This window comes from Periophthalmus magnuspinnatus, chromosome 15 (genome assembly GCF_009829125.3).
Source record: "Periophthalmus magnuspinnatus isolate fPerMag1 chromosome 15, fPerMag1.2.pri, whole genome shotgun sequence".
In the NCBI taxonomy this organism is placed as follows: Eukaryota; Metazoa; Chordata; class Actinopteri; order Gobiiformes; family Gobiidae; genus Periophthalmus; species Periophthalmus magnuspinnatus.
Genome location: NC_047140.1, coordinates 28124600 through 28268778, shown reverse-complemented (window position 1 = coordinate 28268778; position 144179 = coordinate 28124600). Strand labels below are relative to the sequence as shown.

Below are 144179 nucleotides of genomic sequence, written 5' to 3'. Positions count from 1 at the left end.
GACAAAACCCACAATGTCGATGAAACGAAGGCGCCTACGAAGGTTTGAACTTTGAGAGAGTTTAAACGAGAGAGAAATGCGAAAAAACGTTAACGCCTGTGTGAGAAAAGTGTATAAAGTGTGTGGTGAGGGGTTTTACAGCTGCAAAACACACAGAATAAGCTCACTACTTCGTGGATTTCGCCTGTCGCGGGTTATTTTTAGAACATAACCCCCGCGATAAACGAGGGACCACTGTATTAGAATGGCTTTTTTAGTTGCATTTGTTCGTGCGTTGTCGTTTCTGTCGCTTTATCAGCGCACTCGGAGTCATCACGTCGCAAACAGACTTATAAATAACGTTATCTGTGTAGCTACTCGCACCGCATTCCTTCACCCATTATGTTTGCATAAAGAGTCTAGTGTATTTCCCCGTCACCACTGGCCCACTTCTCTTAATATCACATTATAATTTCATCTCAAGGGGGATCCGCTCTGAGTCAGGGAGTGTTGTGTGTTTAATAAATGAGGAGGGAGAGTGTGTCTTAATAGTTGCATTTAAAGCAGTCTTCTGTTCTGCTTTTCTCCCAGTACACACTCTTGCATAATATCAAACATGACCCGATTCCAGTGTAATTTCCATATAAAGCCCTCTAGATCTTACTGGTATTTTGTCTCATTTTGTAGGCTATTTGAATGTGCGCTGCATAATTAAAGGAACTGTCTGTCTAAGAATCAGCGTCCCAGAAACAACACGCAAGACGTATCCTCCAGAGATGCGTTCTGTAAACTCATTTACATTTAAACTTGTATTATGGCTGTGAACGAACCAAGACGACATCAATCAGAACATCACCTAAACCTGATTCATTATTAAGCCGAGCGTTGGCCTGGGTTTGGATTACCTCAGTGACACCAAACACCAGAACTACAGCGATACTCCACTTCTATTATTCAGCTCTAATTAGCTGCTTTACATTCAAAACCGGAACAGACTGAACTTACCTGCCGATCGTTGCCAATGTTTTGTCTGGGATTTGTGTTCATCCTTTTGTGTTGTGTCTGAGGGAGCTGCAGGTGACTTCAGGATCTGTACGTTGGAAATCTGCAAATGTTTTACTTCCGTTTACCTTGTTTCCTGACCTGGTTTACAGTATGATTTTATACGGTGGATAATGTAAAGTACAGAAGAAAAATGCAACTATACATAAAGCTCTTTTTCTGTTTGAGGTCTTTGGTTAAGTCTGTTTCCTCAAATCTGACCAGTCGTCTTTGGTTAGTGTAAGACGTATTTTTATCAGAATTAACCCACAATAGCACCCGGCAGCCTCATTGTTAGCGTCACTACTTCCTGTCCAGTTTTATCTCTATGAGTTTTTTGCAGAATCACGCTAAAATGAACAAATATTTAAAGATGAGGCAGTGGACAGGGAGCTGCGGGTGGTTTAGGGGTCAGAGGTCATAGGTTAGGAGGTTAAGGTCAAGCAGTGACAGAGAACTGAGTGTGGACAACATGTTAAACACGACACAAATAAAATGAAAACTTCACCAGAGACACTTCTGCATTTAGTGTCTCTATGCTAACGCTAATGCTAATTCTGAGACATAATAAATATTAAAACAACACCACAAACTGAAGTATTCTACAAATAAAAATCATTGTGTAGTCTTTTTTAAATTTATTTTTATTTTAGTAGGTTGCTTATTTTATGTTTTTTTTCCAGTTTTATTAAAAGTGACTGTTTTGAGACACAGTGCGTTATGTATCAGCACAGTTGTGTATCAGGCTCGTGTGCGTCTGTGCAGAGCCTGATACATAAAAGAACACACAGACTGTACTAACGCAGAGCGAGTAGTGACTCTCACAGATCAGACCCACAGCTCCACGCAGCCAGAGATACTAACCACCAGTCAATCTCCAAAACAGACATGTCGTTAAAAAGAGCTTCTTACTGCGCATGATAATGTATCAGTGTTTAATCTTTGTAATGGTTCATTACGTTGAAGTGCAAATAAACCATTATTACACTATAAGAAAAGGCACATATTTTGCTCCGTTGCCCTGCAGCTGTTTTCCACCAGGAGACTTGATGACTCACTGTATAAATATTTTATCTGCTCCATAAATAGTGCTCCGATGATGTTAGCTTTGGTCAAGTGCTTATTTTGGATCAGAGCAACAGTTTCAGAGACACGGGTTTGGGCTCATCTATCTTTTTCACTTTCACCTGCCAGTGCTCCGGACGCGTCCTGATGGGTGTGTACAGCACTTCATTTGTGTTGGCAGTGTTTTTAGGGGAAACGCTGTTAGAGACAGAATAATATGACAAAAATACTCTCTCATAGAGCAGCAGGCCTGTCTGTCAGTGCAAATACTGCTCTGCTAATACTGCACTTTATCGACCTAAACATTTAAGGTAACATGCATGGGCACATGTGAATCCAAAACCGAATAATATATATTGAAATATTCCTGCAGTAGCACAAACCTCCACAGATGCACTGCTAAAAAAAACAAGGTCAGAACTTTGACCATTTCAAAAAGAAGTCGAAACCTCGTTATGATGTTATGTTTATTGTTTATTTAAGGATATTCTCTCTCACATTTTGAATCATTTTGAGGGGAGTCCTGGTCCTAAAGGGCAAAGGGGAGTCTGTTAAACCTATTTTTAATGCAGTGTTTTTCATTTACTTGAACAGACCTACTACTTTCTTTACTCCCACCGTACAGAGAAGCAGCCCTATACACTCCCTCCCAGAGAGGGTGACAGGCCGACTGCCAACAGGCGACCCGGAGGTGGCAGACGGCGGCGGGTGCACGATGTTGTTGTGTGTGTGTGTTTGTGCGTCGACAGGAGCGTATGTGATTGGTGCGTGTGATAAAATATGTGACAGGTGCAGAATCCTATGTCAGGGGCGAGGTCGCACCCGGCGTAGGAGAGGTGTCTGCAGAGGTTAGTATCAGCTCCATAAGTGCTAAGGTGAACACCTTTACCCTGCATACACACACATGCAGCCTGAGATGTCATTAAGACGCACACCAACAGCAGGCCCCAGACAACCTGGGAAAACAGGGAGGAGTCTGAGGATGTGTTTGTGCATTTTACTGCTGAGATATTCATACAGTTAACGTCATATGAGACTCGGTGTTGGTTTTGATGATTGTACTCTTGGTGTATTCGCTTCTCAGAAAACTGCGCTTTTTATTACAGAAGTATCCTGTAATAATTTTAAAGGTTCACTATGTAACTTTCTTGCTTCCTGCTTATGGAGATGTTATTACTTTGCTAAGAAAGTTACACAAGATGACATTAAACTTATCTCGCATTTATTCAACTATCGGTGTTTCTATTGCAAATGTTTACCCTGAAATACAAGCAGTCGGGATCACCTGACTTATCCTGGTGATGTCACAGTCTTGTCTTCATGGAAACGGATAAATCCAATGCCATACTGTGGAACATTCCAGGCAAAGCAATAGAGGTTATGCAGATGACATCACAACCTGGTAACATCATGTAAGTGTCAATGGTGAGTAATGACATTTTCTTCTGTACGAGCTCCAAACATTAAATCTAAAATGTGACAGAACGTCTACAGTTTAACAACAAATATAAAAGTTTACAAATCTGCGAAATATTTAGGCTGTGGACAGAGCTAACCTGCTAGCCGCCGTGTTATAAACAGGAAGTGATCATGGCGCTTCTGGCTCTGTCAACTCTGGCTCCAATTCACTTTACGTTAGAAAACTGTCACTTCTCTCTGTAACCGCTGCTGTCAGACTCGTTATTTTGGTCTTAAATGTTCAAATCAACCCGCTCTAGTTGATCCTGGCGTTTTTATTTCACTTTTGTGTCCGTAAATCAAGATATGAACATTAATAACAGACGAATCCGCTGCTTTCTTTCCCTGAGGTCACTCCCGCTGGCGTTAGCAACAGGTTTGATTGACAGCGTTGCTAAGCGCCCGGTCCCTGCTAAACCAGCGGTGGCCCCAGATTGGCTCTTTGGTTGCTATGATACTCGCAGTCAGAATTACAAATATGGAATTCAGCTCCAAATTAGCCGCTATAACTGCTAGCCTGAGCTTCTTTTGACTGGAAATGAGCGCTATGGGTGACGTCGCACTCACTTTTTTATACAGTCTATGGTTGTAACTAGCATTTAAAACAAGAAAATCAAGTTAAAAGTAGTAAAAAAAAGAGTTAACATTAGCTGAACAACACGGACACCGCAATCTACGCTCACGTTAATCACGGATACAGACTTAGCAACAAAAATAAACCAATAAAATGCAAAGAAACACATTTGGCCTGCTGTGCTACCCATAGTTCTACCTCCTTCAGAGAAAAGTTAACATAAAAGTTCACCTTTAAATTCAAAATGCATGCTGGGAACGATGCACATAAAATCTCCGTGATAGTTTGTAGAATAAGACAATGTGACAGGAGATTGACTTTTGTTATTATAATTCTGTTCAGTGTCAGTGGAGCGCTGTGAACTGAAAGAAAGTTGGACAGGAGTTAGCACTGTCCCCTTTACATCTGAAATAAATCCGCTCCGTCCTCTGCAGCAGAATGGAAAACCTCGTCCACTGCTCGTGCAAAGTGAATTGTTATTGACAGCGAGATCATGTTAGCCGTCAGCGCACATGTATTATTTAAAAAGGCCCTTGAGCCAATAAACAAACGCCAGATAGCATTACTCCGCAGCTTTTGATATGAGCACGATCCGACGCGCTGATAACACAACCAATGTAGCTACAATAATAGGCTTATCCTTATAATTCATTCACTTGTTTGCCGTCTGCTAACATTGGCGTCCTTTGTTTGTCTGTTGTATTGTTCCGTCAAATCCTTAAATATCCGAGCCAGTTTTTTGTTTTTTTTCACATGGCAAAAACTGATTTACCACTTCCTGTTGTGTATCATAGCTCCAAACAGAATGATATCACTTAGGTTTAGGCATAAATCCATCGACTGCTAGCCGCTACGCTACAAATAGTGAGCGCGATCTCTGTAACTGCTGCGCTCAGACTCGTCATTTTGGTCTTAAAATGTTCGTATTAACCCGCTCTACGTTTTTATTTCACTTTTGTGTCCTACAATAAAGATATGAACTTTAATAACAGACAAATCAGGCGCCTTCTTTCCCCGCTAGTGTTAGTAACAGTCTGCTAAACTAGTATTCTGAGCAGGAACAGGGCCGGCTCTAGCTTTCATTGGGCCCTAAGCTGAACATTTCTGGGGCCCCCTCCTGGCTCAGCTGTTGGTGATTCACATTTGACGACATTATGACTCTGCTCTCATCACTTTGACCAGTTTTATTTGTGTTTATCTGACCAACATCAGACGGAAAACATCCACAAACGTCACAAATAACACAGTCAAAAGAACAGAACACAAACATATAAGGAGGGGGCGTCAAGATTTTAATAATTCTAGACATTTTTTCTTTGTTTCTGGTGGATTTTAGTGTGTTCCAGTTGTCGACAGTGGACTCACATTTACATTATGTCGGGTCTTTGCACCGGTGTAAACACAGAGCTGCCCTCACCTCTGCCCGACTCAAAAACAAACGTAGCAGCAGCAGATATTTAGCGACTATAGATATAAAACAAATGTAATTGTTTTAGATGGATATTTATGCTGCTGTAAACACACAAGCCCTGTTAACAATAAAATGTCCTATATTATACTATTTTCAATATAAATGTATGGGCTCTTGGGGGCCCCCTGCTGGCCTCGGGACCCTAAGCAGCAGCTCAGTCTGCTTATAGGCTGAACCGGCCCTGGGCATGAAGGAGCATTAACTTTAACAACCTCACTCCGGATTGGCTCTTTGGTTGCTACGATACTCCCAGTCGGAATTCCAAATATGGAAGTCGGCTCCAGATTCACCGCTGTAGCTGCTCTCGCCTCGATGAGCTTCGTTTGACTGGATTCGAACGCCGCGGGTGACGTCACACTCCCTTAATCCACTTCTTTATACAGTCTTTGCGTAAATCTAGTTCTGATCTCATTCCCGTGACGATAAGTGTGGTCAAACCGCCATTTTGTGATCTACTCGTTTTCTCTTGAGTACGGCTCTACGCAGAAACACAGACACGTTTTCTCACTCACGCCTCCTATTGGTCATCCTCAGTAATGAATGAATGATTGACAGGTGGATACTCCTTTTTCGGCGTTCCCTAAATGATCAGTGTCACTCTATTGGTTTGATTTATAAGTAAAGTCTTTTTAAACGTACTGGGTTGCACCTCAGAAGCAGTCTTTCCAGCTCTGGTGATTCCCAGCTGCAGAGTCACCGTTGGGCCTTTAGTATTTATTTAGGCAGTGGTTCTCACACACATTCCTTCCCGGTGAGCCAGTCCTTGAGCTGCCAGCGATCGTAGTGAAGTCAGGTCACTGAGCCAAGGCCATTGTCAGCTCTCTGTGGTTAGAAAAACCCAGTGAAAACTCCTGGGAACCGCACCACATCTGAGCGCAGGGGGAAAGGTAACAGCGGCTTTTTACTCATAGGATGAATTTTAAAAAGACAAAGAAAGAAATGGTGAGTTATTTTGATATTAAAAAATGTGGATTGCTGTTTTGGTTGTTTTGAAGTAAACAAAACAGTTGATCATTCTGTTTTTGTGTTCTCATAATTTTACTTTCAGGTAGAACTGGGGTATAGTGATGAACAATACTTTTTTATATTTCAGCATAAACAAGTAGGCAACAAACATGAGTAAATAGTCAGTTTTTCACTTTTCAAGGCACTCAATGTCATGCCCAAGGACACAACCACAGCGTTAATCTGTAGGAGCTGGAATTGCATCGCCAACCAATGATGTTTTTATGTCAAGAGTGAGATTTGAACTTCCAACCTTTAGATCAGTGGACAAACGCTCTACCAACTCAGCTACTGTCACCCCCAATAATAACACTTACTTTCAGATAAAGGATTGAGGTATAGCCATAAAGCATCATTTTTTAAACTTCAATATTTAAATTTTCACTTTATTTAAGCAGAACAATACATATGAGTAACTGTCTCATTACTTCAAACCAGAAAGTAGTAGCCGAATTTTATAGCACTACTATTATTATTATTATAGTTATTTTTTACAAATTCCATGGATAACTGCAACCACCTTAGTTTTACCAAAGTTTACTGCTGCTTTTGCCCCTGTTACTGCAACTTTTTTCCCTGTTACTGCTGCTTTTGCCCCAATTACTGCTACTTTTGCCCCTGTTACTACTACTTTTTCCCTGTTATTGCTACTTTTGCTCCAATTACTGCTACTTTTGCCCCTGTTACTACTACTTTTTCCCTGTTACTGCTGCTTTTGCTCCAATTACTGCTACTCTTGCCCCTGTTACTGCAACTTTTTTCCCTGTTACTGCAACTTTTTTCCCTGTTACTGCTGCTTTTGCCCCTGTTACTGCTACTTTTGCCCCCGTTACTGCAACTTTTGCCCCCGTTACTGCTACTTTTGCCCTGTTACTGCTACTTTTGCCCCTGTTACTGCTGCTTTTTCCCTTTTTACTGCTACTTTTGCCCCTCTTACTGCTACTTTTTACCCCATTACTGCTACTTTTGCTCCTGTTACCACTCCTTTTGCCCCGTTACTTCATACTTGTCCTCCAGCATCAACACTATTGAACTGACCCTGTAATGATCCTTCCTATAACACGACTCTATATCTGAAATCTCGGCCTGATATTTCATTATTGTCAGTCTATTTCTGTTTGACACGTGCGCAGGAAGGTCATATCAGTTTTTCTAATGACTAATTGGTCCTGATCAATTAGCAGTACTTTAGCACACTGTAGTAACCTTGTACAAATACACTGTTGGAGTTCAGTGGCCATCATGGCTGACAATTAGACTGGCCTGTCACTGCTGGGCCTTCATTAATCTCCACTTGTCATCCTTGTTTATGCAGGAGAGGTGGTGCTGGGGGTCCGGGGAGGCGGGGAGGGGGCGCTCTGCGGAGGAGTGTGTCATCTGTGTTTATTTGTATGGATCCGTGTGAATGAAATGTATATCTTTTTATATTCACAGGATCTGGAGATCTTTATAATCACACTTGTCATGTTGGCACCGTCAAACCATTACCTCATGTGTCCTTGAGGATTTTCAGAAGTTTCGAGACGATTTCAAATGACTTATAATGGAGCAGTAATGTGACCATTTAGACTGTGAGAAAGCTCCTGTTCACTCGGGCCTGCGTAATGAAATGAACTGAAAGGATTTTGGATTAAACTTACTGAAAATAGCAGCATATTTTAGCAACATTCAAAGGAACAGCCTATCACTATGAATAATCACATTAAAGCCGGTTTCATTCTATTCTCTAAACATTTGGTTGATGAACTTATGCGCTGATGCTTCAAAAGCTCTGAGACAAAAGACGATCACATTTTATTTAGTCTATTTCGTCCCAGAATACCAGTTTTTAAAAGGTCAAACTGTTGCAACTGAGCACGAATATCTTGGAGCTGTCATAGATAAAAAACGTACCTTCGAGCCCAATTGTGGAGCTTTGTTTTGTCGTTGTTCCACATTGACAAAACCTCATTAACCATATTTTGTTGTTGTTTTATTGAGTCTGTTTTATCCTTTTGCTTTGTTTCGTAGTTTGGTAACTTGTCTTCAAACAGAAACCGTCTGAACCAGGTGGTAAAATGGTCAAATTGATTGGTTTGTCTCAGTTTTATCTGTGTCTCTTTACCCGAGACAGGTACAAACGCTCACAGAGGGCATTAAAAAAGACGACTTCCATCATTTTAGTAATGAGTTCCAACGGCTCCCATCACGACAGGTTTAAAAAGCCTCTTCGTAAATGCCAAAAATGCCATATTTGTCCTCTTGTTTTGGATGTTTTCTTTCTAAAGGAGCACTGCACTATGCTCTGATATCACTTTTCCACATGCTGTTGGTACCGATAAACTAACCTTGAACTTTGAATCCTTTACCACCTTTTAAAACATAATTCAACGTCAAACAAACGTGACCCATTTTACCTGACTCCTCCTTATAAACCGGCACTTCGATCAAACATAAAAACCAGATTTATTCACATTTCAGCTGAATCTAACTCTGCGTTTGTCCACAAGAATCAAAACAAAAGCTGTAGCGACACGAAGGACCAGACCCTCTCGTGCTCCTGACCTTTGACCCCTCTCTCTAGCCGCTGTCCGGACCCCTCCCTCCATTGGCACCGGTCGCAGCCCCTCCCCTCCCCGTGCGGTCCATTGTCCATTGAGGAGTCAGGGCGAAGCAGCGTGCGGTGCCCTCGGACGCCAACCGCACCTCCGCTCGTATTTACATTTGAATGTCAGCACCTTCTTTGTGAAGTGCCTCCAGATAGCGCTAATAATGATAAGATGAGTGCGCAGGCGGAGGTATGGCAGGATTAGCGCGGGAATAAGTAGGGGATTTATTTTTAATAGTTCTAAAGTGTATGAAATAACAAGTTATGGAAAAAATGGGTAAAGTTTTGGTAAGAAAATAAAGGAGGGGAGGTTCCATGGCTTGTCCTCGCTACAGGAGTTTTTTTATCAGTTTTTGTCCCTTTCTCCCTTCCTCACTCTATCTTTCTAGCCCTCTTTCTCCATCTATCCCTCCCTCTGTCTCCTCATCCCTCCATTTCACTCTCTTTCCGTAAATCTTTTCACTTCACACTCCCGCAGAAGCTGAGAGGTCCAATCTACTTCAGTTTTTATTCCTAACTCTTTCTTTTTGTGTATTTCTTTGTTGGGGTGAGGTAGTTTTTTTTATACTTTTGTTGTTTTTGTCCCTGCACGGCATGCGTACTTGGAAATACAAGTTGTTGTTTTTTTGTTTTTTTAAGTACAAAAGCCTAAAAAATACAAAAAAACGTCCCAATTTTGCTCTATAACTAATCTCGATAAGTTAAAAACAGTCCACTCTCATTGGTCAGCTGTCACCTCCAGACAACAGCACACACTCACACACACACATATGACGGCCTAAGTAGCAGGACGTCCATGCATGAGTGGACATCACGAGTGGACAGTGAGGAGGTCATTCACACAGACTCACTCCGACATGGCTGACTGATTTCTGCGGCGTTCTCCTAATTAGGAAGCACAGGCTCCGCTGGGTCAGCACACGTCAGGAGTCACTGTGTAAATGTAAAGTAAAGGGGACAGGTTCAGTGGCAGCTGAGCTAAGACATGTCAGAATAAAATATGTTTAATAAATTACCTGTATTTCTATTTTGTATTGGAGAAGATGATCAAAAGTGTTTTCAGAATTTTATAGCAAATTTCCTGAAAAAAGAAACACAAATATGCAATTTTGCTACATTGTTTTGAATATGAAAAATAATTATAATTTGAAGAAAAAAAAATCAAAGAAAACACGCAATAATAATAATAATAATAATAATAATAATAATAATAATAATAATAATAATAATAATAATAATAATAATAATAATAATAATAATAATAATAAATAAATAATTAAATAAAAATAATAATGATGTTTTGGGTTTCATGTATTTATAATTATTTGCCAAAGTGTCATTTTTGTGTATTTACATTTCCAGCAGGCCCATAGTTAAGTCTAAGATGGCAGTGTTTCTGTACACGCAGCCTGGGCCCCTCCTGTCTCTCTGTCAGGGTGGCTGGAGCTGATAATTGGAGGGAGGTGTGATTAAAATTCAGATCTGACACCCCCCATTGCATGTGCACATAGCCACGGGACAGGCCCGCAGCTCTTATTGGCCAGTGTAGAACTAGACTGCTCCATAATGAAAACACATCTACATACACGCGACAGGGAGAGACAACGCAGGATCCAGTGGAGCGCGCTCAGAGCACCTTAGGGTGTCTGTGGGGGGCAGGGGTCACATGTAATGGCTCGGTGCATCTCGTCGCCTGGTAAGTCTATACTCCAGGAACTGACACACTCCAGTGGGCACCTCCTCCACAGCCTCTGCCTATTATCAGAGCCACTGGACGGGGGTGTGAGGCGTGTACGGCCCAGTGCTCAGAGGAAAACACTGGACTTATAAAACAATCACTTTGAATCTTTTTTTTATACATTTTTATATAACACTTTTCTACCTTCAAGCCTCTCAAAGCGCTTTTACGTCAAGAAACCGTATGTACGCAGACACTGGACCAACTCTGTACCAACTGAGCTGCTGTCGCTGTTGGAAGAGACTCACTGTGACCTGTCAGGAACAAACACACGCCAATAAAGTCACACAATCACAAATAGATTTAAAAAGTCCTGCGAGCCGACTCCTGAAGAGTTGAATGAATCGTGAACATTACTGGGGATAATTCGTCTCTTGGGGGTTTCCTCTGAATAAACAAATGTCAAGAAATAAATGGATGTTTTATAAGTTTTCTAACAAAGGAATGTTTCAACAATATTGAACTGGATCAAATGCCGTATTCACATTAATTTCTCCCGCTCGCCCTCCCTCACGCTGTCTTTCTATCGCTCTTTCTCCATCCCTCCCTTTGTCTCTCCCCATCCCTCAAAGAAATGTTTCAACAGCATCGAAGTGGATCAAATGCTGTACTCACATTACTTTCTGACACAGTTTTATGAGCTTATATCTACTGTTGCGCTCGTAAGGTTATGGTTTACTTCATCGATCTCTGTAGGGAAATATGTCCCGTGCATTTGACCCATCCTTCAACGCCACTGGAGCAACTCAGGACCCTGGTACCTATCGCATTAGCCTGTTTTATGCATTATTTTGTAACTGATGCATAACTGAACATGTGCAAACTCATACGTACGTGCGTCCTTTACAAAAGCCTCCCACAAACTCACATTCCCTCGGTGGTTGGCCTGATCCTCTTACAGTCGTCCGTTTTTGTGGCGCCATCATGGTTGACTCATTTTAAACATTTCCCAAAAGCCGCCGCTGCATTTTTACTGGAATCCCCCGGAAAAGCATGCAGACGGGCGCTCTGTTCCGGCCTCGCACCCTAAAACCGAGGATTAGCACCCGAATGTTGTGCATGTGAGAGGTAGCGCGCTAGCTAAGTGACACAATGATGTCATGCCCTGGTGTTTTCACATGGGAACCTGATAGCGCTGAACAATCCAAAGCAAGCAATTTTTGGCTCAGGCGCACTTAACATAACAGAGAGATAATTGTGAGGACCCTCTGGAGATGTGTGTGATCAAACTGGACCCGGGTTTTGGACACTCGGATGACGCGCTAATGCCTGGAAAACCATTTAGCGCTGCACAGATCACAGAGGGTATGATGTAAATGTAACAGAGTTTAAGCTAACTGCCCCTTGATATCTACACACGATGGCTCTTTCAGATATTTCGTCTCAACTCTTGCCAAACTGTTGAAAAGATAATGCGTGCCCCTGCAGTTTTCCACTTTCGCACCTTTAAACCCACTAAACACGGGACGCAGATTATTTTGAGGATTAAAGTAGCTCGTGTGGGGTCGCGGGCTAACTCATGTTTAACTCAGGTTACAAAAGGGAACAGGAATTTTTTCGGTGAAAGCGTGGGTCGCCGTGTTGGGATTATACCGAAGAACCTTGGATGAATACGGGACAGACATGGTAAAAAAGTAAAAGAACAGGCTCATAATTTTGCGTCTTCTCTTACTTCTGTCACTTCTATTTTTCATTTCTTTTTGGATATACTTTTTTCGCTGATCGCCCGTCTCCATCTTCTCTGATCCTCAGCTTCTCAAATCAACTTAAGTTATGTTCTCACTAATGAAAGCTTTCAAAATGTCCCCCCCGAAATTGATGTGATGGAAACTCTTTTGTACGTTTTGTGGCCCGTAGCGTGAGAAAGCTTATATTCTTAACTTGTTCAGCTGGAGTCCCTTTTACCCCGCAGACATCCAGTTAAAAAGACGATAAAGATGGAGATGATTTCTGCCTTGAAGCGACGTGGAGGTGACTTTTGGGTTGTAAAAGAGATTGTGAAGGTGTGAAAGTGAGAGATGCGTGCGTTTAAAAGTATGTTTAACTGGAGGATTTTTTGCAGATAGACTAACACCTGGCATTAATGAGCAGCTTTGAAGACATTGCTTTTTTATGAGTGTCTGCGGAGACGTTTGTGTGGACTTCAACTGTAATGTGTTTATGAAGCATCATGTGGAGAGACTATAGTTCAGTTACAGAAATATACACAGAGTCCGTGTGATCATAATTGCAAGTGGAAGCTCCTCAAGTTGCGTTTTTTGTTGTTATTTATTTATATTTTGTATTGCAGTGCAGTGCTTTATAGACCTATTTACTATAACAAGCACTTGGTCAGTATGTTGGTCAGTAGTTTTACTCTTCAGGCCCTTTGTATTTTTCTTTTTTATTCAAAATTTTCATTTTTCATAAAAGGTACTGCCAAAATTTCCTGGCGAACCAAAACTACTTTTTCCCAATACAATACAAAGACATGCAGTCTGGGTCCTGGTCTTATCTTACCAGAGTTCAGAAGATTGCAGACTACTGAAAAATACATGATTGTGTTTAAAATCTGCACTCTATGGGTCCTCTGTCTGCACTTTATGGGTTCTCTGTCTGCATTTTATGGGTCCTCTGTCTGCATTTTATGGGTCCTCTGTCTGCACTCTATGGGTCCTCTGTGTGCACTCTGTGGGTCCTCTGTCTGCATTTTATGGGTCCTCTGTCTGCACTCTATGGGTCCTCTGTGTGCACTCTGTGGGTTCTCTATCTGTACTGTATGAGTCCTGTTTGCACTCTACAGGTCCTCTGTCTGCACTCTATGGGTCCAGTTTGCACTCTGTGGCTCCTCTTTTTGCACTCTATGGGTCCTCTTTATTTGAGGGAGTTACTGCAGGCCTATACCCCACTCCGAGCTCTGAGGTCAGAGGTCAGCTGACTCGCTCCTGTTGGCCTTGCCCAAAGCCAGACTCAAGACCAGAGGTGACAGAGCCTTTTCTGTGGCAGTGCCCAGACTATAGAACAGCGCCCTCTGCCTGTCAGACCCTCTCAGTCTTTTACAGAGTTTAAGACTAGACTGAAAACCCACCTCTTCCCCCTGGCATTTAACACTAGTTGACTGGATGTCTTGTGTTTTATTATTCTTTTATGTGAAGCACTTTGGGCAGGTGATGTTGTTTTAAATGTGCCATAGAAATAAACTTGAATTGAACCGAATACATGAGTAAAAAGAAACAGAAATCACTGTTAAATCTGTACAGAGTTTGACTTTGTTCTGCGATAACAGTGTTGGGAGTTACCAGGCAACAGCCGAATGCCCTCATGATTGATCTCCTTGTATTTCCCGGCTTGGCGCTGGTTCAAATAAACTTTCTTGACATGCGACACTACGTATGTAAAAATGCTACGGGTTTACCCCTGATGCATGTTGTGCTGTTATTTACTGCAGCATGTGGATCTTGTCTGTCCCACATTAGACTCTGCTCTGGGCCTTTGTGATTTACGACTGTGTGCTCCGTGTGTGTATTTACAGTCTCCTGACCCGCGGATGACACCAGCAGGACGTCCAGAGGGAGGGCTAAAGGCCAGCACCCCACGACAACCACACAGCAGCTCAAACCAGTAACAATATCCAGAGTATCGTGATATTGTATCGTCAAAAGTCTTACCGTGGGTCATCACAATATATCGAATTACAACTCTCTTCATTGTTATGGTGCAGCAACAGCTAAAAAAACAGAGAGAACTACATAGACCATGATCCTTTGCTCTGTTTCAATCCAAACTACATGATGAACTCACTGTTTTAAGCACTTTTAAAACTTAATTATTTGGATTATGACAAAAAAGTAGGAGCATATTCAGTTTTGTTTGCCTCCACGAAATATTGCAATAAATATCGTCCTACATCATCACTACAAACCAGCGCTCAAAACATGGTAACAAAATCAAAACTTAAACTAAATTCTTCCAAGTTGTTGTATTTGTTTGATCAAACTTTTTAGTTATAACCGATCGTGGGAGTCCAAACAGCATTATCTTCTGAGCTACTATGACACTTCTGCTCCCTCTGTTTATACATGTTGTTTTGTTCACATTTGTTGTAGTTGCACTGTCTAACTGGTCGTGACAGGTCAGATCTGTGCAGAGGCGTGTCCACTTTGGCACTGAGGTATTTCTTTCAATGTGTTTCAACAAAAAAATCATCTGTAGCTGGTTAAATGCATGCCAGGTGTGTGAGAGTAGAAAGGCCCCCTCGTCCCGGTTTATCGTCTCGTGGGCACGTTTCCGTATTTCGATTGACTCCTTAACCCTTTCAGGACTGAGCACATTGTAGACCATTATATTATTATTCTTTTTAGCCATAAAAATCATATTAAAGGAAGTTTCAGCCTGTACTTTTGCCTTTTTTTTTCACACAACTACCTCTATTTTACACGTCCATCCTTATTTTTCCTTTGACGCATCAAATAACTGACTTGGAGAATCTCGGTGGTACTTGCGCTCTGATTGGTCGTCTTCGAGGTACGACGTTAAGCACATTACTGTAATGACAGTAACATATTTAAAGAGCCTCATGCCTCTACTTTGCGACGCCGTTTGAATTTACATGACGCACGATCGGTTGCGGAGTTACGGTAATGGAAAGAAAGTCCGCAACCGCGAGTCTATCTGCGGCAAAAGCATCCGACGCTTTAGGGTTAATCCAGCGACGATGTTTGTTGCCCTCTGTCTCAGTGATATTTACTCCGTCGCAGTCCATAATGTGGTCTTCTCTTTTACATTGATCCAAAATGGCCGATTTGAGTCGCTTCTGTTCTGGTTTGTGTTTTGTCGCTCGTTTCCTTCTCACATTCTGTCCTATGTTCCTTTTTCCATTTACTGAACACCCTCCCTGTTTCCCTCATGTATATTTTATTACGAAACACGCAGGGTAGTTTGTTTATTGGTTAAATAATTTCATGATGGATAGTTTAATATCACAGACTGTCGAATCTTCAGCTCCAACGAGACAAGCAGGTGGTGAACCCTCCATCCATCCATCTATTTTCGTCCGTTTATCCGGGGCCGGGTCGCGGGGGCAGCAGTCTCAGCAGGGACTCCCAGACTTCCCTCACCCCAGACACGTCCTCCAGCTCCTCCAATGGGACCTCAAAGCGTTCCCAGGCCGGACGAGAGACGCTCAGTCCCTCCGACGTGTCCTGGGTCCTCCCCGCAACACTGGACCGATACCAGAAATGTTTCATCGTGCATCTTTATATAGCAATTTCAACTACGCAATGACGATTTTGTGTTACTTTCGCACTTCATACTAGCCTTAACCATCCGAATTTAACAACAGAAACGATCAAACGACAGAAAGTGATTTTAAAAACATCTTTGTCTTTGCAAAACTGATTTTTAAAAACGTACTTATTTTTCTCCCGCCGCGATAAATCCTCAGCCCCCTGTATTCTTGTATCCTTCCCTCTCCCCCACGACAAATAAAACAGCCTTTTATCAACTACACACATCCTATTCTTTCTCCTCCATTATCTCTCACCCAATAACATTTCGAATCACTTTGCCTGCCCCCCTTTGTGCGTTTTGGACAGATAGAGAAATCGCTGCATGTGAATCTGAGCTGCAGGAGAGGCCAGCCTGTTTTATGAGCCATTAAAGTTTTATTCATCCCTGCACTGGAGCGTGGGGTCACTGTGTTTTAAATAAACTACATCTACCACGCAAAGCAAAGCAAAGCGCCCCCTTGTATCTACCGTCCTACCCCCCCCACTCAAACCCCACCCCATCCTACCCCACGCACTTAATGGGCTGCTTATAGTTTGATTTTCAAGTACGGCTTCATCATTCTTTCCTCTTTCCTCGTTCTGCGGTCGTGAAGTTTCGGTCATGTGGTACGCCTGTGTGTTTGTTTAGTAACTTCTCGATGTGTGTTTGAAAGTGCGCGAGGTCACGGCTGGAGTGCACACGCATTCTTTTTGGCCTGGGAGTTTGAGTCGGGGCCGTAGTTCACCCGAGTTGGATGTGTAATGAGGAAAGATAGAGGTGATGTGAGCGCAGACGGACTGACCGCGAGTGGACCGCAGAGGCTGACCGAATGAAAACCGCTGGAGGGAGATGTGGAGAGGTCAGGAGAAAGTATGGTGTGATGCAATTTGGATAAACTAGATGTAAATGGGTCTTAAAAAGCCGCGTGGAGTGCAGGTTTTCTCCACTGAAACAACACACTCATCATCGTCGAACGTTTTCATTCGTTAAATTTCTTCCAGATCATCTTTTGTTTGTTTGTTTGTTTGTTTGTTTGTTCTATTTATTTATTTGAGCTACAAAGTGCATTAAAACCACACTGACCACACGATTGTATACGTCTACAGCAAAAAAACTGGATACTTTGACGCCACAAATGCATTTTAATAATCTGATGATAAATATTTAAACTCTTTCATAAATTAAATTGACTTATGCGCTTATTTCTTTTGTTGTTTTTCTGTTTGTATTTTTCTGCATTCGAACAGAGTTGAACAGGCTCTCGTTGAGGTTATAACATGCACAAGTTTTCAAAAGTTTGCACATGTGACAAACAAATGCCTAATATTAAAGCGAGTTTGCGCGGATAAGTGAACGTGTATGAAAGAAAGAGGATTTGCGCATCTGAAACTGACTGATTTTGTGTGCGTTTGTGAATAAATTGGTATGATTGTGTATGTGTGTGTGTGTTTGAGAGGTGAAATGTCTTGTATTTGATGTTTATACCATATTTTTACAGGTCTTTCATGCACCTACACCAAACTGTTACTCGCATTTAACATCAGTCTGTCCAGGTACGACACGTGGAAATTATTTTTTTTGCTATAACCTGGCACCAAACATCTTTTTTTTACCTTTTTTTTGTTGCCCCTGTCCAAATAAAACCATAAAATACCATATTATACCATTGGGCTCTCGCTGTATAAATAAAGATTTAAAAAATGACAATACACAAACAAAAATGCACACATATATTTATTTAAACAACAGGTTTCGGTTTGGAGACATTCTCGACCCCTTTACCCCCAAGCCCGGGTCTACGGGGGCAAAACGGTGCGTCCCAACCTCACTTAAAAATGTTTGCACCTCATTCCAAGCGCTGAAAATAATGCCACTCAATGTTTGGGTGTTACGTTTGCACCTTATGCTCCTCAGTGAGTTTTTTCTGCACCCAGGCCTGCACATCCCTCTTCATTTTTACATTTTGTCTTGCAGTGAACACAGTTTCACTCTCATTTTTGGACATTTGGAGTGTTTTCGTGGAGGACACACACATGCACAAGCCACGTTATGTATTAGAACAAGGCTCATGGCTGTATTATTATTATTATTTTATTATTTTTATTATTTTTTAAAACATGTCTGAATTTTTTTTTTTAAGACTCAGCCAAAATATCTGACTTTTTGAATTATTTGTGTATCATTTTCGTTGAGGTTAAACACAATTCTGATTTTATATGCCTAAAAAAACAACAAATATAGGAAACTTTGGTGCAGGGGTTTGTGTGTTTGATTCTATTTTCTAAGTGGAACAAATGATCCGTTTTATCTGGCTGATTTATGAACTGCTTTCGTGTTTTGAACTCTCACAGATAACTCGAGTTTGTTTGAGTTTCTTGAATGACTTCTTTGTGTCTTTGTTGCGGCAGGACACACACCACCTTTACTTTTTTAGCTTTACTCCTTGAACTTTTGTCATTAAACACAAATCCACAGCAGTGAAGCTAAACGCAAATCCTCTTTTTCCCAACTATTTTCCACAAATAAAAAACGTGGTGGAGCAGAGCTTGAGTTTGAGCCGAGCTGCTTTTGGATGTTATGTTACAGCTGACCCTGTCCTCAACTTTGCCCCCTGACCCTGGTGTATATCTGTCACGAGAGGCAGTCCTTAACACAAAATGGAGCCCGCTTCAGAACAGAAACACAAAAAACAGTGCGCGCCGTGAAGACAAGAGGGGAGAGAGAGAGAGGCGCAGCGCACAGAGCAACCATTTATTCTTTCTCTCCGTCTCCAGAACCACTGCTGCCTCTTCCTCTGCTCCTCTTCTTTTGTTTGGCCCCTTTCATCCAGGCTCTCTGTGGTCCATGGACGCCCGGGATACACCACAGGTACAAGGACTGGGACTGGGACAAGGGTGGGGAAGGATGGGGGGGAGAGAAAGCAACAGCGGGACTCTTGACTTTTGTGAGAAGGAGCTTTAATGAGAACAGGCGGAGGAGATGTATGTAAATGAGATGCGCGAGGGGGAGGTGGTAGGGGGGGGAGGTGGAGGAGGTGGTGGTGGTGGGGGACGGGGGGCGCACAGGGGGGACGTGAAGAGGCCCGGAGGAGAGCGGTTTTGGCCCGGCTCCCGCTGAGATCTGCACTGCCACAAGAGCCTCGCAGGTCAGACCAACAGCAACCAAACGCCTCCTCTTCCTCCTTCTCCTCCTCCTTCTCCTCCTCGTTCTCCTCCTTTTTTCACTTTAACGCAGAGGAGATACATAAAGTCTCATCCTTCTGTTTTAGATTTCTGATGTGTTTTGATTCTGTTGTGTGGCGTTCAGGGTTTTTTTTTTGGACGTGTCTTTTGTGATTTGCTGCTGAGGTTTTAATTGTGCGCTTTGATTACGCGCGTGTTTGTGATTATTAATAAAGAATGGATGAACTTAGCACCTCGTTTTATCTGAAATGTTACCTTTATCTGGTGTTTGCTGCAGACTGCACTTAAAAATCATTTGCGCAATTAAAGATTTACGCAGCGTTTTAAACAGGATGTTAATTGTATTTTTAATTAATTGAACCATGAGGAATTAATTTTAGTGGGTTTATATTTTAGCACAAAATATTACAGATATATTTTTGTGTGTATGGGCTGGATACGTTGTTATTTACATTGCAGGAAATAAATTTGGCCAAAAAACATATTATAAAAACCATAATGCGTAACTGTTTAATTGTCTTTTACGCATGTTATTTTACTGCTTTTATTTTGCCTGTAGGCCCCAATTATTATTTATTTGTAAAAGTTTGTAGATTCCACGCATCATCTAAACGTTTTTCTTAATTAATCCCATCATTTTTATTGCGCATTTTAATTATCCGCGCTGTTTCTCTCCGTTTTCTCCTCCTCTCCTGCTCGCGCTCGCTCTCCTCCGCAGATCTCTGTCTCTTTTCCAGCAGCACAGCGCGTCTCCTCGTCTCTCCACATCACCCTCTCCACCCTCTCCACTCTCTCCACCACCACCACCACGGCATCACTAAACCAAAACCAGGATTAAAAAAAAAAAAAGCTCAGGGGCGACGCGCGCTTTTGCTTCTCCTTTACGCGTCTTTTGCGTAAAAAAACACCTCGTTACGCGCGCGCTCTCCGGCTGCAGCGCTGATGCAAACCCGCTTATCCCACTGCCTCTGCTTTCCACGGGCGAAAAGAAAGCAGAGGATGAGAGGAAAACGCGGAGGAAAAAGGGGAGAAAGAGAGAGGAGAGTGGCACCTGATGATGTGGACTGTGACACGTGTTAATTGACGCTCAGTTCTCCTCATTAGGGACTCGCAAATGATCTGAACGCTCCGGGCCACGGCGCCTTGTTTGTTTTGGTAAAAAAAAAAAAAAGAAAGAAAAAAGGAGACGTAGGAAGAGGCGAACTGGCCCTGACAAGAAACCACAGCACGCAAAGAATATCAGGCCACGACGGGCTTGAATCCAAAAAAATACGCACAATTACGCATCTTAAAATGAGAAAAGTATTTGTAAAACGACTAAATAAAAATGCTTTAAATCTGCTTTAAATATCCGCGTGCTGTTTTAAAATGATAAATTCCCCTGTCACTATATATGATCCAAAAAATCTATCACACTTTTTACAACAACATGTGATGCGTTTGAATGGATCATAATAAAAAATAACAGTTTTTTTATATTGTTTAATCAATAATGTCACGTGATACATAAAATTCTGGTGTTATTTCCGAGCCTTAGTTGTACCAATGTCTAAAAATCAAACCTAAATTCAAGAAAAATTCAATATTTGTTTTCCCTAAGGGTTGAAAACACCAGTCTTTTGGAGAGAGGGGGCTTTGTGTGGCCTTCAGCTGCTCCCCTGTTACCTGCGTGTCCGCTCCAAAGCCTTTGTCCCACTCCCTGCTTTGGGTCCACACTTGTTTATGACACCAGTAATGGCTGTAATTGTTATTGTTGAGATTACCTGTCAAGCGGAGCTGTGCACAGCCCTGACGAGGCCTGATAGAGGGTGAAGGGGACAGATTGGGTGCTGCTGGTTGGGCGTGTGTGTGTGGTGCGTTGGGGTGTGTGGGTGATGGGGTGAACAGGTCCTGATGACTTCTCCATTGATAATCAGCCTCCTCGCGGCCTCTGGGATAATTCAGCTGTCAATGGCACCTACGGGGTCCAACGTCAGCGCCCGGACCCCAGCTGGACCACTGTGTTTTGGACCAGACGGGATGAGAGCTGACTTCCTCTGTCTGTGAAGATGGGCTGAAAATTATGTTTTTGGGGAGCAGTTCAAGCTTCAGCTGTTAATACTGAGGTTTAGACCATGCACTGGATAAAATGTATTTATTTTAGGCCAGGCAAGTGAATTTGTACAGCACAGTTTGTACACAAGGTAATTCAAAGTGCTTTACAGAATAAGAAAAACATTAAAATCACAATACAACAAATCAAAACATAAATATTCACAAACTGTCGACTTGATAAACTGCCTGAATATCTCACTTGTTTGTTGAACGTTGATGCAGGAACTTTTAATCCAAGCTGTCATCACCGTCTACGTCTAAAAACTGAAATGGAGAAAAAATCTTTTGGTTATTTTTCTTCCCAAAAATGGAATATATTTCAAGGACATGTAAAACTGCATATATTTGTGCCACTAATGCACTTTAAAAATCTGGTGATAAATATTAATCTCACACCTGCGTCTGTTTTTAATGTTTTAAATGAGCCTGTGCAGTTTTTTTGGTTTCTTTTTGTTTGTATTGTGTTTGAACAGATCACTCACAGAAAAGAGTCTCTCACTGGACTCTCCCTGTTTAAATGAAGATAAATGAAATGTTAAATTCTTTTTTTCTTTTTTATTTTGAGCTTCACTTGAGCCGAGTTTCAGGTGAGATTTAAACTAAAGACATTTTGGTTTGTCAGTACATTTTATATTTGGTCATTTTTGTACTTTGACTTAGAAATAATGAGAATTATTAATTACAAAGCTGAGAATGTAACATATGTTTGTGTTAAAAATGTGAATAAAACATAATAAATAAATTGAAAGAAACTATTGTGTTTTGTGATTATTTGTAATTATTATGAACACATTTAAAATATTTTTCATCTTTGATTTTTAGTATATTTGATGAGTTGCAACCCCTTTTTAGACGTGTTTATTCAGAAAGTTCTCCACAAGTGTTAGTTAATTTTTAATTCTGTCAACTGGATAAAAACAAAAAAACAAAAAACATGTCCATTTACAGAATAAAATCTTACTTTTACTTTGGGTTTTACCAGGAGGACTGAGGGATTTCACAGACACAATGATTCATCAAACTGAAAATACATTTTTTCTTGTAAACATTTTGTGCTGATTCTGCAGATCTCACATTTTAAACACATTTGAATCACTCAGGCCACTCGTTTGTAAAAGCTGTTTTCATTTGACGTTTACTGAAGCTGATAAAAATGCAAATAGATGTTTGAGTGAGCTGGTCCCTCCCGACTCTTCTCCTGACTCTGACTCATCTCCTGACTCTCACTCTTCTCCTGACTCTGACTCTTCTCCTGACTCTTCTCCTGACTCTCACTCTTCTCCTGACTCTTCTTCTAACTCTTCTCCTGACTCCTCTCCTGACTCTCTCTCTTCTTCTGACTCTGCTCTTGACTCCTCTCCTGATTCTTCTTCTAACTCTTCTTCTGACTCCTCTCCTGACTCTCACTCTTCTCCTGACTCTTCTTTTGACTCTTCCTCTAACTCTTCTCCTGACTCTTCTCCTGACTCTTCTCCTGACTCTTCTCCTGACTCTTCCTCTAACTCTTCTCCTGACTCTTCTCCTGACTCTTCTCCTGACTCTTCTCCTGACTCTTCTCCTGACTCTTCTCCTGACTCTTCTTCTAACTCTTCCTCTGACTCCTGTTACATTTCTGGACACGTGTGCGTCATAAAGAGGCCAGAGCAGTGGTTAAAATGGCACCAGGCAAATCACCTTTTGAATGGTTTGGAAGCAGCCATCAGTGTCACCCCTGAGAGGCCTGTCTTTATCAATGATATGTGCACGAGAGAGGTGTGTGCACGAGAGAGGTGTGTGCATGAGAGGTGTGTGCACGAGAGGTGTGTGCACGAGAGGTGTGTGCACGAGAGAGGTGTGTGCACAAGAGGTGTGTGCACGAGAGAGGTGTGTGCACAAAAGGTAAAAGGGAGGGAGCTCTGAGGGGCTTGTATTCCTGTACAGCTCTGGTCCCTGTGCACAGACTCTGAGCTGTGTTTTCTTCTTCTGCTGGTGTCAAACTCAGAGTCCACAGGGATCGAGCCTCCAAAGAAACTCGGAATAGAGCTCGCAACCTCTGTGCCTCACACCAACACACTCAGATGGCACTATCAGCTTTACTTTGAGTGTTATTTCTGTCATATGCATCTTCTATTTAACCAAAAGTGACTCCAAATACAACATGGACTATTATCTTGAACTAAAAAAAGCATTTGTATCTTTTTTTTTTAATTTATAACCAACTTTGTGCAAACCATTTTACCCAATATAAACAAACACGCTTTTCCAGGAGTTTTTAGATCTTTATTTATTAGCATTTTTAAAAATCCTTTACAAAACGACCTTTTTAAAATATTGAAAACCTCGATTTTCCCCCGACGCTCCATCCTCGCCCCCTCAGCGCCACTGTCACTTTTCTCTCGCCGTCCTTACGTCACTTTCCTCCAGCTCGTAAATCAAAAACAGGTGCCACGCGATGCCGTCGCTCTCCTCCGTCTGGACCACAGCACCACATCAGCACCAGACCTCCACCAACAAATCCATATCAGCTCACCCACACACACTATCACACACACTATCACACACACTATCACACACACTATCACACACACTATCGCTATTCAAATAAGCCCCGGACTCATTCCTTATTCAAATGATAGCATTAGGCCTCTGCCCATCCATCACCTGATATGGAAGCTCAGGTTATAAACAATGCCATTCATTATCTCGCACCAGATGCAGCAACTGTTGATTAAGGGGCTTTGAATGTAACGGCACACACTCACACACACACTCACACACACACGCAGATGGGTGGACATTAGCAGAGGAGAGAGAGGCCGTCTGAATAGGCTGGAGGGACATTAACAGGCAACAGTGATTGATATTTTGCGGCTGGGGCTTTTTAATAGTATTGTTATCCCACAGAGTTATACCTCACTCCTCCCCACACGCCCCGTCCCGCAGATAAATGGAGGTGTAATAATGAATAGAAATTATCCTGATTATTTTTGGTGGAAGTGGAGGTGTGGGTATAAAAGGGGAGATTGGGGAGCAAAGTGATTCATTATCCGACGTAGAGCTTAGTCAGCAGAGGAGAGGTTGTGTGCAGGAGAAGTATAGAAAACAGTTCATCGCCCGAAATGCCTTTAATTAAGTGGGATAACAATGGCCCTGGATGTGAGGGTGAGATAAAGTTACTGCAGTTATATAAGCTGCAAGTGGAATATGTGGGGTTGAAATGTGTAATTAACAATATTTTGAGAAATGTACATTCAGGGCATAATTTTAGAACTTTGATTTATTTATTTATTTCAGAATGAATTACCATTTTTATCATATATTAGTTACAAAAGGCTTGATATTAAACTCGTAACTGGAGCATTTGGACTTAAACACTGAAGACTGATTTTGGGTAAAATCATTTGTTTAAATCGGCCTATATATTTTTATTTATTTAACAATCGACCACATTTATTTATTTATTTATTTATTTATTTATTTATTTATTTATTTATTTATTATTATTATTATTATTATTATTATTATTATTATTATTATTATTATTATTATTATTATTATTTTATTTTTATTTTTTTCAGATTTATTGACAGATTAGATTTCTTTTTTTTTTTTTTTTTTTACTTTTAAAATGTTTTGTTTTGGAGGGATTACACTGATATATTAATAGTGACCCAGTTCCTCTCACCTCTGATGCTTAAGTTAATTTATGGCTGTATTTTATCTATCGATCTATCTATCTATATATCCATCTATCATGTTTTTTTTTCTTTCTTTCTTTTTTTTTAAATCCATGTGAGTTGATTCTTGGATCCTGCGTCTTGTCCCTGTTTTCTGACTCCTCCAGCCCAGTTTTTTGAGTGATTTTCCCACTGGCCTCTCACTTTGACAGACCCCAGTGTGAATGTGTCGTTACAACACTGATGAACGTCTCTGGCTCGTCTCTGGCTCGTCCCTGGCCCGTCCCTCCCCGCGTGAAGAGCCGAGGTGGACTGGACCCAGAGCCGTGATTTGATGTGAGGGTCCAGCTTGTCCAGAGCAGTTGTGTTTATGAGTCAGTCGTCTGGCACCTGCTGCTGCAGACCTGCTGCCAGCCGCCCCTCACATGTCCGTGCACTCCAGACACTTCACAAACTGTGTCCGTGTAAGTACTGAGACATCAAATCCTCAGCTTTACGGCTTTACAATGGGGCGTTCATATTTTCATTCAACTCCACGCTGACATATTGGGTTTAAATGCTACCTATTTTTAACAACGCTCGCCAAAAACCCATCGATGCAAAGTGACCAATCCAAAAATCTGAATAACGTTTTGTTTCAGCGACGCATATGTTACTTTTCTGATTCATAAATGTGAAGAAGTTGGCGGCGTGAAAGTCTGACGCATTAACGTGAGCCAAAACGTCTCCTCCCGTCATGTCTTCAGTTAGACCGGCGCAGTACTTATTTTACCAATATGGACGTTGACGTTGTTGTCCAATCCTTCATCCTTAAAGACACGCCATCCTTTCTGCTTAAATCAGAGCCTCAGTGTATCTTAATACTTCACTGTCTGTCACCTTCAGGTTTCTGTGAAGACCACCATTTTCCTCTGGCTCCATCCTTCCCTCCTCCTCCTCCTCCTCCTCTTCCTCCTCCTCCATACCAGTGTGCAGTGCATCATCTCGGGGCTCTCCTAGGGGTGTAATGGTGTGATGCCTGTTCCACTCTTACTATAATCAGGGCCAGATGGAGCCAGCGATGGGGTGATGGGAGGAGGAGGGCGAGGAGGGCGAGGAGGGCGGAGGATTGGGTCTGGTCCTTGCACTGTCTTAGAACGCGGGGAGCTGTCAACCCTGCGGGGAGAGAGGAATTCTCCAGCAATAAAATAGGGATTTATCACCACTCCACTACAGAGGAAGAAAAGAGAGAGGGTGGAGGAAAAATGGCCGATGAGATGGAGGATAGTGAGAAGGTGTAAGTGACGGGGTAAGACCGCGAGAGTCGGAGGAGGCGGTGTGTTGGACCGACTTGCAAAAACTGGACCGTGTTGCTGACGTTCCCGGAGCAGCTTTATTGTTCCAGGTGGACCGTCGTCGATGGCGGAAGAAGCCCGTCCCACGTTTATGATGTCATAACTCCGCGTCGTTTATGAAGTTCTAAATAGCGTCTTTGTGGTGAATACGATCGTGTTTATGCTTCAAATGCGGCGGTTAAAGGCGCACGGTGAAGCGTTTGTAGCGGAGGGTCTGACGCCAGCTTGTGTCCGCGACGATGTTGCCGCTCTGCCTTGAATTTTCCAGAGTGTGGCATTAAATATAGATGGGAAATAGTCACTTTTGTACAGATTTAAGGCAGTCAAAAACGCTTTACATCAAGGAAAAACTCACCCATTCACTCACATATTCATACACCAGTGTGCGCAGACACTCGGGGGTGAGGTGGGGGCGAGTGTCTTGCCCAAGGACACAACAACAGCGTTCGTCTGTGGTCGCTGGAATCGCACCGACAACCTGTGAGTCAATGGATCTGATCGCTCGCGTATCACTATCTCAGCTCTTATTTGTGAAAAGGCGACTTCTGTAATTGACTAAACGCGAGACAGATACGTTTAAAGCCTTACACGGAACATTACGGGCAAAGCAATGACGTCAGGTGGTAGAAAACGCACCAGAAAAGTTACAGAGTGGAGCTTTAGGGGTATATAAGGTTCATTTATACTGGCAAGATTATTATTACTTTGATCAGGCTGGACTGGAGACGATAATTTTGATGATGTAACGCTAAATATATTATAGCGTCAAATTACAATCTTTCTACAACAATTTCCCTCCTTATGACAGATGTAGACCAGTGTTTCCCAATCAGCAGCACGAGGACCTTAACCCTCACCCAACCGAACCTTAATCCTATTCAAAAGAAAGATATGAATGAAGTTTGAAGCTAAAACGGCATAGATGTAACCTCCTGTACTCTCACTTTAGCTCCTTTTATAGAGCATCTCCCTTAATTGGTTGAGCTCACTCTGCAGCACAGGTAAGTTCACACACATCCAATAATCTTGTTAAAAGTTCTGACAAAACAGCGTAAATATTTATTAAATCAAATTAGCTGTTAGTCTAGTTAGTCTGCATTAAATGACTTAAGTTACACAAAAACGCTGAAATATTTGACACAGTTGTTTGCCCCGGAACCTTCGTAACACGCTCTGGTTTCCCGGGGACTCATTTGACCGGGACACCTAAGATGGCCGACGACACGTGAACTTCCAAACGATACATTTACAATCAAATAGCTGATACGCAACCATTTTAATCAATAAAACATTTTAAACTTCTTTGTATATCGTCCTTTTTTCCTGTTAACTACATTTTACAGCCAGTTTCTTTTAGATAATTTTGACACAAATCATCAAAAAACATTAAAACAAGAAAAATAATAGTTATAGACCAGTTGGTTGTTAGTAAGCGAATGTATAATGGCCAGAAATAGTGTTTTTTAGGGGGTCTGCGGGACAAAACGCGTTGAGAACTTCTCATTTAGACGAAAACATCACTGGATCGTAGCGGTAAAATCTTGCAAATCGGATTATCTCTCCTGTACTGAGCAAAACAAGAGCAGAGGAAAACCCCATAGGACGAAAAGGGACAGAGATGAAGATGGACAGTTATGTGCCGCTGCCCGCTGCTCTCCCTCTTCCTCTCTCTGACCATCTGCCCCGTTCAAAGGCCGTGCATCTGTCCCCACTAATGCCCCGTCCATCTTCTTCTTCTACTTCTTCTTCTTCTTCTGATGGTGTTTGGGCCGTAGACGCTCAGACCTCCCCTACTGGGCCAAATGAACCTGCTAAAACAAGACTCTCTCCACAATCGGCTGTGTAATTGAAACCAGAATGTGGAGCATTTGATAAATTGCTTGACCTCGCTGGAATGTTAAGGCCGTAAATTTTTAGTGCGTTCTGGGCCGTGCCGAGGTGCGCCAGAGTGAACCTAAAGAAAACCTCCATTTCTGTCTGTGTTAGGAGAATCAAAAGCAGAACGGCCTTTTTTATTATTTCAAAATGTAATCGCTCTCCAGGCATGCACGCTCCGGAGGCTGAAGGCAGCATCCACGCGGAGAAGTTTGAAATTTGGGGGTGAAATAAACGCGGTTGTAATGTGCTTACTGAAGAGCGCTGGAAAACACTGGAGGTCATGCAAACCTGACACTGATGACACAGTCCAGCTGAGCTCACACTCTGATATGTTTTTAATATGGAGGAATATGGCAGCAGCCCAGAGCAGTGTTTCTGTTACAAACTCACGAAACTGGCGCTCGAGTCTGGATCTGTTGTGAGAACATACCAACTCTGACACTGACCGTGAAGAAGTGCACTTTTTATAGACTATTGAAACGTTAAAGGTCCTATACGCCGCTAAACTGACTCTTGTGAGGTTTAAGACATGTTTTATGCTGTTACCTCATCAAAAACAAACCTATCTGTAACATCTCCAAAGCTCAAAACGCTCTGTTCCACCTTGTGATGTCATGAAGTGGTAGTTTTCACGCTAACAGCTCCTTTTTACCTTTTGTTCAGTCGACATTACCAGATCTGAAATAGTCCAAATGATTCTAGTTGAAGGTGTGTGGAGGTTAAAAACACTGTGGAGCACTTCCTGTATTACCACACGATGACATCACAAGGTGGAACAGAGTGTTTTCGGTTTCAGTTTTTCAACACAACTCCAGGTCCAGGTTTGTGATGAGGAAATAACATTATAACATAGATCAGAAAATAGTGTAATATGGGATCTTTAATGTGTTTACTTTACAAAAAAAAATAAAAATAATAATAATAATAAATAAATAAAAATATAATAATAATAATAATAATAATAATAATAATAATAATAATAATAATAATAATAAATAAAATAAAATAATAAATGAAATCAGTTTATCAAAATGTACACTTTATTATTTGTTTGTTCATTATTTAAAAGTAATGTTTGTATTTTTACTTTGTTTCAGTTCATATTTCATGTTTTGTTTGTATTATTTTGCTTTGACCATAACTTAAAAGTGTAATATGAAACTTGTTGGATGGTCTGCAACCTGTTTGTCTCCATGGAGATGACATCGCTTTACCTAGAATGTCCCGCAGTATGACATTAAACTTATCTTTAAACACAAGCAGATGACACCAGCAGAAACATTACAGCTCAGATCTCTGGAGGGTCGACCCCGCTCGCAATGTAAACACTGTACTTGAATAAACATGAGATAAGTTTAATGCCATACCAAGGAACATTCCAGGCAAGACAGTAACACAAGAAGAGAAGCAGGTGATGGACTTTACACCAGAAAAGTGACATGGTGATCCTTTAAATCAGACCTATTCTGCAAAATTGACTTTTCCGAGGTTTTGACCATGTTTTAGTTGTTTCTTCTTCTCATTTTCCCGTTTGAACTTGTATTTGGAGTGATTCATGTTTGAGCAATTTGTAAACGGTTATTTTCAAGACGCCATTTTGCCGATCAATCCCCGTTTTCACCGCCACGGGGACACGCCCACTGTGACGTACGCACTTCATTCTTCAATTTTATTTTCTTAATCGATGATACTTGTCGGATTCGGCAGCGTTACGTAGTTATTTTGGTTCAAATGAAAAAAAAAATCTGCTGCTCGCTAATGTGATGTGCAGGTATCCAAAGCTTTCCCACAGCTTTCTTTCTTTCTTTCTTTTTTATTTGTCAGGGACCATGTACAAATTCATTAATCTTACAAAAAAAAAAGATGATTTGTACCAGATTTAGCTACTGTTACTTTTCCATGTGCAGCCCCTGTGCAGGTGAACACACATTAAAACACACATTTCAGTACGATTACATTATAAAACAAACAGTTCATCATTAACATTAGCAGCAAAATATAATAAAATATAAAAATAAATGTCCAAAAAAGTCCAATACACTATGTTTCCTACAGTCCAAACCAATTAAAAATCTATTATGTGCAGGTTTTTACAGTAAAATAGAACAATACAAATTTAACTACAGTGGTGTGGACACGTCTGATCATCTAAAATGTACTTTTTTTCAAATTTCTAGTAAAATTACTCAAATCGACAGACAATTTCAGCCTGTCTGGAGCTGATTCCAGTGTCTGCTTTGAAACGAAAAGGCGACTGAGCAAAGGCTGTGGAGCTTTATGGAACTATGTAATTTGGAGTGGATCAAGTAGTTTGTTCACGTTTAATAAAGCTCCACGGCGCTTTGTTGTGATGATGTTCACGGCGACGTCAACCCACATTGTTAAGTCGTTTTAGATGAATTTTGCGGTTTAAAATGTGTAAATTATGACGTAATGATCCACTATAACTACACAGCAGACACAAGCACAATGGGTCTGATTTAACTTTGCTGCATTAACGTACTTGGAATGAATTCAGCATGATATTTCTTTGCAAAAACGCTCGACTTCTCACTGTGTACGTTGCATATTTTGGACATCGCCTCTCGTAACGCTGACCTCAGGAGCTGTTTAGACTAGAGTAATGTTATGTTATGTACCGAGCCTGTGACGACTACGGTAACTCAACCAACCGTGACACTTTGTAACTTTATTTAAATCGACTGCAAAGCAAAATCAAGCCCAAACGGTGACTTCAGACGGTTCATTAAGCAAAGACCAAAACACGGTGAAAAATGTAAACTTGGCCTGTATGAATGCTGGCGAATGTGAGTGGCCCCGGAGCTGTGGAGAACCCAGAGGGCACGCTCAGGTCAGCTCAATGTAAACATAGACCGCCACACGATTTATGATGTTTGCTGGCTGCTAAGAAGAGAGCCCTGCACATTCTCACAATCATAATTGCTTTTAGCAGCTTTTCAATCAGGCCGACTTTGTCCATACTGTTTTTTTTCTTCACCTCTCATTTCTCCCGCTGTCGTCGGGCAGGTTTTGACGGTAGCTGCGACTCCATGTACGCGGACGCCTCCACCGCCAACCAGCCGAGTTTCTTTTTCGGCGTTTTTTTTTTTTTTTTTTCGAAGCTTTTGTGTAATTAAAAGCAGACAGACTCGAGGACATTCGCTGTGGCGGCGGCGGCGGTGGTGGTGGTGGTGGTGGTGGTGATGGAGCAGGGGAACCCCACTCACACATGTGCACATCTGGTCCAACGCGCTCTCACCAAACTCTGCCCCCCCACTCTGCTGTTGACAGTCGTTACCTGTGCCCCGGCGGACCCTCGCTGCCCCAAGATAAAACAACCTCTATCCCCGAGCCAGACGCATAAATTTCACTCTCTCTATTTTCCAAAATAGCTTTTAATTTTACAAGTTTTACAGCCCCAATATTAAGTGCATATGTTTTACAAGACAGCGTGTCCTTTGCCTCACCCCTCAGGTTCACTGGGAGGGTTGTTCTGAAGACTTCTAAAGAGAAAAAAAACACATAAATTGGTGCAACAAGAGCCAGAAAAGGTTTTTCTTATCTTTCCCTATTGGCCGATGTAAAATTATGCTCGAGTAATTTATTGAATATAGAAAAAATAACTACGTCTTGTACATCTTTGGAACATGTGTGTGCATTTTTAGGCCTGTGTTTAAGGTTTTTTTTTATTTTATTTTAGTTTTTTATTTGTTTTTTTTTTCAGGTATCTGTTTATTGTTTAGTCTGGAGATGTCACTATATCATTGGAAATTTAAACGGAGAAAATGTATCCCACAAATATCACATTTAGTCGCCAAATGCACCTTTAAATACAGACTCTAAACACACTATCTTCACCATTGCGAGATCAGAGGAACGCCTTGGAAGTGGTCGCTCACCAACTGCGTCAGGTTTCTTATCTTTTTATATATTTACCGTTTATTTTCAGAAGTAAATGTGTGTGTCCATCGCGATCTCTTGTGTAACGTTCTTTGGTTTGGGGACTTGTTGTGTTCGTACTTGTGTCTGTGTACATGTGTGGAGCTGACCCCTCGGTGACCTCTGGGTGACCTCTCCCCTCTCTCGCCTCCGCTGCTCACACACATGTTTTAGTGGCCTGTTCGGGAACACGCAGGACACGGCCGCCTGATTCCTCTTTCAGCAGCACATTTTTACATTTCGTCAGGAGAGCGAGGCAAACGGCATGAGATCATCTGCAATTAAGTCCACAACAGAAAGTGTGAGAAAATGTGACTTAGGAAAACACGGAGCGAGCGGAGAGTTTGATTGTTATGGTGTAATGTAAAGTAATGTAAGATAATGTAAAGTAATGTAAGATAATGTAATGTAAGGTAAGATAATGTAAAATAATGTAAGATAATGTAAAGTAAGATAATGTAAGGTAAGATAATGTAAAGTAAGATAATGTAAAGTAATGTAAGATAATGTAAAGTAAGGTAAGATAATGTAATGTAAGGTAAGATAATGTAAAGTAATGTAAGATAATGTAATGTAAGATCATGTAAAGTAATGTAAGATAATGTAAGGTAAGATAATGTACAGTAATGTAAGATAATGTAAGGTAAGATAATGTAAGATAATGTAATGTAAGATAATGTAAAGTAATGTAAGATAATGTAATGTAAGGTAAGACAATGTAATGCAATGTAAGATAATGTAATGTAAGATCATGTAAAGTAATGTAAGATAATGTAATATAAGGTAAGACAATGTAATGCAATGTAAGATAATGTAAAGTAATGTAAGATAATGTAAAATAATGTAAGATAATGTAATGTAAGATAATGTAAAGTAAGGTAAGATAATGTAATATAAGATAATGTAATGTAATGTGATGTAGTGTAATGTAAATGTAATGTAAGATAATGTAATGCAATGTAAGATAATGTAATGTAAGATAATGTAATGTAATGTGATGTTATAGAACAAATACAACCTGTGTGCTTGTCACTGAAAATCTGTGGAGGAAAAAGAACTCAATTCTGTTACATACGTAAAAGTACAGATACCCAAGCAAAGAAATACTCAAGTAAAAGTAAAAGTATCACATGAAAAGCTCTACTTGCATATTAAAGTATTAAAGTATTAAAGTGCCTGTTTGAAAATGTACTTAAAGAATAAAAAGTAAAAGTATTTTGTCCAGATTTTCAGATCTAATAAATCTTCAAATACAATTATTTTGATAAAGATTTGAGCTGAATTTTGTTCAGAAGAAACAATTGAATCAATTATTTTTTCTTGTTGTTTTTATTTGTATATTTTTGTTTGATCAAATTATGTTCCCCTTTCAGTTCAGTCCAAGAGTCCACTGTCAAGTTGTTTAAGTACAGTACTATAGTACTTTTACTTTGTTATGCTCCACTGCTGATAATGGGGGAAGGTCGTTTAAAAAGGTGTTAAGTGGCATAGTCACTTTGATCAGTGACTTTGCTTAGACTTAAGCATTTATTTTAAATACTGATATTATGAATGTTCCAGTTTTAAAGTAATTGCATTACTTAGATCAGTCTGTAGAGGGAAAAGTCTGAGTAAAAACATTTAGAGTCTCAACATGATAAATGATTCAAGTGTAGTTTAGAAATAAAATGACTGAAAGATTATAATTTTAATGTTTTCAGTTTTTTCTTTTCTGCTGCATCACAACAAACTGCATTTTTGTTTGTTGAGATAAATATAACTTTATTCAATTGTATTTCTTCATATATTTTAGTGCTTTCTAATGATCAGTGCTGTCTACATTCTTTGCCATATTCCGTTCGGTTCTTCGCTACAAAAAAGTCGTTCGCTGGAGCCAAGGCCTGTGTCTGATCGAGCTCATGAGGTGAGATGACTGACTGCTGCTGTCTCCAAGCACAATATGTCCATTTATAACTCCGCCGCTCTCATCTGACAGACGAATATTTGTGTTTGGGGTTTAGGATGGAGGAAGAATTGAGACGTGAAAGAAAATGTGTTCTGTCTGATTTTGCGTTTGGAAAAAGGTGAATCACATTGTTCTGATGAGTTTATTCAAATTGACAATATGAAGATGTATTTTGTGTCATTATGGTTCAGATTGTGTCAGTTCTCGACGGCACCGGCACAGATCACCATCCCACCTCCGGCGCTGATTCCATTTATTTTGGAGATTTGAGTTGGTCGCACGAAGAGATGGAGGAGTTTTTGTTCTTTGGAGTTTATTGAGTCTAGTCAGCTGACGGCTCATGTGCCTCAAACCGCAAAGTAATCAACGCGACCTTTCATGGAAGTAAACAAGGAAGTGATGCCTCCCCTTTACAAGATCCATTTGAGTCGTCATAACAAACACGGGCGCACAAACGCCTGTGATCCTTCGCACATTTGCAGAGCAGGCGATTTCCAGCGAAAACCCAAGTGCGTGGACACAAATAATGCCACATGTGGGCGTCTCTTGTTTTTCACAATGTGCTGACGCCGTCTCATTATCTGCGGCGGTCGGGGGATGACAACACAGCTGGGCGTGCGACGGTCTGGAGCTTTGGGGATATTTTAGATCTGTCGTATTTTTATGTAGTGTTTTTCCACCTTTGAGTCACTTAAAGAGCTTCACTCATTCACACACGACGGGTTAAGTGTCTTGCTCAAGGACGCGGCGAGAGCATTCATCTGTGGGTGTACCGATTATATTTTTGTCCAGAGTGGGATTCGAACCAACAACTTTCAGATCAGTGAACAAAAACTCTAAAAATAAAGTATAAAGTTTGAGTAATTTTACCTTTAAGTTACATTTGGACTCTAGTTTTTCATTGTTGACTATAAATTGCAATATTTAAAACATCATTATGTAACTTTCTGGAGATGTCGAGTCACCTACATGATTCAACGGAAATATAGAATTAAGGCAGGGGTGTCCAAACTACGGCCCGGGGACCAAATGCGGCCCTCAGACCAGTTTTTATTGGTCCTCACGCCTCCTGCTGAACTGACCCTTTTGATCATAAGCAGTACTTTTAACAGCAAATTAAACTATTTCTACAACTATAACTTCAAACATCACGTTGCAGTTTGATACGGACCTAAAGCGGCTCTGAGTTACGGAGCCAGGTTTGTGGAGATGCAAGCCCACACACAGGATGCTTTTTTCAATGCAATCTAAATGAAAACACGTGCTTTTATCGTATTTTCTATATTTTGTTCCATACTGGAGCTTTAAAGTCAGAGTTCGGGTCAGTTGTACTTGTTGTTACGTGCTCTCCCTGTTTATTAGATTCCTTTGTTTTCGCGTACACTCCCGCACGTCGCTGTAATCCACTCTGCGTGCATATCTTTAGTAGCCCAGATTACCGAGTATAAATTACAAATAGGATCAAAGTGGAGGGAGTCCCTGATGGAAAACGGGGGGGTGGGCTCGTGTGGGATTTGGCGACGGGCTCCTCCCCTACAGGGACAAATTGATGTCAGGTCGTTGTAGTGAGCAGGATTAAGCTCGTGTTTGCTCTCAGCTCTGGACGGAACAGCTTGAGACCTGCTCCTCACAATAACAGCGTATAGAACAGAGATGTTTAATCTGAGGCTTAATCTGCCCGTGTACACACAGCACAGAGTATAGTGATCACACACGGCACAGAGTCTTGTTCTCGTTAGGTGCAATAAAACAGCTTTTCAAGGATGTGTAAATACTCCTGCTGTTCATTTGTAAAGTTGTGGTGAAGCGCAAAGGAAATGTCCAAATATTTGTACTTTTTAGGAATGTGATTTTCCTTTCTTCAACAAACAGCGTACGTGCTATTATTTATTTATTTCTGACTCGGACACAAAAATGTAAAATGAAAAATGTGCAGCAGGAGTGGATGCAGTTGTTAAAGCAATATTACGGAAAATTACTCCATCAGTTTTATGCCATTCTGTGGAACATTATAAAGCCATATCATCTACACTGTAAACTTCAATGCTCAAATTAATTAAAAAATAAAGAAATAAAAAAATAAATTCTATAAAGTTCTATAATAATAATAAAAAAATGTTAGAATTATAATTAAATTTTTATAGACACAATTATCAGATTTTCTTCACATTAATTTATTTTAATTGTTTTTAACCTACAACTTTTATTATTATTATTATTATTATTATTATTATTATTATTATTATTATTATTATATTTTTTGTTATTTATTTATTTTTTATGCATAATTGTATCCAAACAGTATTAATTAAAAGTGAACTAAAATATTTCATCTTTTAGTGGGAAATAATGAACACAAGCTGTTTCAAATGATCTGGATGACACTCAAATTCATCAAAAAGTTCCCTTCCACCAAGCAAAGTGATGAATCAGATCTGTAAAGAGGCAAGCCCGCTCATGCTAAGGATCCATGTTTTTACTGTAATAAAGCTCCTATAATAAAATGAATTCTCGTTTATTTTCTTGGCTGAAATCTGAAGCGGTGAGAGTTTAGGAGCAGGAAACAGTAGGATCTGTAGTAAGAATAGCTGCATAACCAAGTACACATTTTTCCACCACATTTTCCTCACATATATTATTGGAGGAGAACATCCAAAAGTAAAGAACAGCTCTTTTGATTCATTAAAAAGAAATCCCCCAAAAACATATAGGCTAAAATCGAATCTGAATGACTTTATATTGGCCAGTTCTAGTGGTTCGGTGTGTATTGTTGAGAAAACCTTTGCCTGAGTTCACCCCCAAGCATGAGCTCACTCAGTAACATGAGTTCACTCCCTAGCATGAGCCTATTCCATAGCATGAGTCTAGTCCCTAGCAAGAATTCACTCACTAGAATGAGTTCATTCCCTAGCAAGAGTTAACTCTCTAGCATGAGTTCACTCCTTAGTGCATGTTCACTCCCTAGCATGAGTTTATTCCCTAGCATGAGTTCACTCCCTAGCATGAGTTTATTTTCTATCATGAGTTCACTCCCTAGCATCAGTTTATTTTCTATCATGAGTTCACTCCCTAGCATGAGTTTATTCCAAAGCATCAGTTTATTGCCTAACATGAGTTCACGCCCTAGCATGAGTTCACCCCCTATCATGAGTTTATTCCCTAGCATGAGTTCACCCCTTAGCATGAGTTCACCTCCTAACATGAGTCTATTTTCCTGGCATGAGTTAACCCCTTAGCATGAAGTCACCCCTAGCATGAGTTCACCCCCTAGCACGAGTTCATCCCCTAGCATGAGTTTATTTTCTAGCATGAGTTCACCCCTAGCACGAGTTCATCCCCTAGCATGAGTTTATTTTCTAACATGAGTTCACCCTTTAGCACATGTTCACTCCCTAGCATGAGTTCACCCCCTAGCATGAGCCTATTCCCTAGCATGAGTTCACCCCCTAGCACAAGTTCACACCCTTCTCTCTACCTCATCCCCGAGCGACGCTTCATTTTTCAGTGTCTCGCCGGCCCATAAACCGCACCCCTCCGGCCCGCGCGCTCACTCGGACGGGCCTCGTCCCATGATGCCATATAACATAAACACATTGCGTTTGATTGGTCGACATAAACATTGACTGTGACCAGTTTAACGCCGCAATTCTCTTTACCATTAACAACCTCAATGCCATCGTACTGAGAGAGCCAAGGTCAAGCTCCGCCCCCCCATCGCTGGACCGCCGTCAGGGTCACAGCACTGGACACGACAGGAAAACCAATCTGGAGTAGATAGATAGCGCGATCCAATGGCGTTTCGTGGTTTTTATGGTACATGTGGACGTTATTCTAAGGTCCGCCGGTGTAATGGGTCCTGACGAGTCGCTGAGTGATCAGTGACGCTGCCTCCAGGTAATTAGCACATCATTATTACCTCAGTCTGTACTTCATCTGATTAAACCGCTTGTTAATGCCAAAAATAATGAAAAGTATAGAGAAGACATTCACCTAAAGCTGCGCCGGTAGATAGTTTGGTTTGAGTTACGCTGCTTAGTGTTACGGCCGACATTTTGAGGACGGAATTCAAAAGACATAATGTTTTGATTTAAATCCTCAACTCCGAAACCCGTGAATAAGGTTTTAAGTTTTAGCAACTACGCTATAGGGTTCGTAACCTTAACCCTTTAGCGTCGAATGCTAACGCCACCGATAGACTCGCGGTTGTGAACTTTTCATTACCGTAACTCCGCAACCGATCGTGCGGTAATGTGAATCCAAACGGCGTCTCAAAGCAGAGGCATAGCGCTCTTTAAATATGTTACTGTCGTTATGGTAATGTGCTTAACGTTGTACCTCGAAGGTGACCAATCAGAGCGCAGGTGTCGCGGAGATTCTCCCAGTCAGTTATTCGACGCGTCAAAGGAAAAGTAAGGATGGAGTATTATAGGATTAGAGGTAGTTGTGTGAAAAAAGGTAAAAGTACAAGCTGATACTTCCTTAACACGATTTTTATGGTTAAAAAACTACGGGACTACGGTAATGGAAAGTCCGCAGTGGTGATAGCATCCGACGCTAACGTTAATCGAGCGACGGTGACTCAGTTGGTAGAGCGCTCGTCCTCTGATCTGAAAGTCGGCGGTTCGAATCCTGGTCTCGACATGGCCCGATCCAGTGATCCACAGGTCGGCGGTGCGATTCCAGCTCCCACAGATGAACGCTGTCGTTGTGTCCTTGGGCAAGACACTTAACCCCCCTCGCCCTAGTGTCTGTGCACACTGGTGTATGAACACGTGTGAATCGGTGAGTGGTTCCTTGATGTAAAATGCCTTGAAGGTAGAAAAATGCCATGTAAAAAAGTGATCGTTTACCATTAATCAGTTGTGACAAGTCTGGAGAGTAACACCGGGGTTTACGTAGGATAAAATTGCAGTTTTCACTTGCCGTAATGCAAATATTTAAGTATCACTATTCAGTTTTTCAATATTATTCAGTTCTAAAACAGGATAGCAGCCAAGTGGTTTGAAGTACTTTTACAGTGTCTCTTTTATCGTGGGGTTACGTTCTAAAAATAACCCGCAACAGGCGAAATCCGCGAAGTATCAGCTTTATTTTTTACAGTTATTCTATATGTTTTGCAGCTGTAAAACCCCTCACCACACTCAAACCTCCACAAAACCAAATAAACCCATAAACCAAATTAACTTTATACATATATTATAAACAAAAAACCCAAAAAACAAACACCAAATATACTTAAAACCTATAAATCCTTTAAAATGCCCAACATGTTCCGCTTTGGTTCTGCACCGGAACCTTTTTAAGGGAGCTCGTTTCACCGGGGACCTCTTTGACGCCCGGACACAAGGACACAACTTTTTTTTTTGAACATTTTTAAAACACTATTCACTAAAAAACACTTAAAAACATTCTTAAACGAGCATTGCGCAGTAATATTTCACATATACAATTTAATTATTAGCAGTTAAATTTAAGTTTGTCTAAAACCGGGTAAAATCAGACAAACATTTTAAAATCTTTTTGTGCAATTGTCTTTTTTAAAGTGCAAATAATGTTCAAAGTGCTGTGTGCTATTAAAGTGTACGTGCTGTTTAAAGGTCCAACGGCCAATCAGGACGCAGGACACAATGGTCTACAGTTCAACGGCCAATCAGGATGCAGGACACAATGGTCTACGGTCCAACGGCCAATCAGGACGCAGGACACAATGGTCTACGGTCCAACGGCCAATCAGGACGCAGGACACAATGGTCTACGGTCCAACGGCCAATCAGGACGCAGGACACAATGGTCTACGGTCCAACGGCCAATCAGGACGCAGGACACAATGGTCTACAGTCCAACGGCCAATCAGGACGCAGGACACAATGGTCTACGGTCCAACGGCCAATCAGGACGTAGGACACAAAGCACGTTCAAAATTGCACGAAAAAAATCCGCGAAACAGCGAAACCGCGAAAGGTGAACCGCGATATAGCGAGGGACGACTGTAAACCCAAGTCGTACCATCGTTCCACCGTCGTAAACGTCCAAAACAGAAGAATTTCCACACGTTATATCACCAAAACAACGCCGCTACGTCTCCCTAACCACATCTTCAAACTCCATCAGATAATTTAAAGACGCATTTCCACCGAATCCCGTTGTCTCGCTTTCGCACCAACGCTAAACACTGTTATCTTTTAATCCGCCGCCGCACCTTTCACTCGCCTCCTCTCCCGCGCGACCGCTCGACTGCTCCGGAGCCGATCGTCCCGTACTTTGCCTCATTGGCGTTCCATTTGGAGGTGACGACCCTGCTTATGCGCTCGCCATAAATCCAGCCGACGCGTTTTAGTCGGTTAACGCTAACATACCCCGGCTTCATCCATCAAGGGCCTCAACAATAGCCCTGTCCTCAGCTGTTTCTTCGCCGCTAAAAGGTTTTCACGTGGCACCTGCACAGTCCTCCCCTCGTGTGTGTGTGTGTGTGTGTGTGTGTGTGTATCCAGACCCCACATCCCGCTCTTATCTGATAGATGAGTTTGATATCCCGTCTCCGAGGAGTTTCCCACATCGCCGCTCTATATAAACAGTCGAAGCGAAGGTTTAGGGTCTGATTTCAGGGCACTTACGGATCCCACTTTGGTTATTTAAAAAGCGGGATTTGAAACTACGCCCGTGTCTTTGATCCCGTTGAAAAGCTGTTGGGAGAAAGTTTTCCGGGGTGCCGTTGCCGGGGATCGTATATTTGCATAATTAGGCGTCTTTATAATACTGATACTCGTTTTTGTGTATTCGCTTTCGTTGGTTGTTGGTTTTAAAAGTATTTAGCGGCGACGAGGGTTGAATCGGCGAAAGGTTCGAGTCTCGCGTGTTCGTTTTGCGGCCTCCTGTTCAATTTTAAGTTTATTTATACAGTACGTTTAAAACATACCACGCAAAACTACTTCCTCGCTGCTTCTGCTACTACTTCAATCACTACTACTGTGTATTTTCTCCTGTACTTCTAACGCAAACTGTGAATCACCTGGTACCTCGTGACTATTAACTATATTTCTTTACTAAATTACTACATGTACATTATGAAATATATTTAATTTAATGATCAAAAAGCAGTGGAAGAAGTACTCGGTTTTGTTACTTAAAGGAAAATACAAATACTGGAGCAAAAAAATGAAAAAATACTCAAGTAAATGTAAAAGTATCACATGAAAGTACCTGTTTAAAAATGTACTTAAGGAGTAAAAAGTAAAAGTATTTCATTAGATTTGTGCAGAATTTTGTTTAACAGAAACAACTAAACTGTTTTTGAAAATGTAAAAAATATAATTTAAAAAAAACTCTTAAAATCTACTTTTAAGTCTAAGTAAAAAGTAAAAAATGTAGTAGAGTAGAAAGTACAGATACTGCTCTCAAATGTAGTGAAGTAAAAGTAAAAAGTATCCACTTAAAATTAACTTAAGTAAAGTACAGATACCTAAAGGTTTTGCTTAAGTGCAGTACTTTATTACTTTTACTTTGAGTTCCACCACAAAGATATCGACTGTATTAACTCGATTTACTTTTATCGATACTGTGTCAAATTCAGTATCACGATATTTCAGGATATTACAGAAAATGAAATGATAAGTAGATGTTAATTTTATTGATAAAATAGAAAATAAATATTCACTTATTTGTTCATTTTATGTGTGTGATTTTCTGACGTCATGAATCAGAGCCACAGACGAAAAAACACTGAGTCTGACACGACAACAACTCACACTGCTCTCCTCCTCCTCTCCTCTTCTCTCTCTCCTTTTCTTTCTTTTCTTCTCCTCTCCTCTCACTCCTCTCCTCCTCCTCTCCTCTCTTCTCACTCCTCTTCTCTCCACTCCTCTTCTCTCTCTCCTATTCTTTCCTTTCCTCTTCTTTCTTTTCTTCTCCTCCCCTCCCCTCTCCTCTCACTCCTCTTCTCTCTCTCCTCTTCTCCCCACTCCTCTTCTCTCTCTCCTCTTCTTTCTTTTTTCTTCTCCTCTCCTGCCCTCTCCTCTCACTCCTCTTCTCTCTCTCCTCTTCTTTCATTTCCTCCCCTCTCCTCTCTCTCCTCCACTCAATTCTCTCCTTCCTCCTCTCCTTCCCTCCCCTCCCCTCTCCTCTTCTGTCCTCTCCTCTTCTTTCCTCTCCTCTTCTTTCCTCTCCTCTTCTTTCCTCTCCTCTTCTTTCCTCTCCTCTTCTTTCCTCTCCTCTTCTTTCCTCTCCTCTTCTTTCCTCTCCTCTCTCCCCCTCACCTCTCTCCTCTGATCTCCTTTTCTCTCCTTTTCTTTCCTCCCCTCTCTTCACTCCTTCCCTCTCCTGTCCACCCCTCTCTTCTCTCTCCTCCCCTCTCCTCTTCTTTCTTCTTCTCTCCTCCCCTCTCTCCTTTCCTTCCCTCTCTTCCCCTCTTCTCTTCTTCCTCCCCTCCTCCCTCCTCCTCTCCTCCGCTGCAGGAGTCTTTCTGTGTGCTTGGCAGAGTAAGTGTCCGTTGTTTCTCCTGCTGTTTTCCGTCACAGGGGACACATGTTTCTCCTGTTGTATATTATTCCACACAGAGTCTGCTCCTCACTGCTCCTCTGTGACACTGCTCCCTACAAACTGTCCACGCTCCATAAAGTCCAGCAGAAGAGCGTCGGCCTGTGGGGGGCGCCGCGTCCAGACCTCCACTCTGCACTCTCATCCTCTCCATCCACTCTACACTCCTCTCTACACTCCTCCTCTCTTCACTCCTCCACTCACTCCACTCCTCCGTTCTGCACTCCTCCTCTCTCTACTCCTCCTCTCTACACGAATCCTCTCTTCACTCCTCCTTTCCCTACTCCTCAACTTTACACTCCTCCTCTCTTCTCCTCCTCTCTCTACTCCTCCTCTCTACACTAATCCTCTCTTCACTCCCCCTTTCCCCACTCCTCAACTTTACACTCCTCCTCTCTCAACTTCTCCTCTTCTCCTCCTCTCTCTTCTCCTCCTCTCTACACTCCTCCTCTCTACACTAATCCTCTCTTCACTCCTCCTTTTGCCACTCCTCAACTTTACACTCCTCCACTATCAACTCCTCTCCTCTACTGCTGTTACGACACTTAAAAATCTTGCACAAACGCACAAACGCACAAAGTTTAAACCGTATACGTGCCGCTATTTCTCTGGCTCTTGTGTGTGGCTCCTGGTTGTGGCTCTTGTTTGTGGCTCCTGGTTGTGGCTCTTGTTTGTGGCTCTTGTTTGTGGCTCCTGGCTGTGGCTCCTGGCTGTGGCTCCTGGTTGTGGCTCTTGTTTGTGGCTCCTGGCTTAATTTAACTTTTTTCCCCAACTAAATTCATAATCCTTTGCTGTTACGACACTTAAAACATCTCGCACAAACGCACAAACGCACACAGTTTAAACCGTATACGCGTCGCTATTTCACAGTAAAGTTCTCGGGGTGACAGGCCGCCGCAGCTTTACTGTTGTAGACACTTGTACGCTCCAAGGCACTGAATCTTTAACAGGCTCCAACTCAGACACAACAATGAGACGAGCCTCACAATACAAGCACACACACACACACACACACACTGTCACAGCTGGGAGATGGAGAGAGGGGGGAGAAAGAAAGAAAGAAAGAAAGACAAGAGAACGAGGGAGAGAAAGCAACAGGAGGAGAGCGAGACAGCCTGACATCACCCATCACTGATTCTACGCTGATAAATATGCAAACAGCCTCTTCCTGCAAAATCACACACAAAAAAAAAAAAAAAAAAGAAACACAACGCGCACTTAAGGGATGAGCTCTGCGTTTGTGCGTTTGTTTTTTCTCAGCTGTTCTTTTCTGACTTTTGACCATTCGAAAGACAAAGGTTTTTAGCTCTGGATTTGAACTGCGATGCTAATTTTGTAAGATTTTTTTTAGGTTTATCTACACGTAAAACATAAATACACAAACGCAGAGGGTTTTTTTAAACACTGAACGCACAAAACATCTTCACCTACAACTGTAATTCCATGTGTTGCTTTACTACAAACTGAATTATCTCAACGTCGACCAAATGATTTGTATCTTTTTCCTCGTTAAAACTGTCCAATCCAAACTGTTTCCATCACAGTGAAAACACAATATGACCTTTAACAGAACAATGATTTTTTTAATATCTAAAAATTATATTCTGACTGAAAACTCCCTTTAAAAATAGACACATTTGACTCTTTTTTTTGGTGTTGTGTTTGTCGTTTTACATCAGTCACGTGGTTTGTGGAAAATGAAAAGGTGAGTTTTAAAATGGAAAACAGACCTGTGGCATTTATTTGTCTAATCGTGGATACTAAAGTACGTCAAGTGACTTGAGTATATGGCTCTTGAGTTTGTGGCTCTTGTTTGTGGCTCCTGGCTGTGGCTCTTGTTTGTGGCTCTTGTTTGTGGCCCCTGGCTGTGGCTCTTGTTCTTATCTCTGAGGCTGTGGCTCTTGGCTGTGGCTCCTGGCTGTGGCTCTTGGCTGTGGCTCCTGGCTGTGGCTCTTGTTTGTGGCCCCTGGCTGTGGCCCCTGGCTGTGGCTCCTGGCTGTGGCTCCTGGCTGTGGCTCTTGGCTGTGGCTCCTGGCTGTGGCTCCTGCTGTGGCTCTTGTTCTTATCTCTGAGGCTGTGGCTCGTGGCTGTGGCTCCTGGCTGTGGCTCTTGTTTGTGGCTCCTGCTGTGGCTCTTGTTCTTATCTCTGTGGATGGAATGCTGTCCCTCTGCCGTGTCTTGACTTGCTTCTCTCTGTTTACTTTAGGAGGCCAGCGCTGTGTTTGCGCAACTCCACTGCGCAACTCCACTGCGCAACTCCACTGCGCAACTCCACTGCGCAACCGCACAATTAAAACTCAGCCATGTGCAGTGACAGGCGCGCGCACGTGACAGGCGCGCGCACGTCCACTATTCAAATACATGGAAATGAGAGAAAGATGTAACACCTCCACGAGCACGTCCTGTGCACGTGAGTGTACTGTGTGTACTGTGTGTACTCTGTGTGTACTGTGTGTACTGTGTGTACTCTGTGTGTACTCTGTGTGTACTGTGTGTACTCTGTGTGTACTGTGTGTACTGTGTGTACTCTGTGTGTACTCTGTGTGTACTGTGTGTACTGTGTGTACTCTGTGTGTACTGTGTGTACTCTGTGTGTACTATGTGTACTGTGTTTACTCTGTGTGTACTCTGTGTGTACTCTGTGTACTCTGTGTGTACTGTGTGTACTGTGTGTACTCTGTGTGTACTCTGTGTGTACTGTGTGTACTCTGTGTGTACTGTGTGTACTGTGTGTACTCTGTGTGTACTCTGTGTGTACTGTGTGTACTGTGTGTGTACTCTGTGTGTACTCTGTGTGTACTCTGTGTGTACAGTGTGTACTCTGTGTGTACTCTGTGTGTACTGTGTGTACTCTGTGTGTATTCTGTGTACTCTGTGTACTCTGTGTGTACTCTGTGTGTACTGTGTGTGTACTCTGCGTACTCTGTGTGTACAGTGTGTACTCTGTGTTTACTGTGTGTACTCTGTGTGTACACTGTATGTACTCTGTGTACTGTGTGCACTCTGTGTGTACAGTGTGTTCTCTGTGTGTACTGTATGTACTCTGTATGTACTCTGTGTACTCTGTGTGTACTCTGTGTGTACTGTGTGTACTGTGTGTACTCTGTGTGTACTCTATGTGTACTGTGTGTACTCTGTGTGTACTGTGTGTACTGTATGATACATATTACTGCCTGATATTACAGATTTTGAATAATAAGTTCCTTTTAAATTTTGCTACAAAAGTGAAAACAAACTTGTACATTATTAGTATTTCCTGACGTGATAAACGCAGTAAACAGTGAATATAAAAGGTGGGGGCGGCTCACTCTTTTACTTCAAACAGGTAAAACTTTATGACGCTTGAATCATCAGTGATTATTACAGGACTGATGTTTTTCACTGAAACTGAAGCTGCAGGAGTTTGAGCTGAAGGTACATCTGCGCAGGTGTGAGGGAGGAGGAGGAGGGGAGGAGGAGGGGAGGAGGAGGAGGGGGAGAGGAGGGGAGGAGGGGAGGAGGGGAGGAGGGGGAGGATAATATTAGCCCCGGCCTCCAGGTGAGCGGAGGAGCCCTGCCTGGCACTGCCAAGGTGACCTTCTTCAGGCCGCGCTGAGGAGGAGATGAAGGCGCTGACAGCTTCCTCTGCCTCAGCCCCGAGTCTTTCACCAAACACAGAGAAAACTCTCAAACCCACGAGGTGTTTTTCTCCGTCCTGCATAACACTGGTCTGTCTGCAATAATAAAATAATATAGTTATTTATTTACAACAAGTTGGTTTAGAAATATTCCACATTCCTCCAGACAAAGCGCCGCGCGTCACGGAGACTCTGGACTTTGGAGAGTTTTTACGCAGCGACGACACGAGCTCTGTGTGATTTTCTCTCAACAATTAGAGTGAAGTTTATACTTATTTATTTCTCTTAATACATAGATTAAAAAGAATCCAAACATCATCACAGAGTTTTTATTATCAGGACATTATTTAGTATTTTATTTATTTTTCCGTCAGATTCGGGCGATGGGAGACTGTGACCAGGAGCTGCAGAAATAACGGCTCCTTTGGCTCCTTTGGCTCCTCTGAAAAAGGGGCGTCGTGTGTTTTGTTTGACGTTGGGGCCTCAGCTTCAGTCGCGGCTGAAACTGGATCTCATGACTTCATCTCCCACAAACAGCCCGGTCCGAAAACACAGCTCTCTTTTTCCAAACACATTTCGAGGCAGGACACTTTCTACGCGCCACATTTGCGTATTTCTGCTCCAGGCTGGGCCTAAACGGGACTATTCCGCTCCATTGGGCTAAAAACAGACAGAAAAAGCGGCTGTTTTTCATAATGAGACTCTTAATCACACTCCTCTCTCTTCTCTCTTTTTCCTCTCTTTTTTGCAGAGCAGATTTTTGCTTTTTTTTATCCGCGGTGTCTAGAGGTTAAACAAATAAGCCGCTCTTTCCTCTCCTGGCGCTGCTCCTGTGACGCAGAGAGCACGTTGCGCACATAATGAGAAGCTGCATTAAACGGACAAACATCTCGCATCCCGTGACCCCGAGATGCTCCTCGCGCTCCCATTGATCATCCCCCTTATGAGATAATGCAATTACAAACATCAATAAGGAGCTGCGAGGGGAATCATTATGTGGTGACAGTGATAAATGACGCTGCACAAAATAGCGCGGCTCCTCTCAAACAATCCCCCGCTGCCCAAGGGGCTTTGAGGGCCGGGGCCCCGTCGCCAAGGAGACAGATGACATCCAAAATGGCCCCAGCTTCTCTCAACAGTCAAACACATTTTTTGCCTTTTTCCCCTTCCCCTTTGTGCAGCCTTTGTTTTAGAGGCAGCTGCTACGTGACCCTTTCTCAAGTCTCGAGTTACTTTTAGTTTTGGTGTTTTCTCAGGCTGAGGTTTCGGTTATTGATTTGATAAAGTTGCTGAAATATCGACATGTCACGTGGGTCATATGTGCATTTCCTCTGGGGTGATTTCCTCTCTGAAACGAGGAGCATTGATTGTTTTTCTCTGTGATGTTATGGACGTTGTGACACAGTTTGATTTTAAATGTCCATTTCACGATCCCTGACATCTCCACTTTCACCTCAAAATCCACATTGCCCAGGAGTTACGCAAAGTCTAATCTACATTTTCCGTTCCAGAATAAAGCCCCATTATCGTTTGTTGTGTTTAAATACGTGAATCTCTCCTGCTGCTGTTATTTAGGCCTGAAATCCAGAGAGAGGCGTGAGCGCTGCAGTAGAACCAATAACGACTGAATGAATAATCCTCCAGTCACAGGAGCTGGATTTGTCATGGCTTGTAGGGAGTAAAAAAAGGCACGAGGCTCGCTGTTTTACCTGTTGGAGTCACGAGCATAAATATAGGCCTGTGTTTGAGCGGTGTGTTGTTGTGGGAGGAAGACTAGGCCTGTCAGGGCACCTCCACAGCTCTGGAACATCTCTGCGCCCTTCATTACGCGCTGACAGTTCACTGCGCGGTCACGCTGCTCACGGACTCTCCTCATTACTCCACACTCCATTTTAGGATATTATTAACGGCCTTTTTTAAATACTACATTCATCTGAGCTGTTTTAGAAGCTCCTAATTCAAACAGTGCGTTCAAAATGGAAGCGCACAGGGAATATAGGTCAAGTGTAACCCGACTAAAGTTACGCACCAAACGCGCGTGAAGAAAAACACATTGTGACTTCATTGTTAGGTTAAAATAAGTTTTTTCTTTCTCTTTAAAATAAATAAAAATAGGAAATCAACAGATGAAACGTGAACAGTCCACTGCAACAACAAGAGAACTCGTTTTTTAAAGAGAATTTTGTGTTTCTGTATTTTTGGTAATTCTCTATTTTAAGATTTTTTAATATTATCAACAGTTTAACTAATGTTTTAGCCCATTTGACAATTATTAAGACAAGTTTAAATAAAAAGGATGGTAGCTTAGTATTTTACAGGCCTGCTAACCTTTTGACAGTAAAGATTAAAAAAAACAAAACACCCTTAATCCAAACCCTCATCTTTTTTTAGTTTCTTGTTTAATTTGCGTAAAATTGTGGAAAGCATCTCACATAAACCTGTTACAAATATAAGACATTTTTGTAACGTGTTAATTATTTTCCATTTACTCTTTTTTCCTCTCTCGTAATTCTAATTAACAGCCCACACACCCTGTCACAGACTTGTGCTGATTTACCTTTCACGTTTATTTTCGTGCGTAAAAGCGAGTGCGGCTGAGTTCCTTCGTGCGCCATCTCCAAAAACGCCTCCTTTACCCGAACAGTTACCAGAGCTCCCTAAAGAGGGCAGTCAAGCATGTTCTTTTCCTCTACTCCGCGCTCGTCTCCACAGCTCCTAATGGCCACTGGCTCAGGAATTCAACATTACACACAGCGGTGGATTTTCCAAGCAGCCATGGCGCAGGAAAGACGACGCAATTAAAACGTCGCCCAGCTTTTCAAAGTAGATTTTTATGACTTTTGCGTAAATAGCGTTCGGTTGGGCCGTTGCTGTGAAAGTACAATAGTAGTCTGTATGTGGAGGGAGAGAAAAGGTACAAGTATTGATTTATACGCGCGTATTGTTCAGGATTAAACAGACTCGTCCTTGTTCGTTGATACAGGACTTGTGTTTTTTTTTCTTTTCTTTTCTTTTCAAACGTATCAATTAGGAAACGCGACTCGGGGTCTTCTCTTGTTCTGATGTTTCCTGAGTGAAGAGGACATAAATACAGGCGATGGGACAAACAGAGCAGAGCAGCAACAAGGTGTGAAGGTTTTGACTCATTTATGTTCGCAGCCATCGCATCTAAACGCATTTAAAGTGTTTTTTGAAGTGTTTTTTTTAACCCCACACATGTCTCTGCGCGCTCTCCTGCTCCTTGTATGGTCTGTGTCTGCTCTCCACACTGTCACTGACGTGCATGTTCATGTGGGAGAAGAATTCACGGGCCTCTCACTTGCTTCCTCTTGTTGACATGTGAACATCTTGGACAAACTAGTGCCACGGCTTTTGTATGAATATGAGATTTGTCTGTAATTTGAACAAAAGTATTTATTTACAACACAAATGTACAATATATACCCCTTCAAAGTAAAAGCAAAAGAAACATGTTTTTTCTTCAAAGGAACCTTTAAGATGTGTGTTATTATACATGTCCGAAGCAATGCAGTATAACCCGCACGAGCACCTTTACATCCACACACACTCTTACACACACACCCTTACACACTCTTACACACACACACTGAACGCTCCCTGTCTTCTTCTTGTGTTACATTCGGCTGTCTGTAAATCAGCGTTACCACATAGATCTAAGTTGAATGTAAAGTCGTTGCTCTTTAGCCGTTTGCTTTTAGCTTTCGTTGGCGTTATTGGACTACATCTGTTCATCTGTTACTGGGGGAAGCTCCACGGGCCTGTGCGGCTCAGCATCTGACACAAAATACATTAGAGTGTTAATAATCTCAAAGACCACCAAGAAGAAAACTGGAGTTGAACTTTTGCATTTAAAACGATCCTATAATGTCGATTTATTCTCTATTATGAAAAGCCAAAACTGCAAAGTGAATGTGCAGAGTTATTTCTGTGACACGTTCTGCTCTGGGCCTGGGAGCTCGTTTGCTCAGTGCTGTGCTATTTGTAATGAAGTGACTTTCCATGTTTAAAACAGATCTGCTGTGTCTGTGTGGACTCCCCTCACATCAGTGTTACTCGCACTAATGTTTCTGCCATAAACACACCACTGAAGTCTGTGGTGCTTTTGTTTCTATGAAATTATTTTGAATAGCACCATTTCTGACATATTTTGGGTTGTGTTGGCCACCGTAGCTCAGTGACGTTTAAATAAATGCCTAAGGGAAATTATAAAAGGATGTTAGATTCTGATTTATTCACTTTTTTGCTTTAAAAATTCATTGTTGATCCAATGGAGTCAGGCTGGGGGCAGAGGTCCCCACACATGTACAGCACACATACGGTGTGAAAAGAAACCAGAAAAAAAGAGAAAAAGTTCACATCCTTTTTTAAAAAATCTATTAGAAACAACATAATATGCAGAACAATACAATAGAATTTACAATAGTTAAATTCCCAGTCCATGTGAGAGTCCAGCACATTTTACAACAGTATACAGTATATTTTTGTCTCAGCTCGTTCCCAAACAAAGGGTTGATATAGTTATACTTTTAAAAATGTAATTCTTTCACCTTCGTATTTCAATCATTTTAAAGGGCACCACTGCTGCGTCTCTGTCAGGGACAGACACTGGTTTCTCCTTGGTCCATTTCCATCGTGCCAAAAAACTGGAGTTTCCGTAGTTCACCATGAAACCAAGAAGATCTCACTGGGCTCACAGTTCCCAAAATGCAGGCAACTGTGGACTTGTGTCTCTTTTTCACTATGATCATCGCAATCACTGTTAAGGGAGAGAGCCGTGACCAGGCTCTCACAACAAACCAGAGCCAGGGCGTTTGAGCTCGGAGTAGCACACAGGAGCTGAAGGCAGTTTGGAAGCAGTGGAAATGTCAGCCATGTTCAAAGATCCCGACAGGTGCAGACGCAGTTGTTTTTGGCTGGTGTTGTCCTGAAGATAGAAGTCCTGCTCCAAACTCAGTAGGCCACAGGGAAGCAGGTGATCCCCTGGTGGTTTATTTCTGTGGAAAGACAGATGCACAACTATTAGCTTCTACCAATTAGCTGAGGATATTTTGTGTGAGTAACAAGTAGAAATGATAGAAAACATGTTTAAGGCTGTGAGAAAAAGATACAGGGCATCCAGAAAGTCTCTTTACAATTAAAAATGTAACTACAAAGTGATCAGATATAATACACAGAAATAGATTTGCTCTGTTGTACTCAGTGGTTATAAAGGGTTTTAATCTCATTGGGGTCTGGATGTTTATGAGTTCTTAAATCAAACATGTCCAGATTGTTGGACCTATAGTTCACCAGATCTCACACGTCTGGATTTCTTTTTATAAAACTTAAAGATTAAAGATCAAACAAAGACACAGGACTTTACTGAACTAAAGCAAAAGATACAGATGTGACTGAACCAGTGATGAGTCTCTGCTACAGCGAAACATGGCAAAAAATACAGTCCTGTCCTGATGTGCTTCATGTGACTATAGAGGTGGATTAACTGAGGTAAAAATCACTGGAAAACACTGAGTACAACAGAATAAGTCTGATTAAAATATCTTATTATTTGCCTTTGTAATAAATGTTTGAAATTGTAAAGACACTTTTTGGACACCCTGTAAAACAAAAACACCAATATCTGATTAATCTTATATAATCTGAGATCAGAAACACAGAAAAGTCCTAAATAACAAAATAAACCATGTGGTTTTGTTGTGACTGGGTAAACAGACAGAGTTGGACGAGCATTCAGCTTGAAACCAATGAACATACGAGAGGTAAACAAAAACAAATATTTTGCATGTTGATTAAAACCTCTTGAACATCTGCCTCACACGCCACCACACACAAACAAAGCTCTGGGACCTACACCAGGCCGTTTGCTTCACTACATTCCACTCGTCAGACCCACCAATAGCGTGCCATCCCCGTGTGTAGGTGGAGAGTCACCGCTGTGGAATCATCGCCATTGTTTTCAGAAACTAAATAGGAGCGACTCACAGCCACCCGTCACCTGAAAAGTGCCTCCGGCTAATCCACGTGTGCTCCGTACACACAGCACCGCGGCCACACAGGACCGCACAAAACGTAACAGGTGAAGGCCGGTGGAGGGGCAGACTCGAGGGCCAGCGATTCCAAACTGGTCACTATTGGAGTTTTTAGTCAGATAACAGGATCACTGTGGGGGCATCTTTTTCCTTCTATCCTTTGCTTTATATTTCCTTATGAAGAACATGAAACATAAACTCAGAATTTTAAACAACTTCACCAGATTCCAACACGTGTCAGACGAGTTCCAGGGAAAACACGAGGACTCCCTTCTTCTAATAAGCATCGTGAAACCCTTGAAAGAGCACTCGTGTTAATAAGGCTTTACCTAATAAGCCAATCAATAACATCTAGTCTCCGCAGGGGAATTGCATTAGGATCAATTGGGAAACATGAAGGAAGACAACATCCAAATGGGATCTTTGATTATGTAGTATTTGTGAACAGTAAAAGTTCATCCAGCACAAAGGAGAGTTGAGGCTGTAGGTGATGACGGCTGCATGAGGGAGGTAAAGGGGAGGGACCCTGACCCCGCACAGAAAGGTTAACAAATTTGTGCTTAATGATTGGTGCAATGGATCCTGGAACAAAGGGTCTCCAGCAGAGACTGGCAGCAAAGGGTTTGCAGCAGTGTGCACTCAAGCGTTCTGCCCGACATTTTGGAAAAACGCTGCATGGGGAAAAATTCCATATCCTCCTGCCATTATTGGGTTCAGCGTGTGATCAGTATTGTCCCCAAATTGGGAATTACAGTTTGAGAGGGTCACCATTGGCTTATTTAGCAGAAGCAGCAAAGCAGGAAGAAGGAAGAAGGGCTAAGGGTCAGAGCGTAGTCTAGTTACTTTCAAAGGCTTGGCTCACTTCTGCTTGACTGAGCGGGCTTCATGTGTGCTGACAGGTGTATTGTTTCACAAGGGGATATAAGGTCTGTAATTATCATTGGGTGGAAAGCATTACGCTCTTCACTAAGCAGGACCACGACTAATTGGCTTTAGTTTTTACTAATGTTCCAGTGTGACTGCGAGACACACCTTCTGTATCAGGGATGAGCACTCACACACAATGGCCGCTCCACTGAGCCCTGCAGTGGCAAAATCGCCAGTGCCATAATGAAAATGGCTTATAAAATATAATGAACCTGTGCTCTCTTAATCAAATAAGATAACAGCCTCCAGTAATCACCTATTCGTTTAATTGGTCATGAAAGAAAAGCCTGTATAAGGGCAGTGTTTGACAGACAGCCTCAGCAGTTCTAGGAGCAGTTCTCAGTGAGTCTCTTTGCTGTGTTCGTTCCTCATTCCTTCCTCTTCCAGTCGCCTCAGTGCCATTTACTCCTCTCTCCTCCTCCTCCTCTGGCCCCTCCCTCTTTCTCTAGTCTTTTTTTCTCTGCTGTCGGCTCATTTTCTATGTGCTTCTCCGTCTCGCGAAGGATTCCTCTGGTGGCCCAATTACGAGATTCAGCAGGCAAATTGAAGCTGTTTAAAGCGAGGTCTGCTGGGAAGGCTAGCAGCTGGTGGAGAGAGGCTGCTTGGACATGACCAAACAGTGCTTGTGTTTACACACAAACACATACATACACAAGCTGTCTGCTACACACACACTGCTTTATTAGCATGTCTCTGCATTTCAAATCTGAGAGATTCCATTGCACCACAGATTCTGCTCTTTGTTTTGGTTCTGGACATTTGGGGCTGAAACAGGGTGGCACATTTCAACACGGCACAGACACGTATGCACTTTCTGTGGAGGGTTAATGGTCTCTATTTTTGTAAACTGAATAAGTCAAATCCATTGGTCACACCTCTGCTGATGGCATATTTAATTTGGATCTAGTCAATTAGGCCCAGCTAAGCTCCATATCCTGCTGGCTAGTGCCTCCATTTTGCACTAGTTTATGTCCCTTTCCTATGCCAAGAGTAATCCTATTACAGTGCACATACAGCACACGCACGTGCACACGCACGTGCACACGCATGTGCACACGCATGTGCACACTCATGTGCACACTCACACACAGTTTACATTTTATACATCCAGAATATGGCCAGGACCGGTACACACAGGTGTGAGCAGAACAACATAAAAAATACAATGCTTTTCTGAAATGATAGGACCCATAGCCCTTTTACACAGTCTGCAGTGTGACAACAGCACGCCGGTATACATCAAGAATTATGTGGGAGTCTATTTGGCCCTGGGGCGAGAGAGCGAGCGAGGGAGGAGAGGAGAGAGTGAGAGAGAGTGAGAGAGAGTGAGAGGAGGTGAGAGAGGCACAGAGGCAGCCAGATTAACAGAGAAATATGTTTTTGAATCACAAGACAAACATTTTTTACAGAATGAGCTTAATCATAAAGAATCTAAGTGCAGGAGAATACAAGTTTCAGCTAATTAATTTGTTCTTATATCAACAAGAACCGGCCTTGAATGCAACAAATCAAACTTGTATCTCTTGGTTTTCATGTTTAAGCCCTAAATTTGATAAAGCTTTCATACTTGTGTCCTGAGCAGTCGGAGTGTATTTTGTCTTGTCCTGGTGCCTCAGAGCCTCCCCTCTGCCCTGTCCTCCCTGTTGTACGCACACTGTTTATTCCTGTATCTTGTGGATATGTGAAACTGCTGCACACACAGTACAGGGCTGTGATCAAAGGCCGTTATCACCGGACCAGAGTGGGAGACAGTAACACGGAAAATGAGCCAGGATCACAGAAAGAACTCAGAGTTTTGAAAGAGAAAAGTAAAAAACGACATGACGGGAGTTTTTACAATGTACAATAATGTCTCTTATATAATGCAAATATTTAATAAAAACACTAAACTCATCTTCTGCTTTTTGTGGCTCTGCATAGACTGTTTTCACCACTATTTTTAACCAGATCGCTAGCTCTAATACTTGTGGAATTTCCTGGTTTGTTATTAAAGCGCTTATTTTACACTATTTTCTGATGTATTTTATTTATAATGTTGTTTCCTCATCACAAACAGACCTGGAGTTGTGCTTTGTTTCACACATTTCACACACAAACCCTGCATTTTTAGGCCGAGTTCTTCTCTCAAACAGAAAACACTGCGTTCCACCTTGTGATGTCATCATGTAGTAACACCAGAAGTGCCCCAGCGTATGTTTAAAACTCCATACACCTTCACTAGAGTAAGTTAGATCATTTCAGCCCTGGATTTGGCAGTGACTACAGAACAAAAAGCTAAAACATAGCTGCGAAATTGAAAACTACCACTTCATGACATCACGAGGTGGAACTGAGCATTTTGAGCTTTACGTAATTCTGATTTTTAGTGCGTCTACATCTCCGAACATGTCTGAATGAAACAAAACACAAGTCTAGGTATGTTTTTGTGGAGGTAATCATATTTTAACACGGTTTAAAGCTCACAAAAGTCCATTTTTGCATAATATAGGACCTTTAGTGTATAAAAACTTGCACTAAATATAACATAATACACAAACGTCCTGCATTTCTTAACCGTAAACCTGTGTTTGATGTGTGTACTTACATCCCCCTTGGTGTTGCGATGCTTGGCACTTGGATAGGTCTACATGTAGTGCCACTGACCTTCCATTCCCATATTCATCCCCATGCCGCCCATTGGACCTGCAACCAAACAGTCGAACGTTAACCTTTACATAGATAATACAATCGCAAACACAAACGCACTACCAGGCTAACTACCAGAGAGACTTGACAGACAGCATAGCAAAGGAACAGCGTTTTAGAGCTTGCAGAATTAGGCGTGGTGCAGTGTAGTGGGTGAGGTGGGGGTTAAGTCGTCTTGGCAAGTGATCCAAACCTGCTGACTTTGAGCGTTAGATAGGACTTGGGAATCCTTAAAAACAGCGGATAGAAGAGGAGGTGGAGAGCAGCTTAGAGGGACAAACTTAAGGATTAAACCTGATTGCGTGAGAGAGCGGCCAGGCCTGTGGTAAGTGGTTGAAGGAGCTTGTGTAATGTGACTGCACACACCTGCTAGAATTAAGGCTAAGAAACTCTCTGCGCTAAAAAACAAAGCCGCTAATAATTAAACAGGATCGTAGCAAAAAAAAAAAAAGATATGAGGCGAAGTTTTGAGCGACGCAGAGAGAAAGCCATACCAGGTGGTCTGATTCCCATGTGCTGCTGGCCGTCCATGACGAAGCCCCCCATTGCCTGGCCATCTGGATTGTAGGGAGCTCCTTGACTTACTGTGGAGAGAGGAGGAGAGGAGGACAGGAGGGGAGGGACGGAGGGATTGGGAGGGAGGGAACAGAGTGGTCAATTAGTGCTTTTAATTAAGGCTCAGTGGCCGAAGCGGGATCATCTGTTGGCCGGTGCACGCACATGGAGGCCTCTGTTGTCTTTTAGGGTCAAAGTGAAGTGAGACTGAAGTATAAGTCCCACTATAGACACAGACACATTGAAATGCAGCGAAATATAAGAATAGGAAGCTCCGAGAAGTCTGAACTGAGTCTTATAACACACACTCAAGTCTAAAATAGTGACGAATGGGTCGATAACAAACTACTGATACTAACTGACGTATCAAAACGCATCAATTTTGCACGTGAGTCTTGGGATACGAACAAAAATCCCCGGTATCGGCCATTTTCTAAACATTATTCGAGTATTAATATCGCGCCGAATGCTCCTCAAAACCAGTTTTCCAGTAATCTGCTGCTTTCTATAAGTCCTTCTTCATAACTGGGCTCGGAGGGCGTGTAATCTAATAAATCCTGCTTTTAACTGAGCAGCGACGATAAGTGAAACCTGAGAGGGCTCCTTGGTTTTGCCTGCGTCCATTGTTCTGCTCTCATAGAAATCCACTTACCTCCGATTGAGGCTGTGTATGCGGGTCAGCCAAGCAAAAGCAAAAACTTGGCCCCACTGAATGCCTTTGAACTTTACTGCGCCCCTAATGCCACCCTGACCTTTGACCCCTATTACAGGTAATAAAGTTTACAGCAGTCCAAACCGAGCCGTGCACCGGGGGACTCCCCTCTCTGCCTCTCTCTCCCGAACAGGCACAAATGGGAGAGTGGGAGGGGTCGGGTTAAAAACAGGTCTGGAGCCAAGAAGCCAAACAACGGTCATCCAAAAAAAGAAATGCGCCTTATGTTTTGGTCCGAGCTAGGCTGAAAGGCGACAGGTTTTAATGTTTTCACGAGAGAAAAGGGTTAAAACTAACTTTACAAAGCGGATTACGGGTTTTGGCATCGGTATTATTATAGCTATTGAACGTTTGTACTTAATTAGCCACAATAAAGCCTTACCAAAGACTTAACTAATAATGAACAAAGAGTTTATTAACATTAATTCAGGCTTAGATGCTTTAATTAGCACCTTTAAGCCTTTAATTAAGTAGTTACTGCCTGAATCTTTCTTAATAAACTACATGAAGTGCTCTCTTTCTTTCGTAAACGCGGATTCAGATTTAAACTTAAAATCAGCGACTTTTTGTCAGACGGAGCATTTGTTTACCTGCTTTACATGTTTCGGTTACTTCCTGTAGCCTTCCTCTGAACCGTCTCGTAGCCTGCTTTACTTAGACAGTCAGTGAAGTGAAGCTAGCGCCCCCTACTGTCTAACGCCTTCTCCAGAACTGCATCCCGTGTGTGTACGCTCCCTCGTCACGATTTACGCTCGTCGGACCTCGTTTATGGATCCAACGAGCGTCGTTCCAGTCCGTGATGTGGTTCGGTCGGATATGACTGATTCCCGGACAAAACTCCCGGACACTAGGGGGCGTACGCTTCGTCTACTGTCGACCAAAACAAAGTAAAACAGCCTAGACGTCCCTGCGCCATCGCGTGACGCCGCAGAGGACGATACAGGAAGTAAACAAAACATGTAAAGCAGGTAAACAAACACTCCCGTCTGCCAAAAACAAGCGCTAATCCTAAATCTCCTATCGGCCTTTTATTGCTGTATTCTCCACGTTAACCTCCATTTGACCTGACCTAGAAAATACAGAATAAAAAGAGACTTGCCTGCACGGTTTGACTGGTCGATCATAGGCTGGACTATTCTCCTCCTGGCGTTGATGAACCTGTAACGACAAAAAAGAAACACAACAGTCACAACACGCACGAACAATTCTGGCAGCAAAAAACAAAACAAAACCAACGCCAACCCAAATTCTGAAGGTAAAACACTTTTTAGCTTAGCAACCATGAGCGTTTAAATCCCATAAAGACTCCGGAGAAAGTCGCATCTTTACAACCTTAATAACTATTGTCTTGCAAACTGCAGAGGAGCCGGACCTGTGCAAACTTGTCACGCCTGGTCTAAATACTGGGGTCTTTATGTGATGTGAGACGGGATTTTCTGTTTGAACACGTGGAGCCGTCTCGCTTTGTTCCAGTTTGCTGCGAAATGTGTTCACTTATAAACGTAAATTAAAGTATTTCTTTTGTTGTCGCCATGGGTTACGCTCAAACACCTTAGGTTTGTTTAATTAATATACGCAAACTAGTAAAGCTAACCTCCAAATTATGTTGTTACTAAATCATCACTGAATCATTCTTCATATAATATTTTATGAATGAGGGCTTTGTTCATTCTTTTTCTTTTCTTTTTGAGGTGTTGTTATTGTAAAGAGATGCCGCAGTTTCATTTATTGTTGCCATAGGTTACGCTCAAACATCTTAGGTTTATTAAAAAATATTCAGGTTTACTTAATTAATACCTTAACGAATAACCCTAACCTCCAAATTAAGCCTGAATCTAAACTATGAATTAAGTCTTTGTTTCTTCTTTAGTATTAAGTTGTTGTTATTATAAAGAGTTACCATGATTTCTTTTGTTGTTGCCATAGGTTACGCCAGGGCTGGGCAAACTTTTTGACACACGGTCCACAATAAGGTCTAAAATTTGACAGTATATATCACATTAGAGATTTGGCCTGTAACATGTGCAAAATTGTTTTCCAAATACATTAATTAAATTCATAATTAATGTATTCAATTTCAGTTAAATAAACAGCAGAAAAACTTTACCTATTTTAATATAATTTTGTCATGTGGGCCGGATTAATAAGCCTCAAGGACCGTGTGTGGCCCCGGGGCCGTAGTTTGCCCGTGTCTGAGTTATGCTCAAACATGTTATATTTTAATTAACTAAACCTGAATCATTCTTAATAAACCTAATTAGTAACTCTAACCTCCAAATTACATCGTTACCAAACCTGAATCTTTGTAAACTATTTGTTCCGTTATGAATTAAGTCTTTGTTCATTTTTTACTATTAAGTTGTATTTATTATAAAGTAATACCACAGTTTCTTTCGTCGTTGCCATAGGTTACGCTCAAACATGTTAGGGTTTTAATTAACTAAGCCTGAATCATTCTTAATAAACCTAATTAGTAACTCTAACCTCCAAATTACATCGTTACCAAACCTGAATCTTTGTAAACTATTTGTTCCATTATGAATTAAGTCTTTGTTCATTTTTTACTATTAAGTTTTTGTTATTATAAAGCGATACCACAGTTTCTTTTGTCGTTGCCATAGGTTACGCTAAAAAATGTTAGGGTTTTAATTAAATAAGCCTGAATCATTCTGTATAAACCGAACTAGTAACTCAAACCTCCAAATTACATCGTACTAAACCTTGATCTTCATATGAGTTAAGTCTTTGTTCAATCTTTATTATTAAGCTGTAGTTATTATAAAGAGTTACCACGATTTCTTTCGTCGTTGTCATAGGTTACGCTCAAACACATTAGGGTTTTAATGAACTAAGCCTGAATCATTCTTAATAAACCGAACTATTCACCCTAACCTCCATATCACATCGTTACTAAGCCTTGATCTTCACATGAGTTAACTCTTTGTTCATTCTTTACTATTACGTTGTATTTATTAAAATTGTTTCGTCGTTGCCATAGGTTACGCTCAAACATCTTATCCTTTTTAGACGGACAGGTGAGCGGCTTGTGCGAGACGGCGGCGGTTTATTTTGGTCCCTATAGCCGTGTGTGTGTTTTCACAGGACCGCTGCGTGCTACATACGTACCCGGGCCCAACCCCTTTTACCCCGTGACCCCCCGTAAAAAGCCACAGTTAGACCATTAACGTGCGCGCTCACACAAACACTCACTCACATTAAAATCCTCAGCTCTGAGCATTCTCCTTCTCCCCTGCATCCATTCACACAGTCTTCTTCTTCTTTACCCCCTCGCAGAACCCGCGCCCCGGCCTTACTCGGCCCTCACCCCTTGTAAAATGACCCTTTGACCTGTAATGACCCTGAGGAGCGAGGCCTCTTGGGGCTTCTGACTTGATTTATGTGTTCCTGCTGTTTGGCTCACCGGACACTTCCATTTCATCTCTAAAAAAGAGGGGAGCATTAGGCGAATTTAAGGGAGACAATGGTGGGACCGCTCCGGCTAAAATAGAGCGTTTAAGGAGAAAAGAAAAGGGGTTTAAAAGGGGAAAAGGTGGGAAATGCGGGAGTGCTGAACTTGCGGAGAACTTGCTAACGCTACGGATTGGGCAACGAACAAATAACTCACTCCCATTGTCCCGTCAAAACCGAAACCTTTTCCGTCACAACAGAAATAAATATATCTGACTGTATTTCCGCCATTTTGTGTACAATTTATGACGAATTTGAAAGAGGGGGAGCGAAAGAGGAATGTAAGAATGCTTGGACATGGCAGTGCACCATCAAATGAGAGAACGTCTGGAGTTTTATCACCGCTCGCGACTCCCCCCCTCGTCCCTGCGCTGTCCTCCCCCGCTCCGCTCACTTCTATTGGGCCGCACCAGAGATATGGATGGGATGGAGGTTATGAAGGGCTCAGCATTCCTGTCCTCTTTTTTTTTTGTTTTTTTTTTTGCTTCAGCTCTGAGTATGTCTTACTACAGTTTTAGATAAAAGGATGAAGTCACCACTAGGGCAGCCATGACCTTTGACCTACAGTTCTGCTCGTGCTGACTACCTTTTATGGACTTGCGTTTGAACCTTAAAGCGCCCATAGTTCGCCGGTTTCGGATTTCTGTTTTGATGTCGTTTTCTCGTCAAAAACAGACCTGGAGTTGTGTTTTGTTTCATTCGTACAAGTTTAAAACACAAACGCCGCATATTTCAAACAGTAAAACACGCCGTTCCACCTTGTGATGTCATCGAGCGGTGATACAGGAAGTGCTTCACGGCATTTTTAAATTCGATATATCTTCACTAGAATTATACATGGATAATTTCAGCCCTGGAATTTGGATTTTCTAGTGAGCAAAAAAACAAATGTAGCTGTTAGCTTGAAAACTACCACTTCCACCTTGTGATGTCATCGAGTGGTGATACAGGAAGTGCTTCACGGCATTTTTAAATTCGATATATCTTCACTAGAATTATACATGGATAATTTCAGCCCTGGAATTGCCAATCTCTTGTGGAAAAAAAAGACTAAATGTAGCTGTTAACTTGAAAACTACCACTTCCACCTTGTGATGTCATCAAGTGGTAATACAGGAAGTGCTTCACGGCGTTTAAACTCCATGCATCTTCACTAGAATCATACAAGGATGATTTCAGTGCTGGAATTTTAGATTTTCAAGTGAACAAAAGACCCAATGCAGCTGTTAACTTGAAAACTATACCACTTGATGACATCACAAGGTGGAACAGAGCGTTTGGAACTTAGTCAAGGATCACTCAAACATGTGTAAATGAAATAAAACGTTTTTTTATTTATTTTGCAGTAGATATCCAGTAAACTTGGGCTTCTGGACTCGTTATTAAACAAACATTACATTGTAGAAAAATATCTGGGTTGGGCTGATTAAGTTTCATTTTCATAAAGCCCCATAGAAAGCGTCCAGTGGTTCTCTATATGATTAAACGTGGCATGTAGACGTACAAAAATCCTAACCCCGTGGCCCTTCGCCCGTCCCGGCTTCCTGTTCCCGTTGTCCCCATATCGGACGCCAGATGCACCATGGGGCCGAGAACAAAAGAGAAAATGCCTTTCATAATAGCAGCCCGGGACGAGCACTGACCAGTCAGACCAACGGGCTCTAGTCTGCCAGGCAGCCCCTCTCCCTGTGACCGCTAGTGACCCGACAGGACACAAGTGAGCCAGAGAGAGCCGGAGAGAGCCGGAGAGAGGAAGAGAGAGGAAGAGAGAGGAAGAGAGAGGAAGAGAGAGGAAGAGAGAGTCAGAAAATGAGCCGGAGAGAGGAAGAGAGAGTCGGAGAGAGCCGGAGAGAGGAAGAGAGAGTCAGAGAGAGGCAGAGAGAGGCAGAAAATGAGCCAAAGAGGGGTGGAGAGAGTCAGAGAGAGCCAGAGAAAGGTAGAGAGTGCCATAAAGAGCCAGTGAGACGCAAAGAGAGTAAAAGAGAGACAGGGAGAGACAGGGAGAGGCAGAGAGAGTCAGAAAGAGGAAGAGAGAGGTAGAGAGAGCCAGAGAGAGGTGGAAAGAGCCAGAAAAAGCCAGAGAGAGGCAGAAAGAGAGCCGGAGAGCGGCATCAAGAGCCAGAGAGAGGCAGAAAGAGAGCCGGAGAGAGGCAGAGAGAGTTAGAGAGAGGAAGAGAGAGCCAGAGAGAGCCATAAAGAGCCAGTGAGATGCAAACAGAGATGAAGAGAGAGCCAGAGAGAGCCAGAAAGAGATAGAGAGAGGCAGAGACAGCCAGAGAGAGGCAGGGAATGAGCCAGAGAGAGCCAGAGAGAGACACATAGAGAGGCAGAGAGAGCCAGAGAGAGCCATAGAGACACAGAGAGAGTCAGAAAGATAGCCAGAGAGAAAGCTGGAGAGAGCCAGAGACAGGCAACAAGAGAGCCAGAGAGAGCCAGAGAGAGCCAGGGATAGCCAGAGAGAGCCAGAGAGAGAGAGTCAGAGAAAACCAGAGAGACGCAGAGAGAGCTGGAGAGAGCCAGAGAGACACAGAGAGAGCCAGAGGGAGCCAAAGAGACACAGAGAGAGCCAGAGGGAGCCAGAGGGAGCCAGAGAGACACAGAGAGAGCCAGAGGGAGCCAGAGAGACACAGAGAGAGGCAGAGAGCGCCATTAGAGGGAGCGGGGCTTCACCTTTGGGCGACCCCTGGGTGCTATAGGGCCAGTGTTTATAGCCTGTTCATTCCCCTGCCTCTCATCACAACACAATGAGCGCCACTATTCAGCTCGGCTCCGCGCAACAATGGAGGGGCTATTTTGGCGACACATCAGTAGTGGTAAAATAGTATGAGAAAAGTAAAAAAAATAAAAGCTTAAAAGAGCTCAAATAAATCCTTTTGGAGCCAGCAATATTCATTTGTTAAAGAGTTTGTTGTTTAAGCTAACGGTCGTGTAAATGAGGTGCTGCTAGCTAACCGTGTTTTCTCATTCATTTCTCTCTTGAGTTTCAGGCCCGTTATTCACCTTTTTCCGGAAGTTGCCGTGGGCGCCGCCATCGTCATCGGACTTTACTGTTTTACTGTTGATCTCGACAGTAAATAAGTTCGACGACTCGTTGGTCACATGAAAATAAAACGTTTTAAAGATTTTTGAGGTGAAACGTTTCTCAAATCCTCCATTGAAATGAATGGGATTCTCACTTAACAGGAAGTTCAATGTTTTTAGGACTTTTCACCATTCAAAACGGCCATTTATATTGTTAATTGCTATGGAAACACTAATTCAAGACAATATGACGTGATATTTTAAAGGGCCCATATTACGCTATTTTATGATCTGTTATAATGTCGTTTCCTCATCGCAAACAGACCTGGAGTTGTGTTTTTTTTGTTTCATTCACACATGTTTAACACACAAATCCTGCATATTTAAGCTGAGTTCTTCCCTCAAAGTGAAAATACTCTGTTCCACCTTGTGATGTCATCATGTGGTGATACAGGAATTGTACGTACATGGATCATTTCAGCCCTGGAATCTGGAATTTCTGGTGAACAAAAGGTCAAATGTAGCTGTTAACTTGAAAACTACCACTTCATGACTTCTGAGTTCTTCTCTAAAAACAGAAAACACTCTGTTCCACCTTGTGATGTCATCGTGTGGTAATACAGGAAGTGTTCTACTGTGTTTTTAAACTCCACACACCTTCATTTCTAGAATAATTTGGATTATTTCAGCCCTGGAATTGCAAATCTCTACTGAATTAAAGGTAAAAAGGAGGTGTTAACGTCATGATGTCACGAGGTGGAACGAGCATTTTGAGCGTTGAAGATGTAAACAGACTAATAATAAAGGATTCCTCAAACAACAAAACACAACTCCAGATATGTTTTTGAGAAGCTAACAGCATCACAACACGGCTCAAATCTCACGACAGTCACTTTTGCGTGATACAGAACCTTTAAGGATGTGACTTGTTTTTGATTTCATTCTTTGTTTTGCCGGTTTATCGTCGTGATGTGTCTGGAGTAATCGCCCATAGCTCCTCTCCTCCTCCTTCACTAGAAAGAGTGGAACTGATTGCGACGCAGTCTGCCAAGCCCTCGCTAATGTCCCATTCTCATTACACCCAAGACGCACACACACACACACACACACACACTGCCCTAGAGCGAGAGAGGCGCACACAGGTGTACACCAAGCACACGTGAAATGCCCAATTAAAAGCAAGAAATTGTCTTTTTCATCAGCTGCCTTTGTTGCGTGACCAATTAGGGGATAATTTAATAACGAGCAGTGGAAAGATGCAGATTGGATATACAAAAGGTTACTCCGAGAGCTCGTTGATTTTAAATTCATGTGCGTCTCCATTTCGGTGGCACATACACAGAGCCAATATATTATATTAGTAATATGAGTCACACTGGAATGCAAGTACACACAGTACTGCAATGTGACAGAGGTGCTAAAAGAGACAGGATTCAAGTGCTCTGGGCCGTCACGTGGACGCGTACTGTCAGGACTAACAGCAGCACAGTAGAAGTAGTAGTAGTAGAAGTAGTAGAAGTAGTAGTAGAAGTAGTAGAAGAAGTAGTAGTAGGAAAGGTAGTAGTAATAGTAGTAATAATAATGGTGGTTTTAGCAGTAGTAGTAGTAATAGCATAGGGGGGTAATAGTGGTAGTAATTGTAGTAGTAGTAGTAGTAGTAGCAGTAGCAGTAGTATTAGTAGTAGTAGTATTAGTAGTATAGGATAGTAGTAGCAGTAGTAGTAGTACTGGTCGTAGTAGCAATAGCAGAAGCAGTAGTAGCAGTAGCAGTAACAGTAGTAGTAGTAGTAGTAGTAGTGGTATAGGCTAGTACTAGTAGTATAGGGTAGTAGTTGAAGAGGTAGTAGTGGTGGTAGTAGCAATAGCAGAAGCAGTAGTAGTATAGGCCAGTGGAAGTAGTAGCAGTAGTAGTAGCATTAGCAGTTGTAGTAGTAGTGGTGGTATAGGTTAGTAGTATTAGTATTAGTATTTGTAGTTGTTGTAGTAGTAGAAGTAGTAGTGGTAGTAGCAGTTGCAGTGGTAGTTGTAGCAGTAGTAGTGGGATAAGCTAGTAGTAATAGTAGTAGTAGTAGTATAATAGTAGTAGCAGTAGTAGTAGTAGCAGTAGTAGTAGTAGTAATAGTAATAGTAGTAGTAGTAGTAGTAGTAGTAGTAGTAGTACTTTCACATGACTCTATTCTCAGTCATTATCCACAGTGACAGTTGTATTTCATCACTACATATACTCACATCCAAATAAGAGGTAGTAGTAGTAGTAGTAGTAGTAGTAGTAGCAGCAGCAGCAGTAGTAGTAGCAGTAGTAGTAATAGTAGTAGTAGTAGTAGTACTTTCACATGACTCTATTCTCAGAGTCATTATCCACAGTGACAGTTGTATTTCATCACTACACATACTCACATCCAAATAAGAGGTAGTAGTAGTAGTAGCAGTAGCAGCAGTAGTAGTAGTAGTAGTAATAGTAGTAGTAGTAGTAGTACTTTCACATGACTCTATTCTCAGTCATTATCCACAGTGACAGTTGTATTTCATCACTACATAACAGAGGTTTATACTCACATCCAAATAAGAGGCACTTAAAACAACTGCCTAACCACACATCCCTTTAACTGCCAATCAATGTGAATTAAAGCCATTGTGAGACATTCAGATTCTGACACACGGAATCTGCACCTTATCATCAAGCTGTCATAGTGCGGCCGTATCAATAACCGACGCTCACCGCAGCTAATGCAGCGAGTATAAATCTACCATAAGCAAACACCGGGACACTCTTAAACACGTACGAGCAACATATAAACACAATTATTAAAACGATCCAGCGTTTGGTGGGAAAGATTTGAAAATAATTATTGTTACCATGGATACTTGTACTGAAACTATTACTACATCAAACCAATGCTAATTACCTTAACGTTTACAATAAAAACAAATGCTGTATTCAAAGTCATTCAAAGTATAAAAAAGTTTACTATTATAAGTCGCAGTAGTTTGGCCGGAGGTGCGACTTATTCTCAGATGCGACTTATATGTGAAATAGATGTTTTTTGTTCATTTCTATGCATTTTTTAGCTAGTGCGACTTATACTTTGATGCAATTTATATGTGAAATATGTTTTTTTTGTTCATTATTACGCATTTTTTGGCTAGTGCGACTTATACTTTGATGCAATTTATAAGTGAAATAGATGTTTTTTCCTCATTATTATGCATTTTTTAGCTGGTGTGAATATACTCAGATGCGATTTATATGTGAATTATGTTTTTTTTCTTCATTATTATGCATTTTTTGGCTGGTGCGACTTATACTCCAGTGCGACTTATATCCTGAAAATACAGTACAAAAGCAGACAAATTGTGCTTGTGGTTCTATAGTTACAATCTATGACACCCGGGGAAAAATCGCAAAATATTCAATTAAATCGACTTAATAAAAGACACAAGTTCGCTGAGTTCCACGTTAGAAAACTGCGGTGCCAAATGAGAGCTGACGTCACCATAAACGTCTTTTTTTTCGTACCAAATGACGACGCGACGCTGCTGAATCGTACGTCTATCACCGATTACGGAAATTAAACTGGACAACGAAGTAAGCGTCTTGAATATAAGCGATTAAACATGCGCAAATCACTCCAAAAACAACTCCGACAGAGTAAACGAGAAGGAAAAAAACAACTATAACACGGGTAAATCTGCGAAAAGCCCATTTTGCAGAACAGGTTTGCGTTAACTAATGAATATACTTTGATGTGTTGTCAATTTCACAACGAGCAAAAAGCATATTTCAGAACATCGCTGGAGGAAATAATTTTACCAATGCGGAATCTGAAGAGAAAACAACAAGCAAAGCGAGTGGCGCGGCGCAGTCCGTCTAATCCATCCACACATCCTGCCTCGTCCCTTTTAACCCCCATTCACACGCTTTTCCCCGGAGGCTCGGAGAAATATCAAACAGCCTCTACATGTCCCCCTCTAAATCTCTGTGGGATAAAACACAGCCCCTATAAGCTACCTGTGAATTAAGTGTGGCGGTCTGCGCGAGTCGACATGCAAACATACAGACTACACGCTTTACACATAAAGGCAAACAATTCAACACATTCTGACAGGTGAGGGCAGGAGCCAGGGACGCACAAACGCCGTCAAATGAGCCTTTTCTTTACGCTAAATAAACAATAAACAAAAACTGTGGTATTTATGGACTGTCCAATATTTTCTGGAGTATAAGTCGCACTGGAGTATAAGTCGCGGCAGCCAAAAATGCATAATAATGAAGAAAAAACATCTATTTCACATATAAATTGCATCAAAGTATAAGTCGTACCAGCCAAAAATGCATAATAATGAAGAAAAAACATACTTTGATGCAATTTATATGTGAAATAGATAAGTCGTACCAGCCAAAAATGCATAATAATGAAGAAAAAACATCTATTTCACATATAAATTGCATCAAAGTATAAGACACACCAGCCAAAAATGCATAATAATGAACAAAAAAACATATTTCACATATAAATTGCATCTGAGTATAAGTCGCACTAGCCAAAAAATGCGTAATAATGAACAAAAAAAACATATTTCACATATAAATTGCAGTATAAGTATGAGTATAAGTTGCACCCCGGGCCAAACTATCAAAAAAAGTGCGACTTATACTCCAGAAAATACAGTAAATGGGGTAATTTCAAAATCATAGCGGTGTAAATGGTGTAGTGATAGATCAGAGTGGTATTTTGTCTCATAGTACAAGTATTTTTTCAAAATTTTGGGGGAAAATACTAAAATGATCTGTTATTTGTTGATAAGATTGTGTTTTTTTTGAGAAAATGACTTAGGCAGCAGTGGTAAAAGGTAAAAAGTACAAGTAGTTAAGTGCTGTACTTAAGTAGAATATTTAGGTATCTGGACTTTATTTAAGTACGTTTTACAGTGGGTACTTTTTACTTTTACTTCAGTACATTTGAGAGCAGTATCTGTACTTTCTGCTCCACTACATTTTTGAACAGGACTGAAAAGTAAAAAGTACTTTTCGTATGATTTGAAGGGTTATTTTTACCACGTTCGTAGTAAAATCCTGACTAAAGTTTTCAAGTTCAAGCTTTGCCTTTGAGAAACCAAAAATCAACACACAAAATTCAAAGAAAAATTGAGAAATAGATTCGTATTGTGACCAAAATGTGCATAATTTTTAATCTATATCACTACATTTAACACTTCAACAACTGAATTAATACTTTTAGTTTTTACTCTTGAAGTACATTCATAAACAAGTACTTAAATATTTTTACTTGAGGAGATTTTTTTTTTGGAGGAGATACGTTTTACTTCTGTATCTGTACTTTTACTTAAGTAACAAAACTGTGAAGTACTTCATCCTCCATGGTTAGGCAGTATTACGCAGTATATTTCAAAAAGTCAACAATATATGATTTTAAAATATCTTCAAGAACCATATAAACAGTTTTTCTGCAAGACAACCAATATGTTTCAACACTGATTTAGCTAATTTGAAGAATATAAACGTTTACTAGCAACAAGCGCCTTTCAAAAGACCCAAGGACACTACAGAACACGCTAAAAACATAAAAACAGGTGGAAAAACTGCCCAAAATGACCAAACAGATCCTACGTCTTCATATATTTGTCGAACGTGCTCCCTAAATATTCCACAGAGTCATCCACCAAAGCCCAGCCTGAGAGAAAGGCGTTGAGTTTGGCTTCACCCAGAAACAACATGGCCGCCCTGCACTGGCACCGCACACACACAAACAAACAAACACTGGACCGCTCTGCTGTCCTGTCGCCTTCGGGCTTGGATCGAAAATATACGCAGATCTTTGGCCACTGTAGCGTCCCTGTCAGGAGCAGTCGCCTGTTTTTTTTGGGGGCTCGTATTTACTCTACATGCGCATCTCAGTGTAAATATACGTTTTTGGCAGAGCGTGAGTTTTTTGTGCCGAGGCCAAGTAAACACATATAGAGGACGTGTACTCCGCCGCACGGGCACATGACCACAGTGTCCTGCAGCGGCCGCGTCGCTGACAGGGCTGACAGTAGACTCAAACAGCTCGGCGGTTGACCTAAATCCCCCCCGTGCGCCGGTCGTGTCATGTCCGGTCTGTGCGGATGTCACTTCCCCCCATCGTGCTGCGCTCAGTCCTGGCTCGAAAATACCACAGGCATCGTTTTGTACAGTCTGGAGTCAGCGTTTATGAGCAGGTTTGGGGAGAAAATGGGCGTATAATGTTTGATTCTCCTCCTGGGCATCAGTGGTGGAAGGTAACGAAGTACAAGTAGTAAAGTGCTGTACTTCAGTCTAATTTTTGAGTATCTGTGCTTTATTTAAGTACATTTTGCAGTGGATACTTTTTACTTTTACTTCGCTACATTTGAGAGCAGTATCTGTACTTTCTACTCCACTATATTTTTGAACAGGACTGAAAAGTAAAAAGTACTTTTTTTGACCATGTTCGTAGTAAAATCCTGACTAAAGTTTTCCAGTTCAAGCTTCGGCTTTGAGCAAATGAAAAAAATACACAAAATTCATAAGAAAAGTTGAGAAATATATTTGTATTGTTACTGCTGACCAAAATATGTAACTTTTTTAAAAAAATCTATAACACTACTATTACACTTCAACAATACTTCTATGAAATACTTTTACTTTTTACTCTTGAAGTACATTTATAAATTTAAATATCCTTAAATATTTTTACTTGAGATTTTTTTTATTTGATACTTTTACTTGAGTAACGTTTTGCTTGTGTATCTATACTTTTACTTAACAAAACTGTGTAGTACTTCATCCTCCATGGTTAGGCAGTATTAGGCAGTATATTTCAAAAAGTCAGTAATATATGATTTTAAAATATCTTCAAGAACCATCTATAAACTGATTTTTGCAAGACAACCGGTATTTGATTCTCTTCTGGTCTGCTCACGAAATAAATACACAAAAAGAATACGAAAAAGTAAAACAAAAAAAATCGATATTGTTACTGTTGACCAAAATATCATTTTTGGATAAATATCACTACATTTAAGACTATAAGAGTAAAAGTTTTTCACGAGTGTTGTTAATTTGGTTAAAGTACATTTTTAATACTTTTACTTGAGTAACTTTTTACCTCTGAAAGTTCTAGTACTCGGAATAAACACTGGTGAGATGCAGGGGCGGTGCTAAACATTTTAGTTTTGAAGTATGATATATATCGCTACAGAGAAATACCGCGATAAACGATAGTGTTGAAACTACTTTACATCACTGCTTAAGATGAAAATACAGAAAAATAATCCCAATTAAACCATTTTTAAATAGCCAGTCGCATTAAAAAACCTGAGCTGCAACACAAAAACACCTGAATGACGCAAAAATTAGCCTTAGAAGCTCAAATCTTGCAGCAAAAATAACAAAAATCTCCCACTTTGGCGAAGAAATTGTTCACACGGCAAATACTGAGCCTAAAAGTATATAGTTCCAGCTTTTATATATTGAAAGATAAGTTCATATAGTAATTATTGGGACAGTCCTCCTAATGTCTTAAACGTGGCGGCTCACTTAACACGTCCGCGTCGCTGTTTTAAACCAGTTTAAATGTAGTCAGCCTCGGTACTGATTTATAAAAGTGAATATGAACTTATTTTTTATCATTTTGAACAACATTTTTAATTAAAATAGGGTGAAAATCTTTGAGGGAGCTATAGGGGTGTACGGACCATTCTAGGGGAGGCCGGTGCCCCCTCAACCCCCCCCCCGCTGGCACCGCCCCTGGACACACGTCAGAACTTCTTCCATCTTCGTCTAATAGCGAGTAATATGAGCCAGGAACGAGAATCAGAACACAAAATCCTTTAATTTGCTTTCAGAAAAACTGCAATATACTTCACGTTTTTAATAATGATAAAAGTGGCTGATCTCATTCATATTTTTATTATTTCTGGCGCAGTTCTAGTGAAACATGTTTTAACCATGTGCTCACATTTGGAACCATTCACCATCTCACTATTGTATTTTCTTACATTTGACAGTAGCCAAGCGCAGTCCCAACACAACACTATTTGGTATTCACGTTCTGCTGCTTTTTTTTATGTTTTGGATTCCTGTCTTGCCCCCTACAAAAGGAGGTTGAAACGCAGAGGAGGACTGGTGTGGGGTGGAATAGAAGGGACCGAAGGAGTGAATGGGGAGAATTGCAGGTTTGGCCTCGGGCGCTGCACTGTGATGTAAGACAACCAGGGAGGAGGGGGATGTTAGCTTCATAGACCTTCTACATATATGCCGATCGCGCGCACAAGCCTACACACACTTCTGTTGACATAATAAGCCGGGTTCCTGTCTGCACAAGCTGGAAATTCCTGTAAAAAAAAAAAAAAAACCTTTCGCTAACAACACGAACTAAAATGTTTTAAAAGGCATATTAGACATTTTCTGTTCCATGTTGAAATATTTGGGTGAGGTCGCGTTTTGTGCAAGACGGAGTATGAGGTATTAGGAGGTAATGTCGCTCAGGCTTAAGAAAACAGGAGAAGAAGAAGAAAAAAAAACAACAAGTACGGAGGATACCAAGTCTGCTCTAGGGCACGGTCCAAACTGTGATTAATTCCAAAGAAGAAGAAGAAGAAGAAGAAGAGGACTTAGGTGAGCATGTCCCAGCAACTGCTCTCCCCATGAGTCAACACACTGCACCATAGAACCAAACACTTTAAGCTAAAATAAACATTCCACTATATAGGCCGAAAAATGTGTCAATTTGGCAACACTTTAGTTTAGGGAGCACGTATTAAGACATAAGTGCAGGGTAGTTGGCGTCTTAGAGGTAACAGGTATTAGGTAGTGTTTATAAAGTACTTATTTATGTATATGATGATAGTAGTTAAGATTGTGTCCAAAAACATTCACATGAAGCTAAAAAAAAAACTGAAAAGAGGATGGGAAAAAAAAGGTAATGGCCAAATTGCTGCAGAAGAAATTATAAATATTATGATGATGATTATGATTATTATTATGATTATTATTATGATTAACTTTATTTACATTATTTATTTTATTTTTTTGGACAGACTTTTTTAATTTTTTCTTTTTTTATAATTCAATGCAAGATTATTATTATTATTATTATTATTATTATTATTATTATTAACTTTATTTACATTATTTATTTTATTTTTTTGGACAGACTTTTTTTAATTTTTTCTTTTTTTTACAATTCAATGCAAGATTATTATTATTATATTTAACTTTATTTACATTTACTTTATTAATTATTTCTTTTTCTTTTTTTTTTTTACAATTCAATGCAAGTACACACACGTTTTAGAGTTCAGTGTTTTTGATAAATACTTTATAAACACTAACAAATATCTAAATAACTGATATGTCTACTACTAGTTACTCATTAATACAAGATTCTCTTTGCAAAAACAGATAAGTGCTGCTTGAAAAAGTCACCGGAGGCTTGTAGTTTACTCTTAGTATAGTTATATTTTCAAAGCCAAATGTATTTTACTGCTATTAAAATATAATTCCATCCCTTTTTGATAAAATCCACTTTATATTATTGTCATTAGAAGATGATAACAGAAAGAAAAACAACTTTATGGCAATTTTTCAACACAAATATATCTGGTTTTGCTGCAGAACTCTTCTCATGGTCTTTATTAGTACTGTATATCTTATAAATTGGAAGTTACACAATTGGCTAATCCTCCACGACCCTTGCTCAAGAGTATAACAGGAGAACACAGCTGTTACCCGCTGTTCTTACTCCTCCGGCCGCACTGACGCATGGGTCAAACGCAAAAGCGAGACTTCAAAAACAATGTGTATTCACGCTGATCAGTACAAAATATTCAAATGTGTTTATATATATATGTCTGATCTGTGTTATCTACATGTGTAATTCCCTGTGGACCAGCCATTTTGAGTCAAACAAAAACATCCTTGTATCATCCACCCTCTTTTTGAACAGGACTGTACTGTCAAAGGTGTCCCGGTGCCGTTTCAACCCACTTTTATTCACAAATACGGCTCAATTTGTCTCCATCTTCCACTTCCTTCACCCTTAACCCCACATCCATTTCGTAACCTGATCACCGGCGCATACTGTACATGCCTTGCTGCCTCTTCCTAAGTAGCCTCCACCGCCTCCGACACCACCTCACTCTCTCCCACTCTATGCTTTTAAGACATTCGTAAAAGGAGGTCGTATTGACAAAACAATCGCTTGCCGGGGCTTAAACACTGCCTTTAAAGGGGCATTATTAAATTGCGAGCAGGAAGGGGAGGGGCCGCCAACAAGGGAAACCTGATGACCCGCGCATCGATTTTTACATCAGCAGAGCGTTAGGAGAACTTAGCGGGCAGATAGACTGTAGCAGACAAAGCGAGGAGAGAAGAAGAAAGGGAGTTTACGTGTAAGGTCTGGTTAAAGGGCGAGTATTAGTTGTAACGCTACTTTCTGATCTACGTATCTATGATCTGGAGTTGTGTTTTGTTTCATTCGCGCATGTTTAACACACAAACCCTGCGTATTTAGGCTGAAAACGCACGGAAAACACTCTGTTCCACCTTGTGATGTCATTGAGTGGCGATACAGGAAGTGCTCCACTGTGTTTTTAAACGCCATGCCCCTTTACTAGAATCATTTGGGTGATTTTTAGCCCGATCTCTACTGAACTAAAGGTAAAAAGTAGCTGTTAAATTGAAAACGTCAATCACTTCATGACATCACAAGGTGGAACGAAGCATTTTGAGCTTTGGAGATGTACAGACTAATAATAAAGTCTTACTAAAACATGCGTGAATGAAACAAAACACAACTCCAGGTCTGTTTTTGGGGAGGAAACAGCATTAAAACATGACTTAAAGCTCATAAGCGTCAATTTTGTGTAATTTAAAACGCGATGATTATGCCCTTTCTTTTATTTAATTTCAGTGTGACACTTTCATAAAAGAACACACTGGCTCCTATAATCTGGCATGATAGTATAAAAGGTAAAACGTATAAAGGTTGTGTTTCAAAGAGCGCTCAACCTTGAACTCGACCGACTTTGTATTAGGATTAGTGACAAACCTTTACACAGCGCAAATATGAGCAAATATCACATGTGAACTGAACTTTCTGACAGTATAATCTGAATTTTAAAGGGATTGTTCATGTAATAATGACAGTGATATGTTGTAAACGCAGCTCTTAGGGTCAAAATAAGACCGGCGTGTGCTGTGTGCGTCTAATTTAAGCGTTTTTACTCAGCCGTGAACCAGGAAGTAACATTTGCACGCCGTTTAATTCAACTCAAGTTTATTATACAGCACATTTAACAACTTCTGTTAGCATGCTAGTTGTTGATATGAGTAAAATGAGGTACAAACTCCGCTTTTTTCGCCTCTGAAGTTGCGAAAACATGCTTATCAACTCATTTCGGTGATGAATTAGGATGGTATGAATGTGTTGAGAAAGCGAGGAATGACTGTGTGGTAACTCTGCTGCAAACTATTTCAAATGATCTGTTTACAAGACAGTAAAAATCAGGTAGCGTATAGCTTTTTTGAAACAAAGACTTCTTGTACGCGCAGACTGTTGACCTTTTTGTCCTTGTGTGAGCGAGCGCATGTCCTGTTTGCACTTTGGGCGTGTGTCGTGATGCGCTTTAAACGGAGATCAGCAGTATTATGTTCTCCTTCTCCCCTCACACACTCTCGTTCCTCTTTTTCATTCAAATTGAGATTCCCTGGTGCAGAGTATTCCTGGCAATAATTTATGAGTGATCTGCACCCCTTGTCGGCCTTTAGCATTTTTATTTAATCTGCTGAGCCCTTTCGCGTGCGCTCTCATCAATAATACACGCGGACATGTGTGTTAACATATCCAGGGTGTGCGTCGTGAAGTAAAAGAACATAGGACTATTGGAATAAAGCAGCTGGTATGAATGGTATTTTACGTCCTATTGGGATGCGCTCATATCAGACACAGATACACACCTTGACTACATAATTAAGCGCATATGTTGGCATTAAAAACCTACTTCTGTGACCAATTTACGCCACATAATCCGTCAAAAATACCAAAAAACAAGCTGATTTTGACTAAGTTGCTGTGCATAATTAACATTTCATGCATGAGGAAAACAAGAATAGCTGGTCAGTGCAGACGGACTACAAAAATGGCCGCCGCAGAGTTCATATCTGGTCATCCGATTGTGTTCTCCCAAGCGTGAAATACACCTCCAGTAAGTGTTTCATGCTTCTCAAGAGCCTTTTGACGTGATTTCACAGTTGCAGACCTTATTGGAGCCGACGCGTCTGCTTTCGTTTTGTGCATATGTCATCGTCTATATATTCGCGTAGCAAAAAAATTGATTGCGAAATTGACTTGACAACATGCGAGCGGGTCAAGGAGGTAACATCGGCAGGTGTTGCTATGGAGATGCCAGTCTTCGCAAAAAAAAAAAAAAAAACAGAGCAACAACAGCCTACGAAACGGCCCTTCCCCTAACATAACCCCTATCTCTCCCTCTCTCTTTTTCCACTACTATTATCTATTTTCATTCAACCTCTCGCTTTATGTCCCCTTATTGTTTCTGTCTCAGTCACCCTTCCATGTCGTAACGCGCTGCTAAAAAAAAAAAACACGCATGGAAATTTGCCCCGTGGACGAGCCCGTGTGTGCGCGCCGCTCCGACTCTTGAGGGGGCAGCGATATCCCAGCATGCAATAGGGTTTAACAGCTAATACCCTTTAGATTAGCCACCCCCGGGTCCCCCTGTGTCACATACACAAACGAACATCTTCCACAGAACCCAGATTAACCTCCTACGACTGGCACCGGGTCTGTTTTGGTCTCGCGTACAGACCTTAAGGCGGCGTTGCAGTTCCCCCTTAAAAAACCAAACATAAACTGTACGAGATGGAGCAGTCAGCCTTAAGTGACCAAGCTTCTACGCATGTGACTATAACGCACACGCACAAGTGTAGTTTTATCCCGTAAGAACAGATCCCCCCCCCTGGATTTCATAAGGGTCATGTGATTTGATAACCTCCACAGGATTCCCTCTGGCCGCTCTTCTCCAGGGCCCGTGTCGACGTATTAGAGCCGTGTATTGTTTTGGTGCAGCATCAATCCTCCACAGACCGATGCTTAATCTACTATCAGTCTCCGAGGGCTCTATTTAACAAGAGATTAATGCTAACAGAGCTATTAGCAACACGGTAAGAAGGGATTTCCCATGCCTCATTTGATTGTTTCATACTTTTACTTCCAAAAAACGCAATCCCCAAACTGTCTGGATGCTGCTTTTACAAATATAACCATCAAGAAACCTCATGGAATCATCTTCTCCCTGCAGAACGTACTGTATAAAGTGAATTTTTCAAAGCGTTTGCAGACGATAACCTTGAACTAGAGCAAAAAATCTTCGCGTTTCTGTCTTTCCCAAGCAGCCACCTATCGCATACACCATTTCATACAATTACTGTTTATAACACCGGGGCCTCTCAGATCAAACGTCCGCTGCCTCACGAGCTCCATGTCTCCAGCCTCTTTAATTGGACACGGCTAATAACGCTAAGTATGCGCTGATAGCCATCTCGCTGATAAGACAAGCCACACAAGGACATAAGGGCTCTGCTTTACCTTTTACGGTGCTACCTAAGGTTAAAACCACTAGTTAGCTACTGCGTTTATGGCCCCAGTCAGACTTGCTACTAGCCAATTACCAGCCTGGGCGGCAATTAAAGAGCACTCATTTGCTAAAGCAGCTAAAGCATGTTATCAATCACGCTATGAACTTTTACGGAGAAGCTGCAGCTAACAAGGACAATTAGAAATCCTCTGCATGTGCTAGTGGGTGTTGTATACGTTAATATGGTGATTAGACTCAAGACCACAAGCCAAAGGAACAAACGGTAGCTACACGAACAACTCCAAAGAGCATCGTGTTATTATATAGGACTACGCGAAAGATTAAACCTAGAATAACAATGTAAGGAAGAAATGCAAGAGTTTTTAGCTGAAGGAAGAGTTTAAATAAATATCTGGAGTCAGCTGCTTCGGGCATTAGTTTATTTAGTACCTTGCAGAGCTTCTAAATGCTTCTAACGGCTTGTGTTGCGTCTTTGAGCAAGGCACTTCACCCACATTGCTTAGTATGAACGTATGAATGTGGCAACAATAGTCGTACGGAATAAATGAATAATGCTCGGTAAAGTGTATTTGCATGGATTTATTAGCGCAGTTTCACTTGGATTTTACATCGTATGAACGTGCATTGTGTTCTGCGTCCTGATTGGCTGTTGGACTGTAGACCATTGTCCATCAGTCTCCTCCGCGCCGTGTCTCCTGTACAAATTTACATAAACGTCGGATGGCGGTGTGACTCTGAAGTGCTGTACGTTTGCGATTTGTTTTCTCCCCGAAAAAACCCACGACGTCGATGAAACGTTCTGCACCGACAAAGACGCCTACGAAGGTTTGAACTTTGAGAGAGTTTAAACGAGAGAGAAATGTGAGAAAACGTTAACGCCTGTGTGAGAAAAGTGTATAAAGTGTGCGGCGAGGGGTTTTACAGCAAAAAAACATAAAATAATTCCAAAAAATAAAGCTGATAAACGAGGGACCGCTTTATAAATCTGATGTATTATTATAATTTTCTTCTTTTTTTTTTTTTTTTGCACAGCACTTTTCATTATTGAAGTCACGCCAATCAACTCTCAAACACAAATTACATATATTAAAATAAACTCGCGCTATATACGAAATCTGAGCCTTGTAATTAGCCTCCATGCAAACACTTTTCCACTATATACCATTCGATTTTATTGGGTGTTGACTCTTAATCAGAATGGGTGCTCATGTTTGGGCTGTTGGTTTTGGAAAATTACTGGAGGCCAAATCTCTTAAAATGGATTGATCTGTGAGAGAAGGCATTACTAAAAACTTGTGTGCGTGTGCATAGGGGCGGAGTACAGGCTTCAATTTTCATCATTAGATATCGTATCGCCCGGGGGGACAAACCCATCATATCGACTCGGCTTGTTGACTACTCACCAGTTGTTCACTTGTAGAATGGTAAGGCCTGTGTCTTGTGCCAGCTGCTTCTTCTGTTCTTCCGACGGGTACGGATGCTGTGGGTGATAAAGAAAAAAGAAAAAAAAAACACAGTCAGGTTTACCAAAAGACGCTCAACTATTTGTTTAATCAAGCGCAAGAACGGATTCAGAAACAAGATAAAAAGCATTCTCGTGTAAAGGTGTGAATGTACAGTAATTCTCAAAGCACCAACTCGCTCGCTCTCCTCTTAGATCATTAATGGAATATGAAATGTTGTAATTAATGGCAGGCAAAAAGGCAAGCCAATTAGAAAGTTAAGTGAAGTGGAGAAACAGCGCTGGTAATTAGGAGCCTCTTACACAAATATATTCACGTCAATGCCCCCACCCTTTGCAGTCGGCTGCATAATCAGACAGCGGGGATCAGTAACAGTGACCCAACGGAATACAGACAAGAGAATAGTAAATCATGTGTCTTTAGTGACGCTCATTACGTCTATTTTCATTGTAATTAATAGCCTGCGTTTGTTGCTCATTCGTCAAAGTGGATTTGAATGAGACGCGAGGTTTGGCGCGGCGTTTGGAGATGGAGGGAGTAAGGGAAAGGACGGAGGTGAGGAAGGAGGACGAAATGCTGCAGAGAGAGAGAGTGAACATAGTAATAAGTTTAAACTACCATTTCATGACGTCACAAGGTGGAATAGAGCATTTTGCGCTTTGGAGATGTAGACGGATGAATAATAAATGATAATAAATGAGAAAACGCAACTCCAGGTTTGTTTTTGAGGAGGTAACAGCATTATAACACGACTTAAAGCTCACAAAAGTCCGGTTTATATAATATAGGACCTGGAATTTAGTGAAGGAAGTGAAAGACGTAGGACCGAACCAAGAGAAAACGACGACGAAAACAAAGAAAGAAACACAGCGTTCACTTTGATACCTTTGGCATGTCTGTTGTTTAACTATATAAAATGAATAAATTGGATAATGTGAATACTGGAGCGAGTTGGTTTATGTTAGAATGAAGTAAGTATCGGTTATAGGAAGCCTTGTTCACTGAGGACAATGTGCTGTTCATGAGTCCAGACAAGACATAGACTGTGTTTGTGGCCATCAGCGGAGTTTAAAAGAGGAAGAAGAGGGAGAAAGAGGGGTATGGTGGCGTTTGAATGCTATAGGCTGCGACCGATAGACGTGTGTACGCAAAACATAAACCCCAAAACAAAAAAAACATAGTAAAACATAAATACGCGACGTTAAAGATGACATATGGTGCTTGGGTCTGCTTTTGTACAGTTATAATCTATGACATTTGTGGATCGTTGTGATAATTTGCACATTTTAAATCGCTATATTCATCTACAACAACTTAACGTAACCAAAAATGACTACACGACGTTGCTGAATCCTGCACAGATTAACCGATTACAAAATATCTGCGTAATCCTTCAATCGTCCAGGGGTTGATCCACAGCAAAAGATGAAATTTACCATCTCGAATTTGTATTTGAAGTGATTCGTGCATGTTTGAGTCATCTTTAATCGCTTATTTTCGAGACGCCATGTTGCCGATCAATCCCCGTTTTCACTGTGACGTATTTTGTAATCGCAAAAGACGAATCTATCAACTGGACAAATCGTTGCAGGAGCGAAGAAGAACGGTTTGTCCAGTTGACAGTTTCATCTTTTGCGATTACAAAGTACGTGGCACAGGTAGCGGTGAAAACAGGGACCGATCGGCAACACGGCGTCTCAAAAATAAGCGATTAAACATGACTCAAACATGCACGAATCACTCCAAATACAACTTCGAGATGGTAAACGAGAAGGAAACATAACTAAAAGCTCTGAAACGTCGATTTTGCAGAATGGACTATATGGAAACGGCTACAAAAATTAGATTTGCAAACCATATTTCGCTTATTTTTTACATTTGCGTGCCAACATTTTGTAATTCCCGTAATGTAATTTGGCGTGTTACAGTAAAAGCCTTGCTAAAAAAGTTGAAGCGGGACCGTGTGAAAAAAAACTTAACTAGCACAATCAGCTACAAATCATCTTCTGTTTTATAAGGCGTGAAGTGTCTACGGTGTGTAATGGTCAATCAGACATGCAAAATCACCACGGCGCCTGTTATTCCTTCGCATAATAAACTGAGACTAGACTGAGAGGAATGAGGCACAGAGACAGAACAGCAGTGATCGAGAGAAGGGGCTTTTCTCCTGGTTTTCCCTCCTCCATGTGATTCGTTGTGGGGACGAGGAAGACAGGGAGGCCGGTTTCATGTGCTAACTTCTAATTGCACTGTCGCCTCCAGCTACAGTCATGTCCGTTCAGCTGCTGACTGCGTTTTCTCGTCTATGTGAGATCTTCATTCATGTTGTTTATCCGCATTTCTATTGACAATGATGCGCAAATTACTGGCGCCGTTCCTCTGCGTGTAAACAATTTATTTACGTCCATCTCCCAAAGTAAGACTCTCAAGGCGTCTGTTTGTCAGTTGATTATTTTTTTTATTTTTTAACACGTCGACTCCGCGATATTAGACACAATACGTTCACGCTAACCATATGAACAACATGCTTTTTAAGGATGACAAACAAAGCCGGTTGAACATAAAAAAGATCAATGTGTCCATTCTACGTGTTGCGGATCTATGAAAGCGAAGAGTGTCTGCCTCGTGATGCGGAGGGGGGAGCTGCGGCCACGCCAGGGGCCACAGGCTAGCACAAATACAGCCTGTTTCAGAGCTGTGGCCTGCCCTGGCTTCCCAGCACACACTCAGAGGGATAGACAAGTAGTCATATGCAGACAGACACGCACACCAACAAAGCCGGCAATACTGAAACAGATACTGCCACTGGACAAGCTTATGACACAGGGAGAATACTGGCAGACCACATGTGTTACCAAGACACAAGACACACACCTCACATTTGAAATCAGAACTCAGAATACATTGTTTTAATCTTTTCTTCATGTTTTACGCGACTGGACAAACACATAGACACACAGGAAATAAGATAAAGACATAGAGCGTACGACTCTTTGTGCATGTCCCAAACCAGAGTAAAAAATATGCAAAAGCTGGAGTTATTCCCCCTTCACTTCTAACACGTAGCAGTTCAAATTTTTATCTCGCTAATCCTGCACAATTCCATCCATATCTCTCAGTACTTCCAGTGTAACAGGTTGCTGAGTTTGAACTGTTTGAGCGGCGTCTCCGGAGTGCAGCTCGGCCTCTCCGGGACAAAGACACACAGAAAGAGAGAGTTTTTTTTTTTTTTTTTTTTGGTGAGACGCAATAACATGTTCTTTACAGCAGCAGATGGAAAGTTTCGGCTGATCCTTCCCTCCCTTCCTCCATCCCTCCGTCCCTCCGCCTATCTTAATGATACGTCTTCTCCAAATATACTACTCCTTTCATGAGAATTTCCAGCCGGCATGTAGCACTGGCCCGAGCTCGACTGTGAGCATGTGTGTGCCAGGAGGAGGGCCATTCTCTGCCTTATCAGACCAGCTGTGCGTGCGCGTGCGTGCGTCCGAGGATCTGGTCGTCTTATATTAGTAACATTGTATCTGTCAGACATGGGAACATACGCGTCGGGTTTGGAGCGCAGGGTAAAAGGTAGAGTGGATGTGACGGCTTAGGAAGTAGTCATCAGTGTGGTATATCCATTATTAATCTGTTTTATTTTGGTTATAAGCTGTACTTCTGTCTTGAGAGCGATTTTTTGCAGAATAAAGACTGAAAACACACCTTTTCTCCCTGGCATTTAATACAATCTACACAGGATATCTTAGTGTTTCATTGTTCTTTGCCTACGTATTGTATATTTGCATTTAAAGTGAATCAATTTGGTCAGCTGAAGTTGTTTTGCATGTGATATATGAATAAAATTGAACCAAATATCATCAAATATAATTTAACCGGCTCATTTCTGAACTAAACAACATAAGGAGCAGGGTAGATGTGACGACAGGAGACTAGAATATTATCAGAAAGTGGTTATAAATGTGGTATATCTATTATTACTCTGTTTTATTTTGGTTAAAAGCCTAATTTGTGTCTTGGGAGGGACTTTTTTGTAGAATAAAGACTGAAAACACACCTTTTCTCCCTGGTATTTAATACAATCTGCACAGGATATCTTGATGTTTTATTGTTTTTTGCCTACGTATTGTATATTTGCATTTAAAGTGAATCAATTTGGCCAGTTGAAGTTGTTTTACACGTGATATATAAATAAAACTGAACCAAATATCATTTAATCGACACATTTCTGAACTAAACAACATAAGGAGCAGTTTGAAGACGCCAGGTTACCTCAAATTTACAAGATAATATTAACAAAACAGCAAGCGACTGAAGGCAGACGAGGGTAAACATTCTCGCTGATATATTTCACGGGAATATGCTGTTACTTCTCTGACCGATCGCACCGCAATCGTACAACCGTCACGCCTAAAACCCCCCGACCTTTGCCCATATTTGGTCACGACTTCTGTTTCCGGATGAGAGCGTGATGCGTCATGAGAATCACCACCTCGCACCACCACCAGCACCACCACCGGTCCTCCCTGACTGTCTGACCCTCACAGACCAGAACAAGAGCGGTCAGGATGGAGAGACTAGAGAAAACGAGGGAGGCTGGGGAGGAGACATGGAAATGGATATGTGCCGCCCCTGGGGTTTAGCACAGATAACATATTCTGAGAGACCCCTCTTTACACTCCCTGTCCCACATTTCACCCAAGGGACCACTATTTGAGGAAGACATGTGAAACAAAGTGATGAGAAATAATAACTATAATCTTGGCGTCAGACCATGCCTATTCTGCCATTAGTGCCACGGTGTTATCATTACATGTATTGCTATTTAAAGCCACACTTCCCCAGTCTGTCTTCATCCCATTAAAAAGCCTTGACATGCTACATTAGCTAACAGCAAGCATGAATCAAGATGGTTGGACAAGAATAAAAGAGAAGAAAGTCATATATGCATTTTTTTCAGTCAGGGCTTTAAAGAGAGGCCAGAATCTTGAGCAATCTACAAGCTGTTGAGAAGGATAGCTTACATTGTGAGGGAAAGTGAGCCTGTATTTTAGTGGTCAAATAATAAATGGTATCGCTTGTGTTTGACCGATAGAATAATACTTTGCGGGAACCAAAGATGCAAGCACGTCCATGTGAGTTACGTCAATGCAGCTCATTCACTTTTGACATTGTGACGTTTTTAGTGATAATTCGTGTCTGTAAACCCTCGTGTCTGAACGTGTCCTACAGTGTAAAAAGGCTGAGTCCATCCTGGCGACTCTTGTGACTAATTACTTTCAAGATGACTGTGGCTGCTTGTTGACATGGCACTTTTGGTAAAAGTAACCAAGCTTATTTGTCAAGACCTGTTCCCCTCACTATTCCCGGGTCAACTCTCTGTGGAAAGCGAGCTGCCCATCAGGAATGCCTGTCGGCTAATCCAGGGGCCTTTTTGGCGAGGAGGGCATTGGGGTGTCATACCAAACCCAACAACACACACGTCCGCAGCCGCACACACTGTACACACAGTTTACTGGAAGTGCAGATCTGCCCTTGCCAGAAGTGGATGAGATTACCTTAAATATTTGGGGAGGCGAGCACATTGTTATGCTAACAACAAATGCCCAGAACCCTGAGCATATGCAGACTTTAAAACAAGCTTTTCAAACCATTTTTCCTGCCGTAAGTTCCCAATTTATTTCCAAATTTCTTGTTCATTGAGTGGAAGTTACATCCTGAATGGAGCACAGTCAGAAGTATGCCTTTTTCAATTCCTCTCTGTGTAGGTGGCATTGACTGACATCCCTTTGACTTCATTAGGGAGCAGGGACCCGGCAACAAAGCTGGCTCTGGGAGAAAGGGGGGATTAAAGAAACAAGAAAAAGGGAGCGAGAGTGCAGCAAACAACAGAAAAAAGCAGTGCTAACCTAATTTCCTCTGATTCTGGTCTGCCATGACACAAAATACAAACCAGAGCAAAAAACAGACGGCATAAGAGCCTTCAAATGAACACAGTCAGATGTAGGCCTAAAGATGTTAGATGCAAAGTTTACGCAAAGTAGACGCCCCCTGTCGTCATGCTCTGGAGAACTACAAGTATCATACATGGCAATGGGGATACAGAAAATGAACTCCACTTGGAGCATGAATTATTCACCAGCCCTTTCACCAGGAGGTACACAGAGCTGTACCCCCAGACACCCTATGTCTTTGTCAGAACAAATCTCCATCTTAGATTAGAAAAAGGGATTTCAGATCAAACATGTATCATACATTCTCATAAAATACTAGTTTTAAGTTCGTACAGTACATGCAGTTGTCCTGGAGTGTTTCCCTTTGTGATCAAACTGATGTGTTTAAAGTTATATGTGACTCTGCAGGTTTAGTGGAGCTATGAAGTTTACTTTAATGTTTATGGTGAAATACTAATCTGAGTTTTTGGGTGGGTCTTGTACCTGCGAGTACATGTGTATTATTGTAGTTTAAATAATCTATGTGGAGAAATGCTTTGCGTTTGAACAGTGCAGTTGTGTTACTCGGGCGTGTTCTGTTGATAATACTGATGACATGCTGTACGTGGGGCGACTGTCGTCCGCAGTTGCTTTTCTAAGAGATGGGCCGTGCTTCATTAGTCGTCCTATTGCAGTGCAGGAGGCTAAATTTATTAAGGAGCCGGATGTTGCACAACACCTGCTGCTGTGTTTGCCTCGGTGCAATAAAGGAAAGGGGGTGCGTATGCTAGCTAGTGCTAGTGGTGAGCGCTGCTCGTTGGACTGAGGCTGATGAGCTGGGGCTAATTCAGGGGGTGATTATGTAGTTTGCTGGACCACTAAACCTCTTTAAGCCCGTAATTACCGCCTATTTGAACGAGGGGAAGCACTCCAAAGCAATCGGTGCTTGCACCAAGCAGCGCAATGAACGGCAGCCACAGCTGGAGGTGGGCTGCCTCGGGGCTGCCTGCAATGAAGGGGGTGTGTAAATGGGTAGTAGGAGGATCCATAAAGCCTCATCCCAGTCAGGTACCAGAGCACACTGAGGCATCGCAGCAGGACACCCCTCACTGTGCCAGTGTGTTAGCTCCAAGCTACAGCGCTCCAAGCTACTGTTCTCGCACTGATCTCGCTGCTTAAAAACAAATTGTTAAACAGGGCTACAATACACAGGACTGTAGCAAAAACAAAGTACTATTATGGGAGATTTGGAGGCAACCAAATAAAAACAATTATAGAACAATTGGGCACTAACCACATGATTGCTTGAGACTAAATGGGGCTTGTAAGTGGTTATTGGAGGCCTACAGATGTCACAGCGGTGAAAGCCTAAGAGGATTTTTCACACAGAGATATTCAGGGGGGAATCGGACTCTCACATCTGAGCCAGAGACAAACCATTTCAGTTTCAAGTAAATGTGACTTTACGTAATGCCCCTGAAATGTGAGCTCTCAGAGGAAACAATTTAGGGGCCGCAGAACATTCTAATAACCCCAGCAATATTATTATGTTATTATCATAATTACCCTTTTGCCCCTGACGTTTTAATTAGAAACTCACCGCTGGCCCCTGGGGGTGAAGGAGAACGCAGAAACTAGGTAAAGGTATTCCACAATTGCTCCCTTATGCTCTTCAGAGCCAAGTATGAAAGGCAAAGAGGTCAAGATTATTGAAAGATGCTGCTCCATTTCTTCTGCCTCTTTAGTCTATTTCACCATGTCATCTGCTTAGGTACGTTTTATTTATTTATAATTTCCAGTTCCATTTTTTTCCCCTCTTCCCTTTTCAACCTACCCTTTAATCCTCACAACAATAAGAAAGGTCCATCTCCACCAGTGCATGCTTTCACAAATCAATGGCTTAATGTGTCGTAACAAACAAGTGAGCAGCACCCTCAAGGCGGCCCGCTTCCCCCACCGCTAATGTAACAGCTACACGGGCTGTGCATAAGAGGTGCCACACGGAGCGAATCAGCGACCAGTCCTCCTATAAAACACAAGTGCAATAATGAGCGAAGCTATGAAATCCAAACGTCCACTCGGAGCGTCCTTGCGCCGCTCCAGCCTTTAGCTCCGTTTGAGTCCTTCACTGTGAGTTATCGCCTGCCTGCGTTCACCACCTGGTTCACTAGCAACGATTCCTCTCACTCCAGTAGCCACCGCGCCGACGCACAAACAACACAGCGGCCTACACGTACGCACGCACATTAACGTCTCCGTCTAACCAAACGCTTTGACCGGGGACTCTCGGCGGGGTCGCTACCTGCTCGCGATCGCCGGTGCCACCTGCCTCCACGCCGGCGCACGCCTCAATTATCTTAGCTTATCTATAAATAATCGCGCTCTCTTTGAAATGGCACCAATATCGCAGGGATGGCGCAGTTCAAGGGCAATAAAATGTAAGCTAACACAGATGTACATTATGGAAAAATGAAGTAAGAGCGAAAAGCAGAAATGGGAGAAAAGGCAGAGAAGCAGAAGGCATGCATAAAAGATGGGGAGCCCGTATGGTTTTCAGGGGGAAGTGTTTTGTCTGACTGAAAGATATACAGCGTAGAAGCGGAGAGAAAGAGAGACGCAGGGTTCACGCATGGGCGAAAATACAAGTGGGAGGAACTGAATTGATAAATTAGTTCAGCCAACGAACAAACTGATTACCACCACAGAGGAACCGCAGCCACAGAGCAGCAGAGCGCACGCAAGGACAGACACACAAAGGCACACGAGAAGATATATGAGGTCGCCGTGTACAAAATATAAGGTTTTTTTTGCAAAACTAAACTGTATAATGTAATAAAGAAGCACTGTGCGACTTTTCTAGGGCTTGTTTCAATGGAGATAGACTTCAAATGTTGCACAGTATGGCATTTAACTTATCCGTCTTGCTGTTTTATGAGGGAAAAATGCATTCTTTCTGTGAGTGGGCTCGCCTCTCCTAAGACTTGACCTGTAATTTGGCCCGGTGACACTTGCTCGATAAGTTTAACGTTTGAAAAAGCAGGTAGCGGAGGAGTTACAATGCGCATTACAGAGCAGAAGAGGCTAACGAAGACATCTGGTAAGACACTAGTTTTGTCTCATCGTCCTTTAACCTGGACTCAAACGACGGCGTAATAGTTGAAGGATGAATGCGTTTTCCACAAAGTCGCATGGATCAAAGGCTGCGTGAATGAATAAAAATCATAGCAACAACAGAACTCTGCAAACATCGTAACTGCTTAAAACAAAAAAAGTATTGCTTATATTAAAAATACAATCCGCAACTGCTGGCAATAATAATCTTTCTATTACAAGCATTCCATAAGCTAACCACAGACTTATGACAATATTTTTCCCAGACTCTTCCGGACGTCAACTTGCCACTCACTCTCCAATAAATACCGCAGTCCTGGTGGGGAACTCCACACCCCACTCCGATGCTGACGTCACCGCAGTGCACGGCCGCAGCTCCGTACCATGGCATCGCGGTGTGTATCCGTGTGTATGGCAACGTCGCGTTTGCAGAATACTGTTAAATCGGGCCGGAGCGATCGGGGTCTCGGCGCGTTTCGACAAAGATAGACAGAGTTATGGCAGATGGCTGTTAATGAAAAATACAACTCATGTGAAGGAACGGCATCGGTATGAAGACATCCATCACCGTAACACAGTGTGCGACGAAGCAGCTACGCACACAACTGGGCCTTTTGTTAGGAAGGAGGGGTAAAGAATATGAAAAAATGAAAAAGGGAACAATAGCATTATTATTATTTGTGGTTTTAATGGCTCCTACAAAACAAACGCAGCCCTGAGAACGTCTGAAGTAAATCAACAGAGCAGACCTATGTATTTTATGGTTAGGGGAGTATGTTAAGTCCCTTGTGACCAGTGATCTTCTCTGCTACTGACCGACCTTGAGAGTCTGTAAAGTTCTCACATTCTTAAAGAAACACAGCGGCCCTTTGACTGCGGCCGGAGCAACATTCATATCCTCGCTGCTATCTTAGGCGGCTCGTAATAACGCTTAAAATTAAAAAGCCTCAAGATAATATTGCGTAAAGGCATGTATGATATTAAAAGTCTTCATCAAGAGTTCTTTTGTTTCGTGATACTTTATGATTTTGTTTTGCTGTGGCTGCGTTTGTTACAAAAAAAAAGCACTTAGTTTGCAATTTGTTCGCGGATTATGTCACGAAACGCTTATGTGGATTGCGTTTTAACACAGCAGATAGGAAAGAAAGCTCCAAATTGTTTTAAAACGCAGGAATCCGCTTAAAAGGAGCCAAATATCTACGTCCGCGATGGATTTTCGATCATCCGACGAGATCAAAAACAGAAAGCAGCGGGACTATCTCACATTTCTGCAAAGTTACCGTCCCAAAACGCTAACGTTCCAATCTTTACACAACAAAAAGCCGAGAATGTAAATGTCTTAACATACGCCTTAACATATGTATCTTTTCAAATTCCTCCCTAAAGCGTTTACTGTATGCCCCCTATTCATTTGCCCATCCATCCATCATTCTGTCCATCACTCAAAAAACAGATGGCTTTTCAGGAGCCTGTGTCGGGACTGATGACTTCCCTCTGCCCCGTCCATACCATTATACACCCCCGACCCCCCTCCTCCGCCGCCGCCACTACTACACACACTGAAAACAACACAAAAGACACACATTCAGATACACTCCGCGCCCCCTACAACTTGACCAGATGGATGGGGTCACACTATCTGGCCACTCCTCGCTATCTACGCATGAGGAAAGATACGCTATCGAGCCCGAACGCACGAAACAACAGCGAAAGAACAGACTCGCGCGTTACATATTGTGTGGAAAATTGCCAATACCGTGTGTCTATGTGTGTGATTGGACAAAGAGAAGCCCCCAAAGAGATCTGTCTGCCTCTGCTCCCAGGGGCCTGTCAGGACGGATAATTGATGATGTTTTCATTACAAGGTGTGGGTTAATGTGGGGGCTGGGGCTGCCCTGTGTGTTGTGGGAGTTCGCAGGTTGACTCAGCTGCCTCATCTCTGACTCGGGTCAATCCTGCAAACATACTCGAGCTCGGGAAAAAAAAAGACAAGGCTTCTGAATTTGTTCTTAAATCAATATCTTGTTTTGTTTTTTTTAACTTCTCTGCTGATCCTATGGTGACATAAGAGAGAGGAAACTGGTTAAAAGTCACCCAAACTCCTAGATGTTGTTTCCTCATCGCAAACATAAACTGGAGTCGTGTGTTGTTTCTTCTCTCAAGCTGAAAACACTCCATTGCACCTTGTGATGTCATCGTGTGGTGATACAGGAAGTGCTTCGCTGTGTTTTAAAACTCCACACACCTTCATTTCTAGAATTATTTGGATGATTTCAGCCCCGGAATTGCCTGGAATTGCCTGAATCCAACGTAAAACGAGCTGAAAACGACCACTTCATGACATCACAAGGTGGAACAGAGCATTTTGAGCTTTGGAGATGTAGACAGACGAATAATAAAGGGTTAGTCAAACGTTTTGGATGCGGTAACAGAATTATAACATGACTTAAAGCTCAACAGTCAATTTTGCGTAATATAGGAGCTTTAACATTGAAGTTGAATGTGTCATGTGTCTTTGTGCTACTATGACTATTGTGATTTCGATAAACAAAGTACAGCTTCCTCCTAAAAGCATGTTCACGTTCATGTGCGTTTTCAGATTTCTTCAATAGCGACTGAGTGAAGTGTTGTCTTTTGAAGCAGACAGACTGGCCAAATACATTATGAGGTAAAACGTTTGCGAACCACAACGCTATAAAATGATCTGTGTGTCTATAAACAATGCAATCGTGAGAGAGTATTCCTTTTTTTACGCCGTTCTCTTGCTTTTGCAGAGCGGTATAGGAAAATGTACACTACAGCGTCCACACATAGACCCCATTGACACAAAGAGGGGTCTTCATACTGGCCGGCGCACACACTCTGCCTACAGCGAGTTCCAGCGCCGGAGATAAAGTATGTGCAAGTGAGTAAAAACAGAAATAAAACTCTATAACTCGTTCTGTTGTTTGCCTGCGTCGCGTCTCGGTGTCACGCTAGGCCTTTTGCAGATCTGTCCATCTGTCTGTCCTCTCTTAGGTCCTCTTTGAAACCTCTAATGCAGTGGCGCCTCGGCTTCTGACTACCACTTAGATTGAATTAAGAGCTAATCGGAGACATCAGGTCACAGAGCGCTATATTACTGTACAATATCAAGACGGACATCTCTCTTTTGTTGGAGCAAATCATGACAAGGCACATACGAAAGTCAGCTGAGCCACTGTTTCAAGCTTATTTCCCTTCCGTAAAAGAATTATGGAGGCGTCCCGGCGACTTGGACGGTCAGATCGGATCATTTTTCATGAAACTCAATTTGTGCAATGCAAACACGTCAAACAACATTCACAGGGCTAACTTGATTGTAAAGTACTTTGTCATGTCTCCACTGTGTTCTTATTGTCCTCCTCAAACTCTTGCGTGACCTTTTAAATCGGCCTTGATAATGAGAAAGATTTATGCGGGAGAAATTCTGTGATTGGCTGAAGGGAGGTCACGGCGAATCCAGATGGGAGTTTCCGCCTTGGACTGGGGATGCCTTCGCTGACCGGGGCGCTGACATGTGGAGGCTGCAGCAATAAACAGCACAAGAGTAATAGCATCTGAGGCAATCTTGAACTTTGACCTCAAGATTTTTGTTTTTCATTTTTGGGAAATGTTCAAAAACATACACACAGAACTTCCTGGTTGATAAGGATATTCCAGATACAAAACATAATCGTCGGCTCGTTTTGAAGCGCGATATATACGACTTTATATCACTGACGCAATAACAAAAATGTAAGATAATCCGTGTAAACTCTTCTTAATAAGTCAGTATCTTTCAAAAGACCGGCGCTTCAACAAATAAACAACAAAATGAACCAAAAATAGCCACAGACGTCACTTATTCAACCTTTTCCAGCTCAAATCGCATCGTATTACAACAAAAAATACCCTGAACCTCCCCATTTTTACTAAGAAATTGCACATACGATAAATATTAAGCCCCAAAATCCTGTGTATCGCTCCGACTTTCATGTGTTGAACAATAATTTCCTGTTGTAATTATTGTAAAAGGCGTAATAATCTGTATCCTCTATGGAAAAGTAGGTTGGCCAGCGCTGTCTGAAATGTTTGAAATGTATTTATAAGGGGCGACTTCATAAACTGCCTGAATACGTCACTTGCTTGTTAATCGCTGATACGGGAACATTTAATACAAGATCACGTGATTAAATAAAGCTAAGGACTGGGCACACTAGAACTGAGATGGGGGAAAATGGTCATTTTACTGTTTTTCTTCACAAAAATGGAATATATTTATAAAAACAAGCACAACTGGAGACTTTGAGGCCTGGTAATGAACGTTTCTACTCACACCTGCATCTGTTTTTAATGTTTTAAATGGACTTATTTGTATTTTGAGCAGCGCGCCGATGAAAAACAAAGTCAAAGTGCTGTCATTGTGTCTCCCTGTATCAATAAAGATGAATGGAATATAATAAAAGATCAAGATCGAGATCAAGATGACTGTGTAAGGTTAAGGACCGGCCGCACCAGAACTGAGATGGGAAAAAGTTGTTGGCTGTTTTAATATTTTTCAAGGACAAGCAAAATTGGATACTGTAGATCCACAAACGCAAATTTATAATCTGGGGAAGAACTTTTACCAGGTCCGGCAGATGATGATGATGTTTATAGACGATGCAGGATGTTGTACGCTCAAGCTAATGCTCTTATGTCCACGTTTGGTTTGTGTTCTGTTCATGTAAAGCTGATGTTGTTGCAGTTTTCAGGTGGATTATAATGACGCTTTACAGGTGCAACTGAGGAGACCATGATGGACTAGTGCGACCGAGATGTTTGTCGCTGCACGAGTGAACACTTTGCTGTACGAAAAACTTTAATGTACAGTTTGATTTGCAGCTGAATACGCCAGAAAATGAAACAATGCCACTCGTAAACAAAAGATTCAGTTTAATCCGCTTCAGTCCAAGATGAGAGACACCGGTGTGGCTCTTTTTAAACCGTACATCACGGGTCTCAAACTCAAATTATCCGGAGGAGGCAGAGTCTGGGTGAACGTCATCGCCGATTTCAACATACATGACGAAATACGGCAATTGTTGTGGATTTTATGAATGAACATCGTTATTTCCTGAATCTTTTTGCGACAGGAGTACACAGCGTGAGTGACACATTGTAAAGCCACACTAAAATTAAACTTTCATATCGTCCTGCGGGCCACAAAATATCCTCTCGCGGGCCGCAATTGGCTACCGGGCCGCGAGTTTGAGACCCCGTAAATGTCACTGTTTGTATAATAAAGATGAACTGAACTGAATATACTCACTCCTGCGTCTGTTTGTAGTGTTTTATATGCACTTCCATACGTATTTGTCTTGTTTGTTTCGAGCGTGTATTGTATTTCGAACAGGGCGCCCACGACAAAGAGAGACCGCTGTATAAATAAAAACAAAAAAAGGAGATTCACGCACCTATGTGATCTAGTTCGACAAACATTTTTCTCACTCACTTCTAGACAGAACCTCCAACTACAGCACCACAAGGCTGCACTTTTGCATGCTTGCGTTCGTTGCCAGCGTAGAAATGAATTATATCACTTTTCACACCTGTTTCTGCTCAAAAAGCCCTGCTACACTGCACTGTAAAAAAAAATCTGGAGGGAGAACGAACAAACCTCCAGCTCTGCTCCATCTGCGTCTCCGAGCAGTTAAATTAGACTCTAATTGTATTAACTGGGGATTATGCTTTCCAGTTGGATTTTTTTATACACTGGAGCTGGATTTTACATGTTTTTAAAAGAGGAGGCACAAATGGGAGCTCGTCAAGGGGGTTTTGCGGGTTGGCTCCTTTTATGAGCTGCAATCATGGTTAGCCCCTCGTTACTCCGAAGCTGTGTACAAATAAGAGGGGAGGAGAGCCAGCGCCGCTTTCCCTGTGTGTGTGCATCCGCCAGGCTAATATAGCAATGCTAACCAATGCCATAGCCCCTCCCGTCGTTTCATACAATAGAACGAACAATCTAAATGGAATATGGAGTGTGTGTACGTGTGTGTGTGTACGTGAGGGGGAGGTGGGGTGAATTCTATCTAATTACTCTATCACATAATTCCACAAATTGGCTTTTCATAGGGGAGCGCAGAGGAAACGCTGGAGGATTGGAGGCTTGAGCTTTCATTTACTACTCATTTCTTGTTAAATTAAACAAGCAAATACCATTGTTGAGGAGAGCTGGGGAGCCGCCGGTACATAATAATATAATAATAGCTTTGCGGTAAAGTAAATATTGGGAGATTTTGATCGGAGAATGAGACAAAATTACAAGCGATTTCAAACGGTGTCGAATCTAACTTGCAAAATTCACGATGTTTAGTCACTACGGGTCATTTAGCATCGCTAGTTTAACAGAATAGCGAAAAAAAACACATCTTTCTTAATACGAGGATTTGATTTTTGGCTAATATTCCAGTTGCCAAGTAGCTCAGATGCAAGATTTTGAGTCATTTTTTTAGACATTTTAGCCAAAAGTCAAACGGTACGAGGAAATGTAACTATGCACCAACATAGGGACATGCTAGGAAGCTATAGCTGCAAGTTTAGCCTAGTTTCAAGCTAACATTTCTCGTTGAGTCCATGTCAACACAGCCCGATCCTCCCAGTGAACGTGTCCCAACAGCATCCATAACATTGCATGATCTCACTGGGTGTGTCAGACTTGAGATGTGCCAATATTTCGTCACCATCTCCGAATCATGACCACTGTTGAATCAGCCACTCTGGTCACCTTAATCTCAGAGAAATAAGACAGCTTTTTGTGTAGTTCTAACCTAAAAAAAACAAAAAAACAAAACAAAACAGCATCGATGCCACCTACTCTGTATACTTCTGCGCCTAAGTGCTCCACCCTCCTCCCTCGTTTTCCCCACAACACGTCTCCCCAGTGGCACCAAGTGTGAAGGCGGATACCGAAAACACCTAACTCCAGACTAAAGCCCTAATCTATTCTTCTCACTTTGCTCATCTTTGTTCTTGTGTAAATGGGTCACACGCAAGTTTAGTCCTGGCTAATTTCAGAGAGCTGTGGTGCCACTGCAGTCACATCTGTGTAATTGGTCTATCTCTGAGAGGCCAGACGCTCACATTTATAGACAAAGAGCGGGCAGAAGGTGAAGCCGGGGTTCGGTTTGGGCTGTCGATTTCAATATATAGTTCTTTAATCTAAAATCTAGCCCCAAATCTTGATAGCAAAGATTACAGCCATGAAGTCATCAGCTAAATTAAAAACAAACGCACTATTCCTGACCATGTATGTTCTATCCAAAACTGATAAAACGTGCGCAATACTTCCAGCTGTTTTTGTAATATTAAATCGAAAAGTCCAATCTCGGTGTTGACCACAATTTTTGATCGATATTGTCCCCCAAAAAAGTCCTACATTCTGCCCGGTTCCCGTGTTGTACTTTAAGCCCTTACGCCTGAGAGCAGAGAAAGGTTCCACAGATTCCCCTTATCCCTCTTCTTCACCTCCTTGGCCTTCTCCTCTTCGCTCTTTTCTTCTCTTTCTCTCCCTTGACACTCACTTATATCCTTCCCACTGTTGGAGATCTGAGAGCGAACAAGCCTCCCATAAGCTGGAGCCCTGGTGTTATATGACATTTGGCTTTTGGAGAGGAAGTGTGCATGTTTCAAACACCTTTTCCTCTGCGGCCCTCAAGGTTTCTGAGGTATACAGGTTGGGGTTAGGGAGAAGGAGGTGAGCGGAGTGGACAGGAGTTAGGAGTTGGGGGATAGGGTCAGATGGAAAAACGAAAAAAAAAAAGAGTCAGAGAACGCCTTGGAGTTGCCTGCGAATACACACTGCTATTTGAAATGCAGGGAACTTCCATTTGGCCAGTAAACAGTGAAACGATTCTCATAGACCTTATCGTGCGTCAACATCAAAGAAAAGGCTCGCAATAAATATATAAAAAGTTCATGCAATATTCACAATCCAACAACCAAATTACTTTTCGCGGCGTCTTGCGTGATGCTCGGCGAAATTTGACCGCAGCCAAACTCTATTATGTTTTCCACATTTTGGGAGAAGTATCGGGAGCATAGGTTCGACTGCAAACAGTGTCGTGTAGATGCAGTAAACATTTCCACTATGTCGGGTTATTTTTAGCCGCGCATCCGAGCGAAATGTAAACTGTGGTCTGCCGTCGGACTTGATTACACGTGAAACATCTCAAGAACTACCGATGTAAGGATGGGACCATTTGCGACGGCGCGGGAGTCTTTTCAGGCGAGGAAACGAAGGCGTGGCTGTAAAGGTGCGCTATGGGACTTCATGCAGATTTTTTTTTTTGCATTTGTTCAGATGCTAAAAATGCCTTGAAACTTGCAGGCTCTCCACAGATCTGACCTGTAACTGCTTCGTAACGTAAGCCTAATGACAAATTGTGAAATATTCCAGGTGAAACAAAAGCATCTCCATGGAAACAAGGAGATGCTGGACCATTATTGGAGAACTTAACATATTGCTACGTTACAGCTGATGTCATGATGATGCTAACTGGAGGCACTGCTCTGTCTGAAGTTCTGTTACTCAAGTTAGTTTTTTTTTTACATTTTAGCGTTAATTTAACACAATCTGACCAAAAAAGAACAAACTTACTTGGAGAACTTAACATATTTCTACTTTACAGCTGATGCCGTACACGTTGCCTGGGTAGTGTGATGCTAACCGGAGGCACTGCTCTGTCTGAAGTTCTGTTACTCTAGTTAGACTTTAATTTTAGCGTTAATTTAACACAATGTGACCAGAAACAACTAACTTACTTGGAACTACAACAGGTGAGGTGATTTTCTAGCGTTAAACAAGTCTCTCACACATAAAATTACAGTAACAAGCTAGCTAGCGTTAGCCAAATTTGTATTTTAGTTAGTCACTTTCACCTTTTTGTTGAAAATCAAACTCTTAAACCGGACCATGAACACTAGGATTGATCACAGACTCTTAAAAATGTGTTGTTTAAATCCATTTTGTATTTTGTTTTTAACTTTCAGACTAATTTAATACTTCTTTGGTAGTGTTTGCATTGTGTCACCATGGCAACTGCTGAACATTCCACCACATACATACATATAGACCCCCCCCTCCTCTCGCAAAGTATCAATACTCAAATTGTGAGAACCGCAGCTGGTGCTTGAGACACTGATATTCCTCAGCTTAAATAGCGTAAAAAAGACGAATGCAAAAACCTAGAATCGCTGACATCTGTTAAATAATGACAGATTTGTTTCTAATAAGGTTCATCTATGTATCTGCAGCAGCGATGGCCGGGGGCGTCTCTCCTTAGCTTCAACCTTATTCAGTTTCAACAGAGATCGCCGGCAGATTACACAGGCCTTGTCTTTGAAGTGTTCCCCATACCAGCGCTGGGATAGACTGAAGAAAAGACTGGATTCTTGTGGTGTCAATGAGCACGTATTGGTATCTTAAGTGTGTGTGAGGGAGTGCGAGCGCCTGTGGCTGTGCAGGGACCTATATTGTGCACAAGTTTACTTCTACTCACTGTTAGATGCTGGAAAAGCCATGCTCTCATGATGTTGGTGGCCACTTTGGGGAAGATTCCTCTCTTCTTGTTGCGCTTCTTTTCTTTATCCGGGTCGTCGTCGTCCCCCGTGCTCGGCGAGGCTACGCTGTTGTCCAGACCGTCACCTGTCACATGACACAAACAGGAAGAGACAGAGCAAATCAGTCCCGCTATTTGTTTACTTCCTGAATTTGCGATGCATCCTCCTTCAAAGGGAATAAATACAATTTCCAAGGAATTCTAGAGGGCTTTGTATGCACAGACTAAGGGGTATAGAGACACAACAATGGCAAGCGAGAATGGCTGGAAAACAGCACCTCATAAATGCATTCATTTTTAATACATTTATAAATAACCCTGCCTTTCATTTTGCTCTCCCCGCCACATGAAAACACACGAGCGCTGCGTCTCTGAGTGTGAGGAGGGGAGCACAAAGGACTTGTAAGGTCGCATTTCCCCACTCTCCCATCCAAGCCGGCGCAGAATTGAAAATGACAGAGAGATTTAGTCTTTATTATCCTGAGGGGAAAATAGTTATTGAAGCGTCACCCCACCACATTCTGCCATTTTACCTGAGGTGGAAAGAGGAACACGACACTACAAAAGGCGGCGACGACGAGGAGGGGGGCAGAAAATAAAAGCAAAAAGCAAAATAGGTGGAAAAACGAAAGTGAGAGGCACAAACAGCAATAACAAAGCTAGCTGCTTTTCATAACAATGGCATCATGGCTGCTTACAGCAACCTGTAGGGCTTTGATAAGGCTCTATTAAGGCCAGTTAACCTCACCTTAGGGGAACACAGAGACAGCTTAGAGTATTTGAGCATGCAAGGACAGTGTGAGGAAGACACTCCAAGGCCTTTTCTCTGCATTCAACAGACTCCACAGACAGAGACTCACTTACTGCAGCTTATTCTATAGACTCATGATTCTATTTGCTCCTGTGCAAAGCCTAATTGTTATTATCCATATAGCAACGTTCTACTTGAGAATAATCAAAGAAACATGAGGCAAGGTAAACACATGCTGCCTGAAAATGAGAGCAGCTGATAAGTGACTTTTGTCCCTATAAAGGGAAAAAGAAGCCAAGGAAAGAAGCTAAAATAAAAACTGCTGAAGCAGTGTGCAGAACTGGATGCTTATTTATTGATTATACACAAAGCACTTCTTAAGCTTTTATGTCAATCCACTGTGGCACTGGGAGATAACTACATTCAAGCAAACCCGCGCTGCACTAACTTACAGAGGGCGACACCCAGCACCTAGCTAAACCCTAAGCCCTGATTCATCGATAATTAATGGGGATGTTGGCGCTAATCCGGTTGGAGATGACTTTTTTCCAGCCCGCCACATCAATGGAATAATCAAGGGCCTAAAACCAGGCCTTTGCTCCCCATTACCTCAGGCAAAAGAATTCCTGAAAGCATGCCTGGAGGGCACCTGAATTATATACACCATTAGGAGAGAGAGGCTCGCAATGATCCATACGAAACAACACTGGGCCAGAGTGCGTTCTCATCCCCTCTTCATCAGTCCAACTGTTCTGGCAGCACAAGATACATATGCACAAATATTGAAGGCTTTTTAATGAAGCGCTGGTTGCAGCAGAGGGGATGCATCTGAGAGTGGGGGAGGGGAGGCACCTCCACACCAGCACAACACACTCACTGAATATTAGTGATGCATGTTATGTAGAGTGACGAAGAGGCTAAATAATCTATAGTATTTATGAGATTACTGGTGATTATGGAAAAAAGACTATACTGGATGTTGGGTCAATAATGTCATTGGTGCGTATATAATCCAGCCACGACACATTACGGTCCAGGAGTGGGAGAGGGGAGAGGACTGTCAAAAAGGAGCTTTACAGTGAAAAGGAGCTGATCTGGTGAGTCTGAAAACTCCCGAAAGCAATAAGTACAACATCGAGTTAAATAACAGATGTGGTGGGCAGTGTCTTTCAGCAGAAAACACAATCACAATAAATACAGTTAATAAAAAAAGACCAAGATTCATCTATAGACAAGATCAAGACTTACTAAAGCCCGAACTGGTACCAGAAACCCCGCTAACCCCACCCATCAAACTCCCATGAGCCCTCTGTGTTTAGAAGCACACTCCAATTTCAAGTTTAAGTTACATCATTAGCCCAGGACAAATGCACCCCAGACTTAACAACTGGCTCTATACGGCCTACTGTTTCAGACCAGAAGAGCCCCCTCCTCTCTCTGCCTCTATGTGTCTCTGCCACGGCTGGAACAGAGCAGAGAGAGGAGCGGAGCCCGAGCCCTGTAATCTAAGACCAGATTTTCATTGGAAGCAAATGCTTTCAATCCGTTGTAAAGACCGGCTCATGTTCAGCAAAGCCTACAATAACAAACCGTGGGGCTTGTCCCGTGCAAGTTAGAGGAGTTAGGAGACGGAGGCGAACTGGCCGTGGTACCATACTGTGGGCGAGGGAGCGGGGGAGCGGGGGAGTGGTGGGGGAGCGGGGGGACTGGTGCAAGCTGGAGCAGAAAAGCAAAGGAAAAGAGGTGAGGAATGGTTAAGGACATTGTGATTGGAGGTAAACGAGAGGAGAGACAGCAAGGAAAACACAATATTATAGAGATGCTTATGCAAAATAGGTGACAGAATTATCAATATCAAGTTACGTTTGAATGATTTATGAATTATGACACAAGAAACACACTTTTCGATCCATATTAAAGTACAATACAAGCACGTTACATCATTACTGCTACAGAGTAAATCGTATTCAGATGCTGGTAATCATAAAATAGCAATAACTTCCTTTATTGCTGTTTTGACCACCATCATCTTCTACTGTAAGTAACATTTCATCGTGGTCAAAATGAAGGATTCGGGATTAGTCATCGTATTTGGCTTTTCCACATTAGACGCAATTCGATCTGAGTCGTCTGGGCCTAATCTCGGTGCTTTTCCTTTAACCTTACAGTCAAAGTAGAAGCAGCAGGAGCAGGATGAGAGTGACCGAGGGAGCAGGGAGCAGTAACACAGGAAAGGTGTCGGGGCTGTGTCTGGCGGCCATGTTGTGGAAATGTCAGCGGTGTTAGCTAGCGCGGGTGTAGGGGAAAGAGGGAAAAGATCCAACAACATCGCAAATGAGGGTCAGAATTAGTGATGTACCGATACGATACTGGTGTTGGATATCAGCGTTATTGGAAATTTTGATGGATTGGACGTCGGCCTTGAGGTATCGGTTCAGTCGACATCCAAATTGGTGTAACAAAAGCGTTTACTGGACAATGTCGGACCAAAACATGTTGTAATATTGACCTTGTAACTTTTCAAAGCTGTTCTGTAGTTACTTTTTTCGATAAAACAGTTACAAAACGCATTTGGATAACTGTTTACTATATGCCGCTTGTGTTTAAAGATTATTATTATCGGTTGACATTGTTTATCAGCCATAGTCTCGTCATCGTTATTGGAAAAGAAAAAGCCGAATTGGTGCATCCTTAGTCAGAATAGGTAGAATGCAGTTAATATTTGGAAACTAAAGCTGTAACATCTGTTTTGTTTTGTTTGCTCCTTGTATTTTTCCTGCATTTCTGTGGCACTGGCTCAAGACCAGACTCTCCACAACTCACCAGGCTTTGGACCGGCATAAAGAGTCCACTGAAACACCATGAAATCCATTCACCCAGATGGTAAGTAGTGCTTGTTGTCAAACGTAAGGCAGTTGAAGAGGCCAGTGAGCCAGTGGAGCAGTCAGTCTTCCCTCTGCGTACCCAGGCTGCCAGGCTCATTACGGGCATCAGCAGCCTGTAACTGTGGGCTGCATACATCCAGTGGCAGGAAAAGACCTGGTAGCATAAACTCCACTCTCGCCATGAGGAAAAGCCACAGGCACAACTCTGGACCCAGCCTACTGATCGCACATGACGTCTTTGAAACTACACAGAGTAGGAGCCGAGGGGAGGGGGGGAGGTTGGGGTGAGGGGAATCAATGCGGGGCAGTGGGGGGTGCGTGTTCCTGAGCTGTGTATGCATGCATGCATATGTGTGCATTGGGCTGTGTGTATGCATCACTGTGTGCGCTGGTCTGTGTGTACGGCTTTTCTTTATGGATGTGAGTTTTCTGCAGAAGCCCCAAATGTGTGTGTGTGTGTGTGTGTGTGTGTGTGCGGGGGAGAGAGAGACTGTGTGGCAATTAGGGAGCAGGCCAGTGACTGGAAGGAGCCAGGGGCAGTTGAAATGCCCCCGGGCCAACCAAGGGAAGGAATATTTTATCAGTCCCCTCACACGCTGTATACACAAATACACACTCTCACAACACAATATGCCAGCAAACAGATAATGACATATAAACTAGGTTAGCGCTCATTTTAACTAGCTTCGTTAGTGTTAGCAAAACACACAGTGACTTGAGCGCTCATTCGGCTTCAGTGGGTTTTCTATAAGCCTCCACAGCACTTCATGTCTCATTCCGCCTTCCTTCTCTCCTACTTCATTACTCCTCTGTGTCAGCTGAAGCTCTGGAACGGAGGAGCTTTGCAGAACCCCGGCGCACATTTAACTGTGACGTTAAATACATAAGCGCAGAAGTTTTTCGTAGACAACAGCGCAAACACTTCTGAGTTAATTAGGAAACACATATATAATGCAGAGGTCCCGCTTTGGGCTTTGGGGTTTGTTCAATTCGTCTGCACCGTCACGTCTCGGTGTCCAGTTTCTCGGTCTTCATCAGTCCTCCTCGCATCTCCGTCTCAAGGCGTACCCTGACATTATCAAGAAGAATCTAGGCTAATCTGTTATGATCTGATTATGACCCAGAGTAAGACATTGGGATGGTACTACCTGCTCCCTTTTACAGCGTGGTGCACGTGCCAATCCGAGGTGTCAGCCATTTTTCTGCTGCCTGGTAAATTAACAGCCGGCGTTTCACTAGTCAGTCATCTGAGAAAGGCAATCTTGTCAGACACGTCGCTTCTAGCACAGAGAGAATTATGACATTTAGCTTTCTAATAATTTCACGGGAATAAAGGTTATGAATATTAGCTCTGGTTTGGGCTATATTCCATTCGGGGATGATCCACAGATGGCTAAGCATTTTTGGAAGCTGTTTTTGCCAGGTTTTATAGCCCATGGAGGAGAGCAGGGGCAGTGTACAGTTTATGACGGTGCAGTTACAGCGTACGGGCTGTTTGTTGTGTGAGAGTGTCATTGAGTGAGCGAGTGACCTGGAGCTGATCCCTCATGGGCCACTCCTCGAGTTTCACACCCCAGAAAAGCTCACATGACCCCAGCCCGACTCCGCCAGGCCGAACCCGGGGCTTTGGAGGGGCCTCAAGCGCACTTCCACATGGGATACATACATTTAGTTGTGAAATTTAGACTCGCAAGCCTCTCCCGCTCTTTAACCATCTCGGCTTTTTTCTGCCTTTTAGCACACACATGCAAACACACATACATTACATTCCCGGCAATCCTCAGAGGGGCAACGGAAGGCTAGGAAGAGGGAGGAAAGTAGGGAGGAGGGAAGGAGAGAGGAGAAAAAATGCCGCTTATTGTATTCAGGCCATTCATAAGCTGCAGACTAAAAGGGGGCTACAAGGGCCAGGCGGCAGTGGGGGTTACCTTTGCAAGCCCCTCCTACAACCAAATATTGCTAGAATTCACAAGTTGAGCAGCACTTTTAGACTTGTTTTTGAGGATTTTCCACTGCATTGACAGTTGTAGTAGTAGACGGCAGTAGTGTCAATCATGTTTTGCTTCAGAAAAATGGAATATACTTCAAGAACAAGGAAAATCGGACACTTTGTTGACACAGTCGCAGTTTAATAATGTGGTAACGAACTTTTATACGCACAGCTACACCTGTTTTTAATGTTTTATATGGACTAACATACGTATTTGTTGTGTGTTTTTGGTTTGTATCGCATTCTGAACAGAGCGCGCATGAAAAACAGAGTCAAAATAAAGATAATAGATAGAAAATAAAGATAACTGAAGAAAATAAATCAAACGAGATGATGTCTAGAATCTGTTTCCGACTATGAACCGCGAGTGACATCCATCATTTTGAGACGTTGACATGTAAATAAAGGTCAGTTTGATTAAATAGACAGGCGAAAGGTGCCAATATTACATGATACACCGCCTGTCATCTGAACAATACGAAGTTAATCCCATTCTTAAAGTGATCACAATGATATAATTACAGCTAAATTAGCAAGCAATGTGCAACAGTTTGGTCGTTAAAGTGACACAAAAGGTGTTAAAGGTGAACGTAGAGAGCGCTGAGTCATTTACAAGAGCTGGCTATTTAATTAGAAAGATCTGAGAACAGCGTAAGCCGACGTCTGCTAAATATCACATGTATATGGCTCAGATATGAGATTTTATTGTATTCTATTCATCTTTATTGATACAGGGAGACACAACGAGAGCACTGCGACTTTGTTTTCCACGTGCGTCCTGCTCAAAATACAAATAAGTCAATTTAAAACATGAAAAACAGATGCAGGTGTGAGTAGAAAAGGTCATTAACAGGCATCAAAGTCTCCAGTTTTGCTTGTTCTTGAAATATATTCCATTTTTGTGAAGAAAAACAGTAAAACGACCATTTTCCCCCCCATCTCAGTTCTGTTGCGGCCAGTCCTTAGCCTTATATAATCATGTGATCTTGTATTAAATGTTCCCGTAACAAACATGTGACGCATAAAGACAGTCGTTTCACACAGTGTTGTCCTTTTCTGACACATAATGGCAAACCTCTTATCATTCGAATTCTGTTACGCAGATTTTGTTCGTTTGTTCCATTTTCCAGTCTATTTTGCAGCTCTTCATTTGAACTGGTAAAACCTCAAATATCATAGTGTATTTCGAGTGTCTACAGCAGAAGCCGGAGCTCGCTGCGAGGAGGGAGGGGGTCAGGCCTGTTGACATAGCCATAGGTGATGGCAAAAATGTCAGTGTAAATGTGAGTGCTCTCCATGTGCCATTTTCCCCAGTGCAGGGTCATCACCAAAGGCTGGCTGACACGCTGGAAACTGCCCGGAGCTCAGGGCACCCACTCGGCATTAAAACCACGCAGCAACACGCACCAACACACACCAACACGCACCGGTACACACACAACACGTGCGCAGGGGCTTTCATTCCCACTTCCAGACCAGTCAAGAGTAAAACAAAAGGTAAGAGAGACGGTATAACCCAGAATGGAAGTGCGGACCTTCCCATTCATCCCTCCACGTTGAGCACTTTTACTGTGTAACTATTGATTTTCTCTCTGCCGCCTTTGTGCTGCCATTTTCCTTTTTTGAAGCTGATGAGAGAAGGCCAGAGCGAGGTCAGACGGGAGCACTTTAGCAAGACACAGATTCTAAATGTAGTTTGTTTTGAGACGGAAATATGTTGCGTATGGTTTAAACGCATTCAACGACAATCTCTGGTTCGCTAAAATTTGGAGTTTTCAGCCTATTTGAGTCAAACGGGAGTCAAGAGAAAGCAAAAGAAACATATTTTAATTGTACATTTATGAATAACATGATTTAAAATGGCACTGATGCTACATGCAAACAGCTAACTTTAAATCTAGCGTATCTCAAACTGTGAAAGGAGAAAGTGGCGACTGAAATGCACCTGAATTGAAGTTCTTTTGGCCGTTTTAGAAAATAAAGATGACGCAGAGTAGAGACGCCAAACGACAGCCAGTCATCCCGCTCTTAAAGTGTCATATAGTGATCTAGATGGTTCTTTTTTTACACGTTTGCAAGTGCTAAAGTATCTAAAAATGACATGAAAACAGCACACAACGGTCTGATTTTTGTTAAAACGTTCCAAATTTACAATACGTTTTCTGGGAAGGACAAAAACTGACTCATTTACAAGAGAAAAGTCGCGTAACGCAGGTTTAAGATAGGCAAAAGCGTATCCTTAATAGTAACTAAGCCGAGTTTAAACTATTAGAAAGGCTCCAGCTGAAGTGATTTAGAGTTTTTAGCTTTTTGCGTGATCTAAACGTACAACAAGTATCAGGGTAAACACACGCATACATGGACCCTCCTCTTTAATCCGACCTTATGCTGGATTCTTTCCCACTTAAAACACTCACCCTTGTGATTGTTTGGTCGCCTCACTGGCTTTTGACACCTCTGAATGAACGAGCTCAAGTGTACAGCGCACAGGGAGGAAGAGGCAGACGGGGAAAATGTAGCGGCAGCGTGGACAGGGGGAAGGGGAGGCCGCGAGGACAAGGACCATAACAAAAGCTGAGAGCACTTAACGGCACAATGGCACCGAGGTCTCTCCAAAAGTCAACTGACGACTGAAGGGCGATTCAAAGTCCTTCGATCTAAACACGGGACGACGCGCTGGAGCAAACACGAGCTGCATCCGTCAAATTATTTAAAAATATCAGTCGTTAGATGTTTTTTTTAAAGCACCAGGGCTGTACGCAGGATTTTTTAAAAGTATTGAGGTGCAAAAAAGTAGATAGCGTATTTAAAAATGCAAATAATATCGCTAACTTTAGGCTAAATAAAGACTTTTCTATTGGCTCGCATTATTAAATTAAATTATCTGGAGGCCGCAGGAGGCAGAGTCTGGGTGAGGCTGGGTATTCCACAAAAAAAAAAAGGTTTGTTAAAATCTTCTCAAACGTCATCGCTGTTTTCAACATACATGAGGAAATATGCCAATTCTTGTGGATTTTATGGATGTACATTGTTATTTGTTGAATGTTTTGTGACAGAAGTACACAGCGTGACTGATTTATGGTAAAGCCACAGTAAAATTAAACTTTCATATCGTCCTGCGGGCCACAAAATATCGTCTCGCGGGCCGCAATTGGCACCGGGGCCGTGAGTTTGAGTTTGCGACGCCTGCTCTAAACACTGAATATTATGCTAAATAGGCCTGTGTGTGTTGAATTGTATTAGATAGACATATACTGTCGAAAGCAGGGGGGTCTGGAGGGTCTTATTTTCAATATTTAAAAGCTCATAAGTCTGTGATAAAAACGCAAACTGTCCAAAAATAAAAGTGACTAACAGCTGGTGCGGTGTTTATAGATTCTAACTGTACCTAGACTCTTTGATTTCTCACTACAGGCTGTTAATGAAAGTGTCCTGTCACACACACGTACACACACATACGCACATGCACACGGACGCACACACAGCCTAGAGACACACGCAGGTCAGGTACATACAAAAACGAACCCACTTGCACAAATAAACATAATAATAAACTAAATAAACATAATAATACTCTAATTAGTACAAGTTAGTCTAAAAAAAAAAACATGTTGAGCGCATAAAAAACCCTGAACTCTGAGGTATTTTAAGTGTAGGCCTGGGCAATACGTTTTTAAATTTGATGTATTTTGTCTTAAATCCAAATATAAAACGTGAGTACGCTCTGAATCATCAAAGTCATTTCAGATTAAGATTTAGCAGCTAAACACAGAGAAACACAATATCCTCGCATCATTATAAATACCCCTCTTGAGTTGTAAACCAACCCCTTTAATGACCTAAAATGAGCTAATGTAATGTGTAATTGTGTAATGTGTAATGTATAATTTCACTACCCAAACGCGCCGCCATACAGGATCTAGAGCATAAGCGCCAAAACGTATTATTTTACAGTGTGAGAGTTTGAGTGACACGGGTGCAGATAAACATGTATAATACGGAAGGATTTTCCCACTCATGGTAATATCAGTGCCAGCCAAACTGCAGCCTGTAGTTAGATAATACAGGCATGCTAACCCTGCGGTGGAACAGGCTAATAATAGCGCATTAGCTTACACACAGGGTTTTTGGGATAACATAAGGTTTTAACATCCCTGACTAGAATACTGGCCCCCTACGTTAAAAAAAAAAGAGGGTTATTTTGTTATCAGAGCTCAGCCTACACTTTGAGTTTAGAAAATACAGAGAAAAGGGCAGGTTTTATTGCAGCGGGAAAAAAGTTTGAACAGGACAAAATGACTAAATGCAAAATGGAGTTGGATATACAAAAAAAACACACCAAAAAACAAGACAATTTGATGTATGAGCTACACTTTCAATTAGTATTTCACGACAATAGGATCATGACATCTGTTCGCTGTAACTAACAAGTTCAAACCATTGTTGACCGAGGCTTCGTTTTGACTTCCTGCCTCTTGTCATTGCGTCCTTGATAGGCACAGGATGTGGTGTTTGGGGCATTTGTAGTCCTGTCAGCCTCCCCAGATAAGGCGTTAGGGGACAGGACTTGGAGAGGAAGAGGAAATGAGTGGGTTTTACAGCGGGCCTACTTCCTGCACTGCGTGGGCCCCATGTGGACACGGGTGATATGTCCCCCATGGACACTCGGGGCACGCGGTCCCGCCAGGTACTTCCTGGACCTCTCTACGGGGTGACTTCCTGTAAAAGTATGACCTCTGTGCCTGGAGACTCTCTATGGGGCAGAAAAGCTAATAACGTGGACTGGCACTGGGGATTCATTCATGGGGCGAGAAGTGTCTTGATTCCAATGGTTTATTAGAAATGTAATATTTTTGGAGCACTTTTGACCTTTGACCTTCTTTTAGGAGTAGAAGCGCTTTCTATCGAGCCAAAAAATATCATGTTTTTGCTGGTGAGGAGTCAGAATGTGCGTCTAAAATGGTCTAGAGTAAAGGAATTTTGTCAAAACTTTTCATCGACTTGAAATCCGATCTCAACAACATGCCAAAAATGTTGAGACGGACGCAACAAAAGGTACAAGTGTGTAAGTTTGACACCACCATTAGCATCTTTACTAAAGGTTATCACGGAGGATCTCAGCCCCCTGGTCCCCTGCACATCCCTTTGAGTTTCACTGGCTCACGGCGAACAGGGACTATCGAGTTTCATCCTAATGTGAGTCCGTGTGTGCAGCACAAGTGCCTGCCGAGGTTTCATCACAACACAGCGAGTCGACGCCCACCCCTCTGCGTGCTCCTGTTTACCTCCAGCTATTATCAGCCTCCTTTCAAACATTTTACCCAGGTCTTTATCTCTCTGTTTGGATCCCTAAAGCAGGTATCCATGTCGAAAGGGGAGAGAATGGACAGAAGCGTGATTATCCCGGGTCAGCCACGGGTCAAGCTCTGGACATAAACAAAAGGAAAATCCACAAAAACTTCCCAACAATCTCTCAGCGGTGACTTACATCTGAAACGTCGCTTTTTAACCCAAAGGTTCATCTGTTACAAATTGTCTATAATTGTGTTTTAGTAAGAAAACCACAAAATCTAACTTTTACTTTGAAATGTTTAATGTAATAGTTGAAACAGACCTCAAAAAGTTAGTAAAGGGATACAAAAGGATGAAAAACTTATTTGGCACTGCAAGTATAAAGGCAAATAAAATATTACCATGTGGGACCACTACAATTTTAAGACCCCCACATTGCTTATCAAATTATGCAGATTCCAAGGAGCTTCCAGCCATATTGAAGCATATTTGGTTAAGAGATATGTACTTAGAGGTGCGGGGTTTGACCAAAAATGGCGGTCGGCGCTGGTGTTTTCTTGGCATGAAATTGGCTTTGTGTGGGTGTTGTTGGGAGCACAGGCTGGTAAATTCTGCACTTCTTTTGTTCGCGAGAAGGGGGGCTCCATGCATAATGGTCTTAGCCGGGGAGGTCTGGAACTGTGTCCATAAATTGAATTATTTCAATTTGAGGTAGAGAGCGTGAGGAAGAGAGAGGGAAAATAATCCAGAGTGCATTTACATGTGAACATATGCATGTGAGGGAGAGAGAGACAGAGGGGGACGCACGTTTTATATTCCTCTATGGGGCTCACTTACAACTAGGAATAGAAAGCGGGAGATTACAGCAGAGGCCAAATGTTACCTTGCAGCTGGAAGCTATAGTGGATAAAAAGGACCAGGATGAGGCCGCCATCGCCGCGACAACTATTTCCTGTCTGGAAATTACACTTTCAACTTGACATTTCTTCCTATTCTTACAAAAGCATAAAGTACAACGCTGTCTACTAAAAACTAGCATCACACGTGTACATGAGGGTCACTGGGGCCACTTATTCAATATATTAACTGGAACTGTATTTTTGGGGTCAGTATTTATCGTGAGGACTTTTTCTTTGCACTACTGGAACATTTTTGGTAATTTTTTGGCTGTATGATAAGATTTACTTGAATGAATAACTTCTATGAGTCATTACAGATGCAAACTAAATGTATAAGTAATAATCTGGTAACAAACTTTTATACTCACACTTTTTAATGTTTTAAATGGACTTGTTTACGCCCATGAAAATGAGAGTTTAAGTGATCTCATTGGGTTTTCCTGTATAAATAAAGATAAAAAAAAGAAAAGAAACAAGTATTAAATAGTACTTAAGTGTTTCTCTGTGATATTTACTTATTACAGCTCATGTTTATATATATATTTTGTACGTTTTGAATAGTTTCTGTGGTTTAAATCTGCTCTTGAGTTACTGTGTCCGTGGCATAAATTAGTTTCAATATTATCGTTTATCGTCTGTATTTACTTCAGCGATATATCAAACTTCAAAATACGCTTTCGTGACAGGCCTATGTGTCTAAAGCAAGTAAGATGAAAGTAAAAGTACGCACTAACAGTTGTAGTAGTAGTAGTCGTCGCCGTGTATTTGATAACGCGATCAAATCTGTTCCATAATTATAATAATAAAACAGAGTATTTTGAGAAAGCCTGTCACAATAACACATTTTAAAGTGCGATATTTTCCTCAAGTAAATGTAGACGATAAACGATAATATTGAAACAAACCCATAAAGTGTTAAAGATAAAGAATTATCCACAAAAAAGTATTCTAAATGTACAATATTGTTAAAAAATATGAGTTGCAGTAGTGAAACAGCTGAATAAAATGAATGAAATGAAGAGCTGAAGCTTCTCTCAAACAAAAAACACTCTGTTCCACCTTGTGATGTCACCAGGTGGCGATACAGGAAGTGCTCCATTGTGTTTTTAAACTGCGTACAGCTTCACTAGAATCATTTGGATCATCATTTTCAGCCCCGTGGAGTTGCCAATGTACAAAACTAAAGCTAAAAGGAGCTGGAAAACTACCACTTGATGACATCACAAAGTGGAACAGAGCATTTTGAGGTTTGGAGATTCATTCATTAGAGTCATTTAGAGGATTTCAGCGCCGGAATTGCTGATCTCTACAAAAACAAAAGGTAAAAGTAGCTGTTAACTTGAAAAATACCACTTGATGACATCACAAAGTGGAACAGAGCATTTTGAGCAGGGCATGTTTCTGAGTCAATTTTGCGTAATATAACAGATTTACGTAATTAGTTTGCATCTAGTGTTTCTCATGCGTCACAGCACTTCATAATTCTACTTTCTACGGAAAAATACCCAGTCCTCACAAAAAATATTGACCCCAAAATGATTATTCCATGTATCATTCTGAGCAGTGCGTTTTGCCTGATGGGATTTTGAAATTGAAGTAACTGCTGTAGATCTGCAGTTCGGTTCACGCTGAAACAACAGATGTGTGTTTGTGTGTCATCGGGGTGGGGGTGAAATATTCCTGACACAATATAATCGGCAAGAGACCATATGGCAAACTGGCAGCAAGCTATTTATCCTTATCCTCTTTGGAGGCTAAAATTAGCGCTTTGCTGTTTGTAGCGTTAAGCTCAAGTCCAACCACAGTGATAGGCCTAATAATACACATATCAAAACACTGCGCAGTATTTTTAGCACGTCGAGATCCTGTAATATCAGTCAAAAACATCGTATTATTGTATTTGTGCGCCCGTTCCCACTGGCTAAACCGGGTTCGTATCAGAAGTGTTAAATAATCCAGGTTTTCTGTAAGATATGAGTCAGGAAAGCCAGGATTTCCTAAACACGGACCCCCTCGGCTAGCTTAAGAGTAAAGGAAGATGGGGCTAATCTCTTTATCAAAAGCTTAAATAAATGTTGTTGTTCTCCCTGTGTGTGTGTGAGGGAGAGAGTGTGTGCTCAGAAACAAAACAATGCTAATACCCTATGTCTATACGCACTGCTCAATGCCCTATTCTCACTCAGACCTTCATTGTTTCCACGTCTTTTGTCTAAACTTCCTATGTCTTTTTCACTTCACTTAGCACCTTTTGAGCACTTAAAGCCCCCGTCTATGTCCTAACGCCGTTTCCTCATCGCAAACGGACCCGGAGTTGTGTGTTTTTTTTTTCGTTCAAACCTTTTTAGCTTGAGTTCTTCTTCTCAAACGGAAAACACTCCGTTCCACCTCGTGATGTCATCCAGTGGCGATACAGGAAGTGCTCCAACTGTGTTTTTAAACTGCGTGCAGCTTCACTAGAATAATTTGGATCATCATTTTCAGTCCTGGAGTTGCCAATGTACTAAACTAAAGCTAAAAGGAGCTGGAAAACTACCACTTGATGACATCACAAGGTGGAACAGAGCGTTTTGAGGTTTGGAGATGAAGACAGACTAACAGCGCATCTAATCTAGGTGCGTTTTTGAGGAGGTAACAGTATTATGACATAACGTAAAGCTCAGAAGAGTCACTTTTGGACATATATATAAAGTACTAAGTGAATTATTTAGTTTGTCCAATGCAGATGTGGAGGAAAAACAGGTCGATCTGACTGCGGTTCGTATATTCTCGTCGTTCATAAGCGCAGTACGGTACAGGAAGTGTTTGTCCCGTAGAAAATACAGTTCACCACATGGTATACGGCTTAAAGTGAAAGCCGGTGTCTTCTTCCCAACGTTACATTTATGATCAAAGAAAGTATATCCTAAAAGAGACAAGCAATTTCAGAAAAGTGCCATCCTTTTTCCAAGTCTGTTATTACGCCACAAGCAAATTATGCCACAAAAATAAACCTCGTGAACCCTCAGTTGCCAAGTTTTCGACTAAAGCGGGACACCATCGCGGGGTTTTAGCTCGCAAATATAAAATAAAAAAACATGTATGTGTCATGTTTACACGTCCGACTCCGGGGTTTCCACCTCAGCGCGGCGCAGTCAGACTTTACAAGGCGAAAAAAGTGTGTGTAAATACTGCCTTTTAGCAAACAGCAGTAATTAGATATAAGCATTTGGCATTCACGCCAGTCACAAATTAAAGAAGAACGCTTCCTGTAAACAGACAGTGAGAATGTGTCTACATCATTAGTGTGCCACAATTATAACATAGCAGCTAAAGATATATCTCCCGCTCCCTTGTGTGCCCTTACTGGAACAAATCAACTCCGACCGTCTTTATTCAAATCAAAGACGGTTCACATGAGAATTCAGATCTCTATAAAAACAAGAAACTACAGAGTCTACGGCTAGCGCGACGACACGGCTTACATCGTCTAATCTAACGCGTGCGTATTATTAATGAATGTGTACGTAAAGCAGGCACAGTATCGTGGAGAGCCGTGGCGAATTCGAGGAGCCGATTGAATCATTTGTGATGGTTTTTCCGTGGCCGATACCGATACCGATTGTTAAGAATCCAGAGCGAGCGATGTTGATGTTTTTGGGTCGATTTGTAGCACTGATTTTCATGATTTTACTCAAATAATTTCATTTAAACTCACTACAAAACCCGCCCAAAGCGCTTTTTAAACATGACCTTTTAAGAGAGCGTTTTGTGCAGTTCTTCTTCGCACTAAAATGTTCAAATAAAGCGTTGTGCGTACTCTTTAAGACGCAAAACAAAATATCGACTGGAGATTTAAGGCTAATTAACGAGCTAAAAAGTGCAAATATCAGGCTGGTGCATCAGACAAACGATATATCGGCGTGTTTCTAATGGTAAAGGCACAACATTTGGCGTCTTTGGCACTAAACTTATTCTTTTTAGAGGCATTTTTAACCTTCTTTACTAAAATATCGGGCTGGCGAAAGAATCAAAAAGTTTAAACGAGATCAAGATTGCGTCATGTCTAATTGTCAGTGATATATTTGTTTTATTTTTTGTATCTATAACCAATTTTCTGTCCGTAAAAGCGTGTGTTTAGGAGTAAAATTCTAGTTAAATGAGTTAAACGGCGACAATTGTCTCGTTTGTGTTTGTTAAATCAACAGTAAAAGACATGTTTTTGATAAGAAGAAATAAAACAGCTTCAAAAATTGACAAAAACTCATGTTGAATCTCTTTGCCGTATTACCCAGCCCTATAGGAAAACATAAAAACAGTCGAGCGCTGTCCCGTCACCTGTCCTCGTTCTTTTCTCACACGTTTGATGTTCAGTGACGCCAATAAAAAAAAACTGATTGTCAAAACGAGAGGCAGTTTCACGTGTGAATGGAGCGGCGCTGGAGAGGAGGAAGTCCCTGTGTTTACCTTCATGGCTCACCCTTTCTTCCAGCTGACCCAAGTGATAGGGTGACACCGGCCCTAATCCTAAAAGCAAACTCACAGCTCACTCTGAGAACATGATACAATTTCCTCTTTTTAGACAGGGGCAAACCGGGGCCATGCTGTGTTTGGTTACCAGCCATGAGGCAATAAAAGGCTATTCTGGAGCATCTTTTTTCGGTCCCCTCGGTCATTCGACATGTGTGAGAGCGCGGACGACATCATAAACGTGGGACGTGATTGGACGATGGCGGAGTCGTGGCTGGCGGGTCTTTTTCCCAGGCAGATAGTGTTGTTTGAGTGGCAGGTTTACCTATTTTTTCAGTATCAAAAATGTTCAAATGACGAAGTTTACATAGCGATAAGTGCGCGGGAGTTGATTTTTTTATCATTCATGCTCTTTACCATTTCATTCTAAGATAAATTAACCTGATGTCTTGTCATAGTAGCATATTTTATCCATGTTTGATATGATAAAAACAGAAAGATCTCAGAATAATCAAATAAAAACTAGTATATTGCATATTAAAGGTCAAATATTACGCAAAATGTGCCTTTTCTGAGCTTGAAGTCATGTTAAAATGTTGTTACTCCCTCAAAAACACACCTGGAGTTCTGTTTTGTTTCATTCACACATGTTTGAGTAACTCTTTATCATTATCTGACTACATTTCCAAAGCTCAAAATGCTCCGTTCCACCTTGTGATGTCATGAAGTGGTAGTTTTCAAGTCGCCAGCTCGTTTTTTTTTTTACCTTTAGTTCAGTAGAAACGGGCAATTACGGAGTTTTAAAATCATCCAGTTGAAGGTGTGTGGAGTTTAAAAACACGAACGAAGCACTTCCTGTATCACCACATGATGACATCACGAGGTGGAACAGAGCGTTGAACATGTGCGAATGAAACAAAACACAACTCCCAAGCGCAAAAAGCGTAATTTAGGCACTTTTGAGAAACGATTCGAATTGAAAATTACACGAACTTTAATTAAAAATAGAGGTTATTGAAATCACGAGACAAGAATACGTTTTTTCCTCCGTGAAGCACATCTTATACGGTTCGTACTTGCAGCAGATATAGCACCTACTCGTCGTAAAAGCCTAAAACAAGACGGCGCTCGGGAATGGAATAAGTACCGCTCTTTTTTTTTTTTTTTTCATAGATAGATCCCCTCATACGCCCCGTGATCAGTATGAAAATGCTTTAACATGTTCGCACTACGTTTCCACCTCAGCCTTCTTGTTCGGCTGCTCGTTTCGCTGCTCGTCTCTTTGAATCCTTCTGCTCCTCCATGTCTTCCACACTCAGAGGAATCAAAGGCAGGGAAACGTGTCTAGCAGCTACTGTACGACACACACACACACACACGTACGCACACACACCTGCAGAAACACAGGCAGGCAGCAGACTAATCACCACAGCCTCATAGCTTTTATCTGGCCACAGACTCTTGCATTTAAACTGATTACGGCAGAGCTGGACACCCATAAGACAATTACTGGACCCGGGATCCTCCTTGATAATGTCTAGCCATCGTCTAGACAACCTTGAATAACCGCTCGAATGTTACGCGTTGGTTTGCAGTTAGCAGGAATAAATAAATCCATGTGTGTTGGGTTTCATAGCGGAGTCAAATCAAGAGAATGAGCAGATAAGTGCGCTTTTAAAAAAAATAAAATATTGAAGGTTTCGTTAGCGTTTTCATTATTTCGTCGCTTCTTGAGTAAATCTCCTCAGCTGTTCTGCTATTACTTACGCGCGGGACGTATCAACAAGGAGAAAATGGGGAAATCAAATGAACTTCTCAACTCGTATGTGTGTGAAGTACGAGTAGAACTAGGGCAGCGGTGATGGCGAAACGCGGAACAGTAACAGTAACGGAATATTTCGGTTATTTGGGAGTCGTAGTTCGGATTTAACGCAGATTTTATGATCAGCTGCAGCTTAAATTTATACATTTACGACAAAAAAAATCAGAAAACAGTGTGATTTTTAAAGCTGGGCATCGTTTAGACTTTGCCGATACGATACACACCTCGATACAGGACTTTTTTCAATTCAATACGATATATTTCAAATCGATTCAATGCGATTCAGTGGAAAATATAGCCTTTCCTGACCCTTAATCATCAGCACGTTCACAGAAATAAACATTAACGGTGCATTTATGTTGCGTTAACTAAAGATGAATGAACATAACCTTTTGTCGCAGTTTGATTCGTGCATTTTGCTAACTAGAAGCACACATCAGACTGTTCCACTGGTCAATAATAATCATTCACAGCTGATACGAGCTCCACATTTACATTTGCACAGGGAAAATTTGTAGTTTAACAGCTCTGAAGCACCACAACAAATCGACTAAAAAACAACTGCGATGCTAAACGTGTTTGTTAAACCGATGTCTGCGCAAAGCTAATAAAAAATACACGTGTTTTAATCAACAAAACAGCGAATCAAATGTCAAACATTCTGCATAAACACGTTTCTTTGCTCTAAACAAGCGACACAACTGTATTGCTGAATAGTGACAGAATAATTAGGTAAAATATACAAAAAAATATAAATCGATACAGCAGCCGACGATATCGATACTGTATCATTAAGTTAAACGATACGATACATCAGAATCAGTAGACTTTTATTGCCATTGTCAGTGAACACAGCTCAGAAACTAAGAACAGGCTTCGGTGATAAAGTGCGACATAAAAACACTGAATAATAATATAAAAAAGTAGAAACATAGCTATTATAATAAAAATATATACAACAACATCAGAACAACAGTGTATTTTGATATTTCGATACTTTTGCTCACCGCTAGTGATCACGTAGCTCCAACTATAACTCATAATCAGATGTTTTTATAAGAAATGACTTGATAAACTGTTTGAATATCGCATTTGTTTGTTAAATCTTTACACAAGAACTTTTAAAAACAAGATCTCGCGATTGTCAACGTCTGGAAACTGAAACGGAAAAAAGCGTTTGGTTATTTTCCTTCCCAAATACATTGAGTACGTTTGAAGTACATGCAAAACTGGATAGATCGGTGTCGCTAATGCACTTTAATAACCCGGTGATAAAGATTTATAACCACACCCGCTCCTGTTTTAATGTTTTAAACGGACATATACAGTTTGTTTTGGTTCGTACTGTTGTATTTTACCAGGGCGAGTCTGGCGTGTCTGAATAAATACAACTAAATTAAATAAATGAATGAATAATTTACAAAGAAACACGCTGAAACGGTCACTTACTACTATTACAACAGCAGACACAGAACACATCCCCACAAACACGAGCACAAACACCGCCGCGCTCTTCCGGTCTGTTGGACAATGGGACCAATTAATGGGTGACTTTGAGGGGGCCCCGTGAAGCCGCGTGATTGGACGAACGACTGGACTGGCAGCTGATTGCTCGGTGTCCCCGTTTGCCCGCCCAAGGCCTGGAAACTGACCAATTAGGAGACGGCGATCAGTATTTTTTTTTTTTTTTTTTTGTGTGTGTGCAAAGCTTCGACCTCATTCGGGCGGGTCACGTAGGTCACGTCATAGATAAATAGTTGACTGGATATTGCAGTAGAATCGATGGAGCGAATGTTTAGCATCTAAGCTAGCATGAATGGAACAACAGAGGAACAAAAAAAAAAAAAAGTTGGGACAGATAAACAGAAAGGATTTGGAAACATGAACATCGAGGATATCCAAATGGAAAAAACCAACACTTATTTAAATAGTGAATTGTACGATAGGTTTTGCATGCTGTATGTAAATTATTTTGAAATCGAATAAACTTTTGGGGAAAACGTTTGACTAGCGTGCGTAGCTAAATTCTGGCTATATATAGGCATGGTAAGCTTAACCATTTTGGGAACGCTAGACTAAGCCTCTTTTTTACAATAACAAAACCTCCAAGAAAAAACACAAGCCAGACACCTCCAAATCTCAGGCCAGTTCCCAGACAGTAGAAGCGTACGCAGACAGTCACATATAGCCTAACAGAGCGCTGTTTGCCTTGGCCGGGCTCACTGTACAAATGGTCTGGGTAATTGGTGATACATATCTAATATCGCCAGTCATCGCCTCACTCCCTGGATGTTTCTGACGCGCAGAGAGGGAAGCCCTGTAGCTTCAAAAAACCCCAGTCAAAACTCTGCTCTCTTCCCCTTGCCCCGCGCTGCAGCTGCCTGATACTGTAGCCTTCGCACGGCAGGCCCTCGGAGTAGCCACCGGGAGTCCTTACAAATTCACACAGCAAAACAGCACTACTTTATACTAGCAGAAAGAGCGAAGGGCCCGGTCATGTCCATAAGGGGACCCCCACCATCGCACGCATATATGATCTGTTAGCTTTTCCCCTGCCCTCCGAGTATTTCTGTTCATAGAAAAAGCATGATCCAAAGCCTCAACCAGCCCCCTTCTCCAGAGGGATTCTGCGGATACAACAAAAAGGCCTGTTGGTTAGAAGCTAAAGCTAGCAAAGCGCTGAGCTAATAGAGTGGGACTAATTAACTACAGGGTCAAAGCTTGTTTACAGAAATGTCCCAGAGAAACGAGAGGAGGGATAGAGAATATAAAATGTTTTCTTGTGTCTGCTCTTATGGGAGACGACAGAGACACCCAGGAACACTTTTAATGACATGTGTGAAGCAAATGTGATCCTCCCTTCGTTTTGAAAGACTGCCAATGAAATTTAGAGTTCGAAAATATCGTTGTGGTCGAAGCAAAAGCACCTATTATGAAGAAGATGCCATATGAGGATTGTTACCACATGTGAGGAGGGACTTGCATTCTATACTGTTTACTCCTTTGGGTTCTGGAGCATTCTTTGTTCGTAACATCTTGAAATTGTCTAAAATTTATCTGCTCGAATAAATAAACCAATAAACACATTACGCTGTTGATATTGACACCACATTCGGGGCTGAGAGTGGCGGTAAACAAGCTAACACTTATCCTAGCATGGGACTGGTACGATATTAAGATATTAAAAGAGCACCAAGTTAGCATTAGCATTAGCATTGAGACACAAAACACAGTCTAAAATGTATCTGCTCAAATAAATAAACCAATAAACACATTACGCTGTTGATATTGACACCACATTCAGGCTGAGAGCGGCGGTAAACAAGCTAACACTTATCCTAGCATGGGACTGGTAAGATATTAAGATATTAAAAGAGCAGAAAATGTTAGCATTAGCATAGAGGCACAAAACACAGTCTAAAATTTATCTGCTCAAATAAAACAACCTAACACTTATCCTGGCATGGGACTGGTATGATATTAAGATATTAATTAAAAAAGCACAAAGTTAGCATTAGCATTAGCACTGAGACACAAAACAGTCTATTTAATACATTTTTTGTTTTTTGTCACTGCTGTATGAGCACTAGGACTAAACAGAGAGGCACAACTCTTTCCATGCACGCTAGCTCACGCTGCGTCTCAAAGCTGATGCTAAAATATAAAATAAACAACCTATTAAAATTGTAATTCATTCAAATAAAGATTGCCCATTTGTTTTTAAATCCATAATACTTCAGTTTGAGGCATAATACATTTTAAAACAACAGCACAAAGTTAGCATTAGCCTTAGCATTGAGACACAAAACACAGTCTAAAATTTATCTGCTCAAATAAATAAACAAACCAATAAACACATTACGTTGTTGATACTGACACCACATTCAGGGCTGAGAGCAGCGGTAAACAAGCTAACACTTATCCTAGCATGGGACTGGCATGGATACGACACCGGGATGACAATTTAATTTGTTTTTTGTCACCGCTATATGAGCACTAGGGCTAAATAGAGACGCACAACTCTTTTCATTCATGCTAGCTCACTCACTGTGTCTCAAAGCTGATGCTAACTTTTATTAAAAGCATAAAATATAAAATAAACAACCTATTAAATTGTAATTCATTTAAAAAGGGCTACCCGGTTGTTTTTAAATGCATTATACTTCAGTTTGAGGCATAATACATTTTAAAACAACAGCACAAAGTTAGCATTAGCATTAGCATTGAGACACAAACACAGGGTAAAAGTGTAAAATATAAAATAAACAAGCAAATGCTAATGCTATCCTGGCATGGGACTGGCACTGGGATGAGTTCTTCGCACATATCAATTGAAATGTTAAGCTAGCCAAAAGGGAGATAGCGCCAGATACAGTGAACAAAGTTAGAATGAATGAAATAAAAGGGTGTGCATAAAACACGAAACAGACAAAACAAAAGAAGGTAAAGGATAAACAAAGGGAGCACTTTAGCGCGAGTGGGAAGTATGACAGAGGAGCAGAGGATCATGAAAGAGTGAGATGGAGAGAGTAGGTGGAGACCAGGGACAAGGGGAGAGGAGAGGTAGGAAGCGGGGAAGATGAAAGAGGGGAAGGAAACGAGGGAAGAGTGAAGCTGACGGGGAAAAAAAGAGCTAGCAAAGTGGCAAACATAAATAACCCGCTTACTGGGATTACAGAGACACTCACACACAATTTAACCAAGCCCAAATGACGTGGCAGTGATCGCTCTTAGCCCGTATCGAGCTTCCAACTGTCCAAAATGTAGCCTGCTGCACGATGCTGTCACCGCTAGGGCTAAACAGAGACGCACAACGCTTATTTCACGCTAGCTGGGTCTCAAAGCTGATGCTAACTGTTATTAAAAGCGTAAAATATAAAATAAACAACCTATTAAAACTAAAATTCATTCAAATAAAGACTACACGGTTGTTTTGCGATGCGGAATACTTCAGTTTGAGGCATAACACAATAAAACAACACCGCAAATTTAGCATTAGCATTAGCATTGAGACACAAAACACAGAAGTGTCCTCTAGCGAAGTATTAATTTGATTTGTGTATTTTTTAACAGCTGCTCCCTGTCCATTTCCTGATTTTTAAATATTTATTGACGTTAGCATGACTTAGCAAAAAAAATTGGACAGGAAGTAGTGATGCTAACACAGTTTAAGTTTGAGTTTAGTTCATAAACAGTGTCATATTTCAACTTTGACTGCAGTATATTATGCTCTATAGTAGTTTAAACAAATACTTCATACTTATTACTTCATATTTGTGTATATTTTGCACTTAAATCAACTATGTTAAACGTCTATTACTGTAAAAGATGTAAATATATATATGCAAATTAGCATAACATAACATATCGGTTAGTAGTAAAATAATAAATAAATTATGAGACATTTTATTAATTTTTTTGGACTTTTAAAGCTACACTGTACAAAAAAATATATATATATATAAAAACAATTTCACGTGATGCCAGCATTACACCGAGTTTACCATCCAAACTGAAAGTAGCACACAAGGACATGACTCATTACCAACTGTCCATCTCCAAAAACACAGCTCCAAAATATGTCTGACAAAGAAGAAGAATGTTGAGCGCGGGGAGAAGATCACAGAGAGAGCAAAAAGAGGTGGTCCCAATGTACAGGGAGGACCTATAATTGGAAATATGTGAAAAATGAAGTGTCAGTTCAGTCAATATAGGTCAAAGGTCACAGGAGCAGGAGCCAAAACTCAGCACAGAGCGCACTCATTAGGCCGACCAATCAGACGGCGCCTGGCTGCCCCTGGACCATTAGCCATCAGAGGTACACGCACAATATGGCGCTTGTAGTCTGTCTAAATCCCGTAATATTTGATCAGATTTAGGCCTCTGTCTTAAGCTAAAGGAAAAGAAAAAGGCAGAATTCTTGGGACAAAGATAGAAAGACAGACGAGTGTTATAAACGATCAGTCATTCATGTGGAAGGCGCTCCCGGCAGAGGCACCCCTGCAAACTGCTCGCCTTGACATTCCCTTCAATAATAAATGAAGTTGCTTTTTTGCCTACAGTTTGTAGCACCACCAACAACCAAACTCCCATCTTCAACCTTACACACACACACACACACACACACACACCCCCACACACACACACACACACTGGAGCAGACTGGAGCATGCCCAGAACAGTGAGGTTAAACACAGCACATGGCAAGTTTGCTATCGGCCTAATACTGCACTGTAAATACTTGTCTTCTTTATGCGATATAAAGCACTCTTAGTCCCGACCTACCATTGACTGAATAACTACTGACTGCAAGCGAACGAACAAGAATGTAGGTCCCTGCTAAATGTTATTACTGTAAATATATCAAGGATGTGTCATATACTAGTTCCAGTATCAATACTAGTGATAATACAATGGGTTTCGGTCCTATATCAAACGTAAATTGCTAGAAAAAGCTGTAAAAATACTTAAAATACACTATTGTTTGCATTCAGTCGTAGCAAATTAACTGTTTCCAAGGATGTAGACGAGGGGTGTTCAAACTTTTCTCAATAAGGGCCACATAAAAAAAAACACAGACAAAGCAAAAACAAAAATTAAGGGCCATAGACTCGTCGCCAGTACACTGAATACTTCAAATCTGTGTTATTATTACAAGTTAAACTGAACCACTAGACCTTTATTCACGCTTACATCCTCAATAGGACACATGAAATATTTGATATGAGCAGTAATATACAGTAAAAAGTACTGTTTAAGGTAATATGGGCCAATTCACCTGGAAGCTTGAGGACCGCAAAAAATTGGTCTGAGGGCCGCATTTGGCCCCGGGGCCACAGTTTGGGCATGCCTGATGTAGACATAGGCCTGTCACGATAACACATTTTGTATCGTGATATACAAAAAACAAAGCAAAAAGAACTAATAATTAGTCACAAAGTTATTTATTTTCCCTCTACAGCTCAAATCTTGTCATAAAAATTGTAAAAATCTCCTCACTATTAGAATAAAAGTGTAAACATGATAAATATTGAGCCGCAGAATATATTATTTCAGCTTATTTCTTGAATTCAATATAGTAATTATCATGACAGGCCTATGCAGACACTACTCCAACCTGGATTTTATGCCAGATGCCCTTCCAAATGCAAACTTGCTCTCAACAGCTTTGACCTTGAGCTACAGACGAATCAGAACAATCACCATCTTATCGTTTTTCCCCTCAGTCTTTAACGACACAAAGTCCTGCTTACCTTGCTCACTGCTGTTGTCTCCGCTGTGCGATGTGTGTCCCCCGCTGGAGGGCCCTGGCGTCCCCCCAGAGCGCGTGGATGCCGTGTCGTCATGGTCTCTGTTCCAAGACGTCTGCGAGAAAGCAAGGCCGGGTTAGCGAGTTCACATGACATCATCCTACGGCCAATTGGGTTTGTTAGTAAATACACGTATGCACGATATGCTATGATCACGGAAACAATAAACCGTGCATTTTTATACACTCAAAACGTCCAAACTATATTCAAAATTTGCACGCTTTTGGCCGATATTGTGTGAGCGAGCAACAGTTTTATAGAATGGATTATAGCTGAGAAAAGGCCAGGATGAATAAGCCAGTGAACATGTTGTCTGAGTTCCCAGAGTTCTGAGGCATGCGATCCACGGCTGCCTCCATTTGGCTCAAAGTGCTAGCAGATGAAAATACAAAACAGTTACAAGTTAACATAGGAGCGGAGACTGATGTCATCTCAGTACAGCGCACTGCTCCGCCGCTGTCCAAAAGAATTATATAGGCTAACGTAGACCTGAGTCATATCATGAGGAAAAGAAACATGGAAAGTGAAATGAAAAAACATAATGTCACTGCATGTGGTCGATATTGTGAACGTAAACATAAAAAACGACCGTGCAAATCAAATTCTGCTTCGTACGTGCGAGTTTGCTGCTTTAAACTGCCCCAAATGGAATAAAGAAATAAAATACACTGTGAAATAAAAGGGATTTGAAGCCATGTTTTGTTGTTTTTTTGTTTTTTTTTCCTTCTGTGGAGCAACTATAGTCATCTCAAACACGCACTCAACAAACAGCCTGTGTTTGAACTCCTTCTGTGCCAAAAGCCAGGACAATATGGCTGGATTTGCATCACGCTGTAGGAGAAACACGACAAAACAGGAGACAGAAAACGCCACCACTACAAGAAAAGAAAGGTTCAAGCTACAAATAATAGCATAAACTCATGAGTAAAAATAACGCAGACTCAGCAAAACTCCACTGTGACGTCATAATGTTGTTTTCTGGATGATGGGATTGTACAGGAAGAAAAGTTCAGACGCCAGCGGTTGTTTTATGCTACATTTTGAAACAAGGAAATCAGGAAATGGCACAGAGATGTGTTTCAAAATCGACAATTACGCTATTCTAAATGATAGTTAGCCACCAAACGCAAACGCCTATAGGAAAAACACGCCAAAATCTGACCAAGTAAACAAGTGATCTTTCCCTGCGCTGATTTCGTTTCCACAGACTCCTCCTCGTGAGTTCGTTATGCACCTTTGGGATAGTGAAAAATGAAACAGCGTGCATGACTGAATGGGTCCAGAGCCTGCAGTGAGGTAATCCAGACCACATGCCCAGTACACAAACAGTTAACGCAGGGTAGGTCATTTCTTTAAAAAAAAATCCTTTCAAAACAATGAAACAAAAAATTAGCAAATCTTGTTTATTCAAAGCTGGAGAAACATCTCAGCAGCACCCATGGGACGCTCTGCTGTGCACGATTTAAGCGAAAACACACAACCTCGCAAACATAGATCTATTGTTTAACATTTAATTCTGCAGAACGTCGTCTCCTTTAAGATATAATTACAAAAGTGGTGCGGGGAAACTCTTGTATTAGCTGTAATTGAACAAAAGAGTGCTATGCCTGCTGGGAGGTGAACGCGGAGGCCCCATGGGAAAGGGGGCGGAGCTCAGACGGGGCCTGGTGGCATCTCCACAGGGAGGGGGAGTTTATTTATAATCACAGGCTGCCTTTGGACCAAACAAGCTCAGCGCTGATCTAACATCCAATTAATACGCGCGAGGGTGGAACACACACAACCTGGCATTCCGACGCAGACGCACACGGCGATACAAGTGATAGTAACGCGTACAAAAGTTATGTCAGAGTGTTTGGAGTAAAGTAGAGGAGTTATAGTTTGAGTATTGTAGCGTTTGGTGTGGTTTCTGAGAACATTTTTACATCTTTATACGACACAAATCAGAAAAATAAAGTGTTATGGGGGTAAACTTTGTAAGAAATGTAGATCCATGTGAAATAAATCCAAAAAGTGGTTTGTAAAAATATGTAAATACTTCTAATAATCTGAAATAAAATGTAAAACTAGGGTATGAACAGGCTTTGTGACTTCAGCACCTGCTTTGGTCCACTTTATGTCCTTCCTATAGTTGTTGGGACAGAAACAACAACAAAAATAACCTAAAACTGTGCTGCGTTTCTGCACGACACAAAACCAAACCAACTTCTCTCGTCGCATTTCTTCAAAACCAGTCCGACTTTTTTTGCGCCCGAGCTGCTTCTGCGCAAACACAACCTACAGCATTTTTTCCTGTGTCTAATACCAGACCACACCTTGACCGCAGAACACACAGGAATAACATCTATAGAGCCAACGACACGACTGCAGCGACAAGAGAGGCCCACCTTTGAGTTATGGCCTATGTAAATCCACACAGGGTGAATATATGCATAAACAGAGAGCAGACGAGAGGGAGAGAGGGAGAGAGGGATGCTTGATTTATTCTGTGCCCCGTAATGAGTCGCCGTGGATTTAGTCCCTCCTGTCTGCCTCTGTGTACGTGTGTGTCTATGTGTCTGCTGCAGGATTGTAGATTCATTCAGTGCTTAATTGTTTAGTAAATTCCATTTTCCACAGCGTGTTGTGCTTTAGCTAAACTTGTTAAATGTGCCGCACAGAGCTCAGGCTGTTCGAGCGCCGTACATACCTTTTTTTCATTAGCATTCTCTCCTCCGCTAGCCTTAATTCGCCATGAAAAGATTTTCCTTGCTGGAAATTCTGATTCCGCTATGATCGGTGAGGCATTCCAATCCAGTGCATTCTCATTGTGCTGTGTCTAAGATGTAAGAGGGAGGGGTGTACGGGGTCTCACAGTGCCAGCTCCCATATCATACAAGCACTCATGCAAGAAATCTTACTCTGCCAATTCATTTTTAATAATAAAGAAAATGGGTAAAGCTGTGCACAGGTCCTCACTGTTAATGTGCGAGATCTGCACTTAAATACGCTTTTGTTATACTAATTTATGTTTAAAATCATTCCAGTATTTGCGTGTTTGTATTTGAGGTCAGGTCAGGGGCAAAATATATTTAAACGGACCAATATTATTCAAAATAGTCGTGAAATACAACCTCAAATACAATCTCAACTCTTAATAATAATTTAAAAATAACTCCACACAGACGCCTTTACTAATTTTCACCCACACTGAACCACTCGTTTTCCCAGAATGCTCTGCAGCCCTTGAATTCTAGAGAACACACTTTTTGACCTTTTCATGTTTTGGACAATACACAGCGCTGCAGCCACAATATCTCCTCACACGTTCTCTCCCTCGCTCCCCCTCTCCGTCGGCTCCAGCAGTGAGCGCTCCTTGAAAGGTTTAGAGTGAATCTGTGTTTGCTTTTGTCTCACTACGACTCCAACGGGATCCGCCGGTGACGACCGACCAGGCCGGTGCCCGTCCCGACCCGCGTCTCGCTTCTTTTCTGCGCTCTCCCCGACAGCTCTCCTCCCCGGGCTGCCATATTAGTGCTCCCCGAAGAAAAGAAGGGGTGATAATGGTATGCACCGTGCAAGAAGGGGAAAAAAAAAAACTTGAGACTGCAAAAGAAGCCCCCCCCTTCCCTCTCTCTTTCTGCTCCTTCACTCTCCACCCCTCCCTCCTTCCCTTCCTCCTCTTCACTTTAACAAAGAAAAGAAGAAATAACCTTATAATTGCTGAAGGGGCTGAGAACTAAACCAGGATTGCGTCTCTTGAGTGTGTTAAAGTATGCTACGATGAATAGCCGTCAGGTACTCTTAAAACTAGTGGGTTAACCTCATAGAGACGTGCAGAGATAATAACATGATCAAGATAATTACACACACTTTCAGAGTCCATTTAACAAGACACTCGCTGAAAAGTCACAAACTGAAGCCTTGGCAGTTTTTTTTTTCCCCCTCTCCACTTCAAAATCCATGTTTACACAGCGTGAGCTCAAATCCAAACAAATACATTAACTCTAGTGCTCTCTACCGAACTCTAAACAAAGTGTGAATGAAAATGTGCCTGTGATTTCTGTGTTCTTTTAGCGTGGGCTTGTGCATTAGCCTATTCCCCTGTGATGGGATGTTCGGGGTGAATCCCTTGGAGATGGCCTATTTGTGATGAGGGCTATTGTCAGGAGCTTGCAGGGGGTTAAAAGGGGAGAGGAACTTTCCATTAGCTAAGTACACACATGTTAAGCCAGGTTATTGTTGACTTAGCCAAAGAAACCGCGGCAGGCCAGAAGAAAAGACAATGCTGACAGTCTTAACCAACATGCCAAAAACTGAAAACTGATCTTTCCACGACCGAGTTTTAATGTAGAAATAGTGAGACTTCGGAGAAATGTATTTACTGCATCAGATTCTTTGAACAAATGTTTTTATTCTTTGATGTCCTTCGGGTCTGGATTTACTTAACCAGAATCACCCCTACTTGCTATTCCGTCACAATAATGAAGAAGCTAAGAAACACACAAGTCACGTGGTCGCCTCTTTGTATCACTTGTTGAATCCTTAACAGCCGCCCCACATTCAGTCCCCATTGGAAAACGAGGGGAGCTCTCGGGAGAGGAGAAAAGGAGGGGGGCGAGTGGGGGTCAAACCTCGTCTCTATTCAACTACAAAAGACGCTATTACCCACAATCACCAGCGAGATTCAGAAGTTTGTATTAGATCTGGTGGCATGCCGCTATAGGAGAGGGAAAAGTAAAGAAAGTGTGCGCCTTATGCTTTGACCGTAACTCAATCCACAGCAGAGCAGAGGTGGAGAGATAGTGGCACTCTGATTAGGAAAATAGTGTGTGACCCCGACAGTGTCTGTTTCCACTGAGTTCAGAGAGAGGCAGGTGTCATTGTGTGAGCGAGCACTCACCTAAACTAATGCTGACCTGCTGCAGCACAGCAACACAAAACACAGGCTGATAATGTTATCAGGACACTGACATCACATGCTTTGTTTAGGACTTGGACCACGGTTCAGAACAACTGCTGGAAATTGTTGATAGAATATGTACTTAAAACACACAGTCTTATTGGATTATTGGAGTGTTGGATTTAGGTGTTTTCTTAGTTTACTGAGGTTAAAAAAATAACTTATTTCAAAGGCCACTGTGTTGCATGACTCAATCAAAGCGCGACATGCTCGAGACAGTCCTCGAGCAGAGTATGAGTGCTGTTCTGCTCTGCAGCTCTGCAGAGACGGGCCCCTCAGAGTTTATTAGCAAATTGCCGGGCCCCTCCCAGAGCTCTCTGTGCAATTAAAGACAACTGTGCAAATGACGTACAGCAGCATGGAAATGCTCTGCGCTTCATGTTGCTCAAGTCTGGACCGAGGCTGAACACATTCCACACAAACAGCCAATCAGCACAGAGCAACAGAACAGACAGCAACTTTTATAACGAACACAATCATCAACACCTCTGTGCTTATTTATTTTAAACTTTTTAATGCTAAGATAAAATTAAATTAAATCTGAACAGAATAAGAATATTAAACTAATTGTTTGGGCTAAAACGAGGCCAGTGTTGTTCTCCTGAGAGCGGCAGGGAAAGGGTTAAAAAGTCCAACTGGTGCTAACCAGTCACTCCACTCACATAGCACCTGAGGGGGGTGCTGCATTTATCAGGCCGGTCTGAACACACACACAGAGCTGTGCACGTGAAAATGAGCGTGCATGTGAACAAGAGCGTGCACGTGAACGTTACAGTGCACGTTTGGACACAAACATGCAGCTTATGCATCGCTCACAGCCCCACACGAGTTTCACTCACACCAGCACTGCAGAGGGTAAGCCCAAACTGGCTGGGCTGCATTCACAAGCTGGAGCAGAGCTCGTGACTTTTTCACCTCTCAGCTCTGCTTTCTTTTCAAACGGCCCAGCGTCGCTCTATAGCTGCCTGCATAGGCGGGCTGACTAAACAAGGGCAGATCCTAAAGACATGTAAAGAAGATTCAGAATATTACTGTTATGACGCTGAGTGCATAATGCTGCACGAGCCCGTCTCTCGGACTGTTCACTTTAATCAATTCAAAGTATTTTTTCTCTTGACATTTTTTCTCTTCTGCCACAGTCGCCTCACTGGAATAAATTGGTTTATGAATAAATGAGCTGGCTTTCTCTGTCTTGTTAACATTGTTCTTTTGTGCAAATTCTCAGCATTTCTTTCCAGTCCACTTCAACTTTATGCCCGAGGGCATATATTAAAAATACATATGGAAAGAGATAATGCACACACATCTCAAATTTGTCAAGGATTTTACCCTCCCACAATGGCAGACACAACAGCACATAAAATATAGCACATTCCAAATATTCTTCAGTCACAAGTAAGACATGAAAAGCAGTGCCAGCAGACTGACAATATGAGAGCTGAGCAGAAGCATGTTTGGATATGCACATTTACACGCACCACTGTGGACACGCACCACTGTGGACACACACCACTGTGGACACGCACCACTGTGGACACACACCACTGTGGACACGCACCACTGTGGACACGCACCACTGTGGACACGCACCACTGTGGACACACACCACTGTGGACACGCACCACTGTGGACACGCAGCCTCAACAGCACAGCCCAAAAACTCCACTCAAATATCACATATTAATATTCAGATTCATATTACTGACACAAAGTACTGACACATAGTACTGATTCAAAGTACTGACACAAAGTACTGACTCAAAGTACTGACTCAAAGTACTGACTCAAAGTACACAACAGCCCTGCACTGTCCTCAACAGACAACAACTTTATCAAAAATCTTCATCTTTTAGTCAATAAAACTCATCAATGCCTGAAGCACTTTTGTTCTTTTTTTACCTGAACACTGCTGGATTTTAGTTATTTCTGTTTCTACGCAGTGTCAGTATAAAACATGTGTCTCTTTGATCAGACTGTAAAAAGCTGTGACAGTTTTATTCTCACATTAGGACATTTTTCCAAAGAGGCGATGGCGTCTGTGTTATTTAATTGTTCTATTTGAATACATGAATACATTCTGCTCTGCTCCTTGTTTCTGGACATAAGTGCATAACTGCGTCTGTGTAAAGGGGCAGTGCTGAGCTTAGACTTTTGTGGAGGGGGGTCTTCTTCCCTCGTGGGCCACAGTCCTGCTCCCTCTTCTGCCTCAGTCCAACACTAACCCGAGGTCTGCACTTCACTCAGAGCAGCCACTCAAACATATGGAGGTCTGCACATTTCAATTCTTTAGCCAAATCACTTCATTACCTTTAATGTGACGCCATTAAACTAATCCCTTTAATTTGGATGTTTTATTATTTTTGTATCTGTTCACCTTTTGCACTTAGACAAGAACAGACACTCATCCACAAACTTTTAAGAGGCTGAAATTCAGATTTGCATAGATCTAATCACACAGGCAGAACTTATCATTATTTAAGTGCAGTGTATGGACCATTAGGGTCATGGCTGTGCTCACACAGTACAATGTCCCTGGAGTACCAGCAGCCACTGGAGCACATAATGAAGGCTGCACTTATCTGTGATATCGGAACAAAAGGAAACACTCCCTAATCTACCTTTAATGCCCTCAATTGCGCAAAATAGGGGGAAAAATCAAGCGCCTTATTTGTGCTGAGGCCGTGTGCTCCGAGGAAAACGGGGAAGAAACAGGGAGGGTGTCTCGATAAGCAATGTGCACTCATGTCTAAGAGAAAATACTGACAAGACGCGTAATGAACCGTGAACTCCACAAGAACAGACCATGGCACCTAGCGACTCTTTCTTCCCAGCATGCCCCTCTTTCAACAATACAATAGAATCAAATATAAAACGTGCCACAACTCAGAAAAAGACCTTGAGTGAGGCTAAATTAAAATCGACACGGAACAGGTCAAGTTGATGGCGTCGCTTTTGAAGCTAATCTTCCCAGGTCGAATCTAGGATCAAGTCTTAATGGGCCAATAATAGCAACATTATTCTGAATATTTTACATTCAGATGGATAGAAAGGACTTTAATCATATGCAAATAACAGCACCGAGGAGCAGAATATGTGAAGAGCCACAGCACATACCTGATCGAGGGCCACAGAGGATCTCGTGATTTCCTCACTGTCTGATTTGGAGCCTCCTTCTCTGTCGTCTATCACCAGGTCAATGGGCATCTTTCCTTTCAAGCAGCTGATGTACCGGTGACAGAAATTATCACATAACTCGTGCACCTGGAGAGGAAACAACACGCTGGTATAAAGATGTTTATTTCATTTATTTATTTGTATTTATTTATTTATTTTTGTTAGTAAAATCCTAAATCAGAACAAACGCGTTGAACGCGTCACGAGGCTGGACTCCACGGCCACGCGCATCTACAAATGTGACTTTATTTCACGCACGAGCCAAGGATTGAGATATCTTTAAAAATTGGCAGTGACAAGAGGAGTACAGGGGCTTGAACGCACTCAACACGCGTGTTAAATTCATCAGTGGAGCTGCCCCGGGTAGTGACCATTACATCACAGTGACACTGACATTTAACGTAAACTGTTTTATTATGACATTATTATCCTGCCCTGAGCCACCGCGCTCCTCAGCCTCCAGTGGACATTTTTCTGTCTTTATTTTCATACATTTGGTCACGTTTGATAATGATATGAAGTTGTCAGTGTCCTCTATGAGGCACAAATCACACTTTTACGCCCACGTCCTGCTCCACAGATGGCCGCCCGGGGCCTTTTGCCCTGCGCAAAAATCACTTCAAAAAACCCAACAAACTTTTACTCATAGGTTTGAGCGTGTCATCTCTGCCAGAATAAAACTTCATTAAACACGCAGCGCTGGCCGCGCACATATCCGTTCCAGTTGTAACAGCTTGCGTCGTGATTAAATACGTGGAAGAGAAACGGCCCCGTGATTGATTTTGACGCTAATTATAACCGACTTGCAAAAATACATTTATGCAAATGCAGCCCATAGGTCTGAAGTGGCAGCGCCGAGAGAAACACCCAAACACTCACCTTCTCCAGCTCCAGCAGATGAAACCGTAGAACTTGGATGGCTTGGATCATCTGAAAATGAAACCAAACTATTAAAATCAGCCCCGTGGCTTTTTCTTCTTTTGACCAGAAAAGATTTTCTCAAAGCAGAAAATATCAGGAAATGTTTGTCGTGCGCGTAAAACAAAACATAACATGTCCATTTGTGCTGAGTCTTTACAGTGAAATGCAAAACAAAGTGGTCTCTTTTACAGACTCAGACATGTGCAAACTGTGCGCGGCGCAACTTTCCAAACGCGGCTCAAAGTGACAGACAAGACTCCAGCAGAACTTCATCCACAACTCAGTCTGAGCACAGCACACACTCCCAGAGCGCTCTGGAGATAATAAAGTGCTTACCAGGTTGTCCAACTCTGGATTTGATGAAAATAAAGGTTTTTCTGCCCGGATCTGGAAAAGTTGAACAAGACAAATGTGATCAGTCCACAGACAGAATCTTGAATTAATAAAATATGAGCATCATTTTTATGCAAATGATTCCACAAAACGTCCAGCACACGCCCCGTGTGTTATTATTCAAGAGGCTGGTGCTGTGATAGTGACATGATCGTGGTGGAGCACGATCCCAACACGAGGATTAAAGTGTAACTTGTGCTGACCTGTTTTGCAAACACTGCTATGTCTTCATTGAAGGACTCAGAGGAGCACACGTCTCCTCCCGCCACGCCGGGCTCTCTGGGGGTGCACGTCGCTAATTCACATTTCTCAAAAATCAGTGCAAGCAAAGGGAACAGGGGATGCCTGTACGGGACACACACACACAACGTTAAATGTCAGAGCGGAACTGGGGTCAACACACTGCGGCTGCACTGAGCCAGACCAGCCCGTGGGGACCGAGCTGCGGCTCTACGAGCTCCGGGAGAGAAGAAGAGAGGAGAAGAAGAGAGGAGAAGAGAAGAAGAGAGAGGAGAAGAGAGAGGAGAAGAGAGGAGAAGAAGAGAGGAGGAGAAGGACAGAGCGCGTGTGATTAAATCTTTCTCTCAGAAACTCTTCTGCTCCTTTTTACATTTTATGCTGGGATCAACTTGTAGAATATTTATAATTATTAGAGCAGTGTCTTTGGATGAAAAGGCTCCAAACACAAACACACACGCTGCAAAACACTTTAGAAACTATTTTCATTTCGGGAAAATATTTGTCAAATTGTCTTAATCTTTAATTAAATAATTTAACTGTTAAACCTGAGCAGCTTTTTCTCCTTTACAAGAACAATATTAATTGAATAGATTTAATTTAAAAAGTAAAATCTTTATATATTTTGCTAAAGGTCAAAAGTCATGTTGTGAAATTGCAGACTATGGCTTTATTTCATGTGACACCTCGAGTATTTGTTCAGTTGTTTGCCGCTGAGAAACGTGTCAAACTTTGCTCGGGCTTAATGGACAAAGGGCTGCGGGGGAAACAAAACAAATGCTTTCTCTCCGTTTTGCGCCATTCTTCTCTCTTGCAGCCCTTGTGTTCCTGGTGTGGCGCTAAACAGCGGCACTACTCACCCGTATATGGCGTCTTTATCTCTCTTGAGCGCGTCGTTCACGGAGGAGCCCATGCTGGGGGGCATGGTGTTTGTGTGTCCCGTGTGTGGATACTGGTGCGAGTGCAGCTGCGGCCCGTGGTTCAGGTGCACCGCCTGCATGGAGCGCGCGCCGTGCGGGTCTCCGTACATGGTGGTCGGGATGCCCACACCATCCATCCCGTAATGGGGCAAATCTTCGTACTGCACGGAACACAAATACATGCCGGCCCACAGTCATTTCAGACGCACAAAACTTTGAGAATATTTGTTTTAATTCAGCGGAGTTTTCTACTTATTTACGTGGGAGTTTTTCCGCGCGCAGTGGGTCAAATGTGTAAGTTAAAAACGTGAAAAACAAGACATTTACCCAAAGGCTTTAAACTTTTCCACACTTTGGTTAACTTGTAAAGCAGCTTATGAAGATTCAACTAAACAAGAGCAAACACTTCTATCTTGAATAAATCACTTTAAAAAGGTTTGGCCACATTAAATCTGAATTACTCCAGGTCCATTTTGAAGGAGGATTTATTATGGCGCTTGTTAACGCTGCAGTGTGATCTGCACTTTTCACAAATGTAAAAACAAATGTCTGCCACTTGTTCGAGGCTGTGTTTACTCATTTTAAAGCCTCGTAACTGCAGAGCATGTTATTACACATCACGCACTGTGATTATCAGGCAAATGTGAACTGACACTCACTCAACTTTTAGGTTAAAATAAATAAGTACATTTAAATATATTATAAAAATCTGAGAACTATTTACAGAATATAAACACAGTTTGCAGTACACCAGTGCACTAGTGTAACAAAGCCACTGTTGGAAACATGTTACAAATAATAATAATAAAATAAAGCAGCTCCATGTGGCGCAGCTCTGCCCCTGAGCCACACACTCTGAGGCTCTGCTCATGGGACAATTTCAAGTAGAAGTTGTTGTTGAATCTCCTTTAAACTCAAACAATATGATCTCAAATATTTGGCTAATGATTGTGTCGCTTCCTTTTCAAAAATGTGACCATACAAGCACCTACTCCCTCCCCCGTTTAGCCTCCAGTGAGTGGCCTGTCAAAACTAATCTAAAAAACATCAGCGCTGTGAGATATGATCGTGTTCCCGATGTTCCTTTGCGGGTTCTGTGTAAAATAGACGAATAATAAAAACTCTTGCAGGACAGTTGACTGCGCGCGAGCCGTGCGTCCGCGCTCAGCTCGTGTGTGTGATCTGGAGCCACGTTACAGCGAGCGCCTGGACTGGGGAGAAACTTTTGCAAAGACGCACAGAAAGAACGAGGGGATTGCGGTACGTACCCGTTGCGCCATAACCCTCCTCACTCCCTGATCGTCCTTTCACTTTAGATAAATCCTCTCTGGGGCCAGGGTGGAAACGAAGCAAGAAAATCCAACTCAAAAGAAAAGATATGTCACACGAGAATCCCTGTTGTCGGCGGCGGAGCAAACCCCCGCTCCGTGTCTGCGGCGCTCTGTGGAACTTTAGCCCGGCTGGAGTGGTAGGTCCTCGGCTTCTCCGTGTGGAGCAGCAGCGCGGAGGCTTTCTTTGCTCCGGATAAACCAAAGCTCAAATCATACCAAAGTGGTCACTCTCATGTCTTTCTGCCACTTTGCGCTGTCAGTCAATAAGAACAAATGCGATGGGCTTGTCAAAAGTACCGGATGAATGATGGTCCGACGCGCGTCTCCACGGGGTCGCCTCCACCTCGGCGCTGCGGCTTCACAATCACAGTTAAAAAATGAAGCAGCTCTCCTTTCGTTTTCTTTGATCACTCTCGTCTTCTCGCTTGATTTTCTTATGCAAAAGCGTATAGAGAAGATCAAGAGGAGGTGGGGTGATAATTCTGGCTTAGGCTTTTCTTAAAGGAGCCACGATCGATGCTGCCGCCGCCGCCGCTGCGCGCGTCTCGCTCCGTACGTGTGCGCGTTTGTATATGTATGTCTGTCCGCGTGAGTCGCTCCAGTCGGTTGTGTACAATGGATGTGTGTGTGTAGGAGCTGCTGAGGAGGAGCGGAGGATCTGGACCAGACTGCTGAAACCCGGAAGTAGTGGTGGCCATAACAGGTCGCGTCTTACACAACGCACCGGGCCGCAGTAAGTCGCGCGGAGAGGAGGGGGGTGTGGGAGGACCCAGAGGATCCCAGCGGAGACGCACAGCCCGAGCATCGTCCGGGACACACAGAGGGGAGAGAAAAAGACCTGGGATTCTACATAGTGTGTTTGTATTCACATTCACAGGCACAAAACCACTAAAAAAAACCAAAAACAAAAAAAACGACGCATCAGCCGCTTGACGTGAGCTCGAGTCTCCAGGCGGGACGTCAAACTGCTGTGGACGCGATACTCTGCTCATCGATTGAACATCAGTTTGTATTGATTAGCCTCTTTAACAGGACCCAGGCTTCTACACACATGGAACTTAACCACAATATCTTGAAATTAGTTCATGCAAATCATTTCAACGTGAGCTACAGCTACAAACAGCTCCAAAATAATCAGGATGTGCTCTGGAGCTTAACTGTGCGTTGTATTTACACTTAATATGAGTTATACATATTGTCAGAGGATATTTATAAGTCAGAAAGAGCACGCTCCAAGCAGACAGTAAGTAAGTACAGTAAAAATGCTTTGACAAGTACCAGAAAATGTAGAATGGAACCAAGCAAACACATACAATACGAATATGTAACAATATAAACATAATTATTAAAGAAACAAACTCATTAGGCCTGATTTAGTCATGATTTTAGTGATAAAAACTATAAAGTGCTGACCTGGAGTATAATTACACACTTATTACATATTATTAATCAGAATAAAGTTAAAGTTTGACTCTCCAGAAGCACAAACATCACATTATTCCCCCAGACCCTTCAATCAAAACAGAATCTGTGCGTAAATGTCCAGAGTAACGAGGAGAAAATAACGACATTATTGTGAAATCTATGAATGAATCGTGCTGCAGACTGGAGACCGCGGTCCAGACCCTCGCGCGCGCAGCCGTTGTCGTGCGTCCCTCTCCCCCACAGCAGCGCGCAATGGGTTGCTCCAGTTTGACTCGACTGGCCAATGGCAGACCGGCGCTGAGATGGGAGCCCTCTATTGGATCTTCACATGATCGATTGGAGGCTGATTGATCGCTCACAGGCCAGAGCAGAGAAGAGGCGCACAGTATGAGACACTCTGGAGACATGGACACACGTGCACATGGACAGAAAATATCAAAAAAGAACATGTAAAGTGTCTGATTTAGCAACGTGCCACATCATGTTTATGGCACATATTTAAGACGATATTTAAATAAGACTTTACGCATCTGTTTGAACAAATGACACGCTCCTGACATTTTTAATAAAGATCTTTTTAAAGGAGAGGTTTTAGCTGAATGAAAATAAAAAAGTTTGAGCCTCATCAATTATTACCTTTTCCTTTTTAAACTATCACACAGACAAGACTTTAAATGCTATTACACTAACTTTGCAGACACATAATTCCATTGGCATGTTAAAGTTAAAAAGCTTTAAACTGTTCTATAAATGCGTTCAGTGTGAAACATTTTAAACCTGGCACAAACACTCCTCATGCACTTTTTGTATATTATATTGATTCGTCACTTTTGATCAATTTTCCCACGTTGCCCCGCGTTAACTTGTGGTGTTGGGGGGGGCACAGTGACAGTCTGTTTTATATGGCGCGCCTAACCAGCCCAGTCCACTCATCGATCATGCGCCTCTGTGCCACAAACACTGTCACAACACGATAATGCGCCTTTGCTCGTTTTGACGCAGGACCCTGGGCTTTTTAAAGAGCCTTGCTGTTACAAGTCTATTCTCCAGAACACTGCGGACCACGGAACAGACTCTCTTCCAAAGCTCCAAAAGCGCACGGGACTTTTACGCACGGCTCCACTCGCAGTTTGGTGAGTAGCAGGATTTTTTTTTTACACGTGCGTAAAATTAAAAAAAACAAAACAAACAACAACAACAACGTGTCTTTTTCTTTTTTTTTAACTAGAAAAAAGTCAAACTGTTTTTAAACTTTTACAGCTTTGCATTTCACTGTTATTTAAACCACTCTGGCTAATTTAAAGCTTTGGGGGATCACGCATTTTGGAGGTATTAGGAAGAAAACGAGCAACTGTAAAACAATAACAATGGCATTATAAAGTGATTAAGCCACTGTAATTACGCGCCATAAAGAGAACCCCAGTCCAGTTTCTCTTTCCTCTCACAGCGCCAGCGCCAGGGTCAGTGTTTTTTTGGCTTCTTAAGAGACACCCAATGGCTCATTTTGTGCTTAATCCGCTTTACCCTGATGTTAACGCTACGAGTCGCTTCAATCAAATCAGCAGGTATTAACATGGAGACGGATGGATGTAATTTGACAGCGCGCAACGCAATCAGGAAAAGTGGCGCGTAAAAATAGGAAAAGGGTCACGTCGCCTGCGTTTTTTTTATAAAGTTTGATGTGTTGTTAATAATAGTGGGATTCAAAACAAGCCAAGGTGGTGTTTTAAGGTCAGATATGTGGCGTTGCTGTGTCTGTGGCTGCTGAGTAAAAAAAAAAAAAAAAAAAAGGAACAAGGAGAAGCAGCAGCAGCGCGAGGAGTCAAGCGGAGGTCAAACTTTTACGCAGCCCCTGCAGCTCTTTGCGCCTAAACGTGTTGGGATCTGTAGCAGCAGCGGGGCCCTTCGCGCTGTGCTCTGTCCCTGACTTGCAAAAGCTTTGGTTAGAGGAGGATTTACACGGTTTTTCTTGTCCAAGCTGGAGTTTAAACGTGGTCAAAGCTGGACTGGCCTGAGAAAGACGCTGTGTTACATTGTGCCTGCTTCATTTTACTGTAGTTGTAGTTGTGTTGTGTTTAAGTTTGCACTGAGCACGTTTAGATTATGTTCCCGTGGCTCTGTGTAAATCACCAGTTGTTGATTTCAATTTTTTCTTTTTTTTTAATTAGAAGAAAATTAGAGCAGGCGAACATCTAAATTCAGCGAAATGGCGACTGAACTGTGTTAATTAATTAGATCCAAAATGTTGTTAATTAATCCCGTTCTCTCTTTTCTCCTCTTGTCTCCCCGTCCAGTGTGGCCCAAATCTCAGCTCGGAGCTCCTCGTGCCGCTCAAACGCGTAACAGCTGGGCCACGTGCGCCTCCTCCCGGACAAAACGTGAATTACACCGTGACGCGCAGCACAAAGACAGAAAACTTCAACAAAACGACGTAAGATTTGAAATTAGACTTTTACAGGGTTTTAGTGTTTGTCTAATTTCATGTTTAGTGGCTACAAATGTTTGATTTTTAATTATAAGCTGTGCAAAATCCAATTTAAAATGTAAGAATGTATTTTTGGAGTTTTGTTTTTTATGGTTTGTTTAGAGTTGAATTTATTTTTGCATAATTAAACTGACAAATTTGACTTTAATAATAAAAAAATAAAATAAATAAAATAAAAAAATAATAATAAAGTTAATAATCCAGTTTTTTCTATCATATTTAATAATTAAAAAAAATGAAAATAATTATAAATACAAGACACATTTGTTGAAGAGTGTAAGTAGCTGGAGTTCTATAAATATATAAAAAAAAAAATAAAAAAAAATATTCTCACACATTTGTCATGATTCTTGTGACTTATTTATGTGTATTTATTTATGTAAGTGCTAAGAGTAAAGAGCCCCGTGCAGTTCTGTGTGTGATTCTTTCATATTAAACATTTCTGACTCCACTTTTACTTCTATTTCTACCTCCCGCTGCACACTCTCATCACCCCCGTCTCCACACACACTCCCAGCGCAGGTGTCAGTGTAATCTCCAACACGTGGACTGTGGAAAAAAATAAAAAATGAAATGAAAATGAGTGATCCTGAATCGGCATTGTATCACACCTATGGGTTTACACATGTGATAAACAGCTGCGTTCATATACGGCCAAACGTGCGAAAAGACGCCTATATATAGACTGTTAAACATATAGACACAATCGCACTGAGACACTTGGAAATAATAGCTGTGGTCGGCATTTCTTGAGTCAATTTTCACGTTTTGGAGCGGGTCACGGGGTCAGCAGCTTCCACTTTCTTCTGCGAAACTAGACCGGGCAGTGTTATCTTTCAAATCGCACTGAAGAAACCCAAAAAACAAGATATAAAAACTGAAAAAAATGAAGAAATATCATCAATAATCACAGAAAACGCTGAAGTGAAGTCGCAAAAACGCTGGGATCGAGTCTGGGTTTACTGGGGGCCCTCTGACACCTCATGGGGAGGCTGTGAATTGATCAGCACCTCCAGAGAAAGATGGAGGAGGGAGGGAGGGATAGAAAGTGAGAAAACGGAGAGAATGAGGAGTGGAGTCCAGATATGGGTGAATCGCAATAAAAGGAAAAAAGAGAGAGACGGGAACGGGAGAGAGGGATGGAGGTGTGAACACTCATCTTTTCCAGGACGAGTGTGAAGACTTGGTGGATCGGAGGGAACGGTTTTGAGGTAATAAGGCGGCAAACCCTGGAGAAACACGAGACGGTGGACGGTTTTAAAAGAAATTGCGTGTAATATACAGGTCGTGTAAAGAAGATAAAAGGTCAGGAAGACAAAAAATGAAGCGAAAAGGTAAAAAAAGCTAATGCTGATTCTGTTTCCGTGCATTAAACAGGAGCCAAATGAAACAAAATCACGTCGGCTTTGCATTTTGGGCTTGAAAAAGTTTTGGAAAATCACAGAATCACTCGAGTTTAAGTTAAAAGTTGCCGTTTTTTCCACTCAGGGTCCAGTGAAGTCCTTTTTCAGACCCTAAAGCAAATACCTGCGCATGTAGCTCACTCATTTGTTGATACTTCCGACAGAAAGAATTCCTCATGTTTCTTCCCCCGGACATGTCGCTCGCTCGTTAGATATTTTGTTTAAATGCGTAAAAGTGGTTTAAAAGTCTCGGTTTACGTAAAAGAAAGTCATAGCTGGACAGTAGTGAACGTAAAATGATTAAAAATGCAAAGTAAAGAAGGAAAAAGTACACACGGTAAATGTTAAGCCCAAAAAGCGCGATAAGTCGATGTCGTGATTATCGTGACAGGTCGAACGTCACGCTAATATTATGAAGATGTTGGTAATAATTTGAAATAAATCATTAACAGGACACTACATAATTTTCACATGTGGGACGCTGCCATAACGAGCGCTCTCTTCTGTTGTTTGTCACACACAGTATTCGGGTGAAAGTGTGTTTTTCTCAGCGTCAGCCGCACTCTCTCTGGACCCTTTCATTTTCCAGTGTAAAACCAAGGCTTCCTCTAAATGGCTGTTTTCCAAATATCTCACACGGAAACAGGGCCGCGCTCGGGACCTGAGCAGAACCAGTGTTTGGTTTGTGGTAGATGTGTATCTGAGACTGCAGTAAACACATGGACGGGAACATACACACAAACCACCACAGTCTGAAGAGCTCAGGAGGAACATGAGAAAACAACAGTTATACGGCCAATAATGACACGGAGGACGGAGACACGGAGACACGGAGACAAAGGGACGGTCTGGAGGAACAGCTTACACGGGACAGGGGAGAAATGAGACGTTTGAGTAAGTTTAAGGATGACGGGACGTAAAAAAAACAAAAAAACAAAACAGATATAGAACTTCTGCAACAGCATCAGTGTCATAGTGTGTAAAGTGTGTGTGAAAGAGAGAGAATGAGGGAGGAGGGAGGAGAGAGAGTATGAGGGGGGAGGGGGAGAGAGAATGAGGGAGGAGGGGGGAGAGAGAGAGTATGAGGGGGGAGGGACAGAGGAAGTGTATGAGAGGGTAGAGGAGAGAGAGAGAGAGAGAGTATGAGGGGCAGAGGGAGAGGAAGAGAGAGAGTATGAGGGGGCAGGAGAAAGAGAGAATGAGGGAGGAGGGGGAGAGAGAGAGTATAAGGGGGCAGAGGGGAGAGAGAGAGAGAGAGAGAATGAGGGAGGAGGGGGGAGAGAGAGAGTGTGAGGGGGGAGGGACAGTGGAAGAGTATGAGAGGGTAAAGGGGAGAGAGAGAAAGAGAGTGTATGAGGGGGTAGAGGGGAGAGAGAGTATGAGGGGCAGCGGGAGAGGAAGAGAGAGCGTATGAGGGGGCAGGAGAAAGAGAAAGGATGAGGGGGCAGAGGGAAAGAGGGAGTATAAGAGGGCAGGGGGGGAGACAGAGAGAATGAGGGAGGAGGGGGAGAGAGAGAGTATAAGGGAGCAGAGGGGAGAGAGAGAGTATTAGGGGCAGAGGGAAGAGAGAGAGTATGAGGGGAGAGAAGGGCGTATGGGGGCAGGGGGGAAGAGAGAGAGTGTATAAGGGGGGAGAGAGAGTATGGGGGCAGGGGGGAAGAGAAAGAGTGTATGAGGGGGCAAGAGGAGAGAGAGAGAAAGAGTATGAGGGGATGGGGGAGAGAGAGAGTGTATGAGGGGGCAAGAGGGGAGAGAGACTGTATGAGGGGGCGAGGAAGAGAGGGAAAGAGTATGGGGGCAGGGGGGGAGAGAGAGCATATGGGAGAACATGGAGAGAGGGACACAGAGAGCATGGAGGGGCAGGGGGAAAGAAGGAATATAGGGGGAGAGAGGGAGAGAGAGAGACTATGGGGGGTATGAGGGGTATAAGAGGACAGGGGCAGAGTGAGGAAGAGAGAAAGTGTGGGGGCAGGAGAGAGAGAGTATTGGGTGGCAGGGGGGAGAGAGGGAGAGAGGAAGAGAAAGCGTATGAGGGAGAGTACGGGGGTCTAATTGGGCTGGAGGGAGAGCAGAGGAGAGTGAAAGAGAGTATGAGGGCAGGCGGAGAGAGGGAGAGAAAGGGAGAATATGTGGGGAGCAGGGGGGAGACATATCGTGCTTCAAACTGTGATCGTGACAGGTCTGGTTATGAATAAAACTAACTCCATGTTGTAGCTAAAACGTAACTAAGTCTTTTTTGAGAAAGTTCAGGAGTCAGAAGATCTCACCATGATCCAAAAACAGTTCATCCTCGTCACAATAAGTCTGTCTGTAATTTTTACTTCATAAACAAAACTAAGAGAAAATGGCAACTTTTCAAACAAAGTGACACAAACATAATTATTTCCTGCGTGAAAGAGAAAAGTTGTAACGTGCAAACTGTCAGGAGAAAGGCGGCGCCGTGATGAGCCGTGAATGGATTCTACTTTAGCTTTGGTTAATTATCACAAGTGTCAAAAGCATCAAAAGACAACAACATACGACATGGGCTCGTGCCGCGGTTTGACACTCCTCTGTTTGAGCCTTTGTTCTGCTCCTGTCTGTTTATCACACGCTCAGCCACACCTGCTCAGCCTCACCGCTCCACACACTGCTCCACGACGCTCACACGACGCTCACACACTCCTCCACTCTCACACGACGCTCACACGACGCTCACACACTGCTGGTTTTAAAGTGGAAAAAGTGACGGGCTAAACTTCAGCTAACGAACTAACTCATGTTATAGACCACATGTGTCAAACTCAAGGCCCGTGGGCCAAATGCGGCCCGCCACGTTATTTTATGTGGCCCGCAACAAAGTAAATTAAAAGGTATGACTGTCTTAAAATGCCAGTTTATTCTTAGATAGTTAAACAGCCATTTTTTCATCTCTATGCAAATCCATATGCAATATTTGTAACTTGAATAAGCAATAAATATAGAAACGGTTAATTAACAAGATTAAAAAGTAGTTGCATTTGTTTTACATTAAATTTTGTTGCATTTAGTGACATTTATCTTACTGTTAGTTACACCTGGACCTTTGAAAACAACCATTTTGCTGATGTGGCCCTTTGTGAAAATGAGTTTGACGCCGTTTGTTTATAGACGACGAGTAAAGAAATCTATAAGGAGCGAGATGAACATAATGACAGAACATATACATCTATATACAGTAAAAAAATAAATAAAAATAAATAAAAATATATATATATATGCACATGATAGAGAGGGAGTATGTGGGGCAGGGGGAGGGAGGGAGAGAGAGACAGTATGGGGGTAGAGGGAGAGAGGGAGAGAGAGAGAGAGAGGGGGATAGAGGGTGTATGGGAGTGCCGGGGCAAAAATGAGAGAGAGAGAGAGGGAGAGAGAGTATGGGAGAGCAGGGGGAAAGAGGGAGAGAGAGGGAGAGAGAGAGAGAAAGTATGGGGGCAGGGGGGAGAGAGGGATGGAGAGTATGGAGGTACAGGAGGACAGAGTGATTGAAAGAGAATGGGGGGGCAGGAGAAGAGGGACAGAGTTATGGGGAGCAGGAAGAGAGGGAGAGAAAGGGCATGGGGGACAGGGGTAGAAAGAGAGACAGTATGGGGCAGGGGGAGAGAGGGATGGAGAGAGAAGGATAGAGAGAGTAAGGGAGTGCAAGGGAGAGAGAGTAGGGGGGGGGCAGGGGAAGAGATGGAGGGAGAGAGAGAATGGCAAACAATATCATCTCATATATTCTTCCATTTGCACGTGTCCATCTTGTGCGTTTCTGAAGATTTTTTTTTTTTTACCAGTAATGTTTCACAGCATGGCATTAAACGTATAAACGCCCACGGAGACAAGCAGGTGACGCCATCAGGTCTATAGTTACAGGTCGGATTTGCGGAGAGGCGACCTCCACTGGTAATTTAATAAAAGCTTGAGTGGAATGTTTAATGCTGTACTGTGGAACATTTCAGGCAAACGCTCTACTTCTTTACTTCTTTAGGGATCCAAGCAGGTAGCACAACTCCACCCACGCCAGAAAAGTTACATAGTGCATC

General features: G+C 42.0%; 1 protein-coding gene across 1 annotated transcript; it reads right to left on the bottom strand.

Moving 5' to 3' along the window:
- Nucleotides 1–55903: 55903 nt before the first annotated feature.
- Nucleotides 55904–135512, bottom strand: LOC117382276 (homeobox protein Meis1). The gene is made up of 12 exons (XM_055227049.1): nucleotides 134758–135512; nucleotides 133430–133650; nucleotides 132536–132677; nucleotides 132276–132326; nucleotides 131898–131948; nucleotides 130959–131105; nucleotides 122846–122957; nucleotides 97448–97593; nucleotides 78805–78881; nucleotides 58367–58429; nucleotides 56499–56584; nucleotides 55904–56001 (listed from the first exon to the last, which is right to left on the bottom strand). The coding sequence occupies exons 1-12, from the start codon at nucleotides 134767–134769 to the stop codon at nucleotides 55943–55945; spliced, it is 1167 nt and encodes a 388-aa protein (XP_055083024.1). The 5' UTR covers nucleotides 134770–135512; the 3' UTR covers nucleotides 55904–55942.
- Nucleotides 135513–144179: the final 8667 nt, after the last annotated feature.

Excerpts from the sequence above, each read along its gene's own strand:
- LOC117382276 (XM_055227049.1), bottom strand. Across the intron at positions 132,678-133,429 it reads GATAAAGACGCCATATACGG|GCATCCCCTGTTCCCTTTGC; the intron begins GTGAGTAGTGCC and ends TGTCCCGTACAG. Across the intron at positions 97,594-122,845 it reads AGACAACAGCAGTGAGCAAG|GTGACGGTCTGGACAACAGC; the intron begins GTAAGCAGGACT and ends GTCATGTGACAG.